The 136,659-nt window shown below is 47.3% G+C and overlaps 1 protein-coding gene across 6 annotated transcripts; it reads left to right on the forward strand.

Moving 5' to 3' along the window:
* The first annotated feature begins 24,988 nt into the window (after positions 1 to 24,988).
* On the forward strand, positions 24,989 to 72,003 carry TUNAR (transmembrane neural differentiation associated intracellular calcium regulator). 6 transcript variants are annotated; one of them, XR_012494532.2, is made up of 5 exons: positions 24,989 to 25,760; positions 26,037 to 26,366; positions 58,257 to 58,381; positions 69,597 to 70,074; positions 70,616 to 72,003. XR_012494532.2 is itself a non-coding variant. In XM_088797466.1 (4 exons), exons 2-4 carry the CDS (start codon positions 26,216 to 26,218, stop codon positions 69,780 to 69,782), a joined length of 462 nt encoding a protein of 153 aa, XP_088653592.1. In that variant the 5' UTR covers positions 24,989 to 25,760; positions 26,037 to 26,215; the 3' UTR covers positions 69,783 to 72,003. The 6 variants fall into 6 exon arrangements, 5 of the variants coding, with proteins under 5 accessions (XP_088653592.1, XP_088653593.1, XP_088653595.1 ...); XM_088797466.1 differs by having other exon boundaries at positions 69,597 to 72,003; XM_088797467.1 differs by lacking the exon at positions 58,257 to 58,381 and adding an exon at positions 69,104 to 69,205 and having other exon boundaries at positions 69,597 to 72,003.
* The last annotated feature ends 64,656 nt before the right edge of the window (positions 72,004 to 136,659 follow it).

Raw genomic sequence — 136,659 nt, forward strand, 5'->3', positions numbered from 1 at the left:
GAGTTGTATGCATGACAGGATTTTCTCATGTTTATTAACTCATTTCTTAAAAATCAGAACTAAAGTGCACATTGATTTTCTCCTTGTCATTCTTTTAGTGACTCTAGCTGGATGGGAACTGGGCAGGTAAACAGCAAATGGAATGCATTGACCTGGGATTGGGCTCATGGAACAAGGTCAAGTTTAAAGTGATAAGAACATTCCTAATATGTGACAGAAATTCATTAGGCAAGTAGGATGCGCACAGTGATTTGAGAAGGACGAATGTCCTTTTCTAGACAACTAACTGGGCATCCACCCCAGCAACTAGTTGACTCTCTCTTGCTCCTTCCTGTGGTACAAAGCGTAGGAAAATGCAGCACGAAATGAGACGAGTGATTACCTTTGAGCTGGACGAGTGATTAAGACCTCACAGTATGGGTCTACCACTGGCATTGTGACAAACTAGCTCCAGGATAGCAGGCAAATCATCTCTTCTCAAAGTGTCTCCACCCATAGTAGTTTCCTAGGGCTGCCGTAACAAATGGCCACAGACTAGATGGCTTAAAACAACAGAATGTTTTTCTCCCTGTACAGGAAACTAGAAGTCTAAAATCAAGGTGTCAGCAGGGTTGGTTCCTTCTGGAGGCTCTGGGAGAATCTGTTCCATGTCTTGTTCTTAGCTTCGAGGTGTTACCTGCAATTGTGTCGTTCTGTGGCTTATAGACACATCACTGCAATCTCTACCATCATACACCTTCTTCCCTGTGTCTGGGTCTCCGTGTCCAAATTTCCCTCCTCTTATAAGACACCCACCCTAATCCAGTCAGACCTCATCTTAGCTTGATTGCATCTACAAAGACCTTATTTCCAAATAAGGTCACATTCACCAGTACCAGGAAAAGGACTTGAACATATCTTTTGGGGTACACAACTCAACCCACATCACCATTTTTAACTGAAGGGGTTGGGAGAAGTTTTATCATAACAGCTGAGTTCTATTCTGCCAAGTAACCCAGCCATTTCACCCTTATATTATAGCTCTTGTTGTAACAAAACATGCTTAGGAGCTGTCAGAATCAGAAGATGGGAGGTTTTCAAAAATCTAGAAGTGAGACTGTTTAGGTGTATAATACGACAGTGAGACATGAAAGCTGGAGAGGGTAGCCTTGGAGGAATTATATCTTGACTTGGAGTTTGTTTAGCGGGAAAGGTCATATTTATACTTAAAATTAGAAGTGATATCCTAGCTGGTTACTTTGAAATATAAAAATGTTCCTCATTTTGGCTCCAGTGCTAGTGCTGACCTGATTGTTGAAAAGCGTTTCTAAATGGCATAAGATAAAGGTCAAATAACTTGTAACTCTGGAACTTCTGTCAAATGGGGTTGGAACAATTTGTAATTCTATAGCTTGGTAGTGAAGGCCTGGAATGCCCTCATCACCCCCCACCAGCCTCCTGACTCATGACGTCTTATCGTTCACACCCCATTCCTGTCATAGCAAGACCCCACTTCATCGTTCAGCCTTCTTGGACATGCCCTCACCTTTGAGTTTTGTTCATGTTGTTCTTCCAGCTAGAACTCCATCATCCCCCAGTAAATTCCTCCACCACTGACCACCCTCCATGACCTGACAGAAATAGACTTAATGCTTGTGCCCCCCAAATTCATGTGTTGAAAACCTAATCCCAATGTGATGGTGTTAGGAGGTGAGGCTGTTGGGAGATAATTAGGTCATGAAGGTGGAGCCCTCATAAATAAGATTAGTGCCCTTAGAAGAAAAGGCCAGACCACTCTCTCTCCCTCTTTCCCCCATGTGAAGATACAAGGAGAAATTAACTGTTTGCAACCCAGAAAAGGGCGCTCACCGGAACCCAAACACACTGGCACCCTCCTCTCAGACCTCCAGTCTCCAGCACAGTGAGAAAGAAGTTTCTGTGTGGTCTTTAAGCCACCCAGTCTGTGGCTTTCTGTTACAACAACCTAAAGAGACTAAATACCATCTCACCCATCGTTCAAGGTTGGCCAAGCTCAAATGCTGTTGTTTTGGGAAAAAGCTATTGTAACTGTTGTTGACAGCAGAATCCTGATGACAACAGTCTGGGGAGGTCATTCAACAATCAGTCAGGTATGATTGATCCCTAATTATGTGGCTGACTCAGTGCTGGGACAGCAGTGACCACAGAACCTGCCCCCATCTCTGTCTGGTGGAGCTGAGAGTCTCATGGAGTCTAACAATATCTGAAAGGGTTCTTTCACCTCTGAATGTTAGAAAGAGATAGTAAGCAAATCATTGAGCTGCACCCATAGTATGAAATTTATTTAGTATAGAATTTACTAAAAAATTAACTTTAGTAAATCCCATCTGACAGCTTATCACACTGTGTATCCTCAGTTATAAGCTCGTGTCTTTTCAGGTGTTGATGGGCCTGAAATCAGGTTGCAGCTCATGACTGATTTTAAAAAGAACTTGCCTTCTGTGAAAATGTTGCCTCTGCCTGTCAGGTGTTGTTGCCTAACTTGAGTTATTTGACTTGACAGCACCACATAGAGTTGGGTTTTCTCTTAAATTGAATCCCTAATTGTCACTTGTGATGTCTTCAAAAAGATTATATTGCGGTGCAATGTTAAAACAAACGTTATTATAGGCAGAAGAGCTATAGGAGGTAAATGTACAAAGAGTGAAGTGAATATTTGTGGCCTGGGGGTGGGAGTGGTGGGGGTGGGGGGGTTCCACCCTCCCTCATCGTCTAGACAAGCAACGACCAGTGTTTACAGGATCTAGGCAGGGGAATGCAAATCCACAACGTAAATGGCTACCCTGTGTATGTACACAGTTGTGTATTTATTGTCTTTTTCCAACTTTATTGAGGCAGGAATAACATACCAAAACACTGCACATACTTAATGCATACAATTTGATGAGTTTGGACATGTGACAGACCCTGATACTATCACCACAATTAAGGTTATAAATATGTCCACCACTTCCAAAAGCTTCTTTGTGTCCCTTTCGTGTGTGTATGTGTGTGTAAGAATACTTAACGTGAGATCTACCTTCTTAACACATTTTTAAGTACACAGCACCACATTGTTTTCTCCAGGCAATATGCTGTGCAGCAGAATGTAGAACTTTTTCATCTTGTATAAATGTGACTTTATACCCATTGAATAGCTCTCCCTCTTCCTATCCTTTGGCAACCACCATTCGAGCTGTGGTTTCTATAAGTGTGACTACTTTAGACACCTCATATAAGTGAAATCATGCAGTATTTGTCCTTCTGTGACGGGCTTGTTTCACTCAGCCTCATGTCTTCCAGTCCCATGCATGTTGTGAAAAATGTAGGCTATCCTTCTTTTTCAGGCTGAATAACATTCCATAGCTATGGAGTAGTGAATGGGCATAACACATTTTTTTATCCATTTATCTGTTGATGGACATTTGGGTTGTTTCTGTATCATGGCTATTGTGAATGATACTGCAATGAATATGAGAGTATAGATGTCTCTTCAAGATCCTGATTTCCATTCTTTTGGGAATATATACCCAGCAATGGGGTCACTGGATCACATGGTAGTTCTATTTCTCAAATGTTGAGGAGTCTTTGTACTGTTTTCCATAGTTGTCCTACAGTTTACATTCCCACCAACAGTGTACAAAGGTTCCAATTTCTCCACATTGTGGACAGACTTATCTTTTATTTTCTCGATAATCATCATCCCAACAGGTGTGAGCTGATAGCTCACTGAGGTTTCGGTTTGCATATCCCTGACGATGAGTGTGACGTTGAGCAGCTTCTCATATACCTGTTGGCCATTTGCATGTCTTCTTTGCAGACATGTTTGCATACAACTTTTTGTCTTGTGAGACACATGTCAAATGATAGCACAGGTCAGGCAATGTAGTTAGCCAGAGGCAACAGAAGTGGCCCAACCCCTTAGAACAGATTCGATAATGCTAAAGCTGGGAGAGTTCCTGTGACCGACCCACGCTAATGAAGGAGGTAACTTAGGAATCGTGAGCTGATTTCAGTGAGAAGCTTTCTACGTTCCAGCATTAGGAAAAAACAAAATGTTTCTTCCCCTTCTCTGTCCTACACACCAAAATACTTGTGGCTACAGGAAAACATGTCTGGTCCTGTGTAGCCATCTTTGTTTCCTCAGTATAGCACATACAGAGAGGAAGCATAAAAAGCCTGGGACACCTGGAACCCCAAGGTGGAGACTGCCCAGGTGGGGCTTCTGGGCACCTGTGTGGATGTGGCTGACTTGGCTCGAGGCTGCCCACCCACCCACACAGCAGCAGAGTTGGGTCAGAGCACAGCCCACGTGGCCCAGGACAGAAGACTAGAGAGAAGAGGCCCTTGGCTCACAGTGTGACCTCGAATAAGCCTTTCCCCTCTCGCTGCCTCAGTCTCCTTGTCCATAAAACAACGGGTTTGGAAACAACACAGGCCAAGCTCCTTTCAGCTCTGACGCCCACAGTACTGTGATCTAATCCTTAGCTGGTCCTCCTTGGGCAGTGTGGTCTTGGCCTTCAGATCTCCAGGCTTTGATTTCCCTCTACACCAAACCTGGACTGTAGTCACAATACCTGCTTCTGACCTCCTGTTCAGTTTTCTTTCTTCCGTCTGCTCACAGCAGAACCTCTATGTTCTTTTCTTGAGACATCAGGGCCCAGTAACAGAAAACCCCACTCAAACCATTTTGAATAATGAAATTCTATGAGTCTTGGTTCTCCAGAGAAACATAACAAACAGAAGATAAATTTAAAGCGATTTACTATAAGGAATTGGCTCACATGATTATGGCAGCTGAGAAATCCAAGATCTGTAATTGCAACTGGAGACCCAGGAAAGCCAATGGTGTAAGTTCCTGGCTGAGTCCAAGTTCAAAGGCAGGTGAAGACATCTTGAGGATCAATGTTCCAGCTTGAAGACAGTAAAGCAGAAAGAGCAAATGGTCCCCCTCCCTTTTTGTTCTATGTAGGCCTCCAATGGACTGGATCATGGCTACCCCCATTGGGCAGAGCCATCTGCTTTGCTCAGTCCAACAATTCAAATACTAATCTCTTCTGGAAACACCCTCACAAACACACCCAGAAATCATGTTTAACCAACTTTCTGGGTACCTTGCTGCCCAGTCAAGTTGACACGTAAAATTAACCATCGCAGAAATGTAATTGGTTGGTATGGTTAAAAAGTCCAGCAGCTCAGAGGACACAACCAGGACCCTTCAGGTTCTCAATAGCTCCAGGATCCACTTACCTGGAGTTTGTATCCACCTCAGGATGGTTCTTCCTCAAGGCTCCAAGATGGCCCCAATTTCTGTCTGGGGCTACATGCTTCCTTGTTCACCCCAGAGCCCAGTTGTGGCAGAGAAGCTGCTCTTTCAATATCTAATTTGATCAACGAATGTTACATGCTCAACCCTGAGCCAATCACATGGGAGATGGATTATGAGTTTGGGCCTCAACCTTGGGCTCCCTCTAGAGCTGGTCCTGAGGCCATGTCACTGCAGTGGAGGCCATGCTGACAAGAAGGATAGTTAGGTAAAAACTGGTTGCACGTACCAACAGGAGAGAACATTCCAAACATCAAATGTTCATTACAGTGGTCCAGCTAAAGTGTTACCCTGGGTAACACTGAAACAAATCACCATGACCTTCATGGCTTGAAACAAGACAGATTTATTTTCTTACAGTCCTGGAGGCCACAGGTCTTAAATCAGTTTCACTGGGATGAAACCAAGGTATTGGCAGGGCCCTACTCCTAAAAACTATCAGGGAAAAATCCTTTTCTTTGCATTCACCAGCTTCTAGAGATGCATTCCTTGGCCCATGACCCCCTCCTCCATCCTCAAAGTCAGCAGCATAGCATCTTCAAATCTCTCCCTGCTTCTGTGGTCACATGGCCTTCTCCTCTCCCCTCCTCTCTCTCATCTGACCTTCCTGCTCCCTCTTATAAAAATGTTTGTGGTCACATTGGGCCCTCTCAGATACCCCAGGATCTCCCCATCTCAAGATCCTTAACAATCACATCTGCAAAGTCTTATTTGCTGTATAAGACAACGTTTCCACATTTCAAGGATCAGGACCTGGATGACTTTGGGGGTCATTATTCGACCTACCAGAAGGGGCTGTCCTGCTGCCCTGGGCAGAACTAAGTGTGCCTTCTTCCCTGCTCCCCAGATCTTTATTCACATCTGTGCTACGGTATTTATCAGTCTCAACATGGACTCCTGTGTGCATTTACAGGTCTGTCTTCTTGTGATACTGGAGCACACACTTTACTTCCCAAAAGCATAGCATCGTGGCTGGCCCCGACCACGTCCTCCCTGAATGAATGAATAGAAGAAATCTCTTCACTGGAGCAAATGTAACGCAGGTTGAAGGCGTCAGACCTGAGAGATCCTGGAACTCAGGATGACTTGCAGACAGCGTGGGCTTAATGCAAAGACCCTAAGTCCCAGTCCCAAATGTCCAGGCCCCTTCTGTTGCCTCCGTCGGAGAGAGCTGGCCAAGCACATCTTATTTCCTGAAGCCTATTTTTAAAACCCGTCAGTAGCAGTGAGCAGCATTGTAGCTATAAATAGGAGCCATGGATTCTATGATGAGAGAAAATGAGTCCATGTTAAACACACACACACACTATTTATAGCACAAGGATTTCCATAGCCTCGCACACTCCCTGAGAACCCCTGGCGGATTCTCCTCCCAGTCGTACAAGGCTCGTGGCAATGTAACTGGCCAAGGGAAATTATGTCATTTTAAATTGTGTTTATTTTTGAAAACCCGCTTTCTAAGGGAGGGGATCATGCAGAATGTGTGAAACGGACAGGAGTCCTTTAGAAGAAAATGATCATTTTGCTGGTTGTGAGGTAGCTCGGGATTCTGAGGAGACCCACAGTGGGGGATGTTGAAGGAACTGTGCAAAGACGTTCAACATGAAAAACATCAGACAGGCCAGGAAACCAAGGACCCAGGGAGGTGCTCGGAAACAGTAACAACCGCCAGCCTGCACTGCACACCAAGCTCTGTTGTAGGGACTTACATGCGTTATTTCTTTTCATCATCTCAACAGAGTACAACGTGTTGGTGCTATTATGACTGCCCCGTATTACAGATGGGTGAACTGAGGCACAGCGAGGTTGAGCAATGTGCCCAAGGATTGGAGAGGGAGCCAGCCCTCTCAGGTACTAACGTAGACCGTCAGCATCACGGGTTCAGAGAGCGTGAAGAAGGTGTGATGGAGACCCCTGTGCTCATGCCTTCTGTCCGGCTTTCAAGGCCTCCACAGTCCAACTCCATCTGATGCCTGCAACACAACTTCTCCCCTCTACTTCTAACTTTCCTTCCTCTCCTCTCACTCAGAGAATACATCGTCGCGAGGGGGTTGCCATCTTCACGGCTTACCTTCAGGGCTGCTTGGCACCCAGTTTGCCAGCCAGCCTGACTAATCAGGACACTGGTTGGCCACCCTGTGCCATCCTGTCCTGGCTCCACGCGGTGGCTTCTCTTTCTCCCAGCTAGAGCCCTCCCCATTTCTGCTCTTTCCCTCGCCCCACCTCCCCCTCAAATGGCTTCCCTCCTAACTCCAGTGCTCGCTGCTTTGTCATCTGGCCCCTGTTTCACTTGAGAGCCAGGCTATTAAAATCACCAATGTTGTAAGACCCTAAATATCTTTATTACAGCAGATGCTGTAAGTGTCAGTGTCAGCACCCAGGGCGTGGACACGGACAGTCACAGGGCTGAAGCCAGAGGAAGCTCAGCTCAAGTTCCCAGATGAAGAAACACGCCAAGCACAGAGGGCCATGCTTCTCTGGCCGGCAGTGGAGGCAGCACAGGGTCCAGCTTCCCTGAGACTGGGCATCACAGGTTGTGCAGGGTAATTCTGCAAGGTCATTACCATGGGTAAGACCTGTTCTCCCTTCACTTTCTCTTTACCGACATGGCATATACAGCACAATTTTGTGATTCCTGGAATAACATCCCTTCCATCTCTTCTGCCTCTGTGCTTGTCCAGGTCACCACAACAGCTCCTCAGATGTCAGAAACACTCTCCTAATTTGTCCCCTTGCTCGGCCCTCTCCTTCCCCACTCCCATACATTCTTCGCTCTTTGACCAGAGAGATCTTCCAAAAATTTAAATTGGGTGATGCCGCCCTTTGCCCCTGTTTCCCACAAACATTCCTCCTAGTCCTCCAGGTAAATTGCAAACATCCTAGACGGTACCTAACGTCTTTCAGAGTGTACAAGGCTCTGCCCATGTCTCCAGTCTCCTTCCCTCCTGCTCCTTCACAGGGGTTTGCGCTCCAGCCAGAGCAGGTCACCGGCTGTTCCCGGAAGCCTGAGGCTCTTCCATGGCCTGGGAGTCTTGGCTCAAGCTCGTGGGAGCTCCTTGGGGACAGAGACCATGTCTTGTCATCTCCTTATTCCTTGATCTATAGGAGGTGTTTAAGGCCTGATAGTGAAATGAACGGATGGACGAATGGATCAATGGATGAAACTATTTTCTACTTGTGGAATGTGCCTGTCACCTCATACTCCTTCAGGGTTTCCTCACCTTCAAGCTCACCTCTTTCATAAAGTCTTCCCGGGGCCTCACCCCCCATCTAAACAGTTCCAATTTCAGCAAGCCTGCTGTGAGCCCAGGGACTGCAGCATCATATGTATTTTCTCTGTGTCTGCTTCCCCACTGGACTGTGCCATCCAAGGACCAACCACATTTATATGTGAGTGCATCCCTAGTACATACCATCAGGCCCTAAACTCCAGTGACAATGACCTGACTGATCAAATGTCTGAATGAAAAATTGCAGTGACACATGCCCATGGTCATACGGAGAATTAGGGGACAAGCTGGGGCCAGATCCTAGTGTTCAGGCTTCAGTTCTCTGATCTTTCTAACATTTCCTCACACAGAAAGAATCTGGAGACTTCAACAGTCTTAGAATTTTTTTCCGGGGCTCTAGAATGCCACAAAGCACAGCAAGCAAGTAGGCGTCCTCCCAAAGTAACCAAACCAGATCGTCCTCAAATGTGGTGCCAAACTCCATCTCTCATCACCGGTTTTTTTCTCTGAAGGAAAGGTACCCAGGGCACCACTCATTTAGCCTTGCATCCTACATGATTAATGCACAAAACAGGCAACAGTGACTTGGGACAAAGGCTGTCAACAGCGTGGAAGATGAGGACACATTTCAGAGCCAGGAGCAGTTTGGAGTAGCAGGAAGAGCCCTAGAGAGGACCCTGGATTATATTTCCAACCCTGTGACTAATTTACTATGTGACCTTGAACATGTCACCTGGTCTGTCTGGGTCTTGGCTCACACTTATGTAACATGAGAGAACCCGAATGTATTTCCTCTAAGGCCCTTCCCATGCTCAGGTTCTATGGGTTTATATCTGAAGCGCTCATTTGGAAAGACGTGCGGAATCCAGAGGTTAATAATGAAGACAGAACTTTTCCAGTAAAGTGGTTAAGGAGTAGGTTTATTTTCCAAGTGTTCAACAATTAACAGTAAATGTAGTCAAAATAATAAGAAAAATAAAATACAGAAAGTTTCCTGGAAACTAGCCTACTAGATTCAACATAGAATTAATTCACTTACAGTAATAGCCCAGCCATCACCCACCCAATTGCCTACAGATCCATGGAAGTCCTCTGCTTCTACTGGTCCCTAGGCCTTTCTCTATTACAAACACTTTTCCACCCAAATTGTTTTTGAGGGGGGAGGTGAGGTGAAGGCTTGGCCCAGCCCCAAATCCGGGGCTGTAGATGTGCAACAATATAGGCTGAAGAGACGAGAGAGGAACTCTTGTCTCTTACAGCCCCTCCTAATCACCTGAACACCTAGAAGAGAACTCTTAGCCTCTGCACTGGTGTTCCACAGTCATGTACTTTCAAAATGAAAGGATCAATTTGATAATATTCCCTTCTGAGTGTAGGGTTTCAATTTTCCAAGTGTTTTTAGATTTACTAGTAACTAACAGTACAATAATTACTGGTGCTTTGATAGTTTTATGGTTTATGTAAGAGTTTTACATCCATTATCTCATGTGCTGTGAGGTAGCAGTTATTATCCCCATTTTGCAGGTGAGGAAACCAAGGCTCAGAGAGAGGAAGTGACTGACCCAAGGCCTCACAAATGGTCAGGGGCTAAGCCAGGGCTTCAATCCAGGTGGTCTCCCCTCAACTTTGCAGATTGAAGTCCACCTCTGATTCCCATTTTACAGGTGAAAGAACTGAATCTGAAATAAATCTCTTGCCCAATTCACACTCTAGTAAAAGACACAGCCAATGAATCTCATGGTCTTCTTGAGATTCCGTTTTATAGAGCGGACAACAGGATGGGAAAGAGATAGAATAAAAACCCAGATAAGCCACATGCAGACCATTTCTCCCCTTCAAATCAAAGTGAAGTTGAACTTGTCTTATCAGGAAACAGCACTATTTCCTGATAGGTCAACAATTTCAATTTACTGAGGTACAGTGAAAACAGCTAGCAGTGGCTCTCTGCTTTTGAAAGATGTGGCTTCATTAAAAGCATTTAATTTAGGGGCCGGCCCGGGGGCTCAGGCGGTTGGAGCTCCATGTGCCTAACTCCGAAGTCTGCCAGTTCGATTCCCACATGGGCCAGTGGGCTCTCAACCACAAAGTTGCTGGTTCAACTCCTTGAGTCCCACAAGGGATGGTGGGCTCTGCCCCCTGCAACTAAGATTGAACACAGTACCTTGAGCTGAGCTGCCACTGAGCTCTCAGATGGCTCAGTTGGTTGAAGTGCGTCCTCTCAACCACAAGGTTGCCAGTTCGACTCCCGCAAGGGATGGTGGGCTGTGCCCCCTGCAATTAGCAACGGCAACTGGACCTGGAGCTGGGCTGCGCCCTCCACAACTAAGACTGAAAGGACAACTTGACTTGGAAAAAAGTCCTGGAAGTACACACTGTTCCCCAATAAAGTCCTGTTCCCCTTCCCCAATAAAATCTTTTTTTAAAAAAAGCATTTAATTTAATGCTACATGGCATAGTAAAATAATCACCCATTTTGCAATCCCTTTATAATATTTCGTTGTCACTGCTGCCATTTTCAAGAACTTTCTGAGTTACACTAACTTCTAACTAGTATCCTTTTGGAGTTTTATAACTTCTGATAGTCCACAGACAGTCAAAATAAAAGGGTAGGGAGGCCATAAGATGTAATCTGGTGGAGAAAGCAAATTTAGTCCTTACACAATACACATAACTGCTTGGTTTGGGTGACTTGGCTTGGAAAGGCATTCATTTCAAAGCAAGAAACATTTGTAGAGAGTCTGGTACTTGGTATAGAGGAGAGGCTGACAGAAAGATGAAAAGCACAGTTCTTGACTTTAAGGAGTTCAACATCCACCGGGGGGGGTGTGGGGTGGAGATGGACCCAACCACTGCTAACTTGAATGTGAACCCCTACACCCCCACCCCAAGCGAGTTCTAGAATATAATAGTCTCTCCCACCTTCATGAAGTCCAATTTTTATACTCTTTTTGCAGCTACCTTTTGTGTGCGTCAAATAGAAAAGGTATCTATGCCTCCTACATCTCTTAATAAGAAATTCCACCACAATAATACTGTTTCTAACAAGGGCAACAAGCATTTGCATAGTGCTTTAAAATTTACAAGCACTTTCCCGCTCAATGTGCCTTAAAACCACAGAATAAGAGATGCTTAAGTCAGGCGATATTTTTCCGTTGAAAGTATTTGTGTTCAATTTTCTACAACTAGGAAATTTGAGAGTTTACCTTTTTCAAATATTGTAACAAAAACGCCTTGCGAGCCATTTCCATTTATGCCAAAATAGATGCTGACACCCTTCAAGTATTAAAAAGAGCAAGCAAAACATTTCAACTGTTTTGACTATGTGAACCAAACCAGTGGGGGAACGCACATGATTCTGCAGAAACAAAGAACATTATTCAGCAAAAAAGACATGAATTCTGCATAAGGCTATAAAATAATTTTTTCCTAGAGCATATTTTTAGATCGTAGAACTGCAAAAATGCTGATTTCTTTCTGAAACAAATTGATTATCAAGAATTACTGAAACTCTGTTTAAAAAAATAGCAACTAATTTAAATTCCTTGTCTGACAAGCATTAAGGAAAATTACGTACCCCTAGCCACAAAAGGGATATGCTATGTGATTCATATATATATATATATATATATATATATATATATATATATATGAATCGCATCAATACTAATAATTTCACTCAGCTAAGTTCTTACTTAGTACACCAGATGTTTTTATTTCAATCTTTAATTCATGGATTCAGGAAACCATCGGCCAGTCAAGGCTACAACGCATAGAGGGCCAGCACATGAGAGCTACTGTCCATGGTTCTGAATTACCCCTCATCGCACCCTAGGGTCTGGTGGTTCCTCCTCTTCCTGAGAGGGCCAGGCTCAGAGGGGGGATTTAGAGTCCTGTTCTGGCTCTATTACTATATGACTGGCTGTGTGATCAGGCACAGATTATTCGCTTGTTCTCTCTCAACCTCAATTTCTTCAGAACGTAAAATGAGCAAGTGGAACAAGTGCGCTCTAAGCTCTAACATCTTACGTTGGTGACTTAAAATTGCCAAAATACTTGAACAAGTCACAGGGTTCTCAATGTGATTCAACAAAATATTATTAAGTGTCATGTCGCCTATTCTTTGTACTGTTCTGGGCACTAAATATATTCGTTAGAATCTTTTTGGTTGAAATAGACACAAAACACACTGGCTCCTGTGAGGCAAGGGTCATAATGATAAGGTAGCTTTTGGGGTTGTAGCTGGGACTAAGGCACAATTAGAACGAGGGCCTGTAACACCCTCAAATCTTCTTTCTTTATTCTTTCTGCTTTATTCCGAAATGAGTTCTTCTACTCAGAAGGTGTGTGGCAGTGATTAATTATAGGAACCTCCTAACACTCATGACCTTGTGTACTCTTCTTCCGTTGAAGGTGGGCAGGACCTGTGACTTGCTTCTAATCAGCAGAATATGACGAAGGTGATAAGTGTCACTTCTGTGATTACACATATAAGACTATACCATCTTCCTGGCTAGCGTATTTCCTCTCTCTGGCTTGGATGAAGCCAGTGACCAAGCTGGGAGGGTCACGTGGCAAGGAGTGGAGGGCAGCCTCCAGCCAAGAACCAGGCAGGAACTGAAGGTGGTCTCTGACCAGCACCAGCCAACAAACTAGGCCCCTCAGTTCTATGGGCTACAGGACCTGAGTTCTGCCAACAGCCGTACTGACTGGAAGGAGATCCTTCCCTCTTTGAACCTTGAGATGAGACCGGGGCACCAATAGACACCTCGATTTTAGCTTTCGGATGAGATCCAGCAAAGTTGTGCCCAGTCTCCTGACCCGTAGGGACGGTGAGATAACAAATGTGTGTTGTTTTAAGCCAATAGGTTTGTAGTATTTTGTTAGGCAATAGATAAATAATACCAGGGACATGGCCCTAAAAATCCCCAGACCCACATCTCAGGCTTTGGCACTTGGATAGATCGAAAGACCACTTTCTCTCCTTTCATGTTCAAAATCCTAATGAAGGGCTCTGATTGGCTGAGCTTGTGCCAGGTTTCCATCCTACTAACCACCCTGACCAGGGTGGGTGGAATCAGCAAGGAGATAGCAGCCCCATTCTAACTAAACTGAAGTAGATAGAATATTTTCCAGAATAAGAGAAAGGACAGTTATGGGCAGACAGAGCAGTAGCTGTCCACTACAAAGAATGAACAACATAAATGTGTTCTTTGCTCATAATCTAGAGGTAAAAGCACATGAGTTCATAGCTTATGAAAATGCAATCACTTATGTGCTGCAATAGTGAAATTCAGGTCAAAGAGGGACCTTTAACACAGAGTTGGAGTCAGGAAGGAATTTCCAGGGAAAGTGACACCTACACTAGAAATTGAAAACTGAATAGGAGTAACCCAGGTAAATAAGAGGAAGGTAAGAATGTCTCAGACAGTGAGACTTAAAGAAGCATTTGGTGATTCCAAATATTTTTAAGGCAGTCAAGTCATAGCAGAGAGGGTGTGGGGGAAGTGCCAAGAGGAAGGCTGAAGAAATTTGTCAGGGATTGGATTTCAAAGGCCTTGTATTGGTCAGGATTCTTATGGACAAATCAAAGATTCCACCCATTTGTTAGCTCACAGGGTTGAGAAACCATGCAGTTAGAAACTGTGCAGCCATGACTAATACTGAGCATACCAGAATGCCACGGCTGTGGATACTCACCACTCGGCACCAACCAATCTCAGAGTGGATACCAGAAGCTGCCCCAGAGGAATCAGATTCCTCCAATGTTGTGCCTGACAAAGACAATCCCCTGGGCTCTGATTGGTCCCCCTGCCTCATGTAACACTTCCACATCCAATTCTCAAAAGGGGACCCTGATTGGAAGAATCCAGGTGGCACGCTTGCATCCTACCTGCAAGGAACCTGGGAAATGTTGCTGTTGATGTGGCTTGTCATTCAGCCACAGGAAGGCAGGAATCATATGTGGAAACTATTGAGGTATAGACGGGTTGTTCAAAAGATATTAGACATCCATGAGTGGCAGCTGTCCATGTGCTGGGGGATGTCACCGAAGGGGTTAAATAGAGGAATGGCGTGGTTACTTTTACAATTTAAGGACTCACTTAGGGTGGAGGATAGCTTGGAAGCAAGGAGGCCAGGTGGGAGCTCGTCACCGTCATCCAGCTGAGGAAGTCTGAGTGCATAAAATAAAGCTGGTGTAATGGTAACAAGGAGTGGATCCTAGAAGGCACATAAAGAAATGCTTTCTCTTATGTAGATAAAAATACTCAGTATATTACCCTGCCCTACCCTCCTCCCATCTTTACAACTCTTGAGGATCCTTCTTCGTGCATAGGGTCAAATTTAGATTTTCAAATGTATTTTCCCAAAGAAACAACATCACAAGTGGTGGACTTTCTGTGGAACTTAACTATCATGTATAACATTCTGTCTCTGAAAAATGGCTTCCAAATACCTATTTAGTGTGAAATCTTTCTTCAAATGAAATCTAATATAAATTAGAAAAGGATGGATGTTTGCTTGGGTGGGAGGCTACTTTAGGTTCACAACTCTTCCCTCCCTTTCTCCCCAAAATGTCAGCTCTGCGGAAGCTTTGAAGAACCCTGGGGTTGCATAGTGCCTGGTTTAAGGATATGAGCCCCTTGAAATTGTGCCTTGAGGTCCATCAAAGAATTCATACCACCCCATCCCCTCAAAAATGGTTCCCAACAGAATTAGTTCACAGTTACCATGTCTGTTACTATCAGTGATGGAGGAATTCATCAGGGTGAGAGAGGAAAAGGAAACCTGGAGTTTCTAGACATGGTTTCTTGGAGGAAGGTGTGGCTGCAGCAGAGTCTCCAAGAAGGAGAAAGATCTAGTGAGGAGAGGTAAGCAACAGGAGAAAAAGCCATGATACTGGATGCCAGCAAGGGAACTAGAACTGGATTGGGGTTGTGGTCGGTAGACTAGAGGTGTCCCCAATAGCCCCACCTCCTGGGGTTGAATAATCCTCTTGAATAATCCTCTCTTCTTGAGGGTGGGCAGTACCTGTGATGTTTTTTCCCAATTATAGTTGCCATTCAATATTATTTTATATTGATTTCAAGTGTACAAATTGGTAGTGATTTGCTTTTAACCCACAGAATACAAGAGAGGTAATGGGATGTCACTTCCATGGTTAAGTTACATAAGATGGTGGTTTCCATCTTTCCAGTGGACTCTATTGCCATCTCCACCTGCACACGTTGATGAAGAAAGCTGCAGTGTTGGAGAGGCCTCTGTGGCCAGGAAGTGAGGGTAATACATTAGGCAGCTGGGTAGTGAGTCTTCAGTCCAGCTTCCCTGAAGGAACTAAGTTCTTCCAACAACAGTGTGAGAAAAAGCCTGGAACAGATACTTTCCCAGTTGAGCCTTCGAATGAGACCACAGTCCTGGCTGACCCATTGATTCCAGCTTTGTGAGAGACCAGGAAGTAGAGGGCCCAGCTAAACTAAGACCATATTTCTGACCCACAATAACTGTTAAATAACATGTGTGTGTTGTAAGTCATTGAGGCTTGTGGTAACTCACTACACAGCAATGGATGACTAATTCAGCATGTTCTTACCATCTCTGATCTGACCCTTGGCTTTCTTTTCTGTAAGGGATGGTAACACATGAACCACCTGTCAGGTTTTCTAGAGGATTAAATAAAACAAGAGGTAGGGAGCCAGCATTCTGCAAGGCTAGGGGTAGGTGTTCAATAAACAGGAACCACAGTTGCCGCCCCAACAACCACCATCAACCGTGCATAAATAACCCTCAGTACATTTTTACAAGCTCCTCCTGTTTGCCACTTAGTGGAAGAATCCATATAGCCCCATGTATTGCTCCCAGAAATTTATCTTCAGAATAAGGGCAAAAAGAATATAGACAAAACAAATCTCCAGATGCCTTAAGCTCCTCAGTTCCTTGGGTTGGCCCTGACTGCATGCTTCCCCTGACAATGCACCAAAGAAATTCCTGGGTCCAGGACTGTGGTTGGATGTGTGATATATACTAATTCATTTATCTTATGTCAGGAGGGAGAAGGGCAAATTTGTGCTAGTTTTTCAAGGCAGCATTTTCCTAAGTTACTCTAAAAAAAGAAAAAAAAGTTTCCATTTTCTTTATCACCCTTCCATGACATATAACCCCAAAACAGATGATAACCTTTGCATATTAGTTACTGTCTCATTGTAATACTTAAAATTAACAGGGTAAACATATATTCTGGACTGCTCTGCCAGAAAAGCTTGGCTGATCCAACAGATTTTAACTCTGTAGGACAAATTCTGCTAAATTTGTGTTTTCCTTTTTTTTTTTTTTTTTTTTGTCCTGTCTTCCCTGGAGGAGTCTGAATTCAAAGTCATCACGAAAGACTCAGAGCTGCCTTCTGCTCTCTGTATCATCACTTGCATCTCTCCTCCTTCATAATTTCTCCAGCCATTTGATTAAACACATACACTCTCTCTCACACACACACAAATAAAGGATGCTGTCCACTTCTAAAATGGCAACACTATGATTGGGAAGTGGAGAAGTCATGAACGCATTTTCATTCATACTGATTACACTTTTGTCTACCTCTTCCATTCTGCTGAAGCCAGTAGAAGGACTTGCTGTTTTCACGTAATCACTGCTACAAAATGCAGTTAGTGAGTGATCTGTGAAAGGATTGAAGAACACTGAAGTGGGCTGGAAGCTGACAGAGAGGTCAGCTTTATACAGGTCCCTCTGGACTTGCATATTCAGTGACCTCTGAAAATGTAATTGATTACAAGGACATTTTAATGAAGTTATGGATACTTAGTGGTTTAGAAAAAAACAGATAAGAGATGGAAGAACATTTTTCCTTTGTTCAAAAGTAGATGCAATGGTTAAGTGTTTTGAGTGGATAAACGGTAGTGTAAATACTTGCTGTGTAGAAGGTAGTTTAAAATGATGGTGGTTTAAATGGTAGTTTAAAATACTTGCGTGTAGTTAAAAATACTTGCTGTGTAGAAGGCAAAGAGGTAAATCTTTCAGGCACTGCTTGTTTTGTTACTCTGAAAAAGGAAAAGTTATTTCTCAAAAGTTCTACATTTATGTTCCTTGGTGTGACAGAATGCATTGCATTTTATTAGCTGTAGCCTTTGGCAGGTCAGATATAAATATGTTTTACTGTTACCATTAAATGAATGACTTCTAACAATTTGAACAATTCACCAACTAAGTTTAGATTCTTAAAGATTAAAAATAACCTTGGGTTTTTGGGACCATTGCTTCTTTATCTGGAAAATGGGGGTAATGTCATGGACTTGCCGTGTTTCTGTGAATTTTAGGTTGAAATAGTGTATGTGAAAATGCCTGGCACAAAACAGAGGTCCGTTTAAATGCTGGCGATGATGGTGAAGAAACGAGAGCAGAGAGCTGTATATCTCGATTATTCCTATTGAAAGTTTCCTTAATGTAATCACCCCAGCAAGTCAACGTCCATGTGTTGTACGAGATACTGCCTTTTCATAATTGAGCCAAAGCCCCTCCCCCTTTATTCATGTATTCATTTAGTGTGAGAAAACCAGCTTTCTCAAACTGAGCTTGGCTTTGTACAGAGTCTCAAACAGGCCAAATCTGCCTCTGATTCATTGGAGCAAATATGAGTAAAAGTCTTAGCAAGGACCTTGATTGGAAAGACGAGGTGGGGGATCCTGTTCCTTCTTTGTAGCCGAGAGACTCATTTGTTACATATGACCGAGGCAACAGGGTGATGGTTTGTCCACCATTAGCAGAGGACATGGTTAACCGAGTGTGCATGGTGGAGGGGGGCAGGTTTGAGAAACCATCTCTGGTCATAGATCAGCTCTGTGGCATGTTACCACTTAATTACCGTGGCTTTCCTGTCACTGGAGAGTATTTGTCAGATTTTAGAGCAATTAACATTATGAATAGTTGGGACTAAGGAAGAATGAGGGACTTCAACCCAACTTTATATTTTTAATAATTTTATGGAAATGTCTATTTTATGGGAAGATCTCCCCGGCAGAGGTAAATTACTACATTAATATGAATCCTTGGAATAAGGTAATGTGTGCTTGAACGTACACGGAGCGATTAATGGAATAATGCTTTCCAATTTTACCTTGGGAGCTGAAACCAAGCATGCTGACACCAGGTAATTACCAATAAAATATCTAGGAATCATTTTATTTGTAATTAACCAGGCTATTACTACCTCACCCCTGCATTGAAAGTTGTAAACAGAAGCATGCGCGCCGCGCACGCGCACACACACACACACACACACACACACACACACACACCCAAGAATCAAGTCTCATTTAAGATTTCAACACCATCCACACTGTAGCTGAGGGAGACAGTGAAAATAAAGTTCAGGGTCATGAGCTCTGTGGGGCCTGGAAGACAAGCGAGGCCTCAGCACTCATATTCGACAGTCTGGGTCACAGACAACAGACAGGAAGAGACAGGAGTACCTGGCTTAGTGGACCCCTGTGAAGGCATGGAGCAGTGAAGCCTGTTTAAGGACGTTCCTTTTGTTTACAGCCAGGTGGCACTCCCCCGGTATTCTCTGTGGTCTTTTTAAAATTCTCCGTAAACACAGAGCAATACTAAGATTTCCCCTAGTGGAGAGCTAGCATAACTTTGGCTCAAATAGGTTTGGAGCATGATGAAGTGTCTGCGAATGGATGCGTCAGGGCCTGAATAATATCTGAACACTTCTCAGGAGAAGAGCGATTAGGGGTGTCCATCTCTCAGCTGGGGAATCCTGCCAGTGGCAGCCTGCCACCACATACCTTGATTATCTAACTGTCACCTGAAAACAAAAGCAGCAGCCAGAACAATATGAAATGTAAAATGACTTGGTTGCTGCCATCTTTTTACTTTTATAGGGGAAAGGAATAAAAACTCAAAGCAATGATGCCTTTAGGAAAATCAGTACCTGGGATTCACCACGGTGTGACCTGGACCAGGCCACTTAGCATCCGAGAAGCAGTCCTTGGGCAGACACTAGGAATAGTTTTAATCAATTTAGCCTTTACCAATGCTGTTCGTAAGGGGACACTCTCCTTTTCAGGTTGGAAAATCTTTGCTTGTGCATGCAGACTGTGGATTACTGCACGAGGACATTTTCTTTTGTTTCCATCACGGTATTTACAACACAGTCTGCAATGGGGAAATTGAACCTGTTTGTATGCAATCCGGCGGCAAAAAAGATAGTGAAATGGCCATAGACCTTTTTTTTCCTTTCTTTCAAGAAAACGTTTTTCTTTTCTTTGCGATCCCACGTGGAAGGGAAGCCAATTTCTGTTGCTAGCACTGTGCAGCAATGTTGCTTTGCTGGGTAAACGCACCTGGCTGCATGAGGCTCTCCCTGCCTTTGGGATCTCCAGACACTCATCACGTCCTGGCCAGGTTATCTGGGGCCTAGGTGACCAGCTCTTCAAGGGCAGGTGCTCTGCACAGTTCAAGGTCTGGCACCGACGTTGTTAAATGACGTCCCCGGAGACCCCAAGAGAAGCCTACTGAAGCTAAATTCGCTTATACCATAGCTAAATCCCTCTTAAACGCACAGTCACACGTGAACCTCACGGGCATATCAGTGCCCAGAAAGGAGGCTCGCAGTCACCCATCAATGAATTTACGTGGGAGTGTGTCTTTCCCCGTGGGAGACGCTTGGGTGTAAAAAGATTTCTAGCACATGTTTACCCTGGAGAGGTTCGCCTTTGAATTTATACATCATTTATCTTATATTAAACCGGTGGAGGAAGCCATTGCTCTCTTTGATGGACCTCAGGTCCAGTGATGAAAAACTATAGACCTGAGGTCCTATTGAGGCTGCTCTGTAGATGGATTATTTATCGATAGTTGCAATTATAGTGACTGGCAGGCAGTGAAGAAATTTGAATAATTGTCATTAACTGCTGAACTCTTATGATCTCAAAGGGACTTTAAAGGTCACTCGGGCACTTTGCAATATCACCGCTTAACGGGACTTCGGCTTTTGCTTGAATACCACAAATGATGGGAACCTACCACCTGACAAGGCAGCCCATTTGGTATTTGAGTTGCTCTAATTCAGGGGTTGGCGAACAGTTTTGCAAAGGGCCACATACTAAATGCTGTAGGTTTAGTGGGCCATACAGTCTCTGTAGCAAATACTCAAGTCCGCTCTTGTAGCATGCACTCACCATAGACAACACATAAATGAGTGGACAGGCTGTGCTCCAATCACACTGTTGACGAAAGTCAGTGGGCCGGATTCGGCCTGTGAGCTGTAGGTCATCAATCACTGCTGTTATTCTTCCTTGTCCTGAAAATATCAATTGTCTCCCTGGTGACCTATTTCAACCTTGTAGGGCCACGCATGGAGCTAATCAGACTCTCTCCTATTATAATCTGAGGGAGTTATTTGAAGTTGATTATACCCTCTTTCCAAGTTATCTGCTTTCTTTTGTCCATTGCCCTCCTTTGTCCTCGATTGTCCTGATTCCAAGGCTCTCACCTCCTACTGAGTGTGGGCGGCTGGACCGTTTTGTTTTGATAACCGCTTGAATATGGATGTAGCAGAGGAAGATTTCAGACCCTAAAACCTCCTTGCCTGCGCCAAAGCAGTTGTTTGAGTCCTCTTGACGTTATTTTACCTGTCTTTTATGTCACCCCACACACAGGCCCCGGCCATCCTGTTAGCATGAATGCAAATGGTTCAAACTGCTGCTCATTCCCGAGGCCGCAGGCTGTTTGGATGAGCCAAGCGAGCTCCCCTCCAGGCCCCTTGCTGACGAGGGAGCTCTGCCGGGTAGATGCCACTGCTCCCTGGGCTGGTGTTTTTTTCTCTTTAAGCTGGAGCTGCTAACACAGTCAGGTGAACTGGACTCAGGGAGGTGGACGTGCTTGGCGAACCATAAAGAGCCAAATAGAATTATTAGGAAATACCAGGACTGGGCCACACAGGAGGGCGTCGCAGATTCAAGCGGTGGGGTCTGCCAGGGCTCAGCTTTGAGGCTGAGGGGTCACCCCCCCCCATCCTCCCACGTATGTGATGAAGGCCAGTGAAAAATGGGATGTGAAAGGCTTTGAAAACTGCAAAGCATTGTAAAACACTGGAAGGTCATTAACAAGTAGAGCTGCTTTCCTAAACTATTTCTAGGGAATTCCTTTCTTCCTCCTTCCCAGACCCCACTTTCCCCCCTCCACATCGTACACTTACCTGGCTGAACTACACAGAGTTGTTCTCTAAAAATTACAACTAGGTTTGACTTTTCTCCGTGGGCTGTATTTTTTTAGTATTTGAAGTTTCCCCCAATTCACCTCCAGGGCCTTGCCAGTGCTATCTTCGTACATAGGACATTCTCCCCTTCTCCCCAACCCATTCCCTTCCACTTGGCTGATTCCCACTCACCTTGGAAAATGTCTCCATCAGAAAGTCTCCTAAATCCAGGGTGGGGGTCCTGCTTTGTGCGACCACACAGCCCGTAGGCACCACAGCACTGGGCCACACTGTCCTGCCAACTGGTATCTTTCTACTAGACTGACTGTGAGGGCCAGGGCTGAGGCGGCTTCACTACCAAATGTCTAGAGCCAACCAAGTGCTGGACACATAGTAAGTGCTCAATAAACATTTGTTAAATGAATGAATGCACAAATGAATGAATGAATGATTTTTAAAAAAGCACCACCTGAGAATGGGTGAACAAGTCATGCCTAGCAATGCACCCATTACAGGTAGCTAAGCCCTCTGCCCTCCACAGCGTCCTCCACCATGGCCCTGCAAAGTGCTGATGTTTGCGCAGATCATGACCCCAATGACCCTATGAGTGATGGGAGGTGCCCTAGTCAAGCAGGACCTGTAAATCCTTACCCCGGTGGCTGCCTGGAGGCTGGGTCCTCTCCTCCAACTCCTGGCCCCACCTTCTCTCCCCATTCACCTATCCATAGGCCCAGCTCAGCGATAGCCTTACCTGCACCTCCAGGGAGGCGACTGGCCCTACTAGAGGCTGTGGCTTCCCCAGCTCCATCCATCCTCTTGTTTTCCTGTCTTGGGTCTCTTAGCTCCTGCCCACATGCGCCACTGTTCAGAGCTATGCATGTCCCCACACTGTTCTCCTGATGAGCCTATTCCTGCTCCTGTCCCCTCCCCCCGCCCCATACCTGCTCATGCCTGGAGACCCAACCCAAATGCCACCTCCTCTGTGTAGCCAGCTGCAGCCCCTGCAGACAGATGTGCCACTGTCACCTATGCCTCCTAGAGTCGTACTTGGTAATCCCTATAACATAGAGCTTCTCAATTCAAAACAGAATTGAAGGTCTGGTACTGATAATAACAGCGATCTTATACTGAGAGCTGACTCTGTTCCAGGAACTATCCTGGCAACTTTACACACGCATTTCATTTGTAACCCTACACGTCAGGTAGGCACTTTCTATATTATCATCACCTCCATTTTCCTTTATCCTGGCAGACAGGTAGAGTAATGGCTAAGAATGTGGGCTTCGGGGTCAGGGAGACCAGGCTGCACCTCCCGAGGCCATCATTTGCCAGCTGTGTGAATTTAGGGAACCCAGGGTACCTCTGTGAGCTTCCCTCTAAGAAGGGATAATGGCCTTACCTTACAAGCTTCGGGGAGGTTAAAACGGGCTCTTGGGTAAAACCCTTAGTACCTGGCATAGGTTAAGCGTCCATAAATGCCCCTAGGAGGGCCTAGAGGACAGAGGGCTTATCTAATTCACCTCTGCATCCCTAGTGCCCAGCACTGGGCCGGCCTTCAGTGGGTGCTCCTTGCAAATTGGAGGGGTGTTCCTCTACTGCACAGCAATGAACATCGGAAAGACGTGGCCCTGCTGATTTATGGGTTTCCTTGATCCCAATGTGCTGGTGCACACCCCACCTCTCCTGAGAAAAGCATGAGGGATGACACTGCAATGTACCTGCTGTCTTCTTGCCCCGCCCCATGCACGCACAATAAAGGGTGAACATGCTGGCATCGGCTATGACACCAGCCAACGTTTTCCAAATCTCTGAGACCTGTGAATGAGATGCTTGTGCCGTCAAATCACATTTCCCCACAGGCTGCCCTGTTTCCTGGAATAGTGGGGCCCAGATTCTGGTTGGACATGGACTTCAGGCTCTGAGGTTTGTGTTTATTGTAAGCCCTGGGTTCCCAGATCAAATTAAATGTTCACTTACACCTGGACATTGGGAAGTCTGAGCAGAAGGAAGAGCCGGCTGCCGGTAGACACCAGGAAACAGTCCTTTCAGCGTTTTTATGGACCTGCTGCCTGGCTGCCAGTGCCCATAAAAATGGGTTGGGAAGTTCAGGCGTTGCTCCTAATTTCACTGGGAAATGTTGGATCCCAACTGTTGTGCGTGGACTGGGAGGCAAAGAGTTTTTCCATAAAAGTGTTGCCTTTGGGCCTTGGTTTCTTAAGACACAGATTTCTGTTTGGATGGGTTTGCGGGATTTTTCAGCAGGACTTATTGGCATCTCAAAAAAAAAAAAAAAATTTTTTTTTAAACTAATTACTGGAGAATCTGTCCTGTCACCTGGTCAACAAAACCCTCTTGGGCCCTGATATCTCCTAAAGCCTCTTATAGAAGGGATCTGTTCTATTGAGACCCACCAAGAATGTGGGGTGTTCTAGGGAAGGCATGATCCCTCTCCTTCTCTGCAAGGCCTGTCTTCTGCCTCTTTCTCCCCCACATTCATACCAGAGAGGAAGAGAGAAAAGCAGGGTGGGGAAGGGGTATGGGCTCGGTCCTGGGGGTGAGGTGATGGGCGGTTCCTATACTGTAGCAGGAATGGGAGGTCTTCTGAGGAGTGGGGAAGTGTGACCCTTGCACTCAGCTGTTGTAGAGGGGGCAGCGGTGGGGGGTGGGAGCCTGGGAACCAGGAGGCCTGGTTCTGGATCCAGGCCAGCTTTGAGGCATGCGGTATGCTTGGGCAAGTTACCTCCCTCACAGGTGAAAACAGTGGTCCCTATGAGGACGGTTCAAGCCCCTTGCCCCACTGTCCTGGGCGTTGGGGTGTGTTTTGGTGAAGTCCCAGATCAGGAGACAGGCTGCATGCCTTACAGCAAATACACGTTCATGGAGCACATTATGTGCTAGTACTTAGCTCTGAGCTTTGGGGACTAATACTCCATTTTACTGAAGATGTTAAGTAACTTCGAGAACATTGTACATACTGCAGGCAACTGGAAGGGTCCGGATTTGAATTCCAGTCTGAGAGGCCCAAATCCAGAAACAGGAAGGCTATCCCCGGGGCCCCAAAGGTGGGCAACTGGACACAGGGGCGGGGTGGGTAGGAGCCGCCAAGAAGATCGGTTTGATCACCACATAGCTGCCTGCAAACGCCCAGGTCTTCTTTCTGTTCTCAGAGAGGTAGGCGGAGCTCAGCGAAGGGAACTGGGAGACCTGTGCTTCCATGATGAAGAGACAGCCAGCGCAGGAGCAAAATGTCCAGGAAGGAGGGAGGGAGACCAGAGGAAGGGTGAGGCTGCTCCTGCACCTGCGTCCTCAGGTCCCCATGTACAGCACGTGGGTGGGAGCGTGCCACACACACCCACGCGCCCACAGCCACCTTCTCCACGCTCCTGCCCGGGCCGGGCCCATCTCCGTGTCTGTGGGTGCCTGGCCTCCACCGGCCACTTCGCCACCACCTGCTGCTGCATCCCCAGGGAGGGGGGAAGGAGCACGTCCATGCCTCCCCATATCCGCTCCCGCCCAGCTCAGACCCCCAATCCTTCAGGGCCAGGCTGAGGCCACGTCTTCCCTGGGTCCCCTCCCCAGCGCCGGGGAGGAGGCAAAGGGAGGAGCTCCGGCCGCAGCCGCTTGCCCTCCCCACTCAGAAGCTCCCCCTCCCCTCGGCTGCCGCAGCCCCACTCGTCGCGCGCGTCAGCGTGGGCTCCCCGGAGCGAGTCGCTAGGTAACAGGGCTGGCTCCGCAGACCCGCGGCCGGGGAAGCCCGCGCGCGGCGTCAGCATCGGCGCGGTGGGACGCAGGGACCCTCTTCCCTCCGCGCCTGCAGACCCGGGTTGGCACGCAGCCCCCTCCTAGGATGACTTAACCTTCGCGATCGCAGCCGCCGGTGTTCCCCTCCCTTGCAGGGACCCCGACGCCGCCAGCCCCTTCCTCCTTCCCTTCTGGTGCGCTCTGCTCTGCGAGAGGCCGGGTGAGCGCCCCACCGCCTGGGTCTCCATCGTTGCTGGTAAGCTGCGCTCGGGGGCCAGGGCTGGGGCGGGGCGGGAACAGGGGGCGCGCAACGAGTGGGGCAGCTTCCGCCACCACGGTTGCCGGACCGGACATGTGCTAAAGTTTCTGGGGCTCCGCGCCCCGCTGGGCGCGCAGCGCAGGGCGCAGTGGCGTGGTGGGTGGGGCGGCGCGGTGCTGCTAGTCGCCCGGCGTCCCCGGCCCCCGCGGGGCGCAGCCCTCCGCGCTCTCACGTTCTACCTTTCTCTCTTTCCCTCCGCGCTCCCTCCCCGAGGTCCTCCCGCCGAGCCCCCACGCGGCGCATGAGGAGCCCCGGGGCGCCGCCCGGAGACGACTCGGCTGCGCGCACACCTCGCCAGCGGCTGACGGGGACATGTGCAGCGTGAACCCGGTCCTGCGCCCCGCGGCCAGCCCCAGCCGGCGGTGGCCAGCGGGTCGGCGCTGCCCGGGAGAATGAGGCAGGAGCTAGCTGCAGCCTCCTTTTTCTCCTGCTCCTCCTCCTCCTCCTCGCCTTCCTCCGGCTCCAGTGCCCCGGGCCCGGGCCGGGCTGTGGCTCTGCTGCGTGCCCCGCGCGCCCCCCGCCCGCCTCCGGATGCGCTGCTCGGTAAGACAGGCCCTCGGCCTCGGGAACAAAGCCCCTTCTCACTGCCGGGAGGCCGCCTCTGAGCCCCCTCCCTGGCCCCCACCCAGAGCCTGGAAGCCTCTGGGCTTCCCATTGAACCCCTCTATTCCCCTATTCCCCAAACCCTGCCTGGAGGCTGAACTGCCTGGACACCTGGGAGACCTGGTGCTTTCCTCCGCCATGGGGGAAGCAGATGCAGTCCTGATGCGCAGGCAGGAGTCTGTTTGGTCTAGATGAGCATATATGCATCCTGGGCTCAGACTCATTTGTGTGTGTGTGTTGGGGTGGTGGCGACCACTCATATGCAGTAGCCATGTAATGAAGGTCCAGGCTCTGCTGGCTAGTGTGCCTCAAAACCACTCGAGGAAGTAGATTTCTTCCTTCCATGGCTCAGATTTGGAAACTGAGGCCCAGAGAGGTTGGTTGAATGACTTAATCAAGGTCACAAGGTCAGGAAGTGGGAGACCAGGATGGGAGCCCAGGGAACTCTTTCTGCTTCTCCACCCAGCTGATCCCCTGGTAGCACACACACCTGTCCCATTTCTTCTACTAACTGCTTCCTCCAGGAGTTAGTGCATGTATGTGTGAAAATATCTGTGTGATGAGTATCTGCTGAGATGAAATAAATGGCTGTCAGCATGTTTTGTCCATCCCTCCATCAAGTGTCTGCTGACCCCTGATGTGGGCTGTAAGTGTAAAGCTACTTCTGTTCATAATATGTTCCCCTGGGTGCTGTCTCTTCTGGGATCCTGATTCTCCCAGGCCGTGGAGGGAAGGGAAGGGCAGTGTTCAGTTCCTCCCATGTGCCCCTTCCGTGCTGTGTGTGCCCAGCACATGCTCAGCCTCAGAACCACGTCCCAAGCCTTTCTGTGAGGTGAGGGCACGCCGAGGCTACCTGCCCCTGGTTGTGTAAGTCTTGGAGATGGTTACTTAACAGGCGCAGGGGCTGATCCCAGATGGCCACTGGGCAGGAGCCGACCCTGTCAGAAATTTTATCTTGGTTCCCAGTTGCCAACCCTCCATGTCAGCCGTTCCTCACACAGCCCAGAAGAAAAGGGGAGGGTGTGTCAGTGTAGAGGTGAGGCTTTCTGTTTGCCCCCCAGTTCTCTGGTTTGCAGCTTTTAACTCTTTGCTAAGTGCATTGAGGTCGGTCCTGAGGGGGGAAGCCGCACGGAAGCATTTGATTCTGGTCTGAGCGGCTTGTCTAATCGGTTGAGTCACCGAGTGTTGGGCTTGGTTGTCTGCACAACTTGTACAGTGTTGGTGTCAGTGCAGGGAAAGTCGCTTAGCAATAAGGGGCCTCAGTTTCCCTGTTCATAGAAGGAGCAGAGTCAGACTGGATGACCTCTCAGATCCCTTCCAACTAAACAATTCTACGAGTGGGAGAAACGTGGATTACAGGCCTGGGGTGTGTGAGCTGATCAGACACATACATTTGAACTGATAGCGCTGCACTGAATAGGTTGTTGATTTCCAAGAAGAGGATGTGATGGGGAAAGAGCTGCAAGATTCACCCAAAGGAGATGCAGTGCAAGCAGTGCTTTGGTGGATTATCTATTAAAGCATGGTGGCTGTAAAATGTCCCATGGTGCCAGATTGGGGTTATGGGATAGGTGAGGCATTTCATTTGGAGAGATGACATTGCCCCTAAGAACTGATGAAATCCAATGTATCAGCCCGATGTCCTGCCGGCTACAAAGCGGCAAGCTGGTGAGCCTGCCTCGCTCTTACGGACAGAAGCCCTTATAGTTGAATAGGTAAAACCTTCTCACTTAAACAATTAGGGCACATAAATAAAGTCATTTTTAGGCTCTCCCCACTCTGTTGTTTGCTGGTTATACTAGTGACAGGTGACACTTGGCTAAGCAGGGACAGAGGGACTGTGACAAGAAAGGTGGGCCACAAGGTTGTTTAGACCCTGTCTTAGTCTTTGCCTGTTGATTACAACTAAATTCATTAACTTGACCTATGGGCCCTTAATGGGGTTGTCACAGGTCTTTTAAGGATGTGGATTCATGAACCTTTTAAAGTGCTACTGGATCCCAAAGGAAATGGGCATGTCTCACTTTCTTCCCCAGAAACGAAGCTCCCTGCTGGTTTGGTGACTGTTTGAAATTCACAAAACCAGAGCAGAGCTTTCATTTTGAAAAGCTCATAGGGTCTGCGCACGGCAAGTAATGCATCTTATGTGGGCATATTAATCTCCCAGCCTTGTATGTTTCAGCTGTTCATGACGAACTGGTGAGGCTTTGAATAAAAATGAATGCAGAGAAACAATCTTCATTAACTTACTTTTGAAAATGATAATGTAATTAGGAAAGGAAGGTTTTTATGCCATGTATCATACTGCTGATACCCAAAGCCAGATTGCACAGTAAAATATTACTCCCACTCCTGATAGCTAGTTTGTAATTCATCAATTCTCTCCCATTTATCCACCCTTTGCCCCGGCGTGAACATGTGCAGTCAAGAATACATCCTCCCGTTTCAATATTGCTTTGTCTTAAACTCAGTTCTTTTCTGGAAGATCTCAAAGGCTGAGCTCTTTCACACCATCCATATAATGGCCTCGTGTTAAAATACGTTTTTGGTGCCTTAGATTTCTTTTGGGAGAAGAAGATGGTTATAACAAATGAACAGTACAAGACGGCGCCCTTGTTGGCCTCCCATTTCTGACTCGGAAGTCTAGGTCATAAACCCTTTTGATGGGAACTTGCTTGCCCAGCACTGAGACCCCAGTTTGAGTGCTATGGCATTTGTGCAATAGTAAGGGTGTGCAGAGGCACCTATGGGGGGTACCGAGGAAAATACCATCCTCCAGAGGCCGGGAAACCTGAGTGGGAGTTATTCCTGACTCTGTTGTTAATCGACTTTGCAACCTAGCACAAGTTATTCCCATTCTCTAGGTCTCAATTTACATATATGCAACGAGTGCATACGTTTGCATGAGTCTCTGTCGACGTACATGTGTGTAAGTTAGTACCAGGCGAGCCCATCCAACTCTGAGCTCAAAGAGTCCTCAGACTTTGGATGCAGCTGGTTATTAATAGCTGCAGAATGCTCCGTACTCTAAGGTTACATAACATTTCCAATTAGACATCCATATAAACAGTAAGGAACGGGTCATTATAAAAGATGCTACTTATGGCCCTCTGTGTGGACTCTGAATGCGTGACGATAGAACTTCCATCTTAAAGGCGATTGTGCCAGCTTCCCCATCAGGGGAAGTTCCTTGCCCCATGGAGGCTCAGCATACGTCTGAGAGGGCTAGGATGAACTGTGACCCTGTAGGGTCCACGTGTCAGGAGCCCCAGGAGCCATTATGTAATGTGGGTCAATGGGGTAGGAGAAATTTGGCGATCTAGCTGTAGAGCTCCAGGTCTAGGGCACTTGGAGGTTTTGCCTCATCTCCGGCTGTTCCTGGAAGGTAAAGAGGGGAAGTATGTAATTACTGTTTGCAGTTGTTTTGACAACGGAAAGCACTTTAATTAGAGACTTGAACTCAGCCGAAGCTGAAAAACAGTGAGACGTTCATAGATTTGGCAGTGGTATTTTTGCCGGGTTCTCTGTGCAGGCTTCTTGTAACATTGAAGTATTCTGTTGTCTGGGGTGAGGTTTCCTAGCGAAGCTGCAGTCATTGTCAGATAAGAGGCCAGAGAGGAAATGGTGGGAGAGAGGAGCCTCTACTCCTTAAACATTTTGTGCTCGTGACTGCCAAGCAGAGATCGTTAACCCCGTGTTCTAGATGGGGCACCCAGGCTCAGAGAGCAGAAGTGTGTTGCTTCTGCCCCACAGTTATTCAGTGGAAGAACCAAGCACGATTTCAGATTCACTCTCCTAATGTTTTAATCACCCCACGCACACCTCGTTTCCTCTGCTGCTGCAGTGTGTCTGGCAACCAGCGTGTGTCCTCCATCCCAGATTTCTAAGTAACACCACAGCCCCGAGAAAGCAGGCAGATCTGATGTGGGTAACGTACGGATTTGGCTTTCGACGATTTCTGAATTCACGGGGCTTTGTTTTCACTCTCTGTCAAATGTATTAGATTCCAAACCTATCTGATACCCAAAAAGGGTTAGCGTTGGTGGTGCTTTGGGGGGAGCTAAGATAACTCCATTAGGTCCCGTGTCTCTTGGGACGTGATCACAAGCTGGCATGTGGAATGTTCTAGAAGGCTTTGCTAACCTGCACGTCTCGAAAAGGGCCACAGAACAAAAGTTATGTAACAGAAGGTTTTGGAACGAGCATGACTCCTCCTCCAGGAGGCCACAGGAGTCAGTCCTCCGCAAAGTAACAAACTAGAGAGGGAAGTCAGAGGGACACATTCAAGAACTCGAAGATTCACCTACAGCTCTCACGAATTTCCAGGACTTAGGAGGAAATGTAGGTTTTGAAGAACTTTCCAAGCCACCGAACAGAGATGCCGGCCTACCAGACGTGTCGTGTGGCCTTCAGAAGCCCACCCAGCTCAGCACGGCTGCTGCTGTTCTTTGCTGATGGGCTCCACATCTGGATGGGTGTCATCCAGGACCAAACAGTCCAGAATTCTGTTTGCAACACACCATTTGCAGAGAGTAAAGGGACGTAGCTGAAGTCACCCATCCTCACATTCTCGTAATGATACTCAAGCTGGTTCTCCCGGCCGGCAGTTTCAAATCCCCCCAGCCCAGATGCTGGCCTTGCCCATGGCACGTGAGTGATGTCTTAACAAGCAGGACCCTCTCTCCCCCTGTCTTGGATTACTAGATTGCTTATAGGCCAAGAGCTTCAAGTTTCGTGATAGGTGATTAACACGAAAGAGCAGAGAGGATGAGTTGGAAAAAATTCAATTGTGATTCATCTCTCATCTCTAAAAATACCAAAACACCCTAGCAGCCAGCACAGTTTTTTGATTTGGTGAATCAGAAATAACTTTGCATGTCCCCACTGAGACCCATAGAGTCTACAGTTTTGTCCCCAAATTTTGGAAGAGCAGCTGCCCAGTAGCTTCAGCCCTGGGCTGGATTTCCAGTACATATGGCTGTTGGATGGCAGAAAATGCAAAAGTAGCCATACAGAGGCGTGGGAGGTGGGTAAAGGCAAGAAGGCAGTGAAATCATGGCCTGAGTTTTGTCCTTACTGTGCGCAGTTATTTGGACACGGTTTAAGGAGAAATGATTTACTATCCATTCCCACCATCAAGAATCACAGAATGTGATTTAAGAATGTTTTCGTGCTGTCTTCCTGTGTGGTTTACGACAAGTAGAGATGGCAGTTAACACGGGGTTAAAAGCCTCCACCTTCGCAAGCCCTCCTCCTGAACTAAGAGCGGTGTGTCTTGGTATTTGCGAGGCTAAACGCTTCCGCAGAGGAGCATTATTGAAAGCTGAATCACAAGGTCAGATAGTGGTGTTTGGGAGGCCTGATGTATTCCCAGCCGGTTCAGTTTCTTAGTAATCTGGTGAACGGCTGTGTGTACCTCATTTAGCATCCCGACGCTGAAGAGCAAGTTGGGAATGTCCAGTGCCTCACATTTTCCCATCATCCCAGGTTTTCAGCCTGGTGCTAATACAGTCTGGGGTCCTGACCAACACCCCACTTCATTCTGCCACCGATAAACCATTCAAGTTCATATTGGCCTTGACGTGACCCCCTCCCCAAAGATTTTTTACCCCTTTTAATATAGAAAAATGGATGATAATGACAATCATCTTTTAATGATTGCTATCAACAATTATGTATATCTTTAAGTAAAGGGAATGTGCTTTGAGAATATAATGCACAAACTTAAAATGATTTATGAATGCATACAGTTCCTGCTAACTTGCTAAGAGGGAGTTATTGAATACTTCTAAAAACATAAGCCCAGCTTTGCCATGTTAAGACCTGAAGGTGGAAAGGGAAGCCCACACCTAGTGTCTTCTATATGGGACCCAAGAGTGGAAAAATATACCTGGTTTCTAAAGGGGAACATTGAGACCTTCCTCAGTTGGTTTTACCAACAAGATCAACATTCCATCAGTCCGAAAATTCCCTGTAGATGCTGATGCTGCTTCTGTACAAGGGCCAGTTGTCCTCAGAGCTGCTCCAGAACATTCCTGTGGCGTTTTGAACACTGTTCCATCCACCTGTCCAGGCATGGAGTCATCTCCATCAGGGGTGTACCTTCCTCTGGTCCTGCCTCATCCCCGGGATCCACTCCCATCCATCTTCCTTTGACAGGTATTGGCTGTCAAGAGTTTAGCAAAAATGTACGGACCACCAGCTCTGTTCTAGGCACTGCTAGGCATTGGGGCTACAGTGGTGGACAAAAGATAGCTGCAGTGTGTCCATACATGGTGTGTCCATACCTGGGATGTCACCCACTGCCCCTTTAAGGGTCCATTAAAAATCTGGAGAACTTGGCTGCTGCAATGGACAAAGGAGGCTGGTGGGGAGAGCCCAGGCTGGGAGCCAAAGGCCTTGTTTGTCAGCTCTGCCACCTTCTCTCTCATCTCACCTAGGTGTAGAGACAAGCTGACACCTCACTCTTGTCCTCCAGTGGTTTCCCTGGCTGTCAAGTGCAAGGATTAGGCCATTGCAGTGTTTTTTTCCAAGTGTGATCTGAGGACTGCTTCTGGGAAAGTATCGTGTGAACTTACTAAAATACAGATTCCCGGGCCTCATGGCAGACCTGTTGAATCAGCACCTCCAGGTTAGGGGCCTAGAGTCTGTCTTTCTAACACTCTCCCCAGTAATTCTCATCTCTGAAATTCGAGAACCACTGACTGTCACAGATGACTGAGAATCCTGCTTCCTGCTCCCAAGTACTCAGAATATGCCCCCCTCCCTGCTGGCCACTCTCTGCACTTCTGCCCATCACTGTGCCACCCAGGCCAGCACTTCTCTCCTAACTGCTCTTTCTGTTTCCTCTCTGTCCTCTACCCTGTTTCCAGCGGGCACCTAGAGGGAGCCTTGTAAAGGGCCACGACACCCCTCTGCTCAGAGCTCCCCAGTCTCCCTCTCTCCCCAGGAGCAATGGTCAGTGACTGTTTGAAGGCCTCCAGGGCCCTGCACAGTCTGGCCCTGGGTCTGACCACCTTTCCTGCCTCCTTGCTTCTCCCCTTCTAGCCCCACTGGCTTCCGTGCTGGTCTTAAAACCCACACAGCTGCTAGGCATTCACGCTGTGAGAGCCCATGGGACCTGGAGACGGACAAGGCAGGGTGACGGAGGGTGGGGAACAGCCCTGAGGAGCTGCCGTTTTCTGTCCCACCACTGCTTTGACAGCTCGTACAGACAGATGCGAATAGTTGCTCTTAAGCTCGCGGGGGCAAATCTCAGCTTCCAGGCCCTCCAGCATAGTACGAGTTGTTTCAGGAGCAACCCTTTCACTCTGGGTACCACCTTATAGGGTAACTCCTTACTGGGCTGGATTGTCAACGTGGGTCTAGAAATCTCTTTCGGAGGAAGTTTCTAGAAATAAGCTGAACCTCCTCCCCACCCGTGGGCTGCACAGGTTTTTCCGCCACTGTGAATCCCAATGCTCTGGCTATCCCCCTTCTCTCTCTCCCTCCACAAGCGTTTGCAGAGCACCAGCGATGTCCAGGCACTGTTCCAGGCCCCTGGAGGAGAGAATCTGCTCGGTTTCATCTCTCACATGCGCTTTCATACAGATGGAACAGTGCGGCCTGGATGGCAGTCCTCTGGCCTCTACCTTCTCCCACCGAGGAAGAGGGGCTCTGGGCAGTTTGTCAGAGCTCTCCTGGGCCTGGGTTAAGCAAACTGCACTTAGAAATACTGATCGCCTGGCGAGCAGGACGGAGAGAAGGACCATTGCCTAAGATCTATCTCCGAGGCGAGCTGAGTGCTAACTGGGTGGAGACATAGGAGAGATAAGCAGATTGGTAGACGAGCTGTGGTCAGTGCATGGTGCTCGTTTGGGTTTCCTGAACCTACCCGGCTCTGTAGTATATCAGCATGAGAAAGGCCACGAAAACTCAGACCGTTCTGGGTCCTGCCCATTGAGGGTGCTCCTCCTCGAAGGTTATGGAGGGAAGCATTTTCACTCAGTGTTGGTCTTCATGCAGATTTCTGCAGCAGACACCTTCACTGAGAGGCTGTCAGGCAGGGTGGTGTGGAGGACGAGGGAAACAAGACGTTTCAGTGGGCTCGGATGGCGGGGGAATGTGTTATGTAACTACCTGTAGCTAATCAGAGGGGTTGATGTGCCCTAAGAAGGCAGAGGTGGGAAAGATGGGTTTGGATGAGAGAGGTTGGAGGCATTTCACATGAGCCTTGAGAGATGAGTTAGGAATGTGTCAAGCAGAGACTAGGGGGAAAGCGTTCCAGGAAGGAGTGAAAGTATGAGCAAAGCAGAGGGTGGATGCCGGACACAGGTAAGCAGGTGTTGTTGTAGCACCATGGAGTCTGTCTGTGGAAGCGGGTTTCTCTGTCCTGCCTGATGGGAGGGGGTCTTGAATGCAGGTTAAGGTTGTGCCATGTCTTATGGTGATGGAGAGCCATGGGAGGTGGTTGAGTGAGGGTGCTGGTTGTAAAGGGATAGTCCTGTTTCATGCTCCCTCTATAACTTCTATATTATAGTGAAGATGTGTGAAATGTTCAGGAAGGTGTACTGTGCAGGAGGGAGCTTGACTGTTGGTAGGACCTCCCGGCCTCGCTTCTCTGATCAGGCTGGTTCCTCTCGTCTCTGACTGGTGAATGATCCTCCAGGCACTGCTGCCCAGACCCAGCTCCACTGACCCTCCTGGGGCTGGGAGGGGGGAGCGAGGTAGCCGCTGGCTCTGGCACTTGCTGCCCAGCCATCATGGACTCCAGCCAATAGGAAATGGAGCGGGCAGTGTCCCAGCTTGATTCACCGAGCCGTGGGTCTCCCTGTGCCTCTGCAAACGCATTCAGGCTGCTCCTGGCCTAAAAACAATGCTTCCAGACCTACATCCACAGCTGAGAAAATCCAGGGCATGCATTCGCCGGCCAGCTTCCCTGAGCTTCCCCCAACAGCCGGCTTAATGGACGGGAAAGGGGGTCAGTGTCAGCAACCAAAATGTTTACCTCTCTGTGACCATTTGCTTTGAAATTAACATGCTTGGCAGAGCAGGTGACTTCTGCAGAGCTGGCAGAGTACATGGGGCCTGAGGAAGACTGCCCCAAGGGTTATTAGAGGTTATGCCACCTCTGTCTTTGATCTCTACCGTCACATTGCTAAGGGGAAGAGAGAAAGAAGGGGAAAAAAGCATGTTCCACAGGCCAGTGGGCAAATTCTTAGCTGTTTCTGGGGAGTTTGGCCCTGGCAAAGAGCCTTCTTCAGGCCTGGTTGACTGCCAAATTGTGCCAAGGGCAATGCACCCCCGGCAGTTTGAAGAACTGCTGCCTGTTGGGGAATTCACCACATTGAAATGTAAGCCAGAGAAAGGAATGCAGCTCTACCCACTCATTGGCCCCTTCTACAGGCCAACAAACCGAGGCCCAGAGAGATGAAGCAACAGGCCCAACGTGGAACAAGGGGCTAATAGCTGAGCGGGGCATCAAATCATCTGGAGTCGGTCATGACCTCTGAGGCTGGCCAATACCATGTTGGCAGAAGTCCACGTGGAAATGGACAGTTTGTACTCACACCGCCTTGCCACCAACCAGGCATGGAGGATGTGGCTTTCTCCTTGTTCCTTTGCCTTTTCTCTTGGAAGCCAGCCCCAGAGCCAGGGTCCTGGGTAACCAGAGTTAGAAGGGGCTGGGCATGACCCTACATCTCTGGCCCTTTGGTTGCTCCTTTGGTTGTGAAAGCTTGTGTGGGTTTTTAATGCAAGGAGAGAGCATATCGCAGCAAATCAGAATGGTTCTCAGGATCTAGGCATGGAAAGAAATGAGGCTGAGGTCTCTTTTTGGAGCTCTGGATATCATGAAAAGCCCCATAAGTTGTCTCGGGAAAGCCTGTTGCCCTGGCTTTCAAATACCCGTTTAGCCCAAAGCTAGTTAGTTATTATACATCTCGGCCTCTTTCTTTCAACTGTCTATTTCCTGGATCTCAGCACCATGGACAGAACTTGCTCAGCTCCGGTAGTTGCCTCTAAGCTGTTGAGTGTGGGGTGTGGTGTAGTCTGGAAGGTAACTCAGCTGAGTTTCTGGAAAGACCTGGCTCTTGTGACTCTTTATTCTCCTTCTTAAGCGTGTGCTCCCAAATGCATGAGAAGCTGCTGGCAATACTGTTGGCTGACTTCACAACAGTGAAACCTTCAAGACTTTATTAGGCAGATATGCAAGTACAGTTCCCATTCATAAAATGTATCTGTCACAGCCCTACTCAATATGAAGGAATTATTTGCAAACTTTCCCAGGTTATCACCTGCACACTTGGTAAATATATGTATTAGATAAACAACCTTGAGAGACCCATACGTTATTGCATTTCAGGACAGAAGTAATCTACCTGCTGGCAAATTTCACAGGTTTCACCACCTTATTTACTCTTCTTGTAATGAAAGAGAAGAGCAGAGCCATGAAAACGGACCTCATGGGATGGGATGCTAAACGTTTTTGGAAACTGTGTGGGTGCCATGTGGAGATTATTGTGAAGACATCTCGAGTGTCTGACCTCAGTCGCTTTTGTTTTTCCGGTCAGGGACCTAGTACCTCCCAGACTGGAATGGCGGTTCTTCCACGAGATTCTGATGGCTGTCACAGCTGCTTCCAGCGGCTATGTGTGCCTTATTTGAAACTATTCTCAGGGTCAATCTGTGGAGCATCTCATTCACTGTGTGATTCTTGGACAATTTAGTCTTTGCAAGCCCTGTTTCTCTTCTATACAACGGCCATAACAATAGCAGTTAAAGATAGCCATAGATTTTATATACTAAGAGCTTATTTTGGGTGGAGAATCTGTGCTAAAGAAGTATTTCCCATGGACTATTTCATTTAATCTGAGCAACAGCGCATTTGAGTAGTTACTTTTATTATCCCCATTTTACAGATGAGGAAACCAAGACCGCGAGTATTTATTGCTGCATGTGAAATACCTCCAAATGGTGGCTTCAAACACTAGTCATCCTTTATTTTGTTCACAAGTCCAGGGGTTGCCTGGGCTCAGCTAGGTGGTTCTGCTGGAGACCTCAGGTGAGATGACAGTCGGACTGTGGCTGGGGCTAGGATCATCTGGAAGGCTTCCTCCCTCGCCTGTTTGGCCCCTTGGGCTGGGAAGATGCACGCAGCCTTAGGGCAAGGGGAGGCTGGCACAGCTGGGGCTCCTTGGATCTCTCCATGTGGTCCCTCCAACGTAATGAGCCAGGCTAGCTGGACGTCCTCCCCTGTGGCTCAGGGCTGTGATGCGTGTGTCCCAAGAAAGAGTAAGCAGGGGAGGGTGTATGTGTCTGTCTATCGCCTGGTATGGCCAAGCCTCGAAAATTGCGAAAGGTCACTAACTGCATATTCCCTTCCGTAGAAGCAAGTCACTAAGGTGGCCCACATTGGAGCCCATGTAGATGGAAGGAACATCGAAGAATTTTCAGCACATTTTAAGCCACCAGGGAGAGCTTAGGTGACTTACACAGGGTAGACAAGGGAAAGTGGTAGAGTGAGGTGTGACCCAGGCGGTCCGATCCCGAGCTCACCCTGGCTTTCCTGTGACATTTTTAAACACTGAGTGCCTTATGTTCCCTGCAGAAATCGGAGCTCCATGAACACCTGTGCTTCTCCCCGTTCACTTCCAGGCAGCTTCCCCGAAGAAGCAAGCAAAGCCAGGTGTCTGTTCCGCGGCTCAGCCGCTCCTCCTAACCTGCTCTGCCTGCCCTCACCTCCCTCCCCTTCACCAGGACCATGTTCTCATCTTCTGGGGCCCCAGGCACTTTGCCTCGTGGGCCCCTCCTCCATTAAAAAGTGTCAGAAATGATATCTTGTGACTGAGTTGATATAAAGATGCACATTTTAATATTACATATTAAAACAGTCTCTTCTAAGTGAAAGTTCATTTTTTTCCTTCTCATTTTGAAAGAAGTGAACACATTTTCGTGGGTTCTGGGCACTATGTCTGCTGCATCTAATGGAGGAGTCACACCTGCCCGTAATACCCCCCCCCCCAGGCCCCCGGCGTCCCCTCCGGCCTCCCCTCCCTCCTTTATCCCTCTCTTCTCCTCCCCTTGCCTGCACTGCTCTACTCTTTATGCTGGTCCCCACTTTGCAGGCCATCCTGCTCCCCTGGACTGAACCCCCAAATGCTCGTCTGTATCCCCTGGGCTAGTACTGAAGCTGGAACGGAATGTTCCCAGTGGCGCTGGGTCTCCTCGCTGTCCTGGCCCTTCACGGGGAAGGCCTAGCTCATGACAAGGGACTTCAGCAAAGACTTCTTCTCGTGAGCAGTCACCCCGTCCGGTTTCTGGCTTGTCTCTAAAAGCAGAACCCCCGAAGGTCCTCACTTCTCGTTTCCATGAATGCTTTACAGAGGTGGCAGCGCGGAGACGGTTTCTTTCAGGGCTGCTGCCTGAGGTCGTGTATCTTGATTAGCACATGGGGTGGCAAGAATCAGACACCCCCAGCCAGCTCATCAGCACCCTCTCGTTCATCTAGAAACTTCTTATTGAGCAATTGCTCTGTGGCAATAAGACTTACCGGGTCTCTGTCCTCATGGAACTTAGAGGCACAGACCCATGAATTATTATAAGCAATGGGAGATTTTTGATAAAGCATTTCGTGGAAGCCAAAGCCAGAAGTCAGTCTGGCTTCACGAAGAAGAAACGATCACTGAAAAATCAGCAGCAGCAACCAAGTTGTCTCCCTGCCTCTCTGTCTGGAGACCCCGGTCTGACCATCTGGCACCTCCCCCCACCCCCACCCCCATCTCTCAGCTTTGGCTTTCTCTTCCTGTACCTTTGAGCACATGGCCAAATAATGGTCACCCCAGAAGAGCAGCATCAGCCCTACATCTGCTTGACCTCACTACTCACCCTATCTGCTTGGGTCTAGATGCCCAGGAGAGGAGCTTGAGTGACCTGGCTTAGGTGGGGGGGTCCCTCTGGTCTCTGGCTGGGCGGGTAAGGTCCCATGGAAAGGAGAGCTGCCTCTCCTTGGCTGTATTTGGGATGGTTCCCCAGGAAAGGTGTGCAGGGGTGGGAGAAAGAAGTGGCACCTTCACTATACCTTGTCTCAAAACCATTTCGTGGTTTGGGGTTGCAGTTGCCAGGCTTCTGATGTACCTAGGTGAGGACGTTTGTTTCATCGAGGAATTGGCATGAGATTGCCAAATTTCAATATGCCACCATCTATTACCACCATCAGATGATAAATGAGAAAAACAGGAAGACCCTAATATTAGAATTTTCAAAAATTCATTATTTGTAAGTAATTCATTTAATTAAGTTGAATTAATCAATGTGTATTCTTGGATTTTTCATTTTGCCAAAGACAAGGAAGGCTTTGGCCATGGCCTCACTTTGGAGACCCATGGGCACTGAAGAACCCAGAGAAGTCACTTAAAGATAATGACGACACTACAGCAGCATTAAGAGCTGACCTGAGCCAGCTCCGGGCTCAGAGCCTGGCGTGCCCTATTGAATCCTGTGTCTCCTGCAGGCCACTGTTACTGCGTCACCACATGAAGTTGAGAGCATGAGGCTGAGAGGTCATGTGCTTTGTCCAAGGTGGCACAGATAGCAAGAGGAGGAGTGGGATGGATTCCAGGTTGACTCCAAAAAAAGGGTCCTTTTGGGTGAGGGAGATGGGTGGGGTCCCATCTCTAACAGAGACAAGCCTGTAAGATGGGTACGCTACCAGCAAAATGGACAAGCTGTTTGGGCTGTAACAGGGGCTCAGGATTTCCCCGAAAGGATGTTGACTTAGACCTTGAAGAACAGGAAGGAGGCATTGGCCAGAGGAGAGAAGGAGGCACTGGGAGTGAGGATGGGGGAAAGACACAGAGGCAAGGACGGAGGCCTGGGAGAGCATGGAGAGCCAGGCAGTTTGGGGTACAGGGGAGCAACACGATCCATCTGTGATTTAGAACGCTAGCCCTACTGACAACATGAAGGCTGGACCAACATTTGCAAATTAGAAATTGGTGCTGGCAAACACTTTTCAACAGAGCAAACGTTTGGCATATGCAGATATGTTCAAATGGACTGATTTCTGAATACACATTCTGGTTTGGAAGCTACATCTTCTGGGGCTGCCGTGAGAGTGGTCTAGACTTTAAATGTTGATTCGTTTCTTGGAGAAAACCACTGGCTTTTAGAATAACTTCCACCCTCTTCCACAAGACTGACTCGTTCGTGGAGTTTTGTTCCTAAAGCCCTTTCACGGACACAGTCGGAGTGGTAGCTCTGTGGGGAGATGGGCAGGCCTTATGTCCTGAAATGACGGATGAAGGAAGGCTCGGCTGCCGAGGGAGACCACGCAGGGTCTCACAGGTGGAGCAGGGTCTCTACTGCCAAGTCCTAACCACAACGACTTCATACCTCGTTCACAGCCCTAATTATGCACAACACGTGTGGCGGGGGAAGAGGGGCTTCTGGGCTCAGCTCTGTTGTCACATGTCCTTGCTGAGTGCTTAGTTCCTTGGGGCCACTGTAACGGTACCACAAGCTGGGTGGCTTCAAACAACAGACATATTCTGCAGGCCAGAAGTCCAAAGCAAGGTGTCTGCAGGGCCCGGCTCCCCCTGAAGGCTCTAGGGGAGGGTCCTTCCTTGTCTCTTCCAGCTTCTGGTGGTGGCCGGCCGTCCTGGGTGTTCCTGGGCTTGTGGCTGCATCACTCCAGCCTCTGCTCTGTTGTCACACGGCTCTTTCCCTGGGTGCCTACTCTGTATCTCTGCTCCCAAATTGCTCTCTTCTTTGCCTTGTGAGGACACTGGTCATTGGAATCAAGGTCCACCCTAATCCTGTATGATCTCATCTTAACTTGACCATATCTGTAAAGACCCAAATAAAGTTACAGGTACCAGAGGTGAGGACTGGAAAATATCTTGGCGGGGGGCACTATTCAACCCATTACGCTGAGAGACTGCTGGGGGGAGAGGTGGCTCCCTGGTGGGCAGTGCTTTCCAGTCAGAAGGCTCTGTGAGTAGTCGGTGCTCTCTGGCCCATTGGGGTTCTACCTGTCGCTTGCACATGCCCCCAGTGGGTCCCTGTGTCCTGCAGCCCCTGTGCCGCGATGGGTGTGGAGTCAACTTCTGCCAGCTTGGAGCTCGTGGGGACAGGTTGTGCCTCTGTGGCATCTGTTTGGGAGGCTGCCAATGCCTGGGGCAGCGAGTGGGTGGCGGCTTGGGCACATAGCGTGTTCTGGGGAGCAGGCTGCGTGTAGCGGGCGGTGGCATCCTTCCTCAGGACTCCAGGCAGCATCTGGCACATTGCTCGGTCAGGGTATTGTCCTAGCTTCAGGGCCATCAAGGGGCAGTGTGTTTGGGGAAGTGGCACAGAGCTTAGACCTTCAAGTTGGTCTGGTTCTTTTCCCCACCACCTTGCACACATCACTAGGGAAGGGATATTTGGCCACCCCTGTCTTCCCACACTGTTTCGGATGCATAGCAGCTGCCACGTGTTTGCAGATGCAGTCGCCACGTGGCTGGTGCTTGGTGACTCTGAGATTCCTCTGGGTGAGTCTCTTCACTTTCTAAGCATCCTGCAAGGCTGCTGGGGGAGGTGATGAGATCATGTATATTAATTAAAACCATGTTCTCGAGAAGCACCAGCTCTGGTCATAATCTGGGAGATGGTTCAGGAGGAAGCAGCAGGACTTGATTGCAGAACAGAGCACAGTCAAAGATGACACCTCGTTCTCTGGGGTGGTCACAGGGATGGGCAATCCGGCCCCAGTGGGAACAGCTCATAGGAAAGGGGTGAGTTTGGACCAGGAGGGTGGCTCCCTGTAAAAACTTATTGCATTTAATAGAGAAAGTGGAAGTAGGAATTCTGTTCTAGATCTATCAAGTCAGCAGCGACTGTGGACCCTGGGGGTGGGAACATTTTCTCACTACAGGAGACCAGAGGGGCACAGGGACCCCTAGGGAGTTCTGTTAGGGGTCTTCTGCCAAGGACTAGAGGAGACCCAAGAGGAGAAGGGGGGCAGTGGAAGGGGTAGGAAGCAGCAGGGGAGCTTGGAAGGGGCAGTTTGTCCTGTTGGTAGCCCAGAAGGCAGCTGGGAAGAATGGGAATTCAAGGTCTTAGGAAGTGGGAGCCTGGGGAAACCTAGGTAGTCATGGGAACCAACACACCTGCAAATACTGGCTGCCTGGTCCTTTAAGGAAAAGTTTGCTGCAAAGTAGAATCCCAAGTGGCCTCGGGCCAGCAGGGAAGGGGCCATCCTCAGCTAATTCCTCACAGCTCTGAGGGTTCCATCTGTCCTCACCCCCTGTGTGTGGCCCTGATTCCCAAAGCTACCTGAATGCTCCCTAAGGACCGGGGCTGCTTCTGAAAGACCACGGGTTTCCTCCAGCAAAGTACCAGGTACATAGTAGGTATGCAGTTAAGAAGACAAGACCCCCCCACCCCCACCCCCAGGCTGTGCTGAGTGCTGGAGTTGTCAACCCCTGCTTCACGTGAGAATATTGAAAAATGCTGACACCTGTGCCCCCTCGTTTTGCATTATGATTCAGCTGGTCTGAGGTTGGGCCTGGGCAGCAGTAGTTTTAAAAGCTCCCCACTGGCCCTGCACCCAGGGCAAAGACATACCACCAGGGCTGTGGCTCTGTGACTGGGCGCTTGCCTGCCTTGTTGGACCTGGTTCATCTTTGCTGAGTGGCCGAGAGATGTGCAGCCCCACAGACGCGATGTACGTGATGGGTCTGGCAGTGCCTGGCACACAGATACCCTCGTGACTCTTGATTCACAGTGGAAAGCGGGTTTTGCCACGTTTGGGTGGGCAGACTTCTCAACTCAGAGAAAGGGCAGCTTTCAGGGAAAGGGAAGAGGGGCAACGGGTGCCGGAAGGTCCCGAGCTGGGTCAGTGGCTGTGACGGTGTTTGTGGGACAAGAGCTCATTCCTTGGCCTAGGTCCCCTTTTGTGAAACAAATGCCATTTTGTCAGAATCCCTCTCCTTGGGGCCGAGGCAATGCAGTTCCTGTTAACGAGCTCTCGTTGAACACAAACTCCGTGCCGCATCTGTGCAAGGGGTTGGGGACCCCTAAATGAATTAGACAAATTAGACAAAGTCATGCCCAATTGGAGCCCAGCGTGCTGTGATCCAGGACAGCCAGAGAGCAGGGGAGGAAGTGGTTCATTCTAGCTTTGCAAGGATCGGGGTGTGGGTCGTGGAGACAGACAGGGCTTGCGTGGCCTCTGGCAAGGGTCCTGCTCTTCGAAACATTCTTTTGTTCTTGGTATAAACCATTCCCAGTCGGCTGAGGAGGGAGCTTTGGGACCCAGCCTGGGACCTACAGATGCTGAGCTGTGAGTCTGAGATGGTTAGGTTTCCACATTTTTCACAAATCCCTAAGGCCTGCCTGGAAAACAAGGGCCTCCACAAGTTGGCTGCTTCTCCTCGCACCATGGCAGGGTTTCAAGAGACCTTAAGGAGGAGCCTGCCGGCCCCTCAGCAACCTCAGATGGGCTACAATGATGTGCAGGAAGGTCTAGATCAGGGGTGTCCAAGCTGCAGCCCGCGATCCATTTTTTATTGGCCCGCAGCAAATTCCAAAAATATATTTAGTTTACTTAAATAAACCAGGTGAGGCAATACGTACTTCACCTCGAGTGAGTGGCTCGGCTGTTTGTGTATTTTACCGCATATGGCCCTTGGTGAAAAACGTTGAAAAAAGTTTGGACACCCCTGGTCTAGATGTAGTGATGCTGTGGACGCAGGAGGGCTTGGACCCGAAGCATCCTCGTGCAGAGGGTTCTCATGGAGTGGCGTGGGGTGCTGTGTGGTGTCCCCAGGAGGGGCACTGTTCATCCATGCTATTCACCCTGGCTGAGCACGTCCTCTCTGCTGGCACTGGGTTGGAGATGAGGGTGGAGGCAATCAGTCCAGCTCCAGCCACGCTGGGAGTGAGGTCAGACAGCCGCGTGTCTGGAGCATGGTGAGGAGTGCTGCCAGCCGGGTCAGTGCAGGGAGCGCAGAACTAGCACTGAAAGCCCCTCCTGGGAGGGGGCTCCTCTGCGCTGTGTCTTAAAGGAAGGATAGGGTCGGTCATGAGAAGGAAGACAGTCCAGGCAGGAAGAACAGATCTGTGTCTTATCCCGGGAGGAGAGCGCTAGGCAAGGCTGCGGGGACTCAGCTCGAGCCAGTGGGAGAGGTGGGATGCTAGGCCTGGGGGCCAGAGAGACAGATTTGCGTGCAGGCTTGATTTGGTGGTCAGACTGCTGGGACCGCAGTCTCACTCAGTCTTCAGAGAGTTTTGTTCCAGCAGAGCACAAGTGTGTGTGTGTCCTTCGTGCATGTGTGTGTGTGCTCATGCTTGTGTGTGTGTGAGTGTGAGTGTGAGTGTGTGTGTGTGTGTGTGTGTGTAGAGACAGGAGCAGAGAGCTGCCGTAGAATGAAACAAACCAAAATCCAGGCCGTGGGCTCGTCAAGTCAGCTAATCAACCATGCTTTACAGGGTGGTTCCCAACACATAGTAACAATACTAGGTCCCAGGGTCGTGGTTTTCGCTAAACCTCACCACATTTCTACAAAGAGGGAATTATCATCCACATTTTCCAATGATCGAGTATCCTTACAAGGTAAGGTCAGGGACTTACAGAGCCTCTTATCTTCTTGGTAGAGTTTTCTGGAATCTTCCCTCTCTACTACTGCTCTGGGCCCCAAACCTTCGAAAATTCTTCTAGGTCCATTTGCCCTTCCTTTGAGCCAGCTGTTTCCTCCTCTGGGAGATTTTCCTGCTTCTGCACCTCCTTCAGATCTTAGCTCAGGTATGACCTCCTCAGGTGTCCCGTTCCCTGGACCCGGCCCCTCCCACCGCAGGCTGTGCTCCTGTGACTGGGCTCCTCGAGGGCACGTGCTTGCCTGTCAATCACAGCATCTACGGCCAAGTGGCCTTTCACTTGCTAAGTTCCTCGCAAGCCTACAGCATGCCTTGTGCCCCTAGCCTGGTACCTGGTCCCAGGCAGGCACTTAGTAAAATATTTGTCAAATAAATTAATGAATTGTTGAGAAAATCAAAACTCAGTGACGTTAAGGAGCGTTCCCAAGGTCACACGACCAGCGAGTTGGCATTTAAACCGGGCTTCTCTGTGGCTCCACTCGTGTGTGGGTTCCACTGCACCACCCAGCTTCTGCTTCTCGTGCCAGCCTGAGCCGTTCAGCAGCCTGCAGCGGGAGAAAGGGGGCCCAGAGGCGAGCCTCATAGACCGTGGCCCGGGAGTGAGTCAGGAAGTGTCAGGGCCTCAGGATTCAGGCTCAATGGGGAGACGGAGGCAGAGCCCAGAAACAGAGATTGGGCCAATTCAGCTCAGGAGGGAAACGCACAGGCCTCACTCTGGGCCCCCTGGAGACTGAGTCTTCCTCAGCTAGCTTGGTTCCAGCCTCATCTCTTGGGACGAGGCACCTCCAACCCTGTTTGGCTCAGACTAAGCCAAGCCTCGGTTGTTTCTCTTTTCATGAAAACACAAAGAAAGCCTCTCCTGCATTTTGTCTGAATCCCATTGAAGTTGTTTTTTATAAAGTGTCCAGGCTCTCTAAAAGGTGTATAGATGTATTTTCTGTTTGCAAATAATAATAATAACAATGCTTTATTGTGTCGACGTATGCAGCAGTAGAGAACTCTACAGTTTGCAAACAGTGTGAGAGCACCGAAAGCTGAGTCTTCTTCCAGGCCTCTCTCTGGGACCCCTTCCTCACCCAAGCCCCCGCGCCAGATTTCCCAGGTCACTCATTAGTTCCCAGCGCAAACTGCTTGCCCCGCTTAGCAGTCTCTAAAATAGTACTTTACAATTTTGCATTTGTTCCTTCAAATAGTTCTGCTTGGCATATCTCTTTATTTAACATTAAACATTCTTTTTAAATCAGCACACACACATTGTAATAAATCAAACTGTGTAGGCAGTCGTATAATAAAATACCTGATATGTTTTGAGTGCTTACTTGGTGACAGGCACTATCCTGGGAATGTTACCTGTGTAATCGCATTTAATCCTCTCCACAACCCTTTTCATTTTCGGCATGAGCCAAGATTGGCATCCAGGCAATGGATTTATTTATCACCTTTAGGCCATAGCTGTGGATGTTCTAAAGTGAAAAAAAAAAAAAAAAAAGAGAAAGATTTGACTCCTCCTCTGCCCCTTCTTCCCTATTTTTATTAAAGTGCTCCTATCAGTTACTTTTTTTTAATCAATTACTTTTGAATCTTTAAATCAATGTCCATCTCCATCATCCTCTCACGGTGCTTGTCTCCTCATTTTGTAAGGTGAGGTTATTAAGTGCCCTATCAATTTTCCTGCCTTCCCATGCACATTTTACTATTAGGGTTGCTGTTACATCAGGGCCCTTTATATTTACTCCTTGGCCCATATTCTCTACCATATACTTTTGTCCATAGCTTGACCAATAATCAAAAACAGTAGGCAACATTGATATAATTATTGCTATATCCGAAGTGTCTGATGCCGGTTACACATGGTGCTGGGATTACATATACTTCCTTCTCCAGGGACCAGCTTCGCAAACATGGGGTCACTCGAGGCAGAATGTCGTGGAACAGAATGAATGGATTCTCGTTAGCTGTACTCCATCCGTTGCTTAAAATCACAGCCCATTTCAGTCTGCTTCATGTTTGGGTCATGAATATCGTGCAGGGTTTTGTTTTCTGTGTTTGTTCTTTCCGGGAATTTCTAATCGCCTTTCTCTTTTCCTTCTTGCTTTATTTGCCATTATCTCTCTTCCCTTTTTCAAACTCACCCTTTTTTCATGCCACCAGTTCTATCGCTCCCCTCCCTGGTTTTCATTTGTTGTTGTTGGTTTGTTGTCCTCTCAGGACCCTCTCTATTTCTGTTCCAACTTGTACTGCCTCCTCTGCACGCCTGCTGCCCAGAGACCATCCCGGGCTCCCCTTCATTTCTTTCCTGAGTTGGAGCCTCCTAAGAAAAGACATTTGGAAAGTAAACTATCTGAAAAGGTCTGTATTTTACACTCACACTGAGAGTAGATTTCCAGGTTCAAAATGATTTTCCTTCATAATTTTGAAGACTTTAGAGCTTTCCATGTTGCTGATGAAAAGTCTAATTCTAGATCCTTTGTGGATTCTCTGTGTTCTATTTTTCTTTCCTGGCAGATTTTAGGAAATTTTCTCTGTCCTTGGCGTTCATGTATTACGTGAGGATACCCTTCATTCATTCATTCTTCCGGGCACTTCGTGGACCCCTGGAACCTGAAGACTCATCCTTTCGCTCTGGGACATCCTAATGTATTATTTTTTTTTTTAATCAGCTTTTTTTTTCCCCCATTCTGCGTTTCTGAAACTCATTCGTTGGCTCTCAAACCTTCCAGAATGGGTTTATATTCTGCTACATGTTTTCATATTTTCTTATTTCTTTGCCTTTTTGTTATTTATTTGGGGTTTTGTTGACTTCATTTTCCAGTCCATCATTTGCCCCCCCCACACACTTTTTCAAAAGATTTTGGTGCCAATATTTTTAATTTCTAAGAGCTTTTTCTTATCATCTGATTGCTCATTTTCCTAGTATCTATTTTTGCTTTGTAGCTATTAGTACTGAGTAGTAGAATGTTCGAGTTTTTGTTTGTTTGCTTTAATCCATGAGTTATTTCTGTCTCCTGTACGGTCAGTTTTTGTGTGTATCTTGATCTTTCTCTTTCTTATTGTTGCTCATTTCCTCCTGTGCTTGCTCACCCAGGGTTAAGTCTAACGGCAGTCGTGAGTGTATTCCTTAGCTAATAAGTAAATGGTCTCAGAAAGATCGACTAACTGGCCAGGGTCACCCAAGTAGAAATGTCACAGCTGGTGCTCACCTCCCAGCCCTCTGATTTTTGATCTGCTCCTTTTCCGTGACACAGCTCCGCCTCTCGGTAGCACAGCGTTGCTTACTTTTCACACGTGGCTGACACCTCTCCGCAGTGAGCTCGGAGCGCCTGGTGGGCAGACCTCCATCTTTTATGTCTTAATGTCCTTCCTCTGTTGTCTGTACGTCTTGGAGGTTCTGGGGCTCTCGAGTACCTGTTATTCTATTCCGCTGCCTCTGACTGTGCGACCTGTATTTGTACTTCTCAGCTATGACGTAGGGTTTGTAAAACTAGGCAACAGATGTAGGGCATCCGCCCCAGCACTTTCTACGCAGTAGGCCCTCCGTTCTTCAAAAGACTCGATTGATTTTAGGCCCAGATTCATCCGCTTCGCTGACTGTATGAAGGCCGAAATTTTCTAATAGCAGGTCTAGAAGAAGTGTGGCACTAGCGTGTCGATAAGGGGACAGGCAGTTTGATACTCAAAGCCCTGGGAACAACAGTTCCAAAGGAAAAAATTACAAACATGTTTAGCTTTTCTGTGACCTTCCCCTTTCACAATTCCTATTTCCTTTTAATTTTTTAAAGGGCAAAGATAATATATTGGTTATGGCAAGCAAAACGACTGTAACAGATGACCCAAAAATGTACTGGCTCAGACAAAAGAAAGCTTATTTGTCTCTTATAAATAGTCCTGGTGATGGACAGCTCTCCTCCATGCAGTGGTACTGGGATCCAGGCTTCCCCATCTTGTGGTTCCACCATCCTCGAGGGCTTGTTGCCATCTGTACCAGGCTGGGGGGAAAGCTCAGAGAACAGCGTGGCCACTGGCTCTCCCAGGCCCTGGCACACATTACTTTGTTCACATCCCTTGGCGATACCTCAGTCACATGGCCCCATCTAACTGCAGGGCAGATGGGAAATATAGCCTGACAGTGTGCCAAGGAAAAATGAAGCACGGATTCGGGGGGACAGTTAACAGTCTCCACCCAGGAACGTAGTGAGCCATCCTGGAGACACCCGCAGAGCCCCACCCATCCATCCAGCAAATGTTGATTGCATACCCACGGCATGCCAAGCCCCGTGCTAGGTGCCGGGAACACAGAGAAGAGTGAGACACATTTCTCGTTCTCCAAAGTGTAGCAGGAGAGGCCGAAGGTGGTCAGAGAGCGTCACCGAGATGCGGAGTGCTCTGTGCCATACCAGGTGAAAGCAGCTGGCCCAACATCTCTGCAAAGGAGGAAACGTTATTTCTGGTGGCTTCAATAGATGCCTGGCTTTCTGATCTCGTTCTGTTCTCATGTATATTTCTCAACCGAGGCTCTTGAATAATGGGATGTAGGAGCTGGAAGGAATACCAAAGATTGTCTGGTATCTTGTCCATCCCAACCCAGTTTAAAGATGGGGACAGCGAGATCTGCAAAGGGGAAATGGCCTACCTGCCTGAAGTCACACAGCTGACCAATGGCCAGACCTGGGTGTGTAGGCAGTACTCTTTACACAGCCTGGCAAGTGCAGACTCTCGTTTTTGCTCTGTTTCTATAATTTCCCTTCTGACTGGTGTCAGATTTCCCATCCCCTGGTCTTGCTGCCCCAGTAGGAGGTGTGCTGGAGGTCCTTCTGAATTCTGTGGTTGTCAGGGGGCACGCAACCCCTTTCTGGGATGGTTGCTTCTCCCTGGCCCAGTGACCTTGCCAAGGGTGAGGCCTGCAGAATCCACTCCCAGCTGCCTGCACTCCCAGCAAAGACTCAGGCACCTCTCTCTCAGGACAGGAGACCTCCATTGGGGAATGCCACATGGGGTCAGGTGTACCCACCAGTGCCTGGGAAGCAGGGCCCCCTAGAGGGACTCCTGCGCCCTGGGCTTCCACCTGCATATGGAAGAATTTGAGGGGGTTTATAACTTCAGACTGGGTGCAAAATTAGGAAAATGTGAAATAAGCATCAACCATAGGTACGTTAGCTCATTTACCTTCATCATCTGCTACTGAGAACTTACTCCTTTGGACGTTCTGACGTGCAGAGAGAGAACAATAAAATCACTGAAAGGAAGTTTCTCACAGTCCTTCAGCTTCGGGGAATGACTCACATGACGCAGGCTCAAGAGGGAGCCATTTACGTGGCGCTTTGATTTATTCCTTCTTGTTGTCGTTGTTGATTCAGCAAATGTATATGAAATCTTTCTGTAAGCATAAAATTGTGCTAAATACAAGGGGTGTGAAGGAGGCAGAGACAATTACGACAGTCTCTGCCCTCAGCTGAGTCTTGGTCTCTGCGTACAGCATAAGTTGAATGTTACTAGGTGGAACCTATGAGGAAGGCAGGCATGGCTGGGGACAGAGCCAGAGGCCAGAGGCGCAGAAGTGAAGCCTGTTCCAAGGCCCGCAGGACAGCAGAGAACTGGCCTGGGTCCTTGTCTGATGAAGGCACAGTACCTACCTCGTGCCCGGGGCTGTGCTGGGGAGTAAATGAGCTGGCCTGGACAGGTGGTGGGCACAGTGCCAGGTACACAGTAAGCGCTTAATGCATGGTAGCTCTTACCGCGTATGACAAGATGGCTGAGGATTCCAGGCAGTGAGTAGCTGGGAGGGCGAGTGGTGCTGAGTTTCCAAGTAGTGTTCACAAATAGTTAATAGCAAAAAAGGGGAAGCAACATGTTCATAGAAGGGGTAACCCCAGCTGGCCCAGGTCTCCATCATATGGACAGGCAAACAGGCTCATGAAGGGAACCTATAGCCCATTTATGTGTGACTGAGGGCATGTGGTTTATAAGTACTTTTTCATTCTTTTTTTTGGCCTTCTTTATCTTTTCAGATGGTATTTTTCCTTGCTTTGTTATTTGCCGTGATCATTTATTGATTCTCTCTTTTTATTTTCTACACAATGTTTGAGATAGGTAGGAGGCTATCCAAGAAATAGCTCCAGAAGGTGTGTGCTTGGTAGAGAAATAAACAAGTCTGTTGTCTGGCTCGGCATAAGAACTCTCCCACTGTTGGCGCTGTCAAGAGCGATTGCTTATGGGAGGTGGTGATTCCCGCAGCCCTGAGATGCTCCAGCAGAAATCTGGGCAACCATGCAGTGACATTATTAAAGAAGGGATTGTGTGTTCCCTGCGGGGTCAGATGGGAAGAACTAACGTTCCCGTCCCTTCCTGAGAGTCAAGGGCAGGATTCTGCTCATGCATTCAGACCTCCTTCCGGAAGCGTTTTCCAAGTGTCTTCTGAGCTCCAGGCCTCACTCAGTGTAAGTGGTAGCAGGGATGTCTGGAGCCAGTGTGCTTGGATTGAGTTAGGTCATGTAAATTATGCAAATGTAGAATGCAGGAGTCAATCTCACGGATTTGGGCTCCTGACCACCCCAGGGTGGATGCCCCGGGCTCCTCACAAATCACTGGCACAACTCCTTCTTCTGGAAAAGGGGCACTTACACATTCATTCAAAAAGGATGTCCATACACTGGCCATTGTAGCGAGGACAAGATTGCCATCACATGGCTTCTCCTCAAGGTGGGAGGAAGAATGAAAAGGTAATGCATTTTCAAATCACTGATTTCCACATCAGTACTTGGAGGAACACAAAGTAAGGCACATGGACAAGAGTGGGGACCTTTATAGACAGGATGGCCTGGAAGACTTCTCTGATGACATGGTGTCTGAACAAAGCCCGAAAGCTAGGAGAGCAAGTCAGCACAAATTTTGGGCAAAATACGTTTCTACAGCGAAAACCAGAAGTGCAAAGGCCCTGGGGTGCTATTTTCCAAAAAAGGTCAAGGGTGTTGGCATAGTTGGTGCAGGAGTGATTGCGAGGGAGAGGAGGAGGCATTTGGACAGATCAGCGTTTTTTCAGTGGTGATACCTTATAGCAAAATCCATTTAAAAAATTTTTTCCCCATTAGTTTTTGACAAGCATTGGATCAAAATTGTAAACTTGACTTTTCTCTGCGTTGTCTGTAGCAGTTTCTTCAAAAAAGCTATCATTCAGACAGATGCTATTTGCAGCCTGGACAGAAACACCACTTGGAGAGATCCGCTGGCAGAGATGAGATTTTTGTATCTCTGGAAGATGGTGAAACCCACCCAGCTGTCTGGTCGAGGTGAAAAAAATCACATTAACATGCAAACGCTCCCGAGTAAGTGAAATATTGATGGGTACAACCCTCCAAAGAAAAATATTCGTAAAATACAGGCTGTTGCGCCACAGCTAGCCAGCCAAGCTGTTTGCTCAGCGAGACCTGAGCGCTAAGAAATCTTGATTGCAGGTGCTGTGCCCTTCAGAAACTCCCTGGCCATCTCCCCTGGGAGTTCAGAAATGGGAGCTTGCGAGTGCTAGGAATCATGGGGTGGGGTGGGGGAGCCGCTTCTGAAAAGGACCTTCTGGCCACCTCCCTTTCATATCTTAATGTGACCTCCCACCGTGGCCCCCTGGGGCAAAGAATGGAGAGAATGCTCCCTTTGCCAACGGGAGGGGTTCGCATTCCTGTGCGCTGGCTCCGGCTTCTATTTCTGATCCGATCAAGGTCTTCAAGGTGGTTTCCTAAAAAAGGATGATCGTTTCCCTTGTGGGACTTTGGGGGTGGAGGGGGAAGGAACATACATTTTCTCAGTAAATGTCCTTTATTTGCAACTTGGAGCCATAAAGCGTGGCAGTGGAGAGAGAGGGAGACACGTGACCTGGGCCCGTGGGTCTGCTCGCATTTCATCCACGCAGGAGGTGTCAGGTCGTGTTAGCATTCCATTTTGTAGACAAGGAAACTGAGGCTCAGGGATGAAAGAAGGGAGGGAGGCTGGTGTCCACTTGCCAGGAGGCAATGTAACAGGGCCCTGGGGAGCCTGGGCTCAGGGCCGCATGTGTGCGTCCGAATCCTGGCTCGCACACACCTGCCAGCTGTGGAACCCGCCGTGAGATGTCCCTTTTTCTCACTCGGCCCTCTGTGCTCACATACCGTATGGGGTGGTGGCACCTCCGCCTTTCTGGTTGTGTGAGGTTGTTGTCAGTGGATGTAAAGTGCTCAGGACACTGCCTGGTCCCTAGAAAGTGCTCAGTACCCCCGGGGTCTCTGCTGACTGCTCTCGATATGTCCGATATCACTCCTCTAGCAGGAAGTGAGGTGACGCCATTGCCAAGCGGGATTGTCCCTCAGAGGGACAACCAAAGTCGGTACCCCAAGACCCTACTAGAGTCCCCGGATCTGTGAGAACTCAGAACTGAGGTACAGGGATTCCAGAATGAACCCCCCACACACGTACACACAATGACACACATGGGGCACAAGTCACAGATGCAGCCAGCTTGGTCCCTGGTTCTTTTCGCACGGTTCTCATCCAACGCCACGGGGAGTTATGACTCCCGCTTTGCAGATGAGAAAATTGATGTTCAGAATCTTTGCTGCTCCCCCAGAAGTCTCTGTCTGCCCGTTTATCCAGTTTCTCTGGAAATATTTGTTGCTATTTGGAGAAGAAAACCCTTTTCCTCAAGGATTGCAAACAAAAGCCTCTTTTAGCGAGCGTTGTTATCTATGCTGCATAACAAGCCAACTAAAACGGGGGGCTGGAAACAAAAGTGATTATTATCTCTTGCGGTTCTGTGGGTGGCTGGCACAGCCCAGGCTTGGGACACCTCTCTCCACGTTCCTGCCCGTGTGGCCGGCTTGGGCTTCTGCACAGCAAGCCTCTCAGGGTAGTTGGGCTTCAGAGGGGGACTGGCTTCCCCAGAGTGGAGTGTTTCCAGAGGTAGACGTGGAAGCTGCCAGTCTCTGAAGGTCAGACCCAGAGACTGCACAGGGTCACTGCCACTATGTGCTGTCACCCAAGAAGAGGGGACACAGACTCCATGGCAGAGTGTCAGAGGATTTGTGGTAGTCTGTAATCCCCACAGCTGGGAAGAGGGGTTTGGCAGATGCCATGGGTCTGTGTTTGGTAGATTACTCCCACGCAACGTGGGTTTTGCTAGGTGCCTTACAATAGATCTGGGGCATTTCCTGACACGCCTGGAGACAGGTCAGTTGGCCTAAGTAATTGGCTTAGGTCAGAACCTGCCTCTTTGGGGAGCTGGGAACAAGTCGGTCTGGCAGACAGACTAAGGCCAGGCAAGCAGTTGACACTGAGGGTCCATGAGGCACTGGGCAGTGTGTGTGTGGGGGGGAGGTGCCACAAGACGTGCAGAGCTTGTGCAGGGAGTGGGACAGGTGAGTTGGGCACCAGCAGGCCTTCAGGACACAGGCAGCCTGACCCCCTGGCCTCAGCCGGAGTCCCGGCCTCAGGAGCAGAGCTCCAGCCACCAGGCAGGTTCTGGAGCCCGACACTCATTCCTCGGAGGATAGAGGACAGGCAGGAAAGTCAGCAGCCCAGGCCCAGGGGCATCAAGCAAGTTCCTGGGGCAGGGACTAGAGCCTGTGCCAGCCAGACACCTGGTTCTAGGAAGTGCACCCCAGGTGTGAGCTGGCAAGGACCAGGTATAAGCCCCAGAACACGGACTCTGAGGGGACAGGAGTTCAGGGCCTTTGAGCCCCAGCCTCTGAGAGATGGTGGCCTCGGGTCCTCATTGCTTCTGAGAACTAGGGCTGGTGGCGTCTGCAGAGGGTCAGGAAGTGGAGGGGACACCACAGGGCCTGATGATCGACCCCTTTCCTTCAGGACCCCCGCCTGAGGAGGACAGAAGTTTCCATAAATTCCCTTCAATCCCAGGCTCCTCAATGAGTAACCCGCAGCTTGTAACCAAAGGCCCCTGGAAGCTCTGGTTCAAATCCAGGACCCCTTAGCATCTGTCCCCACCCCCACTGAGGGAGTCACACTTTAGCAGATCCTAAGTAGGGCCTACGCAAAGGCCTGGTGTGTTGGCAGAAGTGTCTGTGAAATAAATGAATGGTGAATGTAAACATTACCTCTTACGAGTAATAATAATGTAGACTTACAGAAAAGTTTTTAAAATAGTACAATTTTCCATATACCCCTCACCCACCTTCCCCGCAAGTCCGCATGTTGGGGACCGCAGTGCACTTAGCAGACCCCGGAGCTGAACAACCTACAATACTACTGACTACACCACAGACCTTGTTTGGATGCCGCCGGGTTTCCCCTACTGACCGTTTTCAGCTCCAGGACCCCATCCCTGGCCCCACCCATGCTGCTGTAGAGCCCAGGGCTCCTTCGTCTGCTCCAGTCCGGAACAGTCCCCGGTCTTTCTGTGGCCGTCATGCCCCGGCACTGTTGACGTGTGCTGCTCAGTCACTGTGTAGAACGTCCCTCAACTGGGCTTGTCTGACGATTCATCAGGATTGGACCGCGCTGTGCATTTTGGGCAAGAATCCCGCAGAGACGATGCTGTGTCCTGCTCAGTGCTTCCTGTCGGGGGTCCATGGTGTCCGTGTCTTATCCCTGGTGACGTTGACCTTGATCACTTGGTCAAGGGCGCATCTACCAGGCTTTTCCACTGTCAAGTTCCTATCTTTCCTTTGTAATTAATAAATATCTCGAGGGAGCTACTTGGCGATGGTGCGAATTGTGTTTCTCCTTCAACGTGCACCTATTCATTTTAGCGTCCGTCGGTGGGTCTGGTCCATACGTGAATATTGTGATGTTTGCTTAATGATGATTTCCTGTTTCCCTCTTTCCTTCTCCATTTATTACTTGGAATTCTACTGCGAGAAAGACTGTCTCTTCTCCCCCTTTTATGTGATTACAGTTGACACTTGAACAACCTGGGTTTGAAAATCCACTTATACCTGGATTTTTTACAGTAAATATACAGTCAGCCCTCTGTATACTTGGGTTTCACATCCACAGATTCAATCAACCGCAGATCAAAAATAGTTTGTTCAATCCGCGGTTGGGAGTCCTCAGATGCAAAGGACCGGCTGGCTGTATGCATTGATCTGTGACATTCTATAGAGGGGACTTAAGCATCTATCCATGGAGGGTCCTGGAACCAATACCCTGCAGATAGTGAGGGACGACTGAGGTTTTGGGGCAGTCAAAAGTCCCACGCAGATTTTCGGGTGTGCAGGGACCAGCACCTGTAACCCCCCAGTGCTGTTCAAGGGTCAATGACATTTATTTGTATTAGTGTAAACGTCTAGATATTTATTCTGTGAGTTATAGTCTAATACTGTGGTTATTGATTTTCTTGCTCAGATTGGTGCAGCTTTGGTCTAATATTAGGAGCTCTTTCAGTTCTGTGCTTATATTTTGACCTGTCCCCTGACTCCTCATCTTTTGGGGGGCACTTCCTGACTGTCTCGAATCACAAGATGCTCAAGGCTCATCTGGTATTTGCCTTCCCCCGCCTTGCAATCAGCCGGTTCTCTAAGGAGCCGTGGTACCTTTCACTGGAGAACGGCGCATAGAAACCAAGATCTGTGCGTGCAGTGCTGCCGGGCATCACTGTTTTAGCCCCTCTCGGTGGACACAGCTGGGAATTTCACGGATGTGCACTAACACACGTGCACACGCTCATCTATATTTCCGTGTCTACCTACTTGTATGTATATTAAAAACCCCGAGTTTATACTGATAGACAAGGTCCATTTTAACCTTCTCCCCTTTCCTGATTTGTAACGTCTGTCTCCACAGTGAGAAATCCCATTCTCATTAGCTAAAATATTTCTTTTTAATTCAAGTATATACTAAAGTAGCTTCAGAATTGCTAACCATACCCCTGTGAGAAACATGTTTACGAAGTTAATACCAGCATTTGTGTACAGTCTTTTGTCTTCAGCCATATGCTATCCAGCCAAACTCTGTTTTCCAAAGTCCCTTAGGTTAGTTTTTTTTCTTTCCCATCCCCTTCAGTGTGGTTATAGTATTTACTTATGTATTTATGTATTTATGTATTTATTTATAATAGTTCGGTCCATCTGTTAGTGTGTATATTCCATGTGGCATTTCCTTCACATTTGGTTGGTTTCAATCATTTTTTGTGGGTACAGGAAAATCATGTGAAACATTATAATGCTTCTGAGTCCGATTTGGACCAAAAGACACACTCAGGGAAGTGTCAGTCCCTCTTTGCCTCTGCTCCCCAATCCCGTTCTTTCTCCACCCCTTTCTCACTCACCTCCTCTAGATAGCCAGCCTCTTTAATCTTGAATTACTCTTCTTTTGCACAGATGAATAGATGACATATTGTTAGAGCCCTTTCTTAGATGAATTGTAGCATACTATAAGTGCTCGTCACTCTGCTTTTCTAACGTAACAGTATGTCCTGGAATTCTCTCCAGATCCGTTCCTGTCACTCTTCCCCTTCCTCTCTGCATAGTACTCCATTGCATGTTATACTGGAGTTTGCCCAGCCCCTCTTCTATGTCTGGGCGTTTAGGTTACTTCCGGTATTTTTACATTTACAAATGACACTGCAGTGAACAAACTTGAATGTGTATTTTTGTAAAGCTGGAGATTCTCTTCAGGGTAGAGTCTAAGGAGGAGGGTTGCTAGGCTGGTGGGTAGGTGCACACATAGTTTTGTTAAAGTGTTGCTCACTTTCCCTCCAGGAAGCTCTACCCTCAACTGTTGGAAAATATTTGTTTCTTGTTGAAAGTTAATGGTTTGTGTCCACCCTGGGTCAGTCACAGATGAGGACTGGAGTGGAGGGAGGACGTGTGGGAGGTGACACAGCGGGTTGGGGGCCAATCTGGGACCCAAATCCTGCTCTTCAGCATCGCTGGACCCTTCCCTACTTCCCGCTGCTCCTGGGAATTGGGGAATGGGGTCTGACAAGTGGGGTGTATGGCCCAGCAGAAGTGGCAGGCAGGCGGGTGGGGGTGGAGGGCAATCCCACAGGCCTGTGACTCACTTCCACTGCTTGGTTTAAGCAGCTTTGCCACAGAGCTACCTGATGGCATGTGTTCCACGGGGAAATCTAGGCCCCTATAATTAATGTTTCCCACAACTAAAAGATGTGTTCTCATCTGAGCAAGATAAACACTGATTAATTTACCTTTAAGTGTTAGTACAAGGAGCTGTTTTTTCTCTTTATATCAGTGTTTAAATGTTTGTTTACTTCACACACAATAAACTAAGTCTCCTTTTCATCAGACTTCCAGGTGGGAAAGAAAATGGGCCAGCCTACCAAGGACCCCACACCTCATCATCTGGGTCCACACTCTCCGTGGTCACACGGACAAGCTGAGCTCAGGAAATTTGCCAAGGCGCTTCCCCAGGTAGGAGCAGCGCACGAAGGCAGGTCCCATTCTGTCCAGTGCTCATGTGCCACACGTGTGTCACTGTGTATAGATGGTGGACAAGAGAAGGAAGATGCCAGGAGCTGCTGGAGCAGGAGTGACCTCCGACCCAGCCTCAGGACTGATGACCCCTCTCTCTCCCCACCACGCGCCCCCACACACTATTCACCACCACCCCACGCACACAAACACACACACACTGACAAGCGCAGCCTGTCCACTCTGGCTGACTCCCGCTTGGATAGTCAGGAAAGATGGCATGCTCCTTCGACACAGGTTCTCCTCACTACCTTTCCCTTTATAGTGAGGTCAGCTACGTGGGCTAAGCTGGACTGTCCCCATCGCCCATTCTTCTGCCTCCCACAACATTCCCTCCTCTAACCTGGAGGCTGGACCTCCCCTGACTCTTTCATTCTTTCATTCATTCCCTCGCTCACTCAGTGCCCTGCGCACCGTTAGCACTGCAGGCCAAGCCCAGGGACCAGAGGACATGGAGAAGAATCAGAGCGCAGCCGGTCCCTCCTAAGGAGCTCACAGCGCAGGGGGGAGGCACCCAGATAAAGGGATGCTTACAAAATAGGACAGGAGATGCTCAGATGCGGTCTGCAGCAGGCTTTCTGCCTTCAGGAAGGAATGCCTGGAGACGCTGTTAACCAAGCTGAGCCTGGAAGCATGAGCATCAGTTGTCCAAGCCAGAAGAGAGCGTGAGGAAATGCACTGTGGTTAGAAAGCACGGCAGAGCGAAGGGTGCATAGAACTGGAGCGGAGGGTGTGTGTGCAGGCAGACAGGGCATGAGCAATGTTGGGGAGTAGAATTGGTGACTGGGTTCAATTCTGACCCCGTTTTTGATGAGTTCTTGGTTTTAGTCATTGCTATATCACTAGTACCTACAACACTGCCTGGCACATTGTAGGTGTTCAGTAATTAGTTTTAGTCTCAATTTCTTATTTCTAAAATGGGAATAACACTTTCATCTGTGCTGCTGCTGCTGTAGCCCATTGTTGTAGAATGGGCCTGGCATATAGTAGGTGCTCATTAAATGTTACTGGATTGGCTGGCTGGCTGGATGACAATACAGTGCTTGGCCCATGCCCTGTACATACGGATTAGCAGCTGTAATTGTTACCATCATGTGTAGCTGGAGAGGTAGTTACTGGCCACGTCATGACAGGCCTCACGTGCAAAGCTGGATCCAGCAACATCTTGGCGATTCATGAGGGGCCACACTCTACTTGTTATTAATAATACTAATTGTGGACCTTTGTTGAGCAGACTAAATGCTTTACACGTGTTCTCTCTCTTCAGTGGTTCTTTAGAAGCTCCTGGGAGTAAATTCCGGTCACCAGAGATGTCCTGGTTGCCATTTCCCTTGAGTAGGCATGTGATGACGGCTGGGTCATTCTGTGGTCACGTGGGCGGGGCATGGGCATACATAGAGGAGTTTGTCCCTTGGAGAGCTCTTGCCCAGCCACTGCCAAGGACCTCGCGTGGGTGCAGAGTGTCTGTACCTGGAGAGAGGCCCCCAGCTGATTTCTTGAGTCCTCGGAAGGCAAGGAGCAGGGCCTCCCTGGGGGATGCTGGCAGAGCTGGAGGCCACCTGGTCCAAACGTTCATCTTGCAGAGCAAGTTACCAATTTTCATTTACTGAGGTCTGATTTTAGGAGCTAAATGGGTTTTAAAAATTTACTATGAAGTATCTCATGCATATAAAAGAGAATAAATTGGGTGTATGTAAGATTGGGAAAATGAATTTGTGAAGTGAACATCCGCATACACTTTGCATCTACTGAATAAATAGTAATAAATTCCAAAGTTATTTTTCATGGTTTCCAAGTGCCCCTGCTCTGGTCTCTTCTTCCCGCTGCAGCCTCAGCTCTTACCATACCCTCCATGAGCTTCACTGCCAGACTTGCTGCCGCCTTCTGCACCATCACTCTTTCTTTGCACCTGCCAGTCTCCTAACCAGGTGCCCTTTCTCTGCCACCATGAGCCACTCTAGTCCTGCCAGCCTTGTAGGTCTCAGCTTAGATCCTCCCTTCCCCCCATCTCTCAGGGAGAGTTCCCTGGGTGGCCTCCCAGGCAGGTTGGGATCCCACAATGCCCTGGGCTCACATCACCATAGTGATATGTTTGTGCCCCCCCCCACACCCCGGGCCATGAGGTCCTTGAGAACTAAAGGCCTAATCTTCTCTTTGCACATGTCCAGTGCTTAGTGTGGGCACTCAGGGGATATTTGTTGGAAGCCTGGGTCTCAAATTCTCGAGAGGGTGCTGTGTTTCAGGTGACCACTGAGGTCTCTTCTCCAGGGAGATGCTGATGCTTCTTTGATGTTCCGCCACTCGATTTGTCACCTGGCGCTTCTAAATTTCCAGGCAAGTGGTCATCCTTGTAAATAGGACCAGAAGACCCTCCCTTACCCCAAAATATGGAGACGTTATTGAGACAGAGAAACCCTTGGAATTACGTCTGAGCCTGAGCCACTCCAGAGACGTCCGTTAGTGAGTCATGCAAAGAATTAGGATGAAATAGTCCCTTGTCTTGAGTGTGTGGTCCCTTTCAGCACATCAGGGAGCCCAGATTGAGTTCCAAGACTGGACTTATTCTAAAAGACAAGTTTCTACTAGAATTAAATGGCACCGAAACCAACTTCATTCAGCCTGAACATCTCCGCTGTGTTATAGAGAGGCTGTCAGAACCTTTCTCATTTGTCACCTTCACACACAGCAACGACCCTTTTCAGGCTCAGATTCCAGCCTCTCGCGCACAGAGACACTGACACACAGATGTCTCCTTGGCACAACCGGCATTGAACGCTTTGTTCTTATCACTGGGTGCTGAGGGTCACCAAGGATTGTAGGAAAACAGAAGCGCTTGGAGTCCTGCTAGCTTTATTTCCATGTATGTGTGCTTTGAACGTGATAAAAATAACAATCAGCTGCACTATAGAAAATTTCTGAATACTCTTCCCCCAATACTCACTGAACACTCAGTGAGTTCAATACTCACTGAACAAGTGAGATTTTAAAACTATTATTTGCAGTCCTACGTGGACCCGAATTTCAATATTCTGTGTGTTTTCCTTTTAATCATAATGTGGGTATCTGCCTTGATGTCACTTTTTCACCATCATCTTTAGGTTTCAGTGGCTCATGACCCCATGATTTTTTTCATTCCCTGTTTGTTATTGATCACTGAATGGCTTGTTGAAGGAAGTTCTCTCACTTAGTAAGCGACTCTGAGAAATTGGGGTAGAGCAGTAATAAAGAGGGGACTCCACAAGTGCGTAGAGGGGGCAGAGGGCGCCAGGACCCAGCCTGACTCCCTAGGACTGGACGTCGCTCAGCCGTGTCCTTCTCTGGCAAGGTCACTGGCCTAGCAGACTTTGAGGTCCTAGCAGGACTTCATGCCATCTTGTAGAAAAGACAGGGAAATGTGGGCAGGAGGAGAAGGCAAACAACAAAATGGTGGTGTCAGAAGAGTGCTGACTAACAAGTTACAATTAACTTGGAAACCTGGTCAAAAATGGGAAAGTGAGTCATCTGGACAACAGCGTGGAAAGTATGCACATCCCGTGGTGGATTATCTGAAACTGGGAGTGGGCAGAAGTCAACCCACTGAAATGTAATTCGATCCAAATATGCTGTCCTGTCCTTGAGTTGAAAACACTCCCTCCCCCAACAGGAAGAGAGCAAGGTGGCTTTGAAGCATCATGAATTTACAGCAGGGGTGGCAGCCCCAAAGCAGATGTGGTTCTCCGTTCTCAGCAGCATTAATGGATGTACCACATCAGAATGAGGGCGGGGAGAGCCCTGCCCCATTTGGGCTGGGGAAGCCTCTCCTAGAGTGATGTTTTAGGAGGGGCCTTTCCAGGAAAGGGATCATGATTACGAGGGGCTCTACAGACAAGTAGGAAACAGGGGGTGCTTAGCTGGAGAAAAGGGGGGTCCTGAATGAGCCTCAGTCATCATCATCATCATTTAATCATCATAGCTGCCAGTCATTGAGGTAGACAATTTACAACCGTTACCTTTAATCCTACAAGCCAATATTAATTACCCCCCCTTTACAGATGAGGAAACTGAGTCTCAGAGAGATGAAGCAGCTTGCCCAAGTCACACAGCTGGAAAACCCTGGAGCCAAGATTGGATCCCAGATGCTTTTTCTTCCCACTGAATACGAATTTTTCAACAACTGAGGTGTTGCCTGGCAGGCGGTGATGAGGACTTGGTTTTGTTTAGTCCCTAGTTGTAGAAGTGGTTCCAGTGGCCGCAAGCTACAGTGAGGATATTTTGTTTTAAATCAAAGAACTTTCCTGACTCAGCTGTTGGCAGGTAGAATAAGCTCTCCTGACAGGTGGTAAGTTCCAGAGTGATGGGTGGGTGGTATTCAAGAGGCTCCATGACACTTAGGAGAGTTCTTCTAGGGGGATTTCAAAGGTCAAGTGGAGAAGCAAACAAAATACATTTGATTGCCCCTTCCGTATGAGTAAAAGTTCTTTGGTTGCAAGCAGCAGATATTGAAAAGAAATGAATTCTGACTGCCTTAAGCAAAACACACTATTTTTGCAAGGACATGGGGTAGAAGGAAATGGTGACCCAAACTTTGAAAAGGACTGAAGTCAGGCTGCTCCTAGGCGTCCAGGCCCCGGCTGCTAATCTCTCACTTCAGCACCATGGCCACCACACATCAGCTGTTACAGTTGCCCCGCCTCCCACCTCCCTGCCTAAGACTGAGTTCCATCGAGAGCATCTGATAGGCTTAGCCTGGATCCACCTTGATTGACAGCATCCATTGGGCAGGGTAATTTTCCAGAGGAAATCAAAACACTGATACCAAAAGAAGGGAATGGGCACTGGGATACCAAAAGCTCCTGCACAGCAAATGATTTAATAAATAAATTGATAATGATTAATTGATTAATTATTGAATAGATAACAGAAGCCTATTTAGAAAGTCAAAGGTAGAAAGAACAAGCACCCATGTACCCACAAATCCGGTTTAAGAAATACTACCAATACGTCAGGGGTTCCCCGAGTGACCCTCCCGATTTCATCCACGTCCCCTCTCCACTTAGTAATTGCTGTCCTCGATTTGGGGTTTGTTATTCTCTTGCTTTTCTTTGTAATTTTATCACATTTGTATCTCTAAATGACGAGGTGTTATGTTTTCCATGTTTCCGAACTTCATGGAAAGGAAAACATTCTTTATGCGTTCTTCTGCCAGATGCTTTCCCACTCAGCATTGTATTGGAGATTCATTCATGCCTGTTGCAGAATTCAGTCCTTTCCACCCCGTATGGAATTCCAGTGTATGAACACATGACAGTAGATGCAGGCCACTGTAGATGGACATTTGTGTTGTTTCCAGCAGGTTGCTAGTACTGATCCTGCTATCTGAGGACGTTCTTGCCTGCGCACCCTGGTTTATAGGGGTAGGTGTTTTCAGGGTGCGTGCCCAGAACTGGATGGTGGGTCATCAGGGTCTGAGAACATTCAGCTTTACAAGACGGTGACATCCTGCCTCCCAAAGTGACAGTGACCAGGCTGTACTCCTTCAGCTGGTGTCTGAGTCCCTGTTGCTTCACAACCTTTGTTGGTGTTCGGTGGTTTTGTAGAATTTTTCAGCTCTTGCCAATCTGATAGATACTGTGTTTTCTCTGATTACTGAGGTTCACCTTCTATGTGGCTGTTTACTCTTTTGAGAAGTGCCTGGATATAGTTTTTGCCCATTTTCCTACCAGAAGTTTATTATTTTCTTACTCACTTGAAACTAACATGATATGAGATATATATATATATATATAATGTATATATAATATATATAACATATTTATATATAATATGTATGTGATATATATTATATATAATAATACAATATGTATATTATATATCTCATATCATATATATATCTATATATACATGATATATATGATATATATATATATATATCTCCCAGCTGTGGCTCAACTCTTCATTTTTTGATATTTTCTGATAAAAGAGGTATTAAATTTAATATTATTGACATTATTAATATTTTTCTCTTTTAGTTTGAGCTTTTACGTCTTATTAAGATATCCTCTACCCCAGCATCATAAAGACATTTACTTACATTGTCTTCTAAAAGTTCTTAAGTTTTCCCTTTCACAGTTGTCTACAATCCATCTGGAATTGGTGAACTACTGGCTGGATTTCACTTATATTTTCATATGGGTACTCAGTTATTCCAGCACTGTTTATCCAAAGGCCCATTTCCCCCAGTGATCAGCTCTGTCCGTGTTTCCGTTCTTTTGGCCTATTTGTGTAGGTTTAACTACGAGCGCTGTGTAATAATTCTTGATGTCTTATAAGGCCAGTCCCCCTACCTTATTCTTCCTTAGGAAATAGCTTGGCTATTTATTATTAGCCCATTGCACTTTTATATACATTTTAGAATTAGCCTGTCAAGGGGCACCAAAAACCCTGTAGAAATTTTGGCTGGAACAGCAGTGACCCTATAGCTCACGTTAGGAAGAACCGATGTTTTTAGGATATTAATCTCGTGCTCCGTGAACATGGTGCATCTTCCTTTTGATGTGAGTCTCCTTTTATGTCTGTTAGTAAAGGTTCGCTAATATTCTTTGTAAAGATTTTACACATTTTTGTTAGCTTTACTTCTAGATACTTTATATTTAGACACTATTGCAAATGCTGTCTTTTTAAAATAAACATCTTTATTGAGCTGTAATCTACAAACCACAAAAATCATCTATTTAAAGTGTACGATTTAGTGGTGTTAGTATATCACAGAGTTGTGCCTCCATTTCCAAAATCTAAGTTTAGAACCTTTTATAACAAGAAGGAAGACCTTTCCCATTAGCGGTCACTCCCCATTCCCTTTCCATCCCGCCCCTGGCAGGAAGGATGAGTGAATGAGTGAGTGAATGAATGAATTTATACCTGTGCAGTAGGCTTTATTTATGTGAGACACTACCCTGTCCCAGCCTTCGCTTTTTTGTTTTATTTTGGTTTTGTTTTCCCCTCCCATCTCTATTACTGCTCTTCCAGCCTCTTCCCTTCTCCACCACTCTTCATTTGTAACACCCTGGCCAGATCACTTTTTCCAAAGAAAATGTCCCAATCACGTCTCCCTAGGAAGCCCTTGCTAGCTCCCTTGTCAATTCAGCTGCCAACATGGTTTGTATGGGGAAATTCAGGCTTGATGACTCAAGCACCTAGAAACGAACTTTTGGGACGCAGCACATTTGGGAGTCGGGGAAGGCCTCTTCTGGGCCCTTGGTTTGCTGCAGTGTCCTTAGAAAGTAAACACAGTCCACCCGCTTATTCCTCTCCACTTCCTCCTGAGTCAGAGTTATCTCAGGTTAACTCAGGGAAGAGGCTAAATTAAGCCTTGAAACCAAGCATCCTCTGTGACAGGCACTTTGTTTTGCTTGAGTGACCGCAATGATGGGTCTATGGTTTTAAAGGCATCGCTAATTGCGTCTTTAGACCGACCTTGGCCATCTATTCCCAGCCCTGCAGAGACGGGGAGATGCCAGATCACCCTACAGTGCCCACTCATTCCGTCAGCATGCTTTCCCCAAGCACCTGGTCCATGCCAGATATCTGTTCTTGGAGGCAGAGATTCAAAAGCTTACCCTTTCAAGGCTCAAAGGAGAAACCCATTGAAGGGGTAACTGGGACTTGGGAGGGAGTGGATTTCTAAAGCACTTAGTCCTTCCTGTGACTTCCAGCAAAGGCTGGGCCATGGAGTCACCAAAATAAAAGAGGGGGGTCAACCTAGCACTCACAGACAAGCAAACAGATACAACCACTTTGCAAAACCATTTAGCAGTATCTACTAAAGCCGAACACATGCATACCCTCTACCCCAGGTTTCCTCTCTTGGGTGTATGTAGCCAAAAGGAAATTGCTATATAAATTTGCCATAGAAATTTTACCTCAAAAGAAAAAAATTGCAAACATATCTAGAACTCTAATTAATATGAACTTGCTATACTATTTAGGGGGAAGTAATAATATTTGCAGTTTACTTTGAAATGCACCCCGCCAAAGAAAAGATGGATGGAGAGACGCATGGGCGGGTATCTGATAAAGCATGTATAGTTAACGTGTTAACGCTGGAATTTAGATGATGAGCATTTGGGTACTCCCTGTAAAATTTTTCTTCAACTTTGCTGTATATTGAAAAATGTCATATAAAACATTGGGGAAAATGCTATGTCTGTTTGTCAATAGACATGTGCAAGAATGTTCATAGCAGCATAATGGCCTAACACTGGAAAAACCCAGCAGCAGCAAATATCATAAATTGTGGGTCGGCTTATATAATGGGGTACTTACTGTTCACAATGAGAATGGATGAGCCACAGCTGCACACAACAGCATGGGTGAACCTCAGCAACATAACGTTGGCGGGTGAAAAACAGACTCCAAAGTGGACATGCTGTATGATTCTAGTTCTATGAAATTCACAGAGGCAAGACTAACCTAGGGTGTTTTCAGAAGTCAGGGTACGGTTTTGGGGGAGAAGGGAGAAGGGGACAGTGAGTGGAATGGAGTGCCTCTGGGAGTGCTGGAAGGTTCTGCTTCTTGATCTTGGTGCTCGCTAAACAGATGGGAACATTTATCAAGCTGTACACTGAAAGTCTGTGCACTGTTCTGTATGTGTATTATACATCATCAAAAGCTATACGAGGGGAGAAACAGAACACCAAATAGCTCCAACTAGAGCCTTTGCCTGGGTGAGCGAGGGGGGTTAGGAACCCCCTCTAAGCCTATGCAGTAAACCAAAGTTGTGAAGGAAATGAAACTTCTCTATAAAACAGTCCTCCTTTCACTTGTGTGTACATTCATGTTGCATTAATTCCCCATCTGCACTGATGGCCTGTCTCCCCTTCACACAGATGTCTATTTGCCTGTCTATTGTGTTCTGAATCCAGACTTCATCCTCAAGGTATGACCCGGCCCTTTCAGGGGTTCACATGCTGGTGGGAGAGGTGTGCAGACATTTCACTTTGCAGCGCTACTCCCTGCCTTCCTGGATTCCTGTTTTCCTGTTTGTCATCTTTCCTGGACATTTTCCATGAGATATTTTTTGACCCCTGTATTAGTCAGGGCTCGAGAGAGAGAGAGAGAGACAGAGAGACAGAGACAGAGAGAGAGAGAGAGAGAGAGAGAGAGAGAGAGAGAGAGAGAGACAGACAGACAGACAGAGACAGAGACAGAGACGGATGGCAGATAGATAGAGACAAAGAGATTTATTTTAAGGAAATGGCGCGTGTCATTATGGAGGCCAGCAAGTCTCAAGGTCTGCAGGGTGAATCAGCAACCGTAAAACTCAAGAGAGCTGATGGTTTAGTTTCAGTAGAAAGGCCAGCAGGCTCAAGACCCAGGAAGAGCCTATGTTTCCATTTGAATTTGAAAGCAAGAAAATGCTAATGTCCCAGCTCAAAGGCAGTCAGGCAGGAGAAAGTCCCTCTTACTCTCAGCCTCAACTGATTAGATGAGGCCCACCCACACTGGGGAGGGCAATCTGCTTTACTCAGGCCACCAATTGCAGTGTTAATCTCATCTGGAAACATCCTTACAGACACATCCAGAATAATGTTTGACAAATGTCTGGGCATCCCATGATCCAGTCCAGTTGACACATAAAATTAACCATCATAACCCTGGAGCATGAAAAGCCTCCTGGCTCTAACGGCACCGTTCTCTAATGAAGGAAATGAAGCTGGTGGGCCCTGGCCTGATCCCGTCACATCCCCTCAAATAGACACGCTGCTGCCACCACACACACTTGATAATTTTTTGCATATGGTTTGAATTAGTGGTTGGTGGAAAAGAAGCCTTCAGCTACCCAGCAGGCCTCCTAGATGGGTACGTTTATTATCTCAAAGAATAAAATGAAATTATGTTAGTTATTGCAAACTATATCATACATGCAAAAGAATCTCTGAAACATACGTCCACAGTTTAACAGATAATGACAAAAATGAACACGCCAGTACTTCCCACCCAGCTTAACGATGGAAAAAATATACTGAAGGCCTTTGGTGCCCCTCCAAGAGGGCCCCCCACTCTGTCCGTGTCTATAAGAAGCCAGTCTCATGAATTTTGTGTTAATTGTTCCTCTGCTCTTTATAAAAATCAATGTATATGTCTCCAAACAGTATATTGTTTGGTTTTGCCTGCTTTGAGGCTTTGTGAGTTGCCTGCTGTGCGTTTTGCCTGCTGTGAGTTGACTCATATGGTATGTCTTCTGCAACGTGCTTTTTCAGTCTGCGTTATGTGTTGGGGCTTCATCCACCTTATCACGTGTAGGCTCTGTTCATTCATTTCACTGCTGTATAATGGTCCATCATATCAGATGCAGGTACGTGTGCATCTGCTCTGTTCTCGGTGCACGTTTGGGTGGCCTCCAGTCAGTCCCCTGCTGTCACAAATGGAGCTTGTAGGAGTGTTTCTGTCCACATCTCCAGGTGCACAGGTGCAGGGCTTTCTCTAGGTTATACGCCTAGGGGAACAGGTGCCCAACCCAGCAGTAGGATGTGTGTCTCTCCACTTTCCTGAGTAATACCAAGGAACTTTCCAGAATGACTGTGCCAGTGTGTAGTGCTGTGAGAGGCTAGGCACGTTTCTTGTGGTGCTCTCCTCTGCTCTGCCCATCTTCTCTGGTCTCAGTGCTTTCTTTGCTTTCCTTAGATCCTGTCCATCCCTGCCCATATCACAGCCAGGACACGGATGGTTGCGACGGTGACGCCCTCCTACACCCTCTGTGCATATGTAGGACAGCACAGGTCTTGGGTGCGAGCCAGTACATGGACATGTGTAAAATTCCCACTGGCATGGGAGAACATGCAAGTTTTAACTGGACTGCCATGCAGCTGTCTCCATTTCTGCGTCAGGGAAAAGGGAGAAACCACCCCAGTAGAGTGGGCGGCTCCCAGACTAGACTCCTGGGCTAATCGCTTTATGCCAATGTCAGGACATTCATCCTTGAAATTGATAAGTCATGCTCTGCCATTCCTCCATGGCCAAGAGCACTGTGTCCCAAGACTGGATCCATAGGTGATTTTTCACTCCCACCAGTGACCTAGTCCCCAGGCATGAAATCACCACCCCCACCCAATCTGCTTGGCTGAGGAGAAGGTGCTTAATAATAATCATCTTCTGTGCTGCCTCTTTCCCATTCCAGGTTGGCCTGGGGAGGAAGATAAAGACATTTGCAACCAAGATGGTAATCACGAATGGAAATGATGAAGACAGAGGAGGCCAAGAAAAAGAGAGTAAGGAGGAGAGTGTCTTGGCGATGCTGGGCATTCTCGGAACCATCCTGAACCTAATCGTTATCATATTTGTGTACATATACACCACTCTGTGACAGGCCCAGAGGCTCCTCAGACGCCTCGGGGTGGCCAGACGACAGGAGTCCTGTGTGTCACCAAATCCGTGACTGGACACTGCACAAACAAGCAGCTGTGGCCTACACATGCCACTCGATCAAATGCACCTTCGAACTTTATAAAAGGTCACAAAAATAAATGGATCCTGCTGCAAGGAGCAGACTCTAAAGCACAATGAATCCAACAAAACTCGTTAACACAACCAGGAACTCAACGTCTTTGGCAGGGGGCCCAGAAGACGGCTTGGAAGGCCAGGCTTTGACGCCATCGGTGAGAGGATGGGTGCAGGAATTTATTACCCCAGATCGCAGACAGATATCACATACTCGAAAAGAGGAACAGGGCAGATGCCACTCTTTGGCGTGTTCCCAGGACACGCATTTCATCTTCTGGTCACAAGCTGTTTAGTATGAAAAACCACAGGGGTGGCCCTTGGGGAGGTATCCCACATCAAAAGTGTCTATTTGATACCGGGGAGATACCTTATTTTTCTTTTTTCATTGGCTTGACGTGTGTATCTGTTGATATCAAGATTTATAAATATATATTTTTAATAAACGTGCTGTATTTTTTAGCATGAACCAAATATGTGGAGAGGCACTCCTGGATTCACAGAGCTTTCCTTGGTTCTATCTGCTTCGCCCCCTAGGCTGCAGATGTTCTGTGGTATAGGCATTCTAGTCTTATCTTTTACCTTCTCTTTCTTTTTCTCTTTTGGGTTTGGAGGACATTTTTCCATCGTACCTGCCGTGGTATTGGTTGGTGCATGTGTTCAGATTGTCCGTTGAGCAGTTTTTTTGTCGTTATATAGGAGACATAAAGTGGCTGTAGGCATGTGGACCTTAGATGCACCGTATCCTTACTGAGACTCATGCATGAACAAAGGCTGAGTGCTACATCAGCTTCCAGAAATTCCACAAGGACTACCTACCACTGAGGAAGCGTGCAGCTCTGTTTGCAAATCAACTGTAGGAGGGATTGTTCCGCTTCTTATTGGCAGCATTTTCATTTCATTCTTGTGACCATTCGTTGATCAGATTTTGATTTTAATGGCCATGTACCGTGAAAGCTGGAAAGAAACGGGAAAAGCTCAGCATTCGGTGCATAGTCCCTTCCTCAGCGAGCCACCTGGGGTCCTTTTCAAAGTAGATGGGGTGTAAATGACACGTGGACTCCCCACCGTGGGAGCTCACTTCAGACTCTGAGGACACCCCTGGGACAGGTGACTCTTCAAGGGCTCTGGAAGGGACATAACGATCGCCCTAAAGGATTGCTGCGCTTCTTAAAAGCTCCTGGTTTACACCCACATGAAGCTACTTTCTCCTTGGCAGGATGGTTGAATAAATGTGGATTTGCCCTGTTCTGCTGGCTCCCTGAGACTGCCTTGGCCAGGCTGCAGCAGCATAGCCTTAAAAAGAGGGTCAGGATTTCTTCTGCCAGCGCCAGCCTTGCCCGTGGACAAAAGAAGCAGCAACCTGCCTCGTTGGATTTGAATGATGCCCAGAGGTCTCTGCTGCCAGATCCGTCCCCCTCCATGCTGTGGTGTCTGAAATTCCACCATTGGAGAGTCATTTCCTGGGCTCGGCTAAGGGACCAGGCTCTTTTATAAAGCAAACGCCTCTGAGCACCGGGCTCTGGCAGTGATGCATCAGGGGTCTTCCCCACCAGAAGGAATGTGTTTAGGACACACGTGGACCAGACAGTGTGTCCGATGCATTTACATTCCTGAATTCTCAGTGTCCCGTGAGAGAGGGAGTCTCTTCCCCACGTTATAGGAGAAGGAAGGAGAGCCCAGAGAGACCTGGAAACTTCCCCGAGACCACGCGGCAAGGAGTAGAGAGTCAGGACTCAAAGCCTGATCTGTCTGATTCCTTAGCCCAGTGAAGGCCTGGAGGCTGCTGGGATGGGAAGAGAAGAAACGAAGAGGTGGGGACATTGCAGGAAAGGGCCCTCGGGGGTCAGGACACAAACTCGATGGCTCTGCTGAGGGCCAGCTCTGCACACCTCCCTCCCCTAGCGCCTCCTCCGAAAAATAACCCCTGGGAACTCCTTGGACACTGGCGGAATATCATACAAATAAGGACGAGGGACAAGAGAAGGCTGGTTAGAAATAAAATGGAATGTGTGATTCTAGAAAGACTGTATGAAAATTCTGAACAGTGAACAGAGTAAACAATAAAGGTGCAAAGGAAAAAACAAGTATCAATGTCCTTTTTTCCCAACACTGGTATTTTAAAACACCATGCCATTCCTTTGCCTACACATATTTTTTATTTTATTAAAAAAACTGAATGTGACTGTTGAACTGAAACTGTTTTATTTAGACTGTAGAAGCCCCAGTGATTTTTCAAGTATACTAATTTGAAATTTATTGAGGGGAAAAACTGCTTTTCCAATCCTCTGAACAGCTCCCCAATGCTTCTAGATTATCCTTACCCACAGCCTGGAAATAAATCTGCCCATTCAGTGACTGGCAGCCAAAGCCGCAGACTCTCTCCGTGAGCGCTGGCGTTTCTCATCCTATGTCCGCTCTCATGTAGCAGAACCCAAGAACACACACTGGGCAAACTCAGGATCCGAAGGCCTCTTGAGGGGATGGGAGGGGGAAAGGCTGCCAGGGGTCCTGGGTCTTTAGAGTCTAAGTGTGCCAAGCCCACTGGGCAGGCATAGCAATAACCGGAAACACCGCCAGGTCTGTATCCTTTGCAAGGCACTTCCCACCCAGGCTATGGCACCCTGACAGCAACCCCCTGAGACGTGTAACCTTACCCTCATTTTACACAGCGAGGGGAAAAGGCTCAAAAGGCTAATTGACTTTTCCGGTTCGCACGGTTGGAAACCAACAGGATCAGACCTTCCAGCTCCGTGGCCACGCGCTGTCAGCATCTTGTGCGGCCCAGGCTGCGCGTTCGAGTTCCGCGGGAGCCAGGTGACTAGTTCAGTCTCATATCACGCAGCTTCCCACCAACCTGCCTCTCCTGGTGATAGCACAGCGGCCCAGGGAGTGTGGCTGAGTTGATGCATTTCCCCTCTACCCGGGGAAGTTGACTCAGAAAGCCCGGTCCTGGCAGCAGAGGGCTGGGGCAGCGTGGTCTGGTGTTTGCGACCGGAAGGTGCTTGCCGAAGGCCAGAAAACACCTGGGCCTGAATCCATCTCTTAACACCTGGGTGAGTACAGGCAGGTCACACCAACGCTGTGAACTCTTCCTTCCCCTATAACGGGGGCCACTTGTAAATAGCCCCAAATCCCATCAGGTAGGTATTCTTACCTCACTTAACTGATGCAGGAAATGCAACCTGGAAAGGCGAGCTGACTTAGCAACGCCCCAGGGTGAGGAAGTCACGTGGCAAGGTCTCGGGCCTAGGTTCCTTACCTGCTTCTTTCTTCACCTTTGTAGCCAAAGAATGACATTTAAGCTCCCAGTTAAACAGCCTCAGGGCGTCTGAGGTTCGGTGGAGGGGACAGGTGCCTCAAAGACTTTCAAGTGCAATGTGAGGCACAGGACCCTGCAAAGGCAGAGGAGCGGCTTGGGCGGTCCCACTGATTGGACAGGATGGGGTAGAGACAGGGCAGAGAGATGCTTTGCCTAAGAATTTTTTTTTTCTCTTTTTAACCAGTAAGCCAACTGGGGCCCAGATAGATCAAGTCCCAAAGTCACAGCTAGGCAGTGCAGAGGTCTCTGGGGAAACCTGGGGAAAGAAGGTTTCCAGAGAAGTTTTTAAGGGTTTATGGTAATTAGGGGCTGGACCACCTTGCATGTTTCTGTGCTTTCTTTGCAAAGCAAATGGTTTCTCAAAGAATCCAGAGCTCAGCCCCTGCCTTATGCTCAGGACTGTGGTCCTCTAACCCCAAAGAGCATAGCTTCGGGGGGGCCTCTGCTGCAGGGAGGCCCAGAGAGAGGCCTTTTCATGCAACAACAAAGGGGGCCCCAATGACCCAGCAGCTCAGTCCTACTCTTTCATTCTTACTTGTCTTTTTATAAATCACACAGGCACAGTCACAGTTGAAAAAGAATGAAGATTTAAAAAAAAATTTTTTTTTTAATTCTATATAATCTTTTAAAATTAAATAATCCCCAAACATCACCATCCAGAAGCAACCCCTGTTAATATTTACTGTATAAATTACAGACCGGGGGGCCTACGTATCTGTTTGGCGGATCCATTTTCCTTGAAATTTTAAAATTCTGCTGCCTTTAGGCAGGGCACACTTTTTAGGTCATTGTCCCCACATTACCGGTCACAGTGGACAGCTTCCATCATTTGTTACCTGCTTGCTGCGTCCAAACACATTCTTGATGGCCATCCTCTGGCCTTTCAGACCTCTCCCCATGAACAGCAGGTGGAGTATTGTAATTTGCACACATGGTGCCACACTGTCCACACTGCTCCTGGATGTTTTCTTCATTAACAGTTATGACTATGCTCCCATATCAAGAAATCTCCTTTGGCAAAGCACGTGTCATGGCCGTTTGGCATTCTGGATTCCGTATTATGTACCATCACGTGCTTCCCTGTTCTCTTACTGTTGGACCATCAGGTGACCGCCATTGTTTGCTAAGAACCACTCGGCCTTGCTGTTGAAAGCATTTCTTCCCCATAACCCCTTAAAGTGGTCTGAGGCGGTGTCCTTCACAATCAGCTTCGAGAACAGTATCCGGACACGTCACTGTTTCCCAAACTATGCTGATGGTGGGAATCACGTAGGTGCTTACTAAAAATACACATTCCCAGGCCTCTCCCCAGACCTCTGGTGAGTAGCTTCAGAAGGAAGCCTGGCCTGGGGTCTCTTTGACGAGTCTCTCAGATGATGGGGCAGATTTGGAGATGATGGGACAGGCTTGGAGATGATGGGGCAGGCTTGGCGATGAGAGGGCAGGCTTGGTGATGATGGAGCAGGCTTCCAGGTGACGGGGCAGGCTTGGAGATAATGGGGCAGGCTTGGAGGTGATGGGGCAGGCTTCAAGATGGCGGGGCAGGCTTGGAGGTGACGGGGCAGGCTTGGAGATGCAGATCTAGATGGAGCACAGGACAACCACCCAGGCTGAGGGCCTGATTCCAAGACTCCAGGACTCTGGTAACTGTGATGGTTTGGGACAGATCACTTCAACTCTTTCCACCTGAGTTTCTTCATCCATAAAAAGCTGATTGTAACATCTGGATCCAGGTCATTATGAAAGTCAAATGGGACAATGCAGGAACAGCTCACAGCAGATGCTTGGGAGAACAGGTGGGCTATCTTTGGATGGAAAAATTACAGGAAATCCTTTAGTCAGTCTGCCTGTCTATCTATCTATCTATCTATCTATCTATCTATCTATCTATCTATCTAGATCTAGATCTCTGTCTCTGTCTCTCTTTTCCCCCACATTTTCCTCTTCCTCGTTCCCACTCTCCCTTCCCTTCCCCCCATCCTTTCCTCCCTCTCTCTCCTCTAAGCACCAGAGCCTCAGCTCACTTTCCTTCGAACGTTGCCATCTCCCACGCTTTCCCCATCAACTGCCTGCAGAACATCACAAAACCCACCACCTCCTTGTTTCATTGTTCTCCACAGAAACAATCCAACGGTCCATTTAAGCACTTACCTAATAGCTATGTCAGGAGCCCAGCGTGACTATGATAATACCACACACATTGGCAAGAGAAAGTTCCAGAGGCCAAAGTCCTGACTCCTCTTCCGAAAGAGCTTCTCCCAGAAGATGCTGGGGCGTCCAGCTCCCTAACGTCAGGACTTCTTTCATGCAACACCCCCAGGAAGGCGCCCTTGTGGGCTGGAAGATCCTCTGACATCACTATATAATGATTCCTTCCTCTCTTGGGAAGCAGATGGAATGAACAGACTGCTAATATTTTCTGTTGTTTGTAAACAAGTTACACAAAATTTTGCATACTTTATGCAGAAGAAGGGCTTCAGATTGCAATGAGACATACGATTGCATAATACGTGTACGTTTTCTCCAGTGAGACTCTTTAAAAGGCATGCTTGCTTACGCTTTCTGTTTCTGTTGCAGAACGGCATAAGGGTCATGACTGAATGTTTCCACGGCAAGGTAATAAAGGGTTCTAGGACAGAAGTCTGCCCAGTAGGTAGAGACTTGGCTTCAAAGCCTGTCCAGTCAACTCTGCCACCCCTCTCCCCCAGTCTCTGCAAGGACAGAACAATGCAACATCCTGTTTGGACAGTTGAAGCATCCCCCCTCCCATCTGAGAGCAAGAAGACGTGGGGTAACAGCTGAATAGTCCTAAGCGTTGCACTTACTGAAAAGTAAAAGGGCAATTCATTAATTGCCTCATTGGGACTAAAGGAAGCAGAGAGGGTAGTCAGCCTCAAGTCTGGCACGATCCAAAAGTTGCCCCTCAAATCTCCCTTACCCATAAGCCACACTCTTTCTCTTAATTGGAAAGGGGCCACTTCTATCATGAAAGGCAAAATGCATAGGCTGATGACCCCTCGGTGCGGGCCAGCCACAAATCAAAGCTGCTTGAGACCTGTAAGTCACGTAACCTCCTAGACCGCCAGCCCGGGAAAGGTTCACTTTAGACACTCCCTGTTAAAGATCAACCAGTCCTGGTGCCACCCACGTCCAACTTCCCCTTCTAGATGAGGCTTCTTCACCAATGGTGCTCTGCAGGAAAATAGCGCTAGAATTTTCTCTGCTCAGGGATAGCCCCTGTTTGGCCTAGAGATGGATGATTGATCCAAGGGTGGTCTCTCCATTGACAGGCCAATGATCTATGTAGCCTGGCTCATAAATAGGCATTTCCAGGAAGAACCTGGGTCAGAAGAATAAATACAATAGAGCTTCCATGATGTACAGAGGGCTAGGGAAATCTTGGGGCCATGCCCCGCCTGAAAGCTTGAGTAAGGTAATCAGAAGAGTAAGGTAATCACATGGAAAGTGTGGTTGACTGAATTATTGGTTCTAGTTTTTCACTCCTCCGTTTCTTCACCTCCCACACTTAATTCCCAGCCCTTTACTTTGGGTTTGGCTACGTTACTTGCTTTGACTAAAGGAATGCTAGCGGATGTGATACAAGTAGAGGTCTGAGATTTACTTTGGCGTCTGGATGTTCTCTCTTGAGCTTCTGACACAGTGATAACAGAATATATCCTGCGTATCTGCTGTCACTGCAACCTGAGTCTAAAAATGAGACATGAGCATGGGTTTCCCCAGCCAACCCACATGCCTGCAGTGGGAGCCACTCTCGTCAACACGAGTAGGAGTGTCTCGGGCCCAAGGGTATCACTTCCCTTCCTGGGCTGTGGTTCTGGGAACTTTAAAAATAAGTTGGCATTACTGTCACAGCAATCAAGAGATCCCAACTCAAGACAACCACACAGAATCTCTTCTCACGTTCTGTCAGGGTCTGTGTGCAATAGGATAGAAGGAAGAAAAGATATGAATGTATACGAGCTCCTGAGAAACCAAACATTATCTTCCCTCCATGACCATCCTTTACTTCACACATCTGATTACAAAATATGGATTTCCAGTTGGCGTGCAGGACCTACTCCAGCATTTGAACCCCACTGTCTGACATGCACGGACCCATGAATTGACAACCTCGCTTAGCCAGAGGACCTTCAACACTCTCTAGTCCACCCCTCACATTTTACAGTTGAGGAGACAAGCTCAGGCAGGGCAAGTGACCAGCCCAAAGCCACACTCTGAGTAGGTGGCATGAGATGAGAAGTAGCTACCTCGCTAATGACACCAGGTGGAAGGGCCAGGCCTGGCATCCTCCCCACTTACAGGCCGCTTTGGGCTAAAGGCTGGCCACCTCTGCACAGGACGTGGTTGCCAGCTGGGGGGAAGAAGACACAACCCGTTTTCCTGATGTCACTTGGACGTGTCACACTCTTTCCTGCCAAGTGATGTGATGTATTTGTTTTCTTGAACAGCTTGCCACTAGGTTTTATGTCCTGAGAATCCTTGTCCAAGTGGAGAATATATATTGGCTTCAGAAGTCTGGCACACAGACTGTCAGGTATATAATGAACCAAAGTGTTCCCAACCCCAGATTTGTACAAACGCCTCCAAATGTCCATCTATGGACTATAATTCCAAATTTTTGGCACGATCAACTCCATGGGGTTGTGTAACTTGTCAAGCTACGAGGAAAATGGAACGGGGTATGGAGAACACGGCAGGGAGAACTGGGGCAAACAGAGCCAGCTGAATTCACTCAGAGGACGGGAGGAAGGAACGGAAACTTCTCCGGAGATAGTGTGGGCGAGTGATTAAGACCCAAGCCCCACAGTTCACTCAACTTTCTAGGTTCAAATTCTGTCTTTACTATTTAGTAACCAGAAGGTCTTGGCAAGACACTCAACCTCTTTGTGGTTTAACGATCTTCCTCGTGAAACAGGAGTGTGAACCACAGAGCGGCTACATGAGCTTGTTGTGAGGACTGAATGAGTGAATATTTGTATGTGTGAATAACCAAGAGCAGGGATTGGCTGTAATGATTAAGATTCGGCAAAGGCTCTGCAATTCGCGGCCTCACTGACTCTCAGTCACACCCATGAAGTGCTTTTGAAGTCCTACTGGTGTGAAAACACCGACTCAGGGATGAGGTGCCCTTGCCCTCAATCCCGTAGGACCTTTTACATCTCCATCTCTCCCTCTGAGTCTTTCGAAGCTATAAAGTTTCCATTTCCCACTTTCCCCCAGAGCTGCAAAGAAATGATAGAATGGGATGCCTTAGAGCTTTGACTGAGGCATCAAGACACAACTGACGTCAGATGTCACAGTGGGTGTTGACACAGCCCCTTGCTCACACTGAAGGTACCAAAGGGTCGAGCATGGAGCTTGGGGGAGGCTTCTCAGGGTGTGTCTCTCTGGAAAGGACTGGCTGGGAGAGTGGTGAGTCCCACAGTCCTGGAGGGTGGACAGTTTCTCTCCCTTCACTTCTAAAGAAGGCCTTCAAGGAGAGAACTCAGAGAGGAATGTGTATCTCCTGCAGGTTGGAAGTGGGTGACACGGAGGACAGGTGTCTCAAGGACAAGGGTTGAGCTGACTGACAGTTGGCAGAAGCCAAAAGAGCGTGGCTATGTTGGCCCTGGCTGCACGAAGAGTGTCAGGACCAGGAAGTGTGTTTCCCAGAGGCAGCATGAGTGACACGGGAGTTAGAGGGTGTGTCCATTTCCAATCCTGCAGAGAAGACCACCTGAAGGGACAATGGGCCCCTCTAAGGTTGTCTTCTGGAGCTGACAACCAAAAATAGAGGTGGAGAACAGCCAGAGGAAGACGTGCGTGCTCTGGCCCAGGGACTGGAGACGAGTTCCTCCACACTGGGGCACATGGCTTCTCTGAACCACCCACCATGGTGCCCTCTGGGAGGCAGAATCAGCGTTAGACATCTTCCAGGTACAGAGAGCACGAGCCAGCTGACCACAGTGCCAGCTGGGTATGCAAGAAACTGTTTCAAAGGTCTGGGTGAGTGAAGGGAAACAAAACAGAAAGGTGCAGTAGCCCAGGGCTAGTAACAGTGCAGAACTGTTACCCCTCCAGCCCAAAGGCACAGGGGAGGGAGAACTCTCCAGAAGACTCAGCCAATGCTGCAGGGAGGGAGCCAGAGAGATGCCTCATTGTGACTTTCATTCCCCTCCCTAGTCTCCTCTGGAACTTGCCACTGGGTGGACCCCCTGAGGACAAGGACACCTTTTGATGGTCTATTCAGGTCAGCAAGGAAGACGGCTGGAGGGTGGATCTGGGGGGGCAACATAGACCTGGAGCCCCATGGGCCTGTCAAGTCACCAACTCTGTTGCCAACAGAGTGTTTAAGATTCTGTGACTGAAATAGAAGCTCCAGGAGGAGACAGACTTTGAATGTCTTGTGCACACTGGAGCCCTAGCACTGAAACCAGGGATGGCACACAGTAGGCATGCAGAATGGATGGATGGATGGATGGATGGATGGATGGATGGATGGATGGACGAATAAATAAGTATGCTCCCCTTCTCCTGGCTCCTATCTCAGCTCTCTGGCTGGGGTGAAAGCCCCATCTGTCCAGCAGGGATGAAGAGATAGGGCTGCCGTCTGAGCACAGAATCCGTGCAGGGCACTGTTCTCAGCTCCCTGATATTCTTACTCAAACCTCACAACAGCCCAGCAGCATAGAAATTATTATCCCTGCTTTTCAGATGAGGAAACCGAAACTCTGACAGGTTAACTTGCAGCGGTCACAAGGTTTGTCACGACTAGAACTGGACTCCATTTATAGAGGCCTGGACCCGTCTTTCCATTCACAGCCGCTCCTCCCAGCCTCCTAACTGCCCCAGTGTGTTTCCCCGGCTGGGATTTGGTTTAGGTGACTGGGGGCCTGGTGGACAGGGGCCTGTGGTCACTCCCTGTCTCTCCTCCTTCCTCCCTCCCCTTTAGCACAGATCAGTCTCGAGGGAATAATGGCAGCCTTTTGCTGGAGACTTGAGGTGCCAGGAGCGGTGCCAAATATGGGTGTTTACCTTCATCATTTTCCTGACCCTCACAACACCAGGCAGTTCTTCTGGCCACTTTATGATGGAACATCTAGAGATTCTGATCATCCAAGTGACTTGTCCAGAGCACACAGCCAGCAGATCCGGGATCCAAACCCAGGCCTGCCTGAGCTCCAAGCCAGCTGTGCCTCCTGCTCCAAGTCTCCCCACCTGCCCAGCAGACACATGCCCCCAGAAGGGAGTATCTCTAGCCTGCCCAACATCCACTCCCTTTTCTTCTACAAACAGAATTCCGTTCCCAAGCCATGACGTTTGTGTAGAACTGACCTCCTGCCCTGGCTCTGGTCAGGGACATGAGAACCAAACATGGACCATCAAGGAATTACATTCTCCTCCCATATCCCTGCCACAGAGGAGGGGGTGCCATGTGGAAGAGGCCTGACAGAAAATAGTGAATAGGCCATCCTTGAGCGCCTTGACCCAGCCACACCTGAGGGCAATCTGTTTCTGATTTTCAGTGGCGGGAACCAATACATTCCTTTCTTTAATTAAACCAGTTTTCAGTGGATTCCTGTTTTTCTGTGTTTTTTTTTTTTTTTTTTTAGATGCAGATTCAGAACTGCATTCCTAGGAATGATAATGTCTCCAATTCTGAGATGGAACCCCAGGTTCTGTGCTGCCATTCCTGGGGAGAGAAATAAAGGAAAGCTGAGAACTTAAGCCAATCCTCACAATGGTTTTTCGTGCATCACTTTGTGCCATTGTCGGGCACTCAGAATTCCAGCTGATGTTCCCAACTGCACCCACAGAACAAATGTAGCAGTTCCCAGTGGGATTTCTTACAGACCTTCCTCCAAAACTCAAGATTGCTTCATCTAGGAAGGAACAATAGGATCTGTTGACTCATTTATTCATTCATTCATTCAACATGTATGGAGTAGCTACTTTGGTCCAGGTATCATGCTAAGTTAGAGGCTCCAGAGATGATTGTAACATGGTCTCTGACCATGTTAGGAGAAGAAGTTAATTCACAGTCCAGTGGGGGAGACAGATAGGTAACTATCCTAATACTCAAGATGCTTTGCTCTTCCTGGGGCAAAATGGTAAATCATGGGAGCCTTCCTAGAAGAGGTGATACTTGAAGAATGAGTAGAATTTGGTCATGGGATTAAAGGCAGAGGATGTTCTAGACAGAGAAAACATCAACTGCAAAGCTACCAAGTAGAGAGAGAGAATGGGGCTGTCTCCAGCCCCAGGGCACACCTATTGGCACACATGCCAGTACACATATTCTCCTCTCTTTCTGCCACTGTCTAATAACTCTGGGTTGGCCCAGAGCCTGATGTTTTTAATCTCAAAATTTCCTCAAAGCCTGGGCTTTTAAATTCTGGGCTTACATGATTCTACCCAGGATCAATATTTTGTGGTCTGTGTGAGCTACCTTCAATTGGTTGGAGGCCATCAATGTTCATAAATGCACCAGCATCTTGACAGCCAACCTCAACTTCTAAAATATTTATGAAACATGGCATGGGCCCTTATGTACCCTCTGAAATATTTAACTTCCAAAGGTGAACAAGACCTGTAAAGAGTGGGCTGCAGCCTTGGGCTCAGACTGGCTCTATTCTGTGCTAAGGTATTCTTAAAACCAGCTCTTTTGTTAGAAATCCAATATTAATATGATGGGTGAATAATGCATTGGTGAGGCTGAGGGCCCAAGAAGCTCTTGGAAGTCCCTGAGAGGAGCTTTTGGTGCACCAGTAACTCAATAGATACTGCTCTTTCTACCAAGTTCGAAGTGAGCAGTGCTGGTTCCCAGCGTGGCCTCTGGAGTCAGGCTGTCTGGAGCTGCCCGCCAGCTCCATCACTTACTAGCTGTGCCGGATGTCTTCTATTTGCCTCTCAAGATCACTCTCTACCCTTCCCCACTCTGCTTTGTGTCCCAAGAGGCTGAACGTCATGGACGACAACAACAGGCTCCCTTGACCTCTGACTCGCTCTTGGGCTCAGCCAATGGGGAGCCTGGTAGAGATGAAAGGAATTGAGAAGAGGCAGGTTGAGGAGTTACCGCCACCCCAGGTCCCTCCCTGATGGGTCATGATGGGCTCATCCAAAGCCACATCTTCTCTCAGATGGCCTCTCCACACAGCTTTCTCTGGGCTCTGGTAACTACTGCTTCCTCTCCCTCCTCTACGTCTCCTCTCAGACCTAATGGTGGTCACAGCTCCCTGAGTTACGAGCGCCAGGGTACTTATGGCATCACCACTATTGCTTTCCCTGAACTCTGCCCTTACATTTGTATAAGACTTAATCTTATAAAATTGCCATTTTAAAGGTCAAAAATGATCAAATATTGGCAATCTCATGTTTCTACTTAACAAACTATTATTTATTAAATCTTCCTCAATTTTCCAGTTTTTGTGGGCATCTCTTACCATAACCTTGACTGACGCAGAAGATGTGTGACCTTGCACTAGTTCCTCAACTTTTCTGTGCCTGCCTCCGTTTCCTCACCTGTAAGACGAAGCTAATAATGGTACCTGCTTCAGAGAATTACTCTAAGGATCAAATAAGCTAATGTAGACAAGTGGGTAGAAGAGTACCCGGGGAGTAATACGTACTCAGTAGACACTGGGACAGGGATGGCCATTCACGTGATACAGAACAGTCAGGAGAAGGAACTCATTACCTGAGGGTCAACTATCTGAGTTCAAAGGAGAGGAGATCCTCTGCAGTCTTCCGAGGAGAATAACGGGAATAATTTATGTGCATGTAGTTCTCTACTGCTTAGAAAGTTTGTTCATATGTTCTTTTTTTAGCTATTCGGTTAAAGATCTGTTGAGTGCCTACTGGATGGCTGCCAGGCACCATGGAAACTCAACAGGGAGCACGTCAGGTCCCTCATCTTCCCACTCCCATCTCTCAGGGGGAATTCAGACAAGGAAGCTTAAAATTACATTACAAAATATTAACAAATGCAAAGATGAGGGAAGTCGAGGGTGACATGGGGTCCCAGGGAGTACTGAGCCCAGATTCAGTAAGTTAGAGGGTGGCTTCCTGCAGGAGGAACTGTCTGACTTCTGACCTAAAGGAAGACTAGGATTGTCCAGGCATGGGTCTATATGGTTGAGGGAACAGTATTCCCATAAAGGGAACAGGATGTCAGAAAGCGAAGAAATGAAAGAATGTGGCATATACAGGGGAATAAAAGCGGTTGAGTGTGGCTGGACCATCTCCTTGTGTCTAGGTCAGTCACAGGTACAAAATTGGTGCTCAACAATTAATGAAAGGACTAAAGATACAGCCACATCCCTAATACACATACACAAGGAGAATATTCTCCACGTGGAGCACTTTGTCTCCCCACATGTTTATTGTACCCTGTTGTTCATCTCAGTAAAGAGCAGCTCCTGTGCTTCTTGGGTGACCACCCTCCCTTCCTATCCACTCACCCACACTGCCTTTATCAGAATGTCAGAAACAAAGAGGCAAAATCAGTAAGGGTCAGGAAACAGTAGAAAGAAGGTGGCAAGAGGCTGGAGGCCAAGCCTTTGGGAAAGAGCTTTGAAAGCCAATTCACTCCTCATTCATTCATTCATTCACTCATTTGTTCCTCCAACAAATACTTGATAAATGCCTGATGTATGCTGGAACCTGGCAAGGGCTCCATTGGTAAACAATATAGATACATGGTCCACTCTCATGAAGTGCCATGTCCACCAGGATAACCCTAGGTGAGTAAGCAGATAAGGATGGCAAGGGGAGAACCAGTGCAAATCCCTGCTTGGCTTGTACGGCTAAGGGTGGGTTTCTGTGAGAGTAGCTCTTGGTCAGGGGGCTGGGGTAAAACCTATAACTCACTTCCCAGGGGAGTTTGAAGTATCATGATCTAGTGTAAGAAGCAGGGAATTTGAAGTTAAAAGACACAATTTAACCCTGGCTTCCCTACTTACTAGCCGTGTGACCAAGAATAGGTTGCTTCACCTCTGAAATTGTCTTCTCATGTGCAAAATGGGGACAATAACACCCACCTTGCTGGGTAGTTGTAAGAATTCAATAAAACCAGGTATGCAAAATGTATGGCACATAGATGTCCCTCCCAAAATCTAAGTTTTTACCATTATGGAACCAGAGATTTAATTTCACTTCCATTAACCATCAGCCCTGGTTCCATTTTGGTGATTGGAAGGAGCTCTCCATGGTGCTGATCTGTGTTGACAGCTGGGGGCCTGTCTTCTGTCAAGAAGATAGGTCTTTGCAGCAAGTATCTCCAGTTGGATGGAACACACATTTGTCCTCACCAAGACAATCCATCAAGGATTTTCCCCATTACTCACTGCTTACATGGTGGTAGTACTCCCAATGCAAGGAAACTGCAGGCAAATATCAGTTACAAGAAGAAGACTATTCTTGAAACAGCCATTACTGGTGATTTGATGTTCACTGGTGGGAAACATCACAGTAAGAATGATAATTGAAAAGATAATGACAACGATGTCACAACAGTAGGATTAATAATAAACAGCAAGAGGAAGACTAGTAGGGTGGTTAAGAACGCAGTTTCCAAAGGAAGGACACTTGACTTCAAATCCTAGCTGTGCAGACCTTGGCTGAGTTACTCAAATTCTCTGGGCATTTTGACGCACAAAATAGACTCAACATAGTACTTACCTCACTGTGTTGTTCTGATGATTAAAGCAATTAATATATGAAAGGTCTTTAGAGTGGTGTCTGGCACAGAGGAACGACGGAATAAACATTAGCACAGAAGTAACTACCTTTTAACACAATTGTTAAGCCGCCCAAGTGAGACATTTTACACACATTATTGCGAGCATCGCAACATGAACTTAGTTACCAATTACTAATATAAATTGCATTTACCCTGTGCCGGGCATTGTCACATTATCTTTACACACACCTCCTCAACTAATATTATAGAATAGGTTCTCTTTTATCCTCAAATGAGGACCAGAGGGAATAAATACTGGATTTTGAACCTGAACCTGCCTTATTCCCAAGACTCTTTGCTTGAATGTCTTGGGTGAAGCTGTCATCATCCAAGAAAGGGCAGATGTTTTTGGTCCCTTCTTATTCCAGGTTCTTCTTTCTACAGGTTTAGCAACCCCAATGTACTTCTGATCACCTCTTTCCTCACCTCCTCTCAGCCCCACAACCTAAAAGGAAATGGCAGTGCAAAATCAAATTTATCACCTTACAGATTTCTAGGCATCCAAAAGAGGTGTTGAGAACAAACCACACCTTTTCAGTCTCTGCTAGAATCATCCAGCTTCCACCTGGCACCTACACACTCCCCATTCCAAGCCTCCCTTCTACTGCTGACAGCCACCTGTCTTCCTGCTTCTGCTTCTTGGGCTGGCTCTGTCACTTGCTTGCTGTGTGACCTGCACCAAATCATATCCCATCTCTGAGCCTCATTTTCTTATCTGTGAATTGACAACTATGAGCATTGCCCTGATTCCTTCTCAAAGGAGACCTTGGGTGTGTTTTGGTGAACTGTAAAGTTCTGTTGCAGATAAGATGTCATTGTCATTCTCTCCGACACCATAGAGGAGAAGAGGACTACCAGGAGGCCAGTTTCAACATGTGTTGACATCCCAAAACATGGAACTTTTTTTTTTTTCCTCATCCCAGATGCCAGTTGCTGCAAAACACATGCCCTCCATGGTCAGTTTGCTCCAATCACACTTCATTGTGGTTCATTTCCTCCCAATATGCTGCTGCTTCAGGGGTATAGATGCCCATGGGAACCCACTGAGAGTTTGGAAGAAAGTGTAAATTCCTATCTTTTAAATTTAAACCTAATGTATATTTATCATACACGTAAATGTTGTTGCAATAGTAAATGTGTAAGTGTATAAATAAATCTTACATCTGGAATATGTGAAGAGAGGTGGCCCAGCATAGTGGTATAGAGCACGGGCTCTGGAGCCAGGCTGCCTGTGTTCTAGTCCCATCTCTGCCACATACATAGCTTGACCACGTTTTTTATTCCCTCTGTGCTTGTTTGTTCATTTGTCAAATGGCAATAATAAATGCTTGCCCTACAGGGTTGCTATAAGAATTACATAAGTTTATACATGTGAAACACTTAGGATAGAGTTTGAAACATAGTAAGTGATCTGTGTTTGTTCTATTTACCATTATATAGTGTGTGCATGGGGTGGAGGTGGCAACACTAGTTTAGGGTTTTGTGATTTTGCCCATGTGATTCCCTCATCCTGATGCTAGGATCAGGATGAGGGAATCACATCCTTACCCTTCCTTTGATATTAGGCATCACCTCTTCCAGGAAGCCTTCCTGTCCTGCCCCTGCACCTCCCAGGTGGGAGTAGTGACCTCTGAGGATGCCCACAGCCCCACACCCACACTGTACTGGGATCACCTGTGTCTAGGTTTCCAGCATCTTCTCCTAGTTAACAGTGGAGCCCTTGGGACAGACAGGACCTTCCAGAGAGTTCCTGACCCAGTGCGTGCCACACTGTGAATGCTTTCAGTACATGGGAGTTCAAATAACCTGAATTTATCTAAATTAGAAACAAAACTGCCTTAAAATCCAAAGCAATTTGCCAGCACAGCCCATGGCCTAAGGGAGAAACCTTTGCCAGCCACGTAGAAAGAAAATTAGCAAGATCTACTCCCCACTCCCTCCAGAGTAGGCAGCTGAGATTCTTTCCTCTAAACAGAAATTAATTCTGCCCAGAAATAAATCCCCAATGAGCCTCCCAAAAAGCCCATTAGTGAACCAGTTACCCACTGGCAGGAGTTTCTTCCTGTGAAAGTCCCATCAAGTTGCTGCTAAATTCTCTTCTCCACACAGCAGTTTGCCCGAGCCTGAGGAATAGCCAACAATTACAGGAGAGTAAATATTTCAGTGCATGGAGTTAGGCTTCTCCACAGCCAACAGGAATTCCTGCTCTTTCTCTTTCCTTTAAACTCTTTATTAAAATACAAGGTGAACTGCAACACGGGAATACATTTCTCTGCCTCCTCCTCCAATTAGCCAACTATTTCAATGCTGCGGTTTTTCTTGCTATAGCAAAACCTTGGCAATAAACTGCAGGTAGAGTGCTTTCCCCTCAGGGGACTGAGGAGGTTCCGAACTTGGAATCAGATTGAAATTCCAGCCCTCCCAGGGACTGTGTGACCTTAGGCAAATCACTTCAACTTTCTGTGCTTCACGTTCAAGGAAATGGGGAGAGTAAGACCCTGTGCATGTTGGAGAGAGGCTTACGTAATTGGAAGAACATGCAAGTGACCAGCTCAAGGGCTTCCACGCTGAAGGCAATCAGCAAACTTTGTGGCTACCCAAACGACATTCCTCACTTCTTTGGAACAAACTCCCATTTTGTTAAGGCTCTGGATGGCCATGTCTTCGCAGCCCAGGACACAATTCCTCATTTATACATACCATCATGGTAATTCTATTCCCCTTTCACTACTGGTCTAAGAAGTAATATAGGACCCAATTCATTAGCCAATGAGTCGTGAGGGGAAATAGGCTGGGGTGAGGGCGGGGCTCCTGGGAAAGGTAGCCTCACCTCCAAAAGGGATACCTCAAGGAGTAACATCAGCCCGATGGTGGAAGAAGAGGTCCCCTTACCCATAGCCCTCTTTAGCAATGATAATTTGGCCGCCATCCATGACAAAAGTGCATCTGTGTGAGCTTTGGGATCCAGGTAGGAGACCTTGAAAGTTGGTGGACCCCAGACCAAGGAGGGTCGTATTACAAAAGCAGATCATTGCCCTAGTGGCAGACTTGCGGACCACGGTCCTGGCTACAGACCCAGAAACAGCTTCCCTCCCTTGTGGACTCAGCTACAGCCCCAATTGGATCTAGTCCTGCCATAAATATCATCCGACAAAGGACCCTACTGGAGTCACGCCCACCTGTGCCCCACGTGACAGGCTGCTGACCTCAGTGCCCGCTGTGGACCTTGAAGCAGACCGTGACCTGGCTCCAACCCCTAAACCACCAGTCCTGTCCTCTCAGTGACCAGGCAGGAGACATGCTGTGGGGACAGAGTCCCAGAGAGCAGTTTCCAGGCTCTCGGCCCTACGTGGAAAGGTGCTGGCTCAGTTATTAGCTGTAATCTGATGGCCATCCACTGTGGCGGTTAGCCATTAGCCACTAATATAACTGCCATGGCTACCAGAGTGTATTGGTTCGCAGAGAAGCAAATGGCAGGTTGCGGATCATACGGCTCCTGCTTCCTGTGTCTCCAACCCAGTCTCCAGGGAGAATATAGTGGTGTGACTCCCCTATCTATGGCTCCGTGAGTGTTCCTTTTTGGCCTCACGATATCCTGCGTTCTTGTGCAGGGAGCGGGAGCTGAGACCCTGCATGCTACACGCCCATCCAAAAACAGCAGTGTTTGGGTCAGCTCCGTGGGGTCTTGTCTAAGGGGGTGCACAAGGGGGAGTGCTGGGCAGCAGGGGAGACGGTTGGTCACAAGGGCTGTTGGGAAGTCATATTCGAAGCTCACATTTGCTTGTGACTCTGCAGGACATGCACGTGTGTGAGGGGGCTCGTGTCAGTTTAAGGGCCCCCTACGCTCCGTGGCCAAACAAAACGGACACTGAGACAGCAATACCATGGAGTAGCTTAGGTAAACCTTGACAGGAACGAAAATAAATTAGAATGAGAAACAGTGAAGGAAGCATATGGCATCTATGGGACATCAGCAAATGAAGTAATTTAACATACATGTGGGAGTCCCAGAGGAGAAGGAAGAGAGAAAGGGGCAGAAAGCTTATTTAAAGAAAAAAAAGTGGCTGAAAATTTCTCAAATCTTGGGAGGGGTAGGCGCATCCAAATACGTGAAGCTCAAAGGACCCCAAGCAAGAGCAACCCAAAGAAGATTACCCTCGACACATTATAACCAAGTTGCCAAAAGTCAAAATGGATACCTTCAAGGGAGTGTGTAAATGTAGCCGGTGTTTGTATTACCAGATGTTGGTGTCTACCTGTTATGTCTGGAAGTACTGCAGCCATCTTGTGACCGACCATGAGGGCATAAACTTGAGAACAAAACTCCCACACAGAGGTGAGGGGATAGAAAGGTCCTGACGATGTCGCTGGGCCTCTGACTTACAAAATGCCGACTCCACCTATTTCTGGTTCCACACTCGTTTCTGGGTATGTGACATCATTTATATCCTTTATTGTTTAAGCCACTTTCAATGGAGTCACCTATTACATGAAGTTGAAATCATCTTAATAAGACGAACACCCACCCAGACTGAAATACCAGACTTGCGGCATATTTTCTCATGGGAATTTCATCCATCTCTCGACCCAACCACCCAACAACCAGCAAATCATTAATGAACACCTACCATGCATGCATAGCTTGCTGTCTCAAGGTCTACAGTATAAAGTTTTTTGTGTTGTTTTTTTTTTAAAAAGGACACCAGGACATTTTCTTTCTTAAGTCATTTTAAATCCAAGATACAAATCAAAGTCATGATGAGGATATTTGTGCTGATAAGGATTTTTAGTGGCAGATGGTGGGGGCCCCCTCTGTCTAGTTTAAATGGAAATGGAATTTATAAAGGTTGTTAGGAGCTCACAGAATCTCCCAGAGAGCCAGTGACTGGGGCCTGGAGACCACATGTCCAGGAACAGTGTCCAAATCAGCCCCGTGCTCTCAGATCTCGTGTCCTTGGGTACAGGCCCCGCAGACGCTGTACACAGGACACAGCTGCCGTGTCCTTGGGCTCTGCTGGCTCTGAAATCCGGACACTCGCTCTGCCCCCTTCTCTGTCATCCTCATGAGGAGAGGATTCCACGTGGGGTCTGCTTCCCACGCTTCTTTCTTCCAAATCAAAGCCTTGTATGGATGCCTCTGGTGGCCTTAGTCTAGGTGACATGCTTAGTGTCAAGAATAGCTGGGATACTGACTTCCGGCTCCCACTTGGGGAATAGAGACTCAAAATGTGCCGATTCCCTCAAATATAGGAAAAGCGTTCCAAAATGTTGAGTGATAGGGCACAAGTCCATTATACCATCTATTCAGAACTTTGATTCAGCTGGAAAACTTCCTTTGGACAAGCTGGCAGTCTAGGGGGCTTATGTACCCACTTTGGGGTAGTGAGTGGTTGGATCCCCTGACTAGAAATCTGAAGAACCAGGGTCCTGTCTTGGCTCCACCACTAACCTCCTGGGACCAAGTAACATCCTGGACTATTAACGGTGACCTGGTGAGTTCCCCTGAGACTTAAAGGAGTCAGCCTTCGGCGTCTGGACCCCAGACCCTCATGCGTCCTGTCCAGGGCATAGAGTCCGGGGAGCTAGGTTTCAGTCCCTGGCTTAGCCAGTAGCTGGCTGGATGACCTTGAGAATGTCACAAACCTTCTTGGGTTTCAGTGTCCACACTCTAAATGGTGGGCTGGACAAGCTGGTGGCTAGAGATCCTTCCTGCTCCATTTCCAGCCTCTAAAAAGATGTTGTCACATCTGACAACTCTCCACAGCAACTCTGGTTCCTGTAGCGGTAATTCCCCATTAGTGTTGTTTCCATTTGCAGGAATCACCCAACGTGGCTTCCCCAAGGAAATCTGAGGCTCGGGCATTAGTAAACTTGCACCAAATAGCTCCCAAATTAAGAGTGACTGAGAACTGTTTTGCAAACAGAGCACCATGTCAATAGCACTTTCTAATAATACAACAGTCTCTCCCCAGTGACGTGCCACTGACCTGTGGTACACAGCGGCTCAGCTGACTCATCCACCCTGGGAAGACGGATGGCTTGCCTTGGATGCCAGCCCCCAACAGCCCCTCTGGCCCCTCCGGCCTGTGGACAGCACCCTACTTATCTTACTTCCAACTCATTTGGGGAATGCTGTCCACACTGGCTCCCAGTGAGAGGGGTGACTTCTTTATCCCTTATCCTGGAAAACCCATGCACTGTATACATAGCAGTCTGTGCCTCTGCAAAACCCAACCCCTAGCCTCACAGTCTTCCCAGACTCCACCAGGCCCATCCAGTAGCTGGGATGGGAATTAGCATGGACATGTCTGTTTAACTGTGGACAAGCTTCCAGCTCTCTTTCTGAGCCTCAGTTTCCCCATCTTGCAAAATGGGGATAAAAATACCTGTCACAAAGAATTAGCAAATGAGTGTGTGCAGAAGCTCCTAGCCAGTGCCAGACACGTAGTAGGTGCTCAAGGAACGTTACTTCCTATTCTTCTTCCAGCGTCCTCTTGTTACCCAGATTGATTCCAGTCTCTTTGCAGGGGGCTCCCAGGTGAGCTCTTACCCCTCGTCTGTAACTCCCCCTTCAGACTGTGTCCTGAAGCCTTAGCTTTTCCTTCCAGCCCCAACCTTCTCGGAACCCTGCTCTACCCTCACACCCATCTGCTGTTCTAATCCTCAGAACTCTCGGCCTGCCTGTAACCAGAGCAGTGACCTGCTGATGTGAACTAAGACGATTACTGCATTACGGCAGAATGAATGATGTACATAATGAATTACGATAACTTTCACGAACAAAATCTTAACTCAAAGGAGGTGACACTGTGGACGCCATAACTCCCTGGCTTCTGTTTCCAGCTACTCACCCCTCCTCCCTCGCTTGAGAACCCCCAGAGAGCTGGTGCTGTGTCCTTTGCATCTTTGTTACGTCTACGACTTGGAAACTGGGCTCATCACGGAGGAGGGTCCGTGTTCCCTGGATGTGTGAGCCAGAGACCCAACTGTGTGTTCGGCATCATGCCCACCCTGAGAACCAGGGGACTGAATCCAAACCACCTCCCTGCCCTAACTTGCTGCGGGTCTTTGGGGAATCGCCCCTCCTCTCGGCTCTTCTCCCCTCTCCTGTAAAATGGCCAATGTCTGTTGAGGACCTGCTATGGGTTGGATGTTTCAGTGGGTTCTACAGGCATTAGCACATTCAGTCTTTGCTACTGTCCTATGAAAAGTTCCATGACCGTCCCCACTGACAGGAGAGGAAACTGAGGCACAGACCCAGGTCACACAACTGCTAATTAGGGAAGGCAGGATTTGACCTTCAGAGCCTGTGCATGACCCACCCTGCTGATTTAGCTCCTCTGCGCCAGGGGTGACCAACCATGTGAACTCTAAAAGGAGAGAAAGGTTCCATGCACTCCAACCACAGGTCCAGGGATCCCACCCTGAAAGTATTGGAAAAGGAAGAATAATCACCGTGGTTTCCCACGTCCCTACTCCAGGTTACCCCATGGCAGGTTGGCAGTGGTTGTAAGTCACAGGCTCTGGAGCCAGACAGACCTGGGTGCCAACCCTTCTCTGTCACGAGGCTGTGTTGACCTTGGGTGCAAGTACTTACTCTGTCTGAAACTCATCCTTCTCATCTGTAAAATGGGTCTGATCCTCTATCTCGATGGCAACCACAGTGAGGATTAAATTAATCACTGTGTGAAGGACCGAGGACGAGGAGCCGCCCACACAGAAGCTGCTAGGTAGCTACTGCTGCCCTCACGTCATAAAACAGGTTCGGCTGGTTTGCTTCAAAAGGGAAGGATTTCCCTTTTGCAAAGGTGAGTTTTGCCCCCACCCTGAGTCTCCCCTCTGTTTGGCCCCACTTCCCCACTACCTCTTCCTCCTCTCTCGCCCTTGCAGAAAGAAAGCTGGTCATTTAAAGCAAGGGGGAAAATAGCTGCTCTTGGCATCCTCTGGCTGCCTTTCCCACTAGCTGCTGTTGCCATGGTAACCCACACGTATCTGCCTGCCTCTTTCAGTTGTGCCTCCCCACTCTGCACCCTGGGTGTGCAGCTGGTCTTTCCCCTGCCCTAGGAGGCCTCAGAAACCCACATGTAGGGTTCCCTGCTTCCTAGCCAGCCCTCCTTCCTTCCTGCTTTCTCTGTCTCTTCCACTCAAGAGATAGAAAGGACCATCCCAAAGAGCTGCCCACAAAGAGGGCGACAGCATTTATTTATTACTCCACAGATGTCTATGGCTGGCCTGCTGTGCGTGGCACTATGCCAAATAGAAATCTGCTGGCACCATAGTTGTTAAAGAAGACTCCTCATTTTATAGATGGGGAAACTGAGACTCAGAAAGGGAGGGGAGGGGACTGCCCAGGTCCTACAGATGGCAGGAGCCAGTGTCAGGCGCCCAGGTGAGTACTGTGCTTTTGTTTTTATTAGCCTTTACCAACAACCAGCTGCATTCAGGGCCAAGCTTTCCACCTGCAAATGCAGCAGGACTTTGGACCATAGGTGATGGGTGGAGCTGGCCACGATTCACCTTTGCTCTGGCTGCAGCTGGTGAGGTTAGGGCCCAAACCTCCTTGGAACATCCTTTTGGCAGGGCTAAGGCAGGTCTTCCCTGTCATGGCCACGGCCTGGGCCACTGCAGCAGACTTCCAGGTGTGCGTGGATCCTCCCCAGCTCCCCTGACCCTGCCTGGCTCCTCCCCCAGCTGGAGCAGTTGTGGCTGCAGCCAGCTCTGCTGTACTTACCTGCCAGCCCCATCTGTGTGCTGACGTCACCTGAGCCAGCCACTATTCCCCGCTGTGTTCTCTGCTGATTAAAACGCACATGCCGTCCTCGCTCCTGCACCATCAAGAGGTTTGCTGTGCAGCCTGTACTCCACCTGCTCAGGAAAGGGAGGGAAGGACACAGGGAGTCCACACATGGTAAAGATTAGTGTGAAATGAAATATCAGCTCCAGCTCCCCAGAAGGCGGCTGGTTGGAGAGGCAGATGGATACTAAAAGGCTCTGATCACTTCATAAAGAATCCTTCAAATTGAACACCCGTTGCTAAATTTCCCCCCTTCGAGGAGGGAATGGGACAAATCCTAAGTGAAGACCTACTACGGGTCAGGCACTGGATGCATAGAATCCACTGTTGTCAGCCTCATGGGCACGGCTTACTGAGCACTTACTATGTGCCAGGGACTTGACTAAGCTTCCGAATTCTAGTTTTTATTTACATATATGTGTTCTGTCATCTCCAGCTCATCTCCCTTCTCTCATTGTCCGGCTGCTCAGGGAAAAACATTTTCAATTCTTTTTGTTGACTCTTTCTATTCCCTTGTGCAAACCAACTTTTAATCAGTTTTATCATTTTTGTGACATTCTGGGCAGACAGGATGTGCCCTTGTTGCCTGCCCCCAAAGCAACCCTTCCGTGGTTGCCCAAGGTGCTTGGTGGACGTCCAGCAAATAGCACTCACTGAAGCCCTGTTTCCAGCATGGCACCCTTGAGTCCCTCTCTACTCTCCTGTCTTCTGCTCGAGTGGGAAAGGGGCGTGCCTAGTGCCATGAAGTGACAGGAATAAGTTGAAAGCCTGCTTCTTGAACTTCTAACCAACCCTCCTGAGTCTAGCTCGCCCCAAATCACCTCCACTTCAATAGCACAGTCTGTGACTTCTAGAGTCTTCTGGAAGGATGTTCTGCAAGGTTCATCCATCGTTTCCCAGGCCCATTTGGCTCAGTATTTAGTGCCTCCAATCTGCTCAGTCATTTTTATCTCTTCCATTTGCTTTTCAGCTTCAAATTCCAGACTCCAAACTTGCTGCTCTTTCCTCTCCTTCTCTCTTTGAACTTGAGAGTCTACACCTTCTTAAAAATCCCTTCACTGCCCTTTTGATGGGATTGCAGAAGGGAGTAAAGCTACACACATGTTCAGCCTGCCATCTTTAACCAGGCTTTCACGGACATTATTTAAGTTGTACTATGGAAGAGGAGGAAACTGAGACTCAAGTGCAGCCAGCAGTAAGTGGTAGGGCTGGGAGTCAAAACCAAGTCAGGGCCCACCCCACTGTGCCACACCATCTCTCAGATCACACAACTGGGCGTTGAGTCCTTGGAGACTGAGTGGTACCAGGAAGGTCAGTAGGACGTGGGTGTCACAGAGGATGAGCCCAGACTGGTCCGCTAGAATCAACAAGGCCAGCTGAGGGCTCATGGCAGGCAGGGTCCGGAGCTCTGGAGATCATGTGACACTGCATGCTCCTTCTCTTAGAATCGAACTTTTGGCGTCTTCCACCCAATCCAGTAGCGGTGGCCTGCGTCCATAACGATCTGAATGATCAAGGGCGAAATCCATAACTTTATTCCCCGCCCGGTGCAGGCATTCCTGTGAAGCATCCCAGACAGGCAGGGGCCCGCACACCCCCAGCTTCCTCCAGGTCTGCGCTCACCTCCTGTAGCTCTGAATGTATTATGCCAAGGCTACCTGCCTGGTCAGCGTCAGCTGCTCTGCACTGCGGCCCCCTCTTCACTCATGGGCCCCACGTGGCCTCTGTTTCTGGAGTCATCCTGGCCCCACTGGGACTGTCTCCTGCTTGCACACACATACATCTATGACTGTTCAACACTCAGTTACCCTTTTTGTTTTGCTTGTTTCTAATTTCCATGTTCCTTCATTTGCTCAATAAACACTTACTGGACACCTATTATGTGCCGAGTCCTAGGTGAACACCAGGGGTGCAGAGGTAAATAAGACAGCCCCTCCGCCCCCAGGGGCTGGCCTTCCCAGGGAGACGGGCAGACAAGCAGATGCTGTCTGTGCAGCGTGGTGTGAGGGGGGATAGAGGTGAAGGGGGCATGTGTACCTTCAGGGAGGACCTCCAAGGAAGCAGAGGGGTCACCGAGCGCTCCCCAAGGAGGAAACAGGGGGGCTGAATAGTGAAGGAGCAACAGTCCGATTCTTAAACCTGTTCTGTGCCGAGGACCAAGGCATAACTTTCGGTTCAAGTGAAACCCCCACCCACACTAAGGTTTCGTAGCTCCCACCACGTGCATGCTGCTGAGTCCCCAGCACGTCACATCCCCTTGTGCTCTCAGCTCCCCAAAACTGCCCCAGCCAGAAGCCAGCAGCTTTCTGAGGCCAGCCTGCGAGACTGATGGGGCAGTTTTACTCTCTGGCACCGCCTCACTCTGCTTCCAAATATTTGTGAACCTCCCGGACTTGTCTGATTCTCCAAATGGCCTGTGAGTGACAAAAGCACCAAAACCAGATGTCCATAAAATCACTGGAAAGTCTCTCCCTCCTCCTCCCAGCATGGAAGGTTACAAAAGTTCATATGGAAGATTCTCTGATGAAATAGTGAGATTGTGTGAAATTCATTGTGAGTGACAGCCAAACCCGGGACAGAGAATCCTAAAGGAAACATGGGATCTGACTTGAATCTCTGCCCACAGAGAGGGGACCCAGAATTCTGAGTGTGACCTTGAACAAAACTTCAGTCAGCTCCTGCACTGAGCACCAACTCTGCACAATTAATTGCGAGCACGGTCCTATGACTGACAGACTGGCAGTGATTAATTACCTTAATATTTGTTCCAGGTTCTGAGGATGTGTCAAGTGATTAAAGAGGGGTTTTGGAAACAGTGACTTGTTTGTTCTCTGTCCCCTAATTGTTTCACCATAATTGATTCACCACAACTACATGTAACATCTTTATAGTCCAGGTAATGCTTGCATGATATGGAAGCAAAACTGAAATTCCTAAAGTACAAACACAATGGGGGTTGAAGGCGGGCTGAGAAATTCTGGAAGGCATCACACATGTGACCCGCCAGTCCAAGGCTCCCATCTTGTATATTGCCCTCACTTGTAGACTAACCTGGGCAGCAGCCCACATGGAGCTTGGAAGCGGGGCTGTTTCACAGCAGGACATCCATGGGTGGTTAAGAGGCAAGAGTGTGACATTAGAGTGAGGCCGTAAGTTAGCTTCAGTGCCAGCAGGAGACCTGCCGCATTGTCTCTGAGGGTAGGAAATGAATCTGGGACACAGAGTCCAACTGAACCATCATGGGTCTTCCTGAGCCGAATGCCTTGATCCATCCCCCAGGCTCAGCTACTGGACCCCAGGCTTCCTCGCACAAAGAAAAGAACCAAGTCCTGGGCCTACTCTCCTCTCCTGACAGGCAGAGGAGCCAGAGCTCTGCTCCTTCACCCCAGCCACTGCTGGGCTCCTAAGAGCTCAGTTGATTGGGGTGAGGAGTCAGGGAGAGGCTCTGGGACAGATGTTGAGGCTCCTAAATTCCCAGAAACCCCATCCGGATTTTCAGCTTCTTTACCAAGCACGACCATGGGCAGCCATAGTTGCTTCTCATTTCCCGAAAGCAGAAATCAAAGACTCAGAGATACTACATCAGGGAAGGGCTGAAAGATCATGGAGTCCAGTCTGTCCCTTTGTACATGAGGACTCTCAGGCCCAGGGAGCAAAGGGGATTGTCTAGCCTCAAGCTAAGCCCAGTTGCCCAGAAAAAGCAGGGTCTGGCTGTCCATGCTGCATGCCGCACTGGGAGGTCACCTCTGCCTGCGCTCTGGGTTCTCTGAAGGCAGGGACTGTCCCTAACTCCTATGTACCTTCAGAACCCATCACAGGCCAGGCCCAGCGGAGGTGCTCAATGGACAGTTTAACTTCTCTGTTGTCCTGAATCCTCTCAGGAACATTCCCAAAGTCTTGGGGCAAGGACCCCCTCCCCCACCACCCCCGAGGAGATGACCCAGCCATGGTTGACAGATGCCTGTGCTTAGAGCTGGAGTCACCATTTCATATGATCAAATCTGTGTATTATTGTGGCTTTTTTCCAATTACGTAAGTTGTCTCTGCAATAAGACTGGGAATTATGAATTCATATTCTTTGGATGCTTAACAATGCCTGGCACAGATATTTGTGGGGTATCCACAGGCAATGCTGTCTCAACAGATGGGAGGAGAGAGAGAGAGAAGAAAACAGTTGGAGGGTAGAGACTTAGAGAGACAAAGACACCGAAGAGAAATTGAGGACACTGTGCATCTCTGAGTCACTATTACTGTTTAATGGCCCAAAAGGAAAGAGGAGCCTTTGAGCAGGTAGGGCTCACCCGTCAGATGTAAGACTGTGCTTTGTTTAGTCTGATCAAAAGGAGAAAGTAAACATCATGAGTCACAGTTGGTTTAAAATCAGCTCCCTGACCCCAAACCTAAAACACAAGACAAGCAGTGATACTATTTGTCTTCCCTCCACTGTGGGCTCTGGGCAACAGCTTTGCGTCCACACATTACTCATTGCCTGTCACTTGTCTTTGGTAAAGGACATGTGCTGCTCTGTAAAGCTCCACAGCAGGAAGTTTTATACCAGATTTGCAGAGGTACCCATGTGAGTCACAGCCAGGCATTGGGCCTCTCCTGCAGACAAGCTACCAGGTGCACACGTGCAAGAGTCAACCAGCTGAAGGATGATAAAATCAGGAGAGATGGCCCTTCCTTCGCCTTTAAAAGACTCCTGCCTGCGTGGTCAATAAGGCCCTTCGGGCTCCAAAGAGGAAGTGTGGTTTTGTCACGACACTGATCTGATTGTGTTGGTGACTGGTAGAGACAGCCGTGCCCAGGCTACCTAACCAGAATGGCCGAGGTCTGCGCCATCCTGCTTTAGACTTTAGACTTGCCTCCTACACCATCTGAACCCGTAGCTTTCGCTCAAGCCCAAAAAAACCACTCAGTCACACATAGCATGGCCCTTCAAACTGCCATAGCTTTGTCTCTGCTCTCGCCTCCTAGGAATGCGTTTCCACCCTTCCCTGCCCCTTTCCAGGTCCACCATCAGCTGGGGACCCCCAGGCATCATTCAGGACCCCAGGCTGAGTCATCCATCAGTCCTCTGTGCCCCGACATGGGCTTCGTGTGTCCCTCCACCAGCTCCTGTATTAGAGTGATGGACTTACTCCTTCCATAAAGTTGTGAATGCTGAGGACAGAGAGTCTGTGTGGTGGGCACTGTCACTGATTTGCCCCGTGCCCCCACCACTTCCCATCCCCCCCACTGTACAACAGAATGAAATCTGAGAAACTGATTCCCCGTCAGGGATGCTCACATGTTAGTCCAAGCTATTGTGCTAACATCTTCCTCATTTGTTATTAGTGATTGGTCATGAACCCACAGCTAAGCCAATCAGTGCACGGCATTGCCCTGGAGACAGTTGTTGGTTTAGGGGCAGGCATGGGAGCTGTCCAATCAGAAGGAAGACAAGGGGTTTGCCTGTAGAGTTGGCACGGAAAAGCAATAGCTATCTATTATCTACCTACCTACCTACCTATCTATCATCTCCATCTGCACCGGCCAAGAATGGAAAAGCTGGCCCAATGGATTCTTGACCAAGAGGAGAACCAGTCTCAGTGAGGATGCAGCCTGTGGACGCCAGAAGAGAGCTGGGAGGAGAACCTGCATCCGCGATGACACCTGGAGCCTCTGGGTCCTCCAGCCAGGCTCTGGGTCTCTATTCCACTAGCAGTGCATTTCCTGACTGTGTGAGCCAGTCCGGGCCGGGTTGTGGGTCGCTCATCGTTGAAACCCCTTAACTGATACAGGGGCTCTTAGTCACCTTTGTATCCCAGTGCCCAGCCCCTTGCAGGAAATGCCGTAGCTGCTCAAAAACAAAAGTGTCAGTGCTGGGTGCTCAAGTTCTGTCGCTGATGAAGGAAAAAAATAAATAAATGAGGAAGAGGAGAGAAATCAGCTGAGGGCAGTGATTCCCTGAACCACCAGGCTGGGATGCATCAAGGGCAGATAATACCGTGTTTCTCCGAAAATGAGACCTAACCGGAAAATAAGCCCTAGCATGATTTTTCAGGATGCTCATAACATAAAACAAGCCCTACCGTATTTCCCCCAAAATAAGACCGGGTCTTATATTAATTTTTGCTCCAAAAGATGCATTAGGGCTTATTTTATATTATAAGCATCCTGCAGAATCACATAAGCTACAGCTTATTTTCTGGTCAGTTCTTATTTTCGAGGAAACGCGGTAAGAAGCCCCTTACACAGACTCAGCAAAGGAGCCAGTGCCCCTCGTCTCCCTGAGCTGTGTGCCGGGCTTCTCCCGACCATCGGTCCTGCCTGGTGGCCCAGACCCCACAGAGGGCGTCATTAGGAAGACCTGTGCATTCTATCTTCAAGGTGTTTAATCAGGAAATGTTTTTAAAGTATATTTTTAAACTGGCCCAAGGAATATCGGTTCATATTTCTCTTTGTGTATCAGCATTACATAAAAATATGAAACTCCATTATCTTAACAAAACCACCAGTCATATCTCTCCAGGGCCTCCTCTGAGCATTATCAACCTGTCAACATTGTTCTCACATCTTCTAATCCATATCTCTTCCTGCTTCCTAAGTTTTCCAACTTAACTCTTTCATTGACAAGCAGTTCTCTCCTGTCAGTATAATCGTCATATTTATCATTTTAAATATCTGTGCCCCATTCTACCAAAATACTGGTTGACTTTGCAGCCTCTGACAGTTGAGCCTGTGGACTGTCTCTGGTTTCTCACTGGAATCATCCAGCTGCACTGATAGAACAGCTATTGCCCTCAAGATGCCAATGGCCAGTATTTTTATTTTTAATGACTGCCAGAGGGTAGAATGAGATGTAAGGATCCCGGTTGCTTACCACCCAGAGGTTTCAATCAGGGTGCACTCAAACCATCAGAAGAAGTAAAGAAAAGGAAATTTAGTGGAGGGTTAGAGCAGGATAGTTGGGAACCAAGAGAGAGTCCATCTCAGGGGAGCTGGTAGGAACTTTCTTTACATTTTTTCTTCTCTCTCTCTCTCTCTCTCTCTCTCTCTCTCTCTCTCTCTCTCTCTCTCTCTCTCTCTCTGTCCCTCAGGTTCTCTGTTGCTCTCTCTGTCTCACACTCTCCCTTCTCTATCTCTCACTGTGTGTGTGTCTCTCTCTGTCTCTTTCTCAACAAGTCTCCATGACCACTAGGCCCCAAGTCCCTCTGCCCTTCTGGTCCAGTGCCCATCATCAATTGGGCTGAAATTCCCAGGGGATTGTGTTCTTTGTGGCCAGACATGGGGTGGGAGTTGTCATGTGTTATAAACCTACCCACCAACTTCTGTCTCTTCACCAGGACTAAAGGTGGGGCAGGTTCCTTCAAAGGCAGGCCTCCCAAATTTGAACCTGGCTCTACCACCTACACCTCTGCTCTCTGACCTCAGGTAAGTTGTGCCTCAGTAGTGAGCTCCCCATCACTGGACATATTCAAGCTGAAAAAAATCAACTGACTCTGCTTATCTGATATTAATTGAGCATTTACCATATGCCAAGCACAATATAAGCACTTTACATAAGTTAACTTACTGAATTTTCACAACCTCCTAAGATGAGGAAACTGAGGCACAAGGAGGTTAAGTAACCAATTCTAGACAGACAGCTAATGTTCACTATTCCAAGAAATGCCAGTTGAAAGGAGATACCACTTCATACTTATCAGAGTGGCAAAACAAGGAAGTCGGGTGTTATAAGTGCGGACATGGATGTGAGCTAAGCAGAGCACACACACCCTGCTGACATGTGTGGAGTTTGGAATAGCCTTTCTGGAAAGCAACAGACTGGAAGTGTTCCCTCTGGGTGTGTTTATATTCTGTGACCCAGGAATTCCACCTTCACATTCAAACCCTAGAGAAACTCTCCACAGCTATTCAAGGATAGCCCAAAAATGTTCATTGCACTGCTGTTTACAGCAACAAAGGACTGAGAGTAACCTAGGCTTCCATCACTGGGGGATGGAAAATAAAATGTAATGGACACATCTACAGGGCAGCTAGTTTGTGGGGAAAACCAAAACGTGGAGAGAAAAATGTGAAGAAAACAAAATCTAATTTATTATCCATTTTATAACTGACACATATATGTTCCCAAAACATTGCTATATTATTTTTTTTGAGACATACAAGTAAATAAATGTTTGGAAGGATATCCAATATGTGAGAATGGATGTGTATAAAGGAAGATGACAATGGACTGGGAATAGAGGATAAAGGGGGAAGAAAAATTGAGATGGGTTGCTATGAAAGAAAATCAAACCAGGAATGCCCCCTGAAAACTCAACTGCTCAGGGCTTCTGAGAATCCACCTGGCAGGTATGGAGAAGCGAGGACACCAGATCAGTCCGCATGGGGAGATAAGATAATGAGCCTTCTGAGCCCTGGTGTCTCAGCCCCGCCCCCCACAGCCTCCCCAGCCCTCACGCCTTCCTCCCATCCAAATCCATTTGCACTGCTTGGGTGTTACATCATCTTATTTCTCTACTTTTGCTCGTGTTTGGAATATTTAACAAACATTTAAAAATCGACTTGGTATATAGGAAAGGATGGAAACAGCTCATTTTTCACGTTTTATGTCTCCCCAGGTCTGGTGGGAGTAGAAGCCTAAGGGGAAAATGAGACCATTTGAAAAAGAATCTTCGGAGAGCTCTGTGCTACTCCACCCAGGGGACCCCTAAGACTATGAGGAAGTTGTTTTCAGGGTGCATCTTGTTCTCTTCCCACCTCCCCAGCCCCACCCCCACCTGAGGCAAAGCCTGACCCTGACTCCCACACCGGCACCGCTACAGCGCCTGGTCCAGCCCCAACCTCAGGCTGCTGGAAAATGATGCCCCGAGAGGCGGTGGGGGTTGAAGTGGGCTGAATGGTGGCCCCCTTCTGCAAAAGATACCTCCATCTGGAACCTGCGAATGTGACCTGGGGAAGCCCATTTATGGCCTGTGAGCCTCCAATTCAGACTGCCTTGAGAAGCAGAGAAGAAAACGCTGGGGCATTTTCGCTGCCTGAGACAGAGTCCAACCCTCAGCCTGTGTGCAAGGCCCAGCTGACCAGAGACCATGAATCCACACCCACCTCTCCGCAGCTTCACCCGGGAGGGATCGCAGGCCACGCTCTGGCCCCAAAGGCAGCTCCATTTCCCCTGGTCTCGCAAATGCCCAGGAAGGACGCACCACCCAAGGCTGGCCCTAACACAGGTGCGGGGTGCCACTAGATCTTAGGAGTTAGGACCTTGAAGCGGATTGAGTACAGGAAGAAAAGACAGCATCTGCTTAATCCAGTTGGTTTTGGTCCCCGTGAATGTCGCGGCAGCAGACAGCTTTGTCCACATCAATGAGCTACCATGCTCCTGGCTTCATTCCTGTGGGATACACTGTACTCCCAGGAATGGGATCGCTAGGTTAAATACGGTTCACGTGACTTTGTTATTTTAGCAGATGGTTCACGTGACTTTGTTATTTTAGCAGATGTCGACAGCTTGATTTCCTGAAAGGTTGTAACAGCTCACACTTCCACCCACAATGCATGAGAGAGCCTTTTTTCCCACATGCCCTCTGGCAACAATTATCACTCTTCTAAATTTTGCTAGGCTTTGCAGGATAAAGTGGTATATCGTTGTAACTTGAATATACATGTTCTTGACTGTGGTGAATTTCCATATAATCTCTGGCCAAGTGGACTTGCTCTTGTATGCATTGCTTCTTCATACAGGCAACTCTTTTTCTATTGTGTTGTTTATTCTTATCAAATTTTAAAGCACTGTGTGTATATTGTATATATGTTGACTGTCACCTGTGCTACAAATATTTTTTCCAAATCTACTGTTTGCATGTTTACTTTCTTCATGAGAACTTTTGCCATGTATATTGATGGAAAGAGAACTGACTCTGGGTGGTAAACACACAATGCAATATATACCGTGATTCCCTGAAAATAAGACCTAGCTGGACAATCCGCTCTAATGCATCTTTTGGAGCAAAAATTAATATAATATTATAATATAATAAGACTGGGTCTTTAATTTAATATTATAATATAATATAATATAATATAATATAATATAATATAATATAATATAATATAATATAATACTGGGTCTTATTTTACTGTAAGACTGGGTCTTATTTCATATAAGACCCAGTCTTATATTAATTTTTGCTCCAATCAGCATTAGAGCTGGTTGTCCGGCTAGGTCTTATTTTGGCGGAAACACTGTAGATGGTGTATTATACAATATATACTTGTAAACTGTGTCACCTCAATAAGTTTAATAAAAATTTTTTTAAACATTTTATATACCCAAATAGGTCTACCTTTTCTTTTATAGCGTCTTGGTTCAGAAAGTTTCTCCCATTCCCTAGATCATACGTATAGTTTATCTTGTAAAGTTTTCATTTTATCTTTTTTTAGCACAGTCTGTAATCCATCTAAAATTTTTGTATAATCTAAAATAGATTAAATTTTGTTTCCTTACAAATGGAAAGCCAGTTCTGCCAGAACCATTTGTTCAATTATCCATTTTTTCTACCATATGAGCCATATGTTAAAATCTTATATTAAGTGGTACCTGCACACTCAATTCTGCTCCCCTGATCCACTCCTAGCCCAATATCAGACTGATTTGGTTACAATGGTTTTATAAGATATTCTGATACGATATCATTCATTCTTCGCCTATAACTTTGAAGTGTCTGGCAGATGGGCCTCTTTTCAGGCCCACACGCATTTGGGGTGTGGACAATTATCAGGCATTTATTTTTCCATATAAATTTATGTATTATTCAATAACCTACCCCAGAGGGAAAAACCAGACTTGGAAATTTTAATTGAAATTTTATTCCATTTATACATTTATTTTAGGTGAACTGACATTTTTATGATGATGTATCTTTTTCTAACTCATTATGTTCTTTCATTTGTTCAGATCTTGGTTTCATATCCCTCAATGAGATTTTCTAATGTTCTTCATATAGATCCTGTCCTTTCTTATTACATTTATTTCTAAATATTTTAGAGTTTTTATCACTACTATGAATGAGACATTTCTCCCTATTTTCATTTTTAGATGCTTATTATTAGAAGAGACAAAGCCTAATGATTCTTTTTCCTATTTATTCTTTTCTGTTATAGTTGACATTCAATATTATTTTACATTAGTTTCAGGTGTACCGTATAATGGTTAGACATTTTATATAATTTATTCAATGATCCCCCCCGTTAGTCTAATACTAACCTGGCACTGTACATAGTTGTTGCAACATTCTTGAATATATTCTCTATGCTGTACTTTACTTCCCTGTGACTATTTTGTAACTACCAATTTGTATTTCTTAATCCCTTCACCTTTTTCCCCAACCCCACTCCCATCTGGCAACCATCAGTTTCTTCTCTGTATGTATGAGTCTGTTTCTATTCTGTTTATTTGCTTTGTACTTTAGATTCAACATGTAAATGAGAAAGCCTATTGATTCTTGTATTTATATCTTGTAATCATTAGAAAGCCTATTGATTCTTGTATTTATATCTTGTAATCATTAGAAAGCCTATTGATTCTTGTATTTATATCTTGTAATCATTCCACCTTTGCCATTCTCTTTATTTCAAACATGCATTACTGTCTTAAGCTTAGCTTTTTGAACACAGCACGTGGTTGGGTCTTATTCCTCTTAACCCAATATGAAAGTCTCTGCTTTTGAGTGGGAAAAATCCACCCATTCACATTTAGTGTAACTTCTAATAGGCTGTATTCTAGTCCTTACATTTATTTTATGTTTATTATTTGTTTCCCCCTGTTTCATGTTTCTGTTTTCTGATTTTAGGTCACGTGATCAAGACGCTACTGTTCACTTTCTTTCTCCCATTGTTAATTTGGAAGCGCTCTTGTTCTTTTCCATTCCATGCGTGCCTACTTTCCCTCCACCTGCTCTCTTCATTAGGTATATATGTTGCTACAAACATTCGGAACTAAGATGTTCACTATTCTCTTTCCCACCATGGATGTACTGCATCCCCACCGGGATGCTCTGTGTTGTCCCTATTTCCTCCTCACCTAGTAAGATAGGCTCTTAATTTTCTCCCTTACTCTACCGTTCCCAACTCGCATGTCTCACTGAGACGGTTTAATATTCTTTCAGCTGTGAATTGTGTGGGATAGTCTGTCCTTTCTATTTCAAGAGTCCTTATTGGACAAGCATATTACACTACTGCAGAGAGCCAGGTCTTGTTCTTTTATATTTAACTACACACACCTATGTACGTATTTATTACACATCACTGCTCATTATTGCTTCCTTCCTCTTCATCTCCCCCATCTTGAAGTCTCTCTTTGAGTTCATTTATTACTTAATGAACATCAAGTTCATTTTCAAGTCGCTTTCCAGATGGACTATGTGGTATACACTTCTGGGGAAGGATATCTTTGGGGGACGCTAGGATGTGGTGTCTCAGTCTTTTTCACTCAGCTCTCTGTAGATGCTACTCCACTGTCTTGAATCTTAGTTGATGCAAAGAAGAAGTCTGATATCAGTTGAATTCTTTGTCCTTTGTAGGTAATTTGTTATTTCTTCCAGGAAGCTTGTAAGAGCTGCTCTTTATCTTTAGAGTTTGGGGGGTGTTAGCAGGATATGTCGAAGTCTGTGTCTTTTCTTATTAATCCAACCTGGAACGTGGTGAGGCAAATAGAATAGAGAAAGGAGAGTCAGGTCACATATTTCCCGGTTCTCCCTCTTTATCGTGATCCATATTAAATATTAGATGGAGGAAGGATGGCACAGGAGATGAGCAGGAGGGAGAAGCACTTTGCAATTCATCAAGATATGAAGGAACTTGGGACTAATATTTATTGGGTATCTGCTATGTGCTTACAAGTAGACATCAATGCTTTTGTACATTATCTCATTTCATCCTCCCATCAACCTTAGAATTAGATACATTTGTCCCCAATCATCTTTGTCAACTCAGGTTGCTATGATAAACCGCCATAGACTCAGTGGCTTATACAACAGACATTTTTTTCTCACAGTTCTGGATGTTGAGAAGTCCGGCACCAACGTGCTGGCCTGTTCAGTTCCTGGTGAGGGCTCTTCCTCCTGCCTTGTAGACGGCCATCTTCTTGCTGTGTCCTCACGTGGTGTGGGAAGCGAGTACTTGTGTCTGTTCCTTTTCTTATAGGGGCACTAATCCCATCGTGGGGTCCCCATCCTCATGGTCTCATCTAAATCTAATCACTTCCCCAAACCCTACTTCCAAATACCTCACATTTAAGGTTTGGGCTTCAACATGTGAATTGGGGTTGGGGGGACACACAACCCTTCAGTCCATAAAACTAATTATAGCAAGAAAGCAGTTATAGATGAGAGACTCAAGTTGTTTAGATATATTGCTCAAAGTCCAACAGCCAGCGGTGTCAAAGATGAGATTGCAACTGAGGTCGCCCTTATTCCCAAGGTCATGATCTTTGTATACACCATGCTGAGCACAGACAATGCCCTTCTTTAAATTTTCTTAAACAAACAATAGCCCACTCTGTCCAGGAGTGCCTGGGTACTTTACCAGTCTTCATAGCATTCGCTTCTCCCTGTGGTGACATTGCTGGAATGAACTTGCTGTTCCTGAGCAGGGGTGAAATTCATTTTCCTCCTCTAGAATCTGCCAGAACTAAGAATAGGCCAGGGACGATCTGTGTCTTTAATAATACTCTGAGCCGGGAACACCAGCCTGGTGAAGCATCACCTTGGCTAATGGGATGAGACTGGAGAAGGAAGACACAGGGGCCTGTGGCCTCTGGGCTGAGGCAGGGCTGGGGACCATCTGGACTTGCCTCTGAGATGCTGGATGGCGCGTACACACACATTCACTCACACACGTACATGTGCACACGTGTGCACAGATATGCATGTACACACATGCATGCACACAGATATACACATGCGCACACACACAATGCCCAGTTTAGTACTCCCTGCAACTTCAATGTACGCTGGACTCTTTAATGAAACAGCTCTAACCTAGGAGTAAAGAATGAGAATGTCTCAGTTACCGCTTTTGTAGTAAAAAATAAAATAAAATACACTCATTATTTATAAACCCTTGACTTTTCTATATTATGTAAGCAGCTTTATGCTGGCAATAAAGGAAATGAGAAAGAAGGGGAAACATTCAGCCAGAACCCCTCTTGTCCAGCCTAACACTCTGTCTTAATTCTCCCGTGTTCCTTTGCATTGCTTGTTCAGATGAAGACATATTTTCACAAAGCTCCAATCCTTTCCACTTAATTTTTTTCCTATGCTGCAGATTATTTTCAGAGTTATCTTCTGGTCATCAGCCAGAGTTCATTCCATTTATTCTACTGAGTGGAATTTTCTAATTTACTGTGTTGTGTAAATAATCCCACTGCTGTGTCTCTTTAGTTGTTTGCAATGTTTTGCCACCATAAATCACAGCACAGAGAACATTTGGGCAAGAGGGGTTCTACTATTTCTGGAGTATTTCCTAAGGACGATGGCGGGGTCGCTGGGTGGGTGGAGGGGAGAGGTGTGGCTAAAGCTGTGTTATAAGCTTCATCTTTGTGGGGTTCCCAGAGGTGGTCCTCTTGGCTCACAGGGAAGCGAGAGGCCGAGAGGTAAACTGAGTGGGAGGGTCTAGGTAATCCCACCTCTACTTTAGTCAGAGCCTCGCTTCCATCTCTTCTACGTTAGACTTCTGTGAACAGCGGGACTGCCAAACCATGTTTGAATATCAGAGGGCAAAATTAGTCCTGAGGATATTCCTATCCAGCGCCCATTTGTGCATTAATGCAGATTTTTCATTTATTTCATCTTCTATTCAGCTCTTTCTGAAGAACCACTATGCACCAGGCTAGATAGCAAAGGTGAAAAACACGAACAGCAAGTCGCTGGTTCACAATCTAGTTGGAGAGAGAGACACTTAAATACTGAGCACAATGGGGGAAGCTCACATACATCAGCAGTACATTGGCTCATTTAATTCTCACAAGAGCCTTCTGGGGTATTACCTGTGATACCCCCATTTTATAGATGAGGAGGTTGAAGCGTAGTAAAAGTTCACATGGCTAATAAGTACCATGCTGGACTCAGACTGAATCTCGGCCCAGAGAGTGAGCCGTCTACCTCCGTGCAGCCCTGCATCTCTTAGAGAGAACACTAGTCAAACCCTGTGACAACCACTATACAGTAAAAACCCTGGGCTGTGAAGGCCTCAAGAGGGAGGCCCAGAGAGGGTAAGTGGCTCCAGCAACATTGCACAGCTAAGGTAAGAGAGCTGAGGCTGGTCCCCAGGTTCCTTGACTCCCAGTCCAGCACTTCTACCTCATCACCAAAGGAGAGGCCCGTGTCTCGTGTGCCCATGGGCGGGGTGGGAGGAGACCTGAGGAGGTTCCTGAGACGTGACGAGCAGAAGCGACAATGAGGGGAAGTTTCCCTGACAAGGGACGAGAGAAACGCAAGACTTTAAGCACAGCAAATCCTCTCAGGCTCCTTGAAAAACTGGGTCAGCTCCCAACACTGAATGCCCTCTTCGCCTGGAGTTTTCTACCTGGAACAGCATTTCACGCACCGCAGACATCATTACTGCCCCCCAGGGGACTGAACAATCTGACAATGCTCCTCAAACTTAATGACCAAAATTATGCCAAATCTCAGGGAAATTAGAATCAGGGGAAATGTCCCTCACTCCGCGCCACCCTCCTTCCTTCCCTCTGGGTTGATGATCTGAGACATGAAAACCAATCCACGTCAACACGGTCCCATCGCTCTGCACAGGATGAAGGGCGAGGAGATGAAAGAAGGCAATGCAGGGCTCAGCTTTCTTGCTACTACAGCTCTCAGAAAAGGCTTCATTTGGAGGACAGGGAAGGACCTTAAACGGTGGGTCAGGATCTAGCTACCAACTCAGAGTGTGACCTTGGGCGTGTCACTTCCCCTCGCTGGCCCTCAGTCTCTCCTCAAGGGTCAATGAAGCCATTAAATCAGGTGTTTCAGTCAGGGGTCTCCAGAGAAGCAGAACCAATAATACACACGCACACACACAGGCACACACACGCATGCATGCACGCACACGCACGCACGCACATGCACACACGTCTTATCCTAAGTGCAACAGAAACTGGGACTGGAAGTAGAGTTCTGCCATAGCAGCAAACCTAAAATAGGTTAACACTTCCTTAGTTGTAGGGTGAAGGGCATTGAGGGAAAGTATATCTTAGGAAGGAAATATATCAGTTTATCTTATCAGGAAATAATGCACCATATGGGGAAGCTGTGGCCTGCAGTCACTGGGAGGCAGACCACAGCTCCTTGAACTGGCACTTCTCGGGCAGGCGTTGGCATGGTATGTGTTGGCTGCTGTTGGCTGGATTTGGTGAGATATTCTCAGAAGAGATGAGCATAGACCCAAACAGGGGAAATTGTCCAGAAATGTGGGGCTTTGTAGGGATGAAAAGCCCATTGCTTCTAGATCCAGAACAGGAAGAAATGGGATCAAAGAGGCTTTAAGGTACAAAGTCCCGGCAAACTTCCAGTGAAGATCAAACCCACAACAAAGGACAGCGTGAGGGCATGCGTTGCCCACCTACTGCTCCAGGTGACCTCAGTGAGGCCCCTTTTAAGTGGGTGGGGCACGGGGCAAGGGAGCACAGAAACAACGCAGGTTGGAAACTCGTTTCAGAGCAAACTTTAGATGCAGTCACTGATGCATGGACCCAACTGGAAGCAAACATATCAGAAATGTACTCATTTTGAGGAATCTATTACCAAAGGAATCACACAGCCAGACTGAGAGCCTCTGACTGTTTAAGTCTTAAGAGAATCCTTGCATCAAAACTTCTAACACACTAAATGGGCCAATGAGCCAAGGAGTCCCCAAAGAGGGCTTATTCCTCAGTGATGACTTCACATGCCACCAAGAAGGGTAGAACCAGGACTAATGGAGCACAATGAGCTAGGGCACATCTCCCAGAGAGTCTTCAGGGGCCCCTAGTGAAACCGAAGGCCAACGGAGTCCGGGGCTCGTGCTACCTGAGCTGCTCAGCCAATAGACCGACACAGGAGTTGGGCTATAGAATAAGCATTGTCAGAGCAGCAGTGGTCTGAGACGGCAGCAGGTTAACACCTCCAAAACTGCTTTAACATCCTCAGACCCGCTTGGGGTATTTAAGGGAAAATCTGAGCATACCTCCAGATGCTATGAAGCTACATGATAGTTGGGGCGGGGACGGGAGGTCTGCATGGAGCCTTCCCTCTAGCCAAATGATTCTCTGGTGGGGTCAGCAACCCAGGAACGATGGTGGGAGTAGCCTGGAGAGATTGCTGGACCATAGAGATTGTGCTCAATAAGCCTAAGGGTGTTAAGGATAAGTTTCAGGGTGATTTTCTAAAACGGAACTGGGTGGGACAGGGGACATTCCAAGCTCAAGTCACAGGGAGAATCCTACCCTTAAGCTATAGGTCAAGGAAAGGCGAGGCCTGATGTTGCAAGGCCTCTGTTATGGGTGTCCCAAGAGGGCCCTGCTTACTAGGATAGTGGCTTTGATAGTGTCTGCCCAGTGGGACTTCAGAACCACAATGGACAGACTGCTGTGCATCTCCCATCCTTCCTCTCTCCCAGTGGAACTGCTCACTGAGGTCATATTATCCCAGTTCTGTCCTTATATATTGGGGGCAGGATTGGCAAGTGACTTGTTTTTCAGTTCACAAGTTCCTGGACCAAGAGGAGCCATATAGACCTGAGGGGAAGACAGTCGAACGTCATCTGGAAATCCTGGATTTGAAATTGGATGTAGCAATTGGAAGAGATTTTGGAAGAAGGTTTGAGTGAGCTGTGGGCAGGGGTGGTGAAGAGGGGGAAAGAGATCAAAGAGATGGTTGGAGCCCAGAAGGCACACTCGGTAGAGTGGTGCTCACAAGTATTCCAGATGCTTCCCTACACTTCCCAGCCTCCCTAGCAGTTAGGTTGGGGCCATGTGACTAGCTCTGGCCAATGGCCTGTGAATGAAGTGACATGCGTCTTTCTCTCATGCAAAGGCATTATGCACCAAGTGTCACAGCTACAAGGTAGAGGAGCACATTGAACTTCACACAAAAAAGAAATCACCCCTTATTGCATTTAGTCCTAGAGAATCCTGGGCTTATTTATTTCTGCGGCCGAGCCCAGCCTGTCTGCCATTGCTTCCTCCCTGGTAGCGTCCCTCTGATTACCGAGGTTTCCATCCCAGACTCTCGGAGGCTAGCATAGGGCCTGGTACATGGTGGGCACTGGGGCAGTGCTGGCTGGCTGAGTAGGGAAATTGGAATGGGGTAGAGTTGACTTTAACAGGGAAAGGACAAAGCAGCAGGTGCAAAGCTAAACTGGAGGTAGACACCTCATGAGCTTTGGGATCTAACGAAGTTAGTTCAAACCCCAGCTCTACTCTTTGCTGTGGACCATGAGCCACTTGTTAAACCTGAGACAGAGCAAGACCAGCTTCCTGAAATGTTCACCATCCAAACTGCTCGGGCTGACCAGTCGAATGCGAGGCAAAGGGCTAGACGGTCAAGTTCCCTTCCCATTTCAGTTTCTTACCTTCCCTGTCCTGCCAGCTTCCCCGACCTGATCTCTGACACCAGTATCTTCAAGATGCCATTGTGCAGTAAGGGTCTTACTCACCCTCATCAAAGTTGGCCAATCTGCTGCCTAGTCTGCCACAGCTCAGCCGACCACACACTGTGTTCTTTCTTCTCAGGAGCTCTGAGGACGACGACTCATTCATTCATTCATCCGGCACACACTTAAGCAGTCTCTTCTGGTGCTGGAGATCCTTGGGAAGACTCGAGGGTTACAATGACAAATAAGAGAGTGGCGCTGTCTTTGTGGCATGCAGGCTTGGAAGGAGGAGGAGGACACACAGGGGCCCCAAAGTGTGACAGGTGCAGGGACAGGAGTCTGGGCATGGTCCTGAGGGCATAAAGGAAGGCAGAGTCAATGCGCTCTGAGAACGAATCATTTCTGAGAACAAATGATTCCGAGAAGCTTCAGGAAAAGACCACAGCTCATGAAGCATGAGCAGCTGGTTGGGTTTCCAGAAGCAGAGGTGGGTTGAGGGGGGTGGTGTAGGAAACAACCAGAAGGAACAAGCATGAGAAAATCACATTAGGATGAGTCATCCAGGTGCATTCTCCAAATTCCAGGGGTGACTGGGCCAGTGTATGATGTGTGTGCTGGTGGGGGTGGGGGTGACGGTGGAAGAGGGAACGGCAGGTGCTGTAGGCAGGGGCCAGATTCTGCAGGGCTTGTAAGCTGTGCTAGAGAGAGGCTGGACTATATCCTGTGGGCAGTGGTCTCACCTGTCCCTGTGCATCACAATGCCCCAGGGCTCAGTTATGTGCAGGCTGCTGGCCCCATGCCAGCAACGGTGGCTCAGCAGGGCCGGGCAGAGGGCAGGAGTCTGCACGCTGACCAGCAGCCAGGTGATCCCGTTGCATGAGGTCTCAGGAAACTGGCTTGCTATGGGAGAGGTGACGCTCCTTGACCCAACCGACCTTGACTACGAAAGTCATGAGCCAACCACACTGTAGAGTTTCAGGGTCCATCATCTCATAAAATCGAGATTGAGGTCTCCAAGAAAATAAGGGCTCAGCTCCTATTATGCCCTCACTCACAGGTGAGGCTCAGGCGTTTGTAGCCCAAGTCCACCTGTGGCAGAGCTGGGATTAGAAGACACGCTCTCTCCCTGCCCACATTGCTATGGCCATGGCCACATGTCCACAAAACTGTGATCGCATGAAAGTCATGCCCCCCTCTTAGCTGACTGTCAAGGCCCAGCTGACTGGTCAGCTGACTGGTCAGCTGATGGAGGCCCCGCTGTTTTTCCTACAGAGCATTTTAGCGGAAGACAGCGTTCTTGGGAGTCAGTGGAATGAATCTATGGTGAGGTCAACACAGGCGTTGTGACGAGAGAGTCAGAGGCAGGTGAGGTCCTTCTCCCAAGCCTCGAATCACAGCACAAGAGAGTTACTAGGTCACTGCTGAGAAAATGCCTGTCATGCAGGCTGGCATGTGGGGTTTCAGCTCCCGCTCCCCACATAAGGACGCAGGATATGGTGAGGCCAAAAAGGAACACCCACGGAGCCATAGATAGGGGAGTCATACCACCATATTCTCGCTGGTGGCTGGGCTGGAGACACAGGAAGCAGGAGTCACATGATCCGCAACCTGCCGTCCACTTCTCGGCCAACCAACCTCACTTGCTAACTCCAATCCGTGCTTGCTAGCTTAGCCACGGCAGTTGCGTCAGTGGCTAATGGCTAACCGGTAACAGCTGATGGCCAACTAGTCACAGCTGATGGCCATCTGCTACCCGATCCAGCACCTTTCCACGTGAGGCCGAGAGCCTGGAAACTGCTCGCTGGGACTCTGTCCCCACACTGTCATTAAACATTTTTCATTTTATAAATTCAGTACATCAGCTTCTAGTCACCCTGGAGCAGCACTGATGGTCGGACCTCGGGTCCCTGGGAGGCTAACAGAAACATTTCCGGAGCCTCTGTCTGAGCCCTTCCAGTGACCGGAAATTCACTATTTAATAGACAGACACTGGAGTGGAGTTCTACCTTCTCCACCAGACTCCTTAGGCACAGGTCTCTACAGCCTCCATAGCAGAAAAAGGCTTCATCCCTGTGCGCCCCAGCCTGCAGCTGGGAGAGTCCAGCTCCGCCAATTTCAGAATTCATTTCGTTCAGAGAAAGCCAACCATTTGTTGGGGGAGCCTAGCCAACTAGCAGAGGCTTATTTCTTATGCACTAGGGCCCCCTGCTGGCGATGTGAGGGTCCTAACGTAAATAGGACCCTGTAATTTAGACAGCTGCCAGTTATTCCATAATGAGTGCTGGGCACTGCAGTACGGGGAGAGATTTAATTCGATTCCACTTCACACATCACACAGGCATATCAGAGTCCCATATAAAAAAAAAGAGTTACATATAAAAATATGGACTACTAAAAGAACGAGGCGAAAATATGGGTGCACATTAATTTGATTCACTGTGGGAAATACAGTATAAATGTAGAACCAAAATAAGAATTCACAAAGGAAAATCTTCATTGATTTGCCAAGGGGAAATATGTTCATTTCCTCGTGGCAATGGTCGCAGATTGAAGCACACCTAGGACAGAGATTTGTGGGCAGGTTTCTTAGGAAGGAATCTCACAATGGCGCCTGACAGGGAGGGAGTCAGAGGAACAAGAATGGGAGGCTGAACTGCAGTTGCAAAAGAGCTGACCACACAGGCCATTCTGGAATTGGGATCGCGCCTCCAGCTGTCGTGAATCAGGCAAAGGTCTCTGGTTTTTTTGTCTCCGTGTGAACCAGTCAATGGATGAGAGATGCCCTAGGGAGTCAGTTTCCAGGTAGGGACTCAGCTGTGAGCCAGCATCAGCGGCCAACACTCCCGGCAGCTGGGAGAAGAGCGCCCCTGTCCTGCAGGGGGAATCTGGGGGGCTCACCACACCACCCACCGCCTCAATATGGGACCATCCATTTCGTCCCATCTTGGCAGCATTAACGATTGACACTTGTGTTTATTTTTTTTTTCATGATTGATACTTTTAAAATCTTTGCCAGTTTCATGGTTAAAAATGGAATCATGTTTTCATTAGTTAAATTTTTTTTTAAGATTTTATTGGGGAAGGGGAACAGGACTTTATTGGGGAACAGTGTGTACTTCCAGGATTTTTTCAAGTCAAGTTGTTGTCCTTTCAGTTGTAGTTGTGGAGGGCGCAGCTCAGCTCTAGGTCCAGTTGCCAGTTGTTAGTTGCAGGGAGTGGAGTCCACCATCCCACAGGGGTCGAACCTGCGACCTTGTGGTTGAGAGCCCACTGGCCCATGTGGGAATCAAACCAGCAGCCTTCGTCATTAGGAGCACGGAGCTCCAACCACCTTCACTGGGCCGGCCCCGTGTATTAATTTATTAAGGCATCTTTTGTTCATATATTTACCAACTTTCCCCATATTTTGTGACATACCTATCAAATTCCTTGCTCCTTTTTCTACTAATGCAACTTGGCTTCTCTATAAAGTGGGAGGTCAGATAACAAGCAATCTACAAAGGTAACTTGAGAGCAAATTATGAATTAAATTCATGTCTTCTTCCTTAATCATAATTATAAAGATTTATACGTCTTCTTAAGAACTTAAAAAACTTTATACACTAATTTATTCTTATCCTCCATCCCAGCCAGCTATATTTCATTTTTATTTCATTCTCTTCTTCTTTCTTAAAAGCCTGAAGGTGAAAACTTTATGAATGCTGGCTGTCAACTGTTAAAATGATAATCAAATTCTTTTGAGAGAAATTTATCTTCCAGCAAAACGACAACTTAGCCCCTACATTTGATTATTGAATCTTGTGTATCCCGAAAAGTGCACATATGTGCTAACCTCTAAAAAAAAAAGCCATATTTCTTTTTAAGGATCACCTTCTGAGAAAAAAAAAAAACACATTGTCAAGACATGAGACTTTTCGATAATGAATATAAATTGCACATGTCAGGATTGTGACAATGTTCAGAGAAATGCTATTTGTAAAATCGGCTTGGTGAGAACTTTGAATATCACGCTCTCTAAGGAAAAGACAATAGACAATTCAAGATAGCAACAATGACGCTTCCTATGGTTCACATCCACTTAATTCAATTTCGTAAGTGACTGTTGAGCATCTACCCTCTGGAAGCCACCAGACTTGGTTGATTTGTGTCCATATTCCTTGATGCAAGGTCCTTCATGCACCCACTTGCTCAACTTTCCTTTCTAGACACTTCTCCAGCCATACCCACCATGTCCCTTAAAGTGCAACCGTACAGGACCCAGGGATAGCCCAGAACGAGCCTCACTGCTCCCACCCCTCATATGTGTTGATGACATTCCTTCTCGCATCATCTTTCTCTACACAGGGAACTACTCCTGAGATCTCCAACTGCAGCTCAAATCCTCTTCCTGTGTCAAGTGTTCACTGGCCCTGTTCTCAGCTAAAGCCCCCTTCCTTCTCAAGGTTGACACAGTACTTTGTACAAACCCGACCATGGGCTTTCTGTACGTTTACCAGTTCTTTCCTATCACAACGTGGCCCCATTTTTTTTTTTTTTTTTTAATTTTTATTGGGTAATATTGGGGGAAAATGTGTTTCTCCAGAGCCCATCAGCTCCAAGTCATTGTCCTTCAATCTAGTTGTGGAGGGCACAGCTCAGCTCCAAGTCCAGTCACCATTTTCAATCCTAGTTGCAGGGGACACAGCCCACCGTCCCATGTGGGAATTGAACCGGCAACCTTGTTGTTGAGAGCTCTCACTGTAACCAACTGAGCCATCCTGCCGCCCCAAGGCCCCAATTTCTTTAAGGGAATGTGCTATGTCCTCCAAATTTTGCAGTGTGTGTCTGGTACACAATGGGTACCACGAGTTTGTGAACGAGCCAATAAATAGATCTGGAAAGCAGTTAGTCGTTTACAAATTGTTTTCACAGACGTGAGGCGATTTAATCATCAGAACAGTCCTGCAAACTGGATACTGTTTTATATCATTTTCTTGTTGGAAATGAAGGCGGGGGTGGGGTGGGGAGGCTGGGGGGTCTTAAATAACGTCCTGCCCTCGAGGGATTTTACAAGTTAGTGGGGGAAGCAGAGATAATATAAGCACCTGACAGTAATAGAAGCCTAAAGAAAACACTGCAGAATCAGAGTTGTAGACCAAGAGGTAAATTAGATGGATTCTAACTTAAGGGGAAAATAAATAATACTTTGATTTTCCTGGGAGTTAGAAAAATCCTAGCAATAACTTGAACACACCACAGAGGGGCAGAAGAAGCTCATTATAATTAGGGTTTACTACCCTGCTTCCCTGAAAATAAGACCTAGCCGGACAATCAGCTCTAATGCGTATTTTGGAGCAAAAATTAATATAAGACCCGGTATTATATTATATTATATATATTATATTATATTATATTATATTATATTATATTATATTATATTATATTATATTATATTATATTATACCTGATCTTATATTATATAAGACCCGGTCTTTGCTCCAAAAGATGCGTTAGAGCTGACTGTCCAGCTAGGTCTTCTTTTCAGGGAAACACGGTCGTCCTCAATGAGTTTGTGGCTATTCACAATTCCACACTGGGTGGAGAATGGAAGGAAATTAGGTTCACATTTATTAAGTGCCTACTATATGCCAGAAAGTTCACACGGGGTGAGTCAATTAAGCCTCTAGTGCAATTAATCCTGTCAGGGTTTTCTATCTGCCCCCCCAAACCTCCCCACCCTCTAGCCACCCCTCAGCCCCACAGGTGATATAACTTGTCCAAGGTCACACAGATGGTCAGCGGGTGAGTTGGGTTTCAAGCCCATGTCGGATTCCAAAGTCTGTTTTCATTCTTTTCTAGTTTCTATTTCCTTTTCACACTTTTTAGAGGACACGAATACATTGCCATTGTTCGTAAAGAAATTCAAGATAAACATACGTCATCCTTGACTCCCACCCACTCTCACTCATCTCTCAAGGTATAAATGCTTATATCGGTTTACTGTGTCCCTTTTTCAGACGTGTTCATGCATCTGGAAACATACAGATATTTATTTGAACACAAATGAATTCACATTGAGCTATTATTTCATTGCTATGATATATTTACTGATTTAAAATACATCTTAAAATGACATATTGCGTTTGACATTTGATGATATCTAGGATTTCCTGCAAAATAATCCACTGGGGTTGGAGGAAATAGGGTGGGGATGGATGAAACAAGAGGGGCCTTGGATTGACAGTTGTCACAGCTGTGTGATGAGGTTCAGTGTTTTCGATTTACCATAACACAAAATAATTTAGATGCTCATAGATTTCCACTACATAGTCTCCAGTGAGGAGGTGGGGAAATGCAAAGAGGACTGCTCCCACCTTTGCAACAACAAAAATGCCAGATAATCTGTAAAATCATAACTTTTACAGTAGAAATATAAAATAATGCAGCCACTTTGGAAAACAGTTTGGTGTTTCCAAAAAGTTAAACATAACGGCCAGCAATCTCACCCCAAGAGAACTGAAAACATTTATCTGTATAAAAATTTGCACGTGAATGTTCACAGCACAATTATTCATTATAGCCCAAGACTGAAAATACTCAAATATCCATCAATTGAGGGATAGATAAACAAAAAGTGATGCATCCATACAATGGAATATTTTCAACCATAAAACGAAATGAAGTAGTGATACATGCTACGACACTGATCAAACTTGACAACGTTAACCTGAGTAAAAGGCCAGACACAAAAGGCCACATATTGCGCGATTCCATTTATATGAAATGTCCTGAATGGGCAAATCTGGAGATAGAGAAAATAGATTAGTGGTTGCCACAGGTTGGGAGAAGGAGGAAATTGGGAGTAAATGCCAATAGGTATGAAGTTTCTTAAAATGTGACAAAATGTTGTGGAGTTAGATTCGTGGTAATGGCTGCACAATTCTGTGAATAGACTAAAAACTACTTAATTGTACACTTTAAAATGGTAAAATTTTAAGATATGTGAGTTAGAGCTTGATTAAAAGAAACCACATGTGAAAGTTTATAGTGGCTTATTTGCAATTGCCAAAAGAAAGGAAGAAAAGAAGGAAGGGAGGGAGGAAGGAAAAAAAAAGAAACAAAATGACCTCGAGTCCCTCCAGTGGGAAATAGATAAACAAACGAGGACGTGCATACAATGGAACTCAAATGCATCACACTGAGTGAAAGCAGGCAGCCTGTGCTGTGTAATTCAATTTCTATGACATTATTGCAAAGGTAAAGTTATAGCGATAGATAACAGATCAGTAGTTGCTTATGACTGGGGGTGGGGGAGGGGTTGACTACCAAGGAACATAATGGAGGAGCGTGGCTTTGGCGAGGTGATGAAACTCTTCCATATCTTGATAGTGGTGGTGGTTACACGACAGCCCACGTTTGTCAAAACTCAGAATTGCACACTTTAAAGAAAGATAAATTTGACTTCATGTGCCTTATACCTTAATAAAAAATGTGGGTACTTTTTCTTTAATGTCTTAGAAATCTTATGTATCAGTACTTGAAATAGACCTCGTTTTCAGAGTGCTGCATAGCATTCTATACTGTGGATACAGCCTGGTTTATTTACCCATTCCTTAACTGGTGCTCACTGGAGTTTTTTCTTTCCTTTCCTGGCCTTTTCTTACTCTTATAACATTGTTTCCATAAATATTCCTGTACTTGCTTCCCTAAGCTGTCTGTTTTTACTTCTCTAACACATACATCTACAGAGTTCCTAGGTCAAGTCTTACCCTTGGTGTTCTGCTGAACACTGATAACCCTCAGGGGTTCTCCTGCCAGGTGGCAGCCTGGAACTTTCCCTTTGCAGCCCAGTGTGGGCCAGGCTGAGACTGAGCACTGCTGCTCCCAGTTTCATTGTCTAACGGTTGGTTACTTTTTGATTCAAAGACTTGTCTCCTGCATTGTTGCTTTGGTGCACTGAATTGGCTGATATAAATCTCTTCTGTGTGGCTCATTTATCTTGCTTTCCAACAATCCTCTCTTTCAGGAGGTGGCTGATAATTTGATTCGAAAGTTATACAGGATTTGGGGGCAACAAATTTGATATTTTTAAAGCAATTGGATGGCCTCTGTTACCTAAATTGATGGCTTTCTTTACTACGAATGGATGATTCATGCAGGATTTTTTTGTGTCTAATTGGAAATCCCTAGTAAGCGTTGGCTTCCCAAGGTGATGTAAATTATATATATAATATATTATGTATATATTATATATTATATATATATTATATATATAATTATATATAATATATATTATATTTGGCTGTGGATACTTGAAACTAGGAGGGACCTACTACACCCATAAGGGAAGGAACCATGCATGAAGTTATTTATTATGGACTATTCAGAGTCTAGCACAGTGCCTGGCATATAGTAGGTGTGCAGGAAATTTGAATATAAAATCCCTCCAGATCATTCAGGGGACTCTAGCCAGTCTATTGGAGTATTTACACTCACAAGCTTTGGTAGCAGGCATTTGTCTGCTGCAGCCGTACAATACTAACATTTCTCTCCATCTTCATCTTAGAGACAGACTGACTACAAGGAATAGAAACCTACTCAGATGAACTCAAATACTAATTAATGGGTTTACTAAAATGGCAAAGGGAGACCCAGGGACAGCAAGTGTAGGGAGTACCTGGAAACTGGAAATGTGCCAGCCTCCTCCTTGCAACAGGTTAGAGTGCAGACATGACTGGAGGTGAGGTGGCTGGCGCTCTTGGACCAAGGGCAAGATCTTGGGGTCAAGGGTAAGACCAACGGATGATACAGTAACAAGATGGAAGGAGCCTGGACCCAAGTAACTCTGCAGAGTAAAGTCCAACAAACCAATTTGGGTGTTTTGTGAGAGAAAATACCCTTCAGTCTTGTTTAAGCTGCTGTTATTTTGGTTTTCTACCATAGCAGCTGAACTTCATCCTAAATAGTATACTCCCCAATACTTCTACCCTTCTACCTCTAAAGGAACCCCATCCCTGCATTTCTCTCTCCCAGATTGTGTGGTTTCTCAGATCTTGCTCTCTGCTTGCCTGCTCTGTTCTCTCTCAGTGCAAACTCAGCCCGGCTCCCCATGACTGAGGACCCAGCCTTCACATCTCAGTGTTGAATTGTTAGGACAGGAACGACTAAAGGGGCCACTCCAGCCAGGCATCCAGGAAGTTCCCGGCAGGGTCGCAGGCGCTCCCAGTGCCAGAACTGGCCCTTTTCAGAGCTGAGAATGAAGCAGGGGTTCTAGGAAAAGAATGTGGGAAGGAAGGAAATGCTCGGCAACTCCCAAAGAGCAAAAGAACACAGCCCCCTGACTTTCCCCAGACCAATGCAGGCCATTTGTGGAGACCGAACTAATAGCATAGGAGATGAAGTAGGAATCGTTCCTGAGAATTAAGTATGAGCCATCCACCTTAATTCATCACCTTGCTTAGTCCTCACAGCTCCCAATGATATAGGCTCTATAATCACCCCCATTTGCAAGAGAGCAAAGCACCGTCACCAGCTGGTAAGAGGTGGAGCCAAAAGTGAACTTCAGGCATCCTTAATCACAGCCCTATGTCATCTCTAAGAGGCTTGGAGACCTCTAATTCAGCCCAACCAGAGAGGGGAAGCCCAGGGTCCCACAGGCAGCTGCTGTACAGCAGGCTGCAGCACTAAGCCTCTTGACGTCTAGCTGGTCTTTCTACCACACCAGGCTCCTCTGAGGATATCTGGAGAAAACACCTGGAAAGGCGTCATCACTTCAGCTGCCTTTCTTGACCCACGTGTTACCTTTGCACTGTCATTCACCATTGTGGCTACTGAAAAAGTTTTTAATTGAGTCCAAGTGGTCTGATGTGGACAGGGGCCCACGGCCCCACTATCTTCTGCCTCATTAGCGGCAAAACATTCCTCAGGGCCTCGTCCTGATGCCTTCTAAGTCCTCCCCAAGGTGGAATGGGCAGATGGGCTGCCCCAGGTGGCTGGCCCAGGGAGGGATCCATGATGACGTTGTAGGCTCACGAGGATTGAATGTATCAGTAAATCCCCAAAGTGATGATTTTCAGCTGGGAAGGCAATTACCTAGTTAGCAGAATATCCATTCCTGGAAACCAAGAGCAGTGTCCTGGGATTCTCCTCTCCTGCTTCCAGGCTTCCTGGGACGTACAACGCCGAAAGAAAGCAGGGTGTCCACAATCCCTGGCTGTGTACCATCAGGTGGCAGGGAGCTCTTCCCAAAATAGTGCCAGGTGGAGCCTTTCCGGCAGTGTCAGTGGCTCAAGTACACGTGCCCAACCCACCCCTCCGAACTTCTTGAGGTTCAGGTTGGTTGACGTGTGGAAAGTGAGACAAAAGCTCCCTGTGGAGAAGCTAGAAATGAGAACGATTTATGGTGGCCTGGGCACTGACTTGGGACATCAGTCCCTAGGACACTTGGAGTCAAAGGTCATGAACACAAGTAGACCAATGCTTGAAAGACACACTGAAAAGAACAAGAACCTGGAACCCCATGAATGAATCAAAAAGGAAGTCAATTAACTATAAGAGTAAACTAAAAAGAACAGCCTACTTTTATTGAGCATGTCAAACGAGCAAGTACTGGGCCAGGCACTTTTCATGCATCATGTCATTTAACTTTTGTGACAACCTTGTGACATAGTATCATTGTTCCCACTTAACAAATGAGGCAATTCTTTGGATTCCAGGCCCTGAGATGTTTCCACTACAACACCCGTGGATATGGTGATGCCACATGTCAAATCTCAGCAGAGAGTGTTTACAGAATATGGGAAAGTCCACAGGCCTTTGGACATCCCGCTCAACCAGAACACTCTCCCTTTGATCTATGTGCCACCTAAAAATAACCCTCCACGAACACATATGAACACAAAAGGCCACATTTAAAAACCTCAAATCAGATCCAGTTGTGCGTTCTCATAAAAGTGTCCAAAAAGTCCAATATCTAATGTTGGAAGACTCCCACCCACCCCTTTCGGTTAGACCCGAAACCCCAAGGTTTACTCAGATCGTCAAACTGAGAGAGACCCGGCTCTCTCCTGTGTGGTCCCGGGTTCACCATCCCAGTCCGTGGTGGCCATTTGTGGCAACAGCACCCAGGTGTCTCAGCTCCAGAAACATGCAAAACCTTCCCCTTTGCGAGCTCAGAGCTACTCCACGCCCTTCCTCAGTGCTCAGAAATAAACAGTCCCTCCCTCTAGGAGAAGAACCAGTTTAATCAAGAACACAAGTGTTAGTAAATCCTCTTTGTGGCAAGAGAGCTTCAACTTGAAATCAAAGGCTGCAGGAGAGGGGACAAGTTCCTCTTCAACCTTAGTGACATATCCTCAGCAGCCAAAGAAGCCAGACACCGATGAACTTCTCAAGCACTCACCCTGTCACAGCTGTCATATTGGGCTTCTCGAGAAAAGTGTACCAAGGCTAAAGATATAATGGTTGAAACAACTGGAAAATGTTTGCATTTTACAGATGAGAGACCAAGAGCTTCCGCAAGGTCTCTGAGCTTCTAGGAAGCTTGTCAGAGATTCAGAGGTTGTCCCACTCTGGGTACAAAAGACAGTGATTCTAGATCTCGATTTCTTTTTTTTTTTTAATTAAAGTTTATTGGGGTGACAGTTGTTAGTAAAGTTACATAGATTTCAGGAGTACAATTCTGTATTACATCTAGATCTCGATTTCTAAATGCCAGCCCCACTAAAGAAACCAAGTCTTCTTTGACAAGTTTCTGGTTCCCAGGCTGGGACAGGACAAGGATGATACGGGTCTATAACATCGAATTGTGTCTCAAAAGTAAGTACGTGTTAAAAATAGAAAACCAACTTCAAAGGGCTCCCAATGGCTAAATCTGAAACAAGGTGAACATCAAAATAATGTAGCTTATTTTGACTAAATTTCACCCCCAACCCCACCCAATTCCCACGTTAAAGCCCTAAAGCCCAATGCAATGATGTTTGGAGATGAGACGTTTGGGAGGTGGTGAGGGTTAGATGAGGTCCTGAGGATGGGCCCTGAGGAGGGAATTCAGTGCCCTAACAAGAAAGACACCAGGGAACCCTCTGTCTGTGTGTCTCCCCCCCACGTGCGGACACACCAAGACAGCGGCCATCTGTGAGCCAGAAGGTGAGTCCTCACCAGGCATAGACTCCATTGGCACCTTGATCGTGGACGTCCCAGCCTTCGGGACTGTGAGAAATAAATCTCTGTTTCTTTATAAGCCACCCGGTCTATGGTATCTAGTTAGAACAGCCTGAATGGACTGACACCAACGGAGGGACATTTTACAAAACAAAAATGCCAATGGCAAGAAAAGCAAGGCTAAACTGATGGACTGCTCCAGACTAAAGGAGACTAAAAAGCAATAAAAAGTAAATGAAATGCAACGCTTAATTACAAAATTGGATGCTGTATTAGAATAAAAAGAACCAAAAAAAAGGCATTATGGGACAATTGGTGAAATATTAGTCCTATAGATTAAATAACAGTATTATGTCAATGTCAAATAGTCTGATTTTGTTAATTGTATTGTAAGATGAATGTTCTTGTTCTTTAAAAGATATAGTAAATATTTATGGGTAGAGATGCATGATATCTGCAACTATACTCTCAAATAGTTCAGAAAAATTAATAATTAGGATATGCATATATAGAGAGAGAGGGTGATAAAGAAAATGCTGCAAAATATTAACAATTGGTGAATCTGGGTGAAAGATACATGGGAGTTCTTTGTACTATTCTTGTGACATTTTGGTGTTTGAAATTGCATCAAAACGAAACACTGCCTAATAAAGTCCAAAGATAGTTCTATTCACCCATACACACCCATATGTAAGGGGAAACGCTAAATTCAGTCCAACTGACGATTTCTACACCTCAGGTCCACATTCCTCTTGGTTCCCACAGCTGTGGAAATATCCCAGTTGGCAATGGGGGAGTTTCCAAGTCACTTACCCACAGCGAGAGAAAGAATGCTAACAAGTGAACCCTTACAAAAATTTCCAGTGTTCTTATATTCCCACCAGAAATCAACTTGAGTTCTTACATGTCAAGATTCTTTCAACCACAAATGGTGGAAAGTCAATTCAAAGTGGCTTAGCAAAAGACAAGGCCTATTGGCTCACTTAGCTGCAAATTCCAGGGGCTCGGAGCATGTTGTCAGAAACCTGTCACTCCAGCTTCCCATCCTGATGACCTTGGCTTCCAAACGGGCTCTCCCCTCATAGAAGCAGGTGCTACCAGCAGCTCGACTTGCCCTCTACCAGCTTCACGGACTCCAGGGAAAGCAACCTCTTTTTTCCCCCCTGGTAGTTCCAAAGAAAAGTACTTGCTTGACTCTTGTTGGAATAATACTACATCTATCCCTGCTTAGATTGTGGGACGTAATCACTGACTCGTCATGGAGTAACCACTCACGCAGGCTGAGAAGTTGAGAGGTGGTGGAGTTGTCAACCTGGTCTGATCACTCTCTGGAGACAGTTGGGAAGGTCTGTTTCCCCAGGAAAAGAAAGGGGGCTGAGAGCGACAAGGCAAGGATGGATGTTGGGCAGGTAAAAACAATAGATGTCAACTCCGTCCTGCACTTTGCCAAGCTCCCCATACCACAATCTTCCATACCTTCAAATGTGCCTCCATCTATCATAATGCAACAAAATCATGTGCAGTCAAACACTGCTCTCTCACACACCTCAAAAGAGACAACCTAAAGGCATGTCCATACCCAGATCTGCAGCCATGATCCCCAGGTGAATTTCATTAACTTTGATGAGCTCTGAGTGTAGTTTCCAGGGGTCCAGCAATATATGGCTGAATGATAAATTACCTCTCTCTCTTAACACATCTCTTGTACAACAGGTGAGAAAGAAAAATTGCAACGAAAATCTCTCTGGGAAAAGAAGATAAGGAGAAACAAAATAAGACTGCCCCTGTCCATATTATTGAGCTTACGGATAAGAGCAAGGAGTCCATCCGGATGATGGACCAGTTCCTTGGGCGGCCACTTCGGGCTGCCCCAGCTTCTTCTCTCTATGAAGAGATGCTCCTCATCCACGGACCTTCACTGCTGGATCACGAAGGACGCTCCTTCGGAAGCCGTGTCTTTCCCCATCCAGTTCCTGCTCTGTAGCTCCAAGGCCTCGTGACTGCCTCCACGGTGCAGCATCTCAGGCTTTCAGTTCCCCAGGCCTGGGGTTTCTCTAGAAGTCCGATGACCTTACAAGCTCATTAAAATCCTAGCAGACTTCTTTCAGGACAACTCCTCGAACTAGCATCCAGATTTAGAACTCTGGCTGGAGGTGAGGGTCCCTGCATCCAGGTGATGGCTCGGGAAATTCCAAGCCATCTAATGAAACAGGCTTCCCTCTGTCCTCTTGTCTGACTCTCCATCACAGGCAGGAAAAGGCCCTTGTGGGAAACTCAGCTTTTATTCTTGTTCATCACTTGGATGGGCCAGCTTCCATCAGAGCGCATCTCTTTCTTATAAGAACTCACTGAAGTCTACAAGAAGTATGCTCCCAGATCCTTTTTTCCCGCCATAGTCCCAGTTCCAGGACAGGCAAGTGCCTCTCAGCCAGCTGGTTTGCTTCTGTATAGCAGGGGCTGCAGACGGGGAAATTCTCATTGCTCCACATCATGCGCCATTCAGCTGTTCCTTTGTTTGAGGTTATGTCACCTGCAACACCTCACTTCTGCTACCAGTTTCTATATTGAGTCAGATCTTTTGGTTTCAGGAGACGAAATTCTAATTTATTTTCTCCACCAACTGAAAAGTCCAGAGGTAGTGCGCCTTCAGGCACCATAGGATCCAGGTGCTCAAATGATGGTATGGGGAACTTCCTTCCTCTCTCAGCTCTGCTTCCCTATGGGTTGGGTTTGGTGGGAAGATGGCTACTAACTTCAGATTTACATTCTACCAGCTTAGCAACCTCACAGAAAGCTTCGCTTTCTACTGAAAATTCCAGGGCCAACTCTCATTGGACCAACTTGTAATTATATGTCCACCTTTGAATCAAATTCCTGTGGTAGCTGGTGGGAAGAGGGGAGGGAAGGCCCTGCTTGAGCCTCATGGACAGAGAGCTGAGGATGGGGTTTGCCCAGGAAAAACTGGGGCGCTGTCACCAGAACAGGGAGAATGGATGCTGGAAAGGTATAAACGGCATACATCCACCGTCAGTATCCAGCCTTAAATGGCAGCTGTACCTGGACAGCACAAAGGAAAGGAGAATGAACAACTCTGGAACACCCTACTGTGTGCCTTTCATCTGTTTATTTGTTCCACATAAATTTTCTAGCACCTATTATTATGAATAATAATAACAGGTAATTCTTATAAAGCATTTATCGATTCCTAGGTTTCACACTGTTAATTCATTTAATCCTCACAACTTTACAGGGTAAGTACTAATTATCATCCCCATTTTATGAGAAACTGGAGCACAGAGCAAATCTTTCAGTGAGTGGAGGAGCTGGGCATCCATCTTAGTTTCCTAGGGCGGCCGCAACAAAGAACCACAAACTGGGTGGCTTGAAACAACTGAAATATATTCTCTCACGGTTCTGGAACTGGAAGTCTGACATCAAGGTGTCAGCAGGGCCCCTTTCCTCCTGGCAGTCTGGGCAGACTCCTTCCCTGTCTGCCTGGCTTTGGTGGCGGCTTTGGTGGCGGTCACCCATCCTTGGGGTCCCTTGTCTTGCAGCTGCATCACTCCACTCCCTGCCTCTGTCATCAGAAGGCCGCCTTCTCCCTTTGTGTTTGTGTCTCTTCTCCTCTTCTCATAAGGACACCAATCACTGGATGAAGGTCCACTCTAATGACCTTATTTTAACCTGATGACATCCGCAAGAGCGTCCTTTCACATAAGCTCACATTCACAGGTACTGGGGGTTCGGACCTCAACATATCTTTTGGGGGGAACAATTCAGCCCATAACAGCACTCAGGCCAGACCTGGTTCCAGAGTCCTTGCTCACCTTTATCCTGGGATTTAGGGCACAGGGGTGAGGAAGCCGGCTGCGTACCTTGTAGGGGTTTCGCGGTGTCGAGACTCACATTCAGCGAGGGAAGCAGTGAGCGCTCCGATTAGGGTGGGCATGAAAACTGGGCACAACCCAGCCCCAGGCAGGACCCAGAATGAGGGGATGTCTGCAAGGAGCCTTGAGGAATGAGAAGGACGCAGGCAGGAGGGGGCAGGGGCCGACCAGACAGGAGGAGAGTGTTCCTGGCAGCAGGGAAACCTTGAGCCAAGCTTGAGGGAGAGAGGGAACACAGCTCATTTAGATGCACCCAAACAGTCCACGTGGTCAGGGCAGAGAATTCAAAGAGGAACGTGAAAGAGGAAAGGGAGCTGAAGAGGCTGCAAGGCAGAGCTGGGACGGTGGCGGAGCTGTGCTGCGAGCTCACCCTGTCCTGGATGTCACAAGGAGCCATGGGGTGGGGGTGGGGCGGGGGAAGAGGGGAGGCTCTCGTGGAGGTTCTGGCTCTAACGGAGCCCTCACCGTCCTGTGCGGTCAGTGATAGTAGCCCCATCTGACACACATAGAAATCCAGGCTCCCTGAGATTACATCAGCTAGGTAGGGGCAGAGGCAGAATGTGTTGGGCTCTGATTCTGGACGTCCCCTAGGGACACATCTTACTCCTGGGAGTTGGGATATAAGGTGGTGGCAGAGGACAGACCCCCAGGCTAGATGCTGAGTTCCAGTCCTGCCCTTCTACTCATTAGATTTTAGGGCAGTTCACGCAGACACCTCACCCTGCAGGGCTGCACAAAGGGGCTTGGAAATCCACATGTAGGAAAACAGGAGCAGCCTGGTGAACACATGACGGCCTCCAGCATTCTCACTGTTGTTGTCCTTACAGTTGGATGTGGCCGCCTGGGCAGGCAGGGCTGGAGAAAGAAGCCTGTGCCTGCATCACAGCCCTGCCTCTCTCCCCAGCAGACCTGCGCCGCCCCCACCATTTCCTCCCGATGTCATCAGCACTTTAATTAAAATGAGTTCATCAGAGCCTGGAGGCACTGTCAACAGAGGAAGCAAAGCCAGCAGTTACCTCCTGGGGACAGTGCCTGGAGCTTTGGAAGGTTCTGAGGAAGAGAAACAAGTGTGGGGGATGTGAACAGATTTAGCAGGGGGTTTGGGGGAGGGGAGAGACCTACCTCTGTGTGTGAGATACACAGCTTTCTGAGGGGGTCGCGGGATTCTGAGGCTAAGTGTTCCACACCCCACCTCCCTGTCTGGTCCCTGGTCTGGGCCTGGGATGCCAGGGTGGAGTGGACGTTATCTTCCACAGAAAGTGAAATAAGCGTGGCTGAACTTGAGATGCTTTTCTGTTTGGTCTGGGGAACTGGAAACTTATTCCGGTTCAAGTTGCCCCCTGGCTAGAGCAAGTCGTCTGTCCCCTACTCTGTTCACCTGCCCCAAACCAGCCCGTTCTTGATGGCACAGACCCTCCAGCCCTTCCTGCATCCTCGCCAGCATCACAGAGGAGCCTTTTCACTCTGAACTGTCTCCGCCAGTGCTCTTCCACGCGATGCCAGCTGCGTACACAATTTAACGTGTTCTAGTAGCCACATTTAAAAAAGCAAAAAGAAAATGGGTGAAATCGATTTTAATAATACATTTTACTTAGTCCGATATATCCGACATACTGTCATTTCAACATGTAATCAATATTAAAAATTGTTACTTTTTTATACTAAGTCTCCAAAATGCTGTGAATATTTTACATGTACATCTCAGTTCGGACTGGCCGTATTTCAGTGCTCAATAGCCACATGTGGCCTGTGACTATCGTACTGTGTTAAGGTTGGGCGATGGCCTGGTCTGCATTTATCAACTTGGTACATTTCCCTCCAGGGAGCCTGGCACAGTGCCTGGCTCTTGGCAGAAGCTTAGAAATTGTCGTGGAATGAATGAATGATTTCCAAGGGTCCTTCTGCCCTCATATTAAGAAATGGTGCTAGGAGTTGTGGGTCTCTAATTCTCTCTTGGTGGGGCAGCGGCCCAGGAATCCTGCTCCAAGTTCCCCTTTTCTTCCCATGCTGCAGGAACCCCACACGAATGAGGAAACGGTGAGACCGACAGGTGAGCTTCTGGCGTCTGTCATTCACTCATTTGAACTATCAGCCCTGATGCATGGGCCGGGGAAGGGAAAGCAGGTAAGACCATCGTGAGGGACAGGAGACATTTTACTTCCCACGCCCTCCTACTTAATTTCATCCATTCATTGATTCAACCATAAATGCTTATTAGCTCATTAGTTTGTTCATTCAGGAAACATTCTCAGAGCACTTCAGTTAAGCCAGGCTTTTGCTAGATGCTGGAGCATTTCATGGATAAATAAGAGACCATAGACCATCTGACCTCTCGCTCTGTAACCCTCTGGTGCAGAACGTGAATGAGCCAGAACAGACATAGCCCACGAGCAATCCTCATATAAAACTAGCACCTTCCTTCCCTCCAAGAATGTAATCTAGCCTCCCTTCTCCCCTTCCATTGACAGCACATGTGCCAGGGAAAGTGCTAGGCATTCTTTCCATCATCTCATTCAATCCTCCATTTTTAGAGATGAAGAAACTCTGGCTCAGAAAGGTTAAGTAAATGCCTAATGTCATCCAGCTAGCAAGTGGCAGAGCCAAGACACAAACCCAACTTTTCAGCCTCCCCAAACGGGAGCTTTGGATCACAGCCTAGAGCCCCTTGTCATGGCTGTTGAAGCTTCGCATAGCTCTCTACCCCTTCCAGGCACACAGTGCCCAGCACACAGTAAGGGTTCAGGAAACACATACTAACGGATGAATGCAATACTTGTTGAATTAAAGAATGAATGAATGGATGAATGAATGAATGATTTGTTTTTGCAATATTCTGACTAAAACACAGGTTCCTTACAGACAGGAACCACAGGGTAGAAGACATATGGACTCTGCAATCAGCTGGATCTGGGTTCAAATCCTGGCTTGGCCCATATTTGCTGAGTGACCTGAGAGAGTTCCTTAACCTCTTTGAGCCTGGGGTTTTCTGGGACTTGGAGGCAACGTGTGGGAGGGAGGATACACCTGTGCGCTGCAGAGCGTAGATACTCCGTAAAGACCAGTTAAATGGAATGAAATTGAGTTGCAATTTCATAACTGAGTCCTAGGGAGGCCTGGAGCAGGGGAGGCTTAATTCTGGCTGCGAGGAAGAGGGGCCAGCATGGGAATCATGTGGGGACGGTATACACTCCTGATTGCTGGTCCCCTTCCAGAGAATCTGATCAGGAGGGATCTGCCTTTTAACAAGGTCTCTGGTGATCTGCATACTGATCTAGGAATCACTTTTTGAAAAACACTAGGGGAGACCCTGAAGTGAATGGTCAGAGAAAAGTATGTCTTACTGAGAGAGTAGACAGAGGAGGGAGTGCTGGGGCCAGGCTTCAAAGGGCAGCAGGATTTCCTGTGCATTTTGCTGTCCCCACTGCTGCCCTCAATTTTGGCTGCCTGCTAGAAAGAGGAGTGGAGGCTGGGCCACCCCCACCCCAATGATGTGCCTTGAAGAATTTATCAGGTCGCTCAGTGAGCATCTCATGAATTCTTAAATCCTTTTAAGGGCCTCCCAGGAAGGGAGGGCATCCCCCGCCCCAGGGTCTCTGTGGACCTCTGCCCCCTCCATCTGGGGCCCAGATGAGGCTCACTGACAGGGTCAGGTCCCCCTGCTGTGACCTCAGACTGAGAACCTTTGAAAGAACAGAATGTCCCCCCTCACAGGATGCAACGTTCTCTGCACACATGAATTATGTATCCAGTACTTGGCATCACAGCAGCCTGAAGATTGTCCCTGAAACTCAGATCCTCTGAATGTACTGTACAAAGATGCATCCCCTCCTCTGTCCCCTGGCCATGCTGCCAAGACCGAGAGCATGCAGATCGTTCAAAACCCGGGACGCTCAGAGCCCATGGCAGATTGCCTCTCCCACCAAATAAGTAAACTCAAAAATGGAGGAATGCTAAGGAAAAAATAAAATCCGGTGCGTTTTCTTTTATAGACAGGCTACTTTAGCTAGGGAAGGCCTCCTGGAGGAGATGACTTTTGAAATGAAAGCTGAACCATCAAAAGAAAGAGGGTAGAGGACGAGCATTCAAGCAGAAGGAACAGCAAAGACTACACCCCTGAAGGGAAGTGTATTTCTGTGCTCCTGCCAGGAAAGAAGCGCCATGTGGCCAGAGCACAGTAAACAATAGGGTTAGAGAGCTGAGAGTGGGTGTCATGGAGACAGAAGGATAATGCCTGGATCTACTGGCCCTTGTGAGGCCTTTGGGGGAATAAGCAAAGGCAGCCCTTCCTCTGGACAGACACAGCCCCTCACCTGAGCACAGGATTCCATGAAAGGAGCATGGCTGGGATTTACCCTTGCCTGCCGCTCTGCCAGGCGCCCATGTGCAGCGTGCAATGTGCAAAAGTGTACATGGAGGACCTGGGAAGTATCATTATCTGCTGTGATACAGTCAGGTGGAAGCGGGGACTCATAGCTCAGTGCTGGCCAGGTTAAATGTGAGATGCCATTAGCCACCCAGGAGAAGGTGCTGAGTAGACAGACGGATGTGCCCGTCTGGGGCTCAGGACGGAGGTCTGCACGTCCTCATTGGCTCAGTACATACCCGGATGAGGTCACCCAGGGACAGCTAAAGAAAGGAGAGCGATATTTCTAATGTACATGTCTGTGAGGTGGTTACTGCTCGGTGGGTGGGGCCAGCATCAAAATTTGATCCCAAAGTACCTAGGTATCAAAATTTAAGGAGACACGCACACTCAGGGTCGCACAAGTGCAGAGACAGTGTGTGTGCCACTTTAAATACTGTGTCCCCTTAAATCTAGTCTTAGTCCTGGGTCATTCAATGGAAAAAGGAGAAGTCATTACAATAAACGGTGCTGGCACAATCTGACATCCATTTGGCAAAGCAAAAAAATAAAATAAATAAAATAAATAAATAAATAAATAACAAAAAAAGAACCACAACCTTTACTTCACACCATATATAAAAACAAAAATAGGTGACAGACCTAAACATAAGAGCTGTAACTATAAAATTTCTGGGGGAAAAAGGAAGAAAACGTCTTCGTGACCTTGAGATAGGCAAAGATTTCTTAGGTCACAAAAAGCATGAATCATAAAAGAGAAAATAAGATCAGTTGGATTTTATCACAACTAAGAACATTTTGTGAAAAACACCATTAAGAAAATGAAAAAAGCCACAGACTGAGAGAAAATATTGGCAGTACACATATCTGACAGAGAACTTGTATCCAAAACACATGAACAACTCTTACAACTCAATAATAAAAAGACAACTGATCCAGTTTTTTTTAATGGCAAAAGATTGGAACAGACCCTTCAGAAAAGAAAATACACAAATGGCAATGAAGAATGGCAAGTAGCAGAGATGTTCACCATTGTCAGTCATCAGGGAAATGTACGCTTAAACCATAATTAAGTACCAGTTTACACCCACTAGATCAGCTAAATTCAAAACCATGAAAATACCGATTGTTGGTGAGAATCTGAAACAACTGGAATTCTCATACACTGTTGGTGGGAATGAAAAGTATACAAACCCTTTCTAAACAGTTTGGCAATTTCTTATAAACATACAACCAAGCTATTCCACGCCTAGGTTTTTAGCCAAGAAAATGAACACAAAATGTCTATACAAAGACTTGGACACAAAGGTCCATAGGAACTTCATTCATTCATTCATTCATTCATTCATTCCCCAAACTTGGAAACAACCCAAATGTCTATCGACAGAAGAATGGGGAAACCAATGCGGTGCATCCATAGAACAGAACACGATTCCACAATAAAAACAGAACTACCCATCTGTGCAACAGTATGAATAATTCTCAAAAACATCATGCTGAACAAAAGAAGCCAAAGAAAAGAGCACGTTCCATATGCTTCCATCTATGGGAAAATCTAGCAAAGACAAATCTAGTCTGCACTTACAGATTCCTACCTGAGCAGTGGTTGGATGACCTGTAGGACAGAAACCTGAGGCTGGAGGTGGGGATGCAGGTTGACTGCAAAGGCACTAGAGGGAATTTTAGGGGTGAGTGGCATGTGCTCTCTCTTGATTGTAGTTATGGTCACACGGGTGTATATTTGTGTCAAGACTCTTCAACCTGCATCTGTAAAATGGTTACATTTACGTCTATTGTATATCAGTACAGTGATTTAAAAATACCTCGATTCCAGTGTTTGTTGACAACTTTTTAAATCCTCTCATCCTCCTCCTCGTCACTGAAAGTGGTAACTGACATAATATATTTTCTTTCTTCAAGGACATTGGGATTAAATAACGTATTTCCCTGAAAATAAGACTGGGTCTTATATTAATTTTTGCTCCAAAAGACGCATTAGGGCATATTTTCAGGGGATGTCTTATTTTTTTCATGTACAACAATCTACATTTATTCAAATACAGGCATGTCATCTTCTTCTGGAACATCGTCATAACGTACTAATGCATCCATTTGGCTGACGATCTTAACTGGGGCTTATTTTCGGGGTAGGTCTCATTTTCGGGGAAACATGGTAGTTCTGTTCACCACCAGGAATGGATGGGCATTAAAAATGGACTCGAAAATAGCGCCCTAGTGGGTCCATGTCTGCCCCTTCTTTTACAGATGAGTGGAATGGGGCCTGGAGAACAGCAGCGACTTGTCCAAGGACACACAGCTAGATGCAGGCCTTGACTGCAAGGTGCCACTCAGGGAGGTTTGGGTTTAAAACTGAAAAACAAAACAGACATCCTCAGCTCGCCTCCTGTCCTGTCTCTCTTTTTCATCATGGCCGAGTCCTGGGACAGGTCTGGGTTCCCATGGGGACGGCCGGACTGTCAGGCGGGGGACTGTACAGGCCCTTTGTCTGCAGAGAACCTTCTAGAGGCATCCACTCCATCATCACATGGGCAGTGAGGGCTGCAGGACCGAGAGCTCTGCTTTCCAGTTGAGCCACCTCGTGTAGGTCTAGCCTTCATCCTTGTCTTGCCTGCCACCCAGGGTCCTCATGAGAAGCAAATGAAACACGGATGTCTGCTCTCGCCACTCGTATTCAACCTAGTGCTAGAAATTCTGGTCATTGCAATAAGGCAAGGCAAGGAAATAAATTCTAGACCACAGGATGCAAGACAGATACAATAAATGATATTTCTACAGATAGTAGTCCCCCCCTTATCCACGGGGGATATGTCCCAAGGCCCCCAAGTATATGCCTGAAACCACAGATAGTACTGAACCCTATGTACGAGTATGTATACCATGTTTTTTTCTTACACTTATACATACCTTTCCACTTGAAGCCTTCTCTTAGGCACATCCGAATTGCTAGCATCACTACTATTGTGCTTTGGGGCCATTATTAATTAAATAAGGGTTCCATGAACACAAGTACTGTGATACTGCGACAGCCAATCTGATAACCAACACAGCTACTGTGTGACTGACGGGCGGGGAGCACACAAAGGAACGATTCATGTCCCGGACGAGACCAAGCAGGATGGTGCAAGATTTCATCACGCTACTCAGAATGGCGTGCATTTGAAAACTTATGAATTCTTTACTTCTGGAATTTTCCATTTAATATTTTTGGGCAATGGTTGACCCCAGGTAACTGAAACCAAGAAAAGAGAAACTGTGGATGGGGGGGGGGCGACTATACTAGTGATGAACATATAGACACCAAAATTAAAAGTGCACTTTTACAATCACTAAAAAAGGGGGGAAAAAAGAAGAAAGAAAAATACTTAGTTATGAACTTAACAGACATGCCCAAGGCTTGTATGCTACAAACTACACAATGCTGGTGAAAAAAACTCAGAGGATGGACATAAATCGACAGACATGCTGTCTTCATGGATTGAAAGACTCACATAGTAAAGATGTGATTTCTCCCCAGCTTGATACGTAAATTTAACATAATTCCAGCCCGGCAGAATTTTTTGTAGGTACAGACAAAATTATTCTAAAATTTATATAGAAAGACAAAACAGAACTGGAATAGGTAACACACTTCTGAAAAAGAAGAATAAAGTGAGAGGACTCTGTCTACGCAATTTCAAGACTTAGCATCTAGTCAGTACTCTATTAGTAGGGTAGGTGGTATCAGCAAAGGGAGAGACACATAGGTCAATGGGACAGAGTAAAGAACCCAGAAATAGACTCACACAAATACCCGACTGATTTTGACAAGAGTGTAAAAGCAATTCAGTGCAGGAAAGATAGTCTTTTCGACACACAGT

Source organism: Rhinolophus sinicus, chromosome 3 (genome assembly GCF_057876585.1).
Source record: "Rhinolophus sinicus isolate RSI-liver-muscle chromosome 3, RSI-T2T, whole genome shotgun sequence".
In the NCBI taxonomy this organism is placed as follows: Eukaryota; Metazoa; Chordata; class Mammalia; order Chiroptera; family Rhinolophidae; genus Rhinolophus; species Rhinolophus sinicus.

Bases quoted from the DNA above. Each gene is read 5' to 3' on its own strand.
- TUNAR (XM_088797466.1), top strand. From the start codon at position 26,216: ATGAGGCAGGAGCTAGCTGCAGCCTCCTTTTTCTCCTGCTCCTCCTCC. The intron at 26,367-58,256 runs GTAAGACAGGCC...CCTTTTCATCAG, and splicing joins GCCTCCGGATGCGCTGCTCG to ACTTCCAGGTGGGAAAGAAA. The intron at 58,382-69,596 runs GTAGGAGCAGCG...TTCCCATTCCAG, and splicing joins TTGCCAAGGCGCTTCCCCAG to GTTGGCCTGGGGAGGAAGAT.